General features: G+C 38.8%; 1 protein-coding gene across 11 annotated transcripts; it reads right to left on the bottom strand.

The window, feature by feature from the left end:
- Positions 1-12,400: 12,400 nt before the first annotated feature.
- Positions 12,401-123,691, bottom strand: LOC104599078 (diacylglycerol kinase 4-like). Of its 11 annotated transcripts, none has more exons than XM_010261445.3 (12): positions 123,082-123,690; positions 110,566-110,688; positions 99,414-99,551; positions 99,244-99,329; positions 97,146-97,233; positions 79,740-79,815; positions 73,052-73,134; positions 72,872-72,942; positions 62,165-62,242; positions 33,375-33,462; positions 13,810-13,926; positions 12,401-12,767 (listed from the first exon to the last, which is right to left on the bottom strand). In XM_010261445.3, exons 1-12 carry the CDS (start codon positions 123,439-123,441, stop codon positions 12,663-12,665), a joined length of 1,413 nt encoding a protein of 470 aa, XP_010259747.1. In that variant the 5' UTR covers positions 123,442-123,690; the 3' UTR covers positions 12,401-12,662. The 11 variants fall into 11 exon arrangements, 9 of the variants coding, with proteins under 9 accessions (XP_010259747.1, XP_088754470.1, XP_088754469.1 ...); XM_088898344.1 differs by lacking the exon at positions 79,740-79,815 and adding an exon at positions 74,907-75,048; XM_088898343.1 differs by lacking the exon at positions 79,740-79,815 and adding an exon at positions 74,907-75,048 and having other exon boundaries at positions 12,401-12,750.
- Between the last annotated feature and the right edge of the window lie 4,473 nt (positions 123,692-128,164).

Below are 128,164 nucleotides of genomic sequence, written 5' to 3'. Positions count from 1 at the left end.
TTCGTATTGAATCTCTAACCACTTCCTCAATTTCAACAACTTTGTAGTAGTCTATAGGACGTTTTACTTCCTGTCCTACATCACCTAAAGTCCTTGGAAGCTTCTTCACAATTCACATACAACAAGCAAAAGATGGAATTTTGTTCCAGCTAGTGCATATTTATTGGTTACAACAGTTCTCATAAAGGATATGGGTATTATGATCCTAAATCTGGAAAAACCTGTGTCACTCGATAGGGGTGTAAATGGATCATGATCCGATCCGATCCGATCCTATTTGGTCGAATTCTGATCACCCTTGGTCAGATCATATGATCCAATCGGAAATCGGATCAACCCCCTATTTGGTCCGAGAAGATCCGATCCAATGTGTTATATATTTATAAATATAAATATATATAATACATACATATATATATATATATATGTGATTTTTATTTATATATTGTTTATATTATATTTTTATAAATTTGTTATATTATTTATTTTTTATAAAAGTGTATAAATATGATGAAATAATTAAAAAATACTTTTATTTTTTGTTTTTTCTTTATTTAAATTGGTATATTTTTTTTTCTTTTAATAATTTATTAACTTTTAAAGAAAACAATTCGGATCAAATCAGATCCGAAGATTCGATAGGATTCGAATTCAGATCGAGTCCTATCAGATCCGAACGGATTGGATCCGATATAAACAGTGTCGAATCGAATTCGAATATACCCTTATTCGAATCCGGTAGCCATGTTGTGTTCAATGAGCAATTATTTCCAGGTATTTTCTCTTCCTTGCCAACAGTTTCTTCTCAATCTGATGGAGTACTCCTACAACCAGTTGCCGAACCACCACTTCTATCACAAGCTCAGGTTGCTCCATCCACCACTACTTCTGACCCGTCGTCACCTCAAAATGGGTCTTCCTTCTCACAATTTCTTGCTGATACAAGCTTGCAACCACTTTCTGAACACTGTTCTTATTATCATTCTGCTCTTATGTGCACTCGCCTTGTACTAGAATTGCTCAATAACACTCCTGTACTTGATGCACCACCGGCTCGGTCTCACTCAATGGTGACACATTTTATGGTGGCTCAACATTCCAAGACTGCTCTTATTACTAAGCATCCTCTTGCGTACACTTCGTCGGTTGCAACTGCACCGCTTGAGGTTGAACCCTCCAGCTACTCTTAGGCTGCACTCTGATTGGCCTGAAGCCATGTCTCATGAATTTCAGGCTCCTATACAAAATTGTACATGGTTTCCAAAACTGGATCAGACCGGATGGTCGGACCGGAAAAACCGGTAACCGGTCAGCCATCCAGGTCCGGTTTTACTAGAAACCAGAAAATTGAAAAGAAAATGTTGAAAAGTCAAAAAAACCGCTAAACCATTAGACCCGGGCAGCAGTTTGCGGGTTAATATTTTTATGTTTAATATTTTAAATAAAAACAAAAAATAAAATGCCAATTATATCCCACGATTTTTGAATCCCAATCCCAGTCCCTTATTCGGTTTAGCCTTTAGGATTCCCGAGTTCCCTCCTCACTCAGTCACTCCTCAGTTCTCTCAACTCTCAAGTCTCAACCCTCACACCCTACCACCTGCGGCGGCCATCAACTCTGGCATCCGACGGCGACCGGTGAACTTGAAGCAGCAAAAAGAGTCACCCAAGCACTTGCAACGGCGGATTGCCCAAGCCCACCGGTGGAAAATCCCTGAAGGTATAATTTTTTCTGATTTTTTGAATTCTTTGGACCTACTAGAATGGTATAATTTGTTGTCATTAACCCTCTATATATATGCTTGTTTAGTAAGCATGAATTAATTTTTCTAGAGATTTTTTTCTTTGGTAGGATTTGTAGAGACAACTTGAGATTGAAAGAAAATGACTCTAAAGGGGTCACTTAATTCCTTAATCCTTATTTTTACTGATTGATGAGGGAGCTCTTGATTCAAGTGAATCAATCAATTAACTGATTAAGATTTGCCCCTTCACTGTGCCTTGATTAATTCTTATTTTTGGAAAATTTTCTATATTTTTTGGAATTTTTTTTGTATTTTTTGCATTTTATTATTTTTATATTTAGATATTTTTATTTTTTTCATATGTTGTTCTTTTTCCTATATTTTTCTGTGCATTTTTTGTATTTTATTTAAATTTCTATGGTATTTTTTTGTTATTTATTTATTTATTTATAATGTCACGGGTCGAACTGCTCGACCTAGACAGTTGAACCACCAAACCATGGTACCTCATGATCCTTCTATGAACATAGTAAGCTCTAAGTGGGTGTATAGGGTCAAAAGGAGGGCTGACGGATCAATTAGTTGCTATAAAGCCTAGTTAGTGACTCAAGGATTTCTCAGATACCTTTAGTCGTGTTGCCAAACTAGCAACCATTCGGATTGCTCCATCTCTAACAGTTACCCATGGCTGGGACCTTTGCAAAATGGATGTTGACAATGCCTTTTTAAATGGTGTCTTCACAGAAAATATTTGCATAAAACAACCATAGGTATTTGAGGATGTCAATCGCCCCACTCATGTATGCAAGCTTGTTAAAGCTCTCTATGGTCTTCGTCAAGCACCTTGTGCATGGTTTTCTCGCCTTAGTGCCAAGTTACATGACCTCAGGTTTCGTGCTTCTTAGTGTGATCCCTCCCTCTTTATTTACCACCAAGGTTCTGATCATGCTTATCTCTTGATCTACGTGGATGATATTATCCTCATTGGTTCGTATGCATCCTTGGTCTCCTCTCTTATCCAGGCTCTCTCTCAAACCTTCAAAAAGAAGGACCTTGGGCCCTTGCATTATTTTATAGGTATCGAGGTGCATCGAAACTCTTCGGGGCTGTACCTCTCTCAACGATGTTACATCTCTGATATTCTATATCATGTTGGTGTGGAGGGGGTCAAGCCTCTTAGCATGCCCATGGTGGCCTCTATGAAGCTTTCTAAAATGAATGATACACCACTCTCAGACCCATCTCAACATCAAAGCATTGTTAATGCACTTCAATATATCACTATCACTTGATATTACATTTGTAGTAAATAAAGTGTGTCAATTTCTTCATTGGACAACAATTAAACAGTCTTTGTTACTTCAAGCACACCATTGATTGGGCTGGTTGCTCCAATGGCAGACACTCCACTAGTGGTTATTGCATTTTCTTGGCTCTCATTTGCTTAGTTGTCTGTAATAGTACTGAAGCTGAGTTCAAATCCCTTGCCAATACTGCTACTAAGGTACTTTGGCTTCACTCATTATTGTGTGATCTACGTATTTCCTTACCTTCCCCTCCCATCATTCACCGTGACAACGTGGGTGCTACATATCTTACTACTCACCCCATCTTTCCTTCTCACACCTGTCACATAAAGGTGTGGACTTCCATTACTCAAGAAAGCCTTGGTGATTTATATATATGCCTACTGAAGATCAGATCGCTGGCTTTTTTACTAAACCATTACTCTTTCACGGTTTACATCTTTGACTAGCAAGCTTCATGTGATGTCCATGCCCATTCGCTTGAAGGGGCGTGTTAAGGATAAGGATACCATATCAGAAGATTGCAAGCCATTGACCCAAGTTTCCTAGTTTATCTTTAATTAGTTGTTTCCATTTTTGTATTTAACTCTCTTGGTAGAGTCCTAATACAATTGTACTAATTCCAAGTCTATAAATACTACAAGGTTCTGAGTGGAACAAATCATTGCTTGACTCTTGTTTCTAAACACACAGAGAGAGAGAGGGAGAGAGAATTTTCTTTTCCAAACCCAAGGTGTTGATTATAATGAAGGGAAAAAATTATAAAAGTAATTAATCTGACCAACAATTGATTTTGAGCTGAAAATGGAGCATTGCTTTATAACTTGATCTAAACCTGGAGATCAATGCAACACCTCAAAACGAGTTTTTGGAAAGTAGTACTCGTGGAAATTTTTTTTTTTTTCTAATTGAAAAGATATGTTAGTATGAAATTGTGAAATATTCCCCACAATGTGACAAGTTGTAGAAGTTCAAATTAAAATGAGGTTATGATTACTAATTCTTAAATAAAAATTTATTCAGATATTTTACATGGGAAATTTGTTTTACTACGTGACAACTCATATTTCAGTATTTTAATTTTAAATTAATCTAAAGAGAGAGTGACAAGGGTTTTTGGACTCAAAATTGCCCCATTAATTAATATGGGATGGTGAAAGTCAAAAATCCAATTAGTTGAAGGCATGTGATTGAGGACAAACATCAAACACATATTATAAACCAAGTTTGTTAAGACACACATCACTTGTTCCAACTCAAATTCGTTGAATGCATACATCATACACTTCTATTACAATCTAAATCCAATCAATAATCACATTAAAACACTTATTGGTGTAGGGTCTACTCTTTAGGATTTTAGGGCGTAAGGTGTAGGTTTAGGGTTTAAGCATAGGTTTAGTATGCTAGGGTGTAAGGTGGGGAGAACACGATGGGATGGACCGTGCCAGGCTTGGATTTCTAGGCCCATGCGTCGACATGACCAAGCAAGTCGTGCCACCCGTGGCCTGTGTATCGCCACGACCCATATATGTAGTTATATATATTTTATATATATAAAGTTTTATTTTCAATTTTATTATACTATTTCATTTTATTATTGAATATATAAATAATTATATACATCAAAATTCATATAAAATAAAATTTTAAGTTTTTTTTCATAATTTTGTTAATTTATTTTAAATTTTTTATTTTTTTTTTAAATTATACCTCTCATGGCTTGGCCCAATCTGCGGCATGACATGACATAGTCCAAACCGACCTGGATCCATGCCGGGCCAGACCTCTAAAGTATCCCAAAGATAGTCAGCACAGCTCGGCATTACCTGACTTACATCTCTAGGGAGAGGGGGTCACTTGGCAAGGGGGTGGGGTGGCCTGGCTTGGTGCATTGGGCAGGATGGAGGTGGCCTGGTGGGTGCATGCGAATGGGAGGTGGGGGACTTTTGGGAAGGCACACACGAGTGGTATTGGGGGAGTCTGGGCGGGCATGTGCGAGCAAGGGAGTGGGGCTTCAAGATGAGTGCACGTGAGCATGGAGTGTGCATGTGGCAGTGCGTGTAGTCTTGGCAAAGCGTTCTCCTAAACACCATATTTTCCAGCAATAATAAACAAACAAAAATAATTTTTTCACACAAATACACAAAAATATATTAAAAAATTCAAAACACAACACATGTTGGCAATTGGTTTGACATCCCAATGTAACAAACACCAGATTTTTACATAATACCACTTGATGAAACACCAATTGTAGTGGTGAATTGGATGCTAGCGGTTAGGAATCTATATTCATGGTTGTCTTTTTCCAATAAGGGGAGTTTTTTTTTTTTTTTTTTCACATAATATACACCAAAGCAAAGGAGGGGCATAGTTAGAATTTAAAAAAGTTAGACCTCCCATGATATCAAATGGCAACAAACATGGGCGGAAAGTTAACAAGTGGGGGGTTGCTATCTGCTTGCGTCATCTCATAGGGAAGGTCTGAGTCCAATTTGAAAAATAAGGTTAGAGGTGTCAACAGTATTTGAAAATTTGATTTTGAATTTGAGATTTCACATAATTGAATTTAATTTAGATAATTTGAATATTTAATCGGTCAAATTCGAATATCTTATTCATACTGAATAGTTAATCGGATTCAAATTTGGATATGACCTGATTCGATTGGATAAATATCTGAATTTGACTGATTATTTAATTCTTATATATAATATATGAATTATTTAAATGTTTTATATATTATATATAATAATTAAATTATATAAATAATTTATATATTTATATACTTTATATAAATAAAATATTTATTTTATATACTTATTAATCACCTAAAATAATTAATTGGTCAAATTTGAACCAAATTCGAATATTCAAGTATTTAATCGAATTCAAATTCGAATATTAATTTTCAATATCTATCAGATATCGAATCGAATTTGGCTATCAAATTTTCTAATCGGATTCGAATTTGGATATTACCAAATTCAATTCGAATTTGATCCATTTACACCCCTAAATAATATGTTTTAGTATTTAGGTGAAAATTAGGGGAGTTTGAAGTCTTTTATCCTTAATTTTTAAAATATATAAATTCATATATAATATAATATAATATATAAAATGTATATTTTTTATAATTTTAAATATAATTATGTGAAATTTATATATTAAAATCAATAAATATTATAGTATGATTGGATTTAGATTTTAATCCAATTGGATGGAGTTAAATTCGAATCCAATCTGGTGTGATACCCTGATAATGTTGTGATGTACAGTGAGACTAATCTAAAGAACTTTGAATGAATCCAAAATCAGTGATCACATATCAAAACCTCTTAAATTAGGCACGAGAGGCTTGTTGAAGGCTATAAAGGGATTTCTTGAGTCTGCAAACTAGGTGGGGCCCATCACACTAGCCAAGAGGTTTTATGTACATTACCTCCTTTAAAGCCCCATGCAAGAAAGCATTCTTTACATCTATTTGGTGAATTACCCAATTCCTTATTGCAGAGATAGCTAGAAGGTGATGAATTGTGGTCATCTTGGACATAGGGGCAAATGTCTCATAATTTATCCCATATTCTTACTTGAATCCCTGTGCAATTAATCTAGCCTTGTATTTGTCCAAACTTCCATTAGACTTCAACTTCACAAAATACACCCATCTGCTTCCTATAATTGAGGCATCAAGAAGAGGGTGAACTAACTCCCAAGTGTAATTCTCAAGAAGAGCAACTATTTCAGCACACATGGCATCTCTCCAATGAGTGTGAGGTACAACTTGCTGGTAAGACCTGGGAATATCTGTAGTGGATGGAACAATAGAGAAAGAGCTATGATTTGAGGGAAAACCATAGCGATTAGGTGGTCCAAGAACTCTAGTGGAGCAACATAAATGTGTGAATAGGAGGGGATGATGTACTTATAGAAGTATGGGTGGATGTGGTACCATGCTTTGGAGGAGGAGAGGTTGGGACGTAGGGGCTGAAGCTGCTAATCTTTTCTAGGAATAGAGTTGGTGCAATAGGTGAGAAGAAGGTTGTGTTTTTGAGGTACAAGTAGACTAAAATGTTGAAGAATAGAAACCGAAGGAGTAGAGAACTTTGTGATATGTTGAAAAAATGAAAGATTTTTGAGAAATATCACATTCTAAGATATTCTAGTCCGACAAAACTAAGGATCATAACATATAACTCCTTTATGGTCAAGACTATACCCCAATAAGGCATATAAAGCAAACTGAGAAAGCAACCTAGTGTGCTCATATGGAGGAAGATGAACAAAACAAATGCAACCAAACACATGAAGCATGGATAAGTTGGGAGGAGTCTTAAATAGGGACTGATGTGGGGATATGTTACCAAGAATAGATGATGGAAGAAGGTTGATAAGATGTACAACAATGTTGACTGCCTCTACCCAAAAGGTTCCTGGAACATGAAAATCAAGGAAGGTTCTAATAATACTTAGGATATGGCCGTTTTTTGCATTCAACAAGTTCATATTGTTAAGTGCCAAGACAGGACTTTTGAGATTGTATACCATGGTGTTGTAGGTAGGCTTGAAACTCTCCATCACTGTACTCTACTCTTGAATCTGAATGGAGAGTATTAGTGGTGGCGTTAAATTTTGTGGTAACTCTGGCATAAAATAATTTAATTATAACAAATGTATCTGATTTATTTTGAAGAAAGTATATCCATGTATAATAGGTATGGTCATCAATAAATGTTATAAAGTATTTAAAACCCATCCTACAAATTACTAGAGACAACCAAACATCATTGTGCAATAACTGAAATAGTGCAGTAAAATGAGTAAAAGAAATAGGAAATGATAAAACATGGTTTTTATTTAAACAACAAGACATGCAAGGTCTTATCCATATTCTTGTAAACAAAGAAGATAATGATAAACATCCAGATAAAATAAGTCAAGTTTCTTTGCAAAAGGATGGCCTAAACGACGATGCCAAATGTTCCAATCATTATTACAAGACAAAGAAGTAGTAGAAAGTAAACAAGAACTAGTTGCCAAAGAAGCATGCCTCTTCTGAAATTCCAGAGCAAATAGCCATCCTATCCTGCCCCTTCCCCTTCACCTCCCTAGTGCATTTGGCCTTGTATCGAACAACCATCAAGTGAGAAAGTGACAGTATGATCATATTCAATTGGTGGTAAGTCTAGGAATAAATAATGTTTGTGGTAACTTGAAGGGAGAAGTGCAAGAGTTAAATAAGGTGAGATCATTACAACCTACAATATCAAGTTTTTCACCATTGGCTATAACAATGTATTTGCTAGAGGGAAGAGGATAGGATGACTGACCACATGTAGTTTCTGTCATATGATTGGAAGCATCGGATCAATGATCCAAAGATGACTAGGAAGAGAACAATAGTAGGCACACTTACTAAACAAGTCGAAAAGCAGAAAGTGTAGAGGAGATTGTCGAGGACATCAACTGCCAAATTTTCTCTTTAGTCATAACATTTGTAGTGTCATTCTTGATCTAAGATATGGAAGATGAAGCATCATTTGATCCCTTAACCGAAGTCTGATAAGCCTTGTGATCTCTTTTTCCCACTAGATTTCCTTTAGGTGGTCTTATGGGACATTCAGTGATAATGTGACCAAATTTCTTGCACTAAGTACAAGTATTTTCCTTCTTACAATGGGATATCACATTACCACATTCTTTGCATTTGCAACATTGCACCCTAGATAAGTCATTCTTTGGTTTGGACTTATCTATTGCTAAAAATACAGTATACTGTGCCATTCTTGGCACTCATAGCTGATTGAGCTATTATCATAATTTGCTCCTGAGTAATTCACCCAAAATAGTATCAAGTGATGGTACAATGTTTTTACATAAAATGTTTGATCTTATTACCTCATACTTATGTTGGAGATGTATCAAAAAGTGCATTACTTTCCTTTTGTCAAAATGTTCCTTCAAGGTTTTAATACAACAAGCTAAGAACATTTCACTCATGTGAATAAACTCATACTCTTTCCAAAGATTGATGAACCCCACGTAGTATTCCTAAATTTTCCTTTCACCTTATCTATAGGAAAATATCTTGGTCTGAATATATATTATTGTGAGATGCTGGACTGTTGATAAACTTTTTCTAGAAATTCGTACATCTCCTTGGCTATCCAAAGACCCCATAGGGAACATCAATAGTGACTGAGCTCAAAATCTATGATGCAATTTGGGCATTATTAATCTTCTAGATTTACAATCCTTTTGCATAAGTTATTTTAGGAATAGTAGTGGTTCCACCAATATAGCCCCACAACCCCTTATCTTCAACATAAAACTAAAAATGGAACTACCTTAAGGCAGATAGTTGGTTCCATTGAACTTGATAGGAAGAACATTACCTCTTTTAGATGCCATAGTAAAAAAATAAGAGGACAAAAATAGTCTATAACAAGCTGAGAAATCAGAAAAAATCTATTCATGGTCCAAAAAATGAAAGTTCACAAATGAACTAAATAAAGGGAGGGATCAAAACCCTAGCAAATCAACTCCAATCTTCACTAAATTTCTAAGGTTGTAGGAACAAACTAGGGTGACACCAGATCTAGAGTTTTAGAGCAAACAGATTAATCACTTGAAAGAAAACCCTAAAAAACTAAGGGTCCATTTGGTTCATAGTCGGAATCGGAATCTGAATGGTCCATTCCCATAATCTGTTTGATTCAGACAGGAATGGGAATGAGAACTAAAATCAGCAGGAATGGGATTTCATTCCCAAGGGAGGGACAGGGAATGGCCATTCCCTCAAATGGGGGAATGCCATTCCAGCAGGAATGGGAATGGGATTCCGAATCCGCCCAACCAAACAGTTGGAATCGGAATAGCCCATTCCGATTCCGATTCCAAACCCCTATTCCTGCAAATCAAATGGACCCTAACTTGAGTGGCGTCCCAGTCCAGAAAATCTAGATTTCATGTCTTAATCAGAACAGTCAAAGAGAAAGGATATGCCAGTCTAAAAAGGTTGAGAGATAACCCAACTTGATGCCAAAAATGAGAGCAAAATCTGACATCAAAGCCAAGTGGATCGAACCTACTCTGATACAATGTCAGTGAAGCAAAGAGAACAAACAGATTTAGGGTGTGTCTAATCAGTTGACCACAAGAAGAAATTAAATTTCAATTCATTCCTCATTATCTCTATCTCTACATCTGAGACAATGAATCAGAGATCCAACCAATTGAGCCACCATCAGTTGGCAGCGTTAATGGGAATTAATCATGCTAAAATTAACCAGGGAAAAGCAAATACTCATCATGTATTGGCCGAAACAAATGATACATGTAGGCACAAGTGGAATGGCCTTGAAATTGGGCCATTCCACCTATGCCATGCCTAAACCCCTAAAGAAAATTGACATGATTCAACCTACATCGTATAGATATTTTGAACCTTACCCCATCACCCATGTACTTGACTCAACAAAGTTCAGCTTCTTGTAAGTGCATATCAAGAAAATATATATTATTTACTTTGGGTGCCTTTGGTTTGAGCTTACATACTTTTATGTTACTTGAGCAACTGGGGAGGGAACTAGTTTTCCCTATTGGAAAGCTAAAGATAGAATGCAATTCTGGACTCTAAAATGATAAGGAAAAATCTATGATGCCGGAAATATATAATACCAAATAGATATTGACCAATCAAAACCCCATGAGTTTTGATGAAAATGATTGGTTACTACTTTTATGACGTTAATTGATTGGTTATAAATTTTTCTGGTATCATGTTTCTTGGCATCACAGTTGAACCAACAAGGTCACCAAATGAGAAATGGATATTATGAACTGGTATTCTGAGATTATTACGAAAAGCAAGCATTTGGGATTTGCATTATACATGCAAATGCATTGCATGACAAGACTGCAACTTGGGATGGGCTAGCCCAAACCCAACCCGGAAAAGTTGGGTTAAGGTGGGTCGCGTTGAAGTTCAAGTTAGGGTTAGAGTTGAAAAATGTGAACCTGACCTAATTTTGGGTTAGGCTAGGGTTGAGGCATTGAGCAACCCAACCCAACCCAACCCGAACCTAGCTTAGCTACATATTTGTATGTATAAATATTATAAGCATTTATTTATATATGTACTTAGTGTATGTATGTATGTATGGTAATATGCACGACTATGCATCATAAATGTCTGTTATGTATCTGTGTATGATTGTATATCAACAAGTTTAATTTTAAAGGCAAAAATTTTCAAAAGAATGGTAGTTATGTCCTTAACTTCTTGTACATATAATAATACTAAAATTGAATTTACCTCTAACCCTCGAGTCTAGAAAATAAAAACAATTGGCAAAGGGAAGTAGAGTAGGGCCAAACTAAGCCCAACACAACTTGAAAACTTTGGGTTGGGTTAAGGTTTGGATTAGGGTTGAGAGTTACACAGCTTGGGTTGGGTTAGGATTGACCTCAACCTGACGTAACTCAGCCCGACTTGCAACTAGCAGATAGGTGACCATGGGCTAGGCTTAGCACCAATGATAAGGGTTTTAAGCAAGCCCAGGCCTGACCTAGCTTACACCCCAGGCCTAGATTAGAAGCGCAAGCCCGACCCTACATGGGCTTTCCCTAATGAGTAATGATTTGATGCGGGCCCAGGCCAGGCCTAAACAAAAAAATCTAGGCCCAAGCCCAGAAAAAAATTGCAGGTTGGGCCGAGCCGAACCAAGAATGACCACTCCTAGCAGAAGTGCTTTCTCTCTCTCTAAAAAGAATAAAAAGGAAAGCCTATAGTATTAATGGCCTTTTCAGTTTTCACCTTAAAGTAAATTAAAAGTGCATTCAATCCATCCTCTTTTGACAAGATATTATAGCCTTATAGATATTTTAGTTTACAATTTAACATTACCTTTCAGTTAGTAAATCCTTGTTCTTCCATTTCATTCTACTCAATTACATACCCCTGGCTAAATTATGGGCTTCAAATAATTTCTCACTACTTCAGCCCACCCTTTTTGACTCACTCTTCAACTGGGAGCAGATTATTTCTTCTTTTAGTGCCATAAATGGTCCCTTTTGCACATGATAACCATCATAGTTTATTTTCCCTCATTTCATGACCTATTGGGGCTACCACTATATCTCCACAACTCATTTCTACCATTTGCCTCAAACTTTTTTGGTTTTACCACTCATTCATCTTAATATTTACATCACTACCATTTGCCTCAAAAAATATTTACATCACTACCAAACTCATTCTTTTAGATATACTATTTCTTGATTTCCCAATACTGTTCTATAGTCCATACCACATTGATAGCTCCGCAGCTGTGTGCAATGGAAACAAAATACATAGAATGCACTAATAATGAACTTGGAAAAATATTGTTCCAATATAATTTCTAATAATTTTACATAAGATAAATTACAGGCTCTAGGTTGACTAATTGCTTTACATGGTTTCCAGATAAATTATAACACCAGATATACACTCTACGCTGCAAATACTAGCTAATGAAAATCCAGAGAAATCACTCTCCACTGATCATTAGGGATTGAAACGGTTCCCTCCTTATCTCCACAAGTGTAGAATAGTTCCTGTTCATTGGCTGTTTCCATGGTTCTCCATCCATCTGCATATATGCATTTCTCCACTCACCGCTTGTAATTTCCAATCTAATTGCAGCAGCCTGAAAGCAGTAAATTTCTTTTTTTTTTGTTCAAAAGAATTCATAATGAAAACCAAATTTAACAATTAAAATCATCTTTTTATGAAATAAATAAAACAATAAAATCTTTACAATAAATGGGAGCTTTCAAATGGAATGTGCAGATAAATTATCTTTATAAGATAATGGTTTGATAATAAAAGGCCATTACCCAATGTTGGTCACAGTGATCTGGGGTCATGGAAGGGGTAGACTGGGTACAGTCCTAACTTTGGCATTTTTCAAACAAAGTGGTCACCCTCAGAATCGAACCCACATTCTCATGCTTGTCATCCCCAGATTATACCATTATACCAAGTAATGGCTAAGATAATGGTTTGCTACTAAGATGTACTAATTTTGGCAAATCCATAAACTTTTGGCAATACTTGATCTATTATCTCGATGTTAAGGGTGTGTTTGATATCAATTCTGTGCACTGTGGAATGCAAAAACTCTGCAGGCCATACTTCCAGCTAGGTAAGAGGTAACACATACATACTTGGATGATTTTGAACATATGAAATTCCTAGGTCAATTAATAAAAGGAAAGAAATATGTTCCAACACTCACTAGTTGTACTTAATTTTTTTATCAGCTTTTTTCTTTTTCTAACCAATGCATCATAAAATAGTACCATACTTCTTTTGCTAAACAGTGAAATGGAAGAAAGGAAAATAAAATCTAAAAAAAGCCTAGATTTGATGAAAAGGAAAAGCAAAAGAGAAAAAATAAGGAATGTTAAGACAAAATCGAAAGGTAAATTTTCTTTTTGACCTCTTTGTTTTCTCCCCTAAAAGGTAGAGAAAACAAAGGAAAACAGTAGAATGAGAGGAAGCAAAATTCGCCCCACCCTTTTAAGAGAAAATGTTTATTTACTCTTCTTAATGTTTAGTTTATCTTTCTTTTCTATTTTATTTTCTTTCCTCTCATTTTCTTCAAAACTAACATAGTGTAAATGTTACCACTTAGTGAAAAATTAAGAATACCTAGTATCAGATCTATGGTGCCAAAGTGAAAATTTTGAAACAACAGTAGTACCTGGGCAATATGTTTTGCAGAGATGAGTTCAACCATAACAAATGATGCATGCCATCCTTGCTTTAGGCCAAAGATTTCGAGAAGACCGTCATCCATATTGGGTTCAACAAAGCCTCTCTGAAAAGTATAAAGATTTCATATATGTAAATATACTTACACACAGAATAACATAATTCCTTGTTAGTCATTAGGAGTTGGGACTACATGGTACAATAGCATAGAGATATACATAATCAAGCAAGAGTGATATTGTAATTTCATATTCTTGCTTATGAAATACATTGAGGAATAGGGGTTTAATGACCTATTCCAGCCTCCAAATATTTTCTTTCTTCTTGACTTTCTCTCTCTCTCTCTCTCTCTTTCTCTCTTTGTCTCTCTCAATCCATTTCTTCTCTCATGGTTTCCAAATTAAATTCTTTCATCCGCCATTCAGAGTTTTTGTTTTAACAGATTGCTAAAGAAGTTTAGGATGCAGTAGATGTTGAAACATATCGTCAACAAAATATATCATGGATTTATTAGTCATACCAAAAAACAGGTCACCTTCATTGGGGGAGGGAAAATTGGCAGAATATTTCTACTCTTTGAAAGATGTGAGAAGAGATAGATCACCATCAACTCTTTAAGTTGGAATGTATTGTTGTTGCGAGAACTGTTCTTGTTGGGTTGAACTCAGATTTTGAGTTGGTGCATGCACAGCTTGTAAGTAGGGAGAAGTTGCCTACCTGGACAGGTCTATGCATTGGTCCAGGGTGAAGATAGTAGGAAAGTGGCTATGAATAAAAGTCTTACTACCGAGAGTCGATAGATCAACCTTAGCTATAGAAAAATGAGGTAAATTAGAGATCAGATGCTTCTAAGGAAGTTTCAAAGGAAATAGGCAGTGCAAAATTGTCAATGTGAACATTGTGAAATAAGAAACATTCCAAATATACGTACTATGAATTGCATGGGATGTTGGCCCCAACAAAAGAGAGCAAATAATGCTTCTAAAGAAGACTTTACAAGTGAAGCTCCTTAAAAATATTAGCAGCCTACTTTGTCCAAATACAATATAACTCTTGACCACACCAACTATTCTTGAACTTCTACTACTAGTACTTGGGCCATCGATTTTGGTGCTTCTAACTCTGAATTCAGCCCAGCAAGGAACTCAAACACTTTATTTGTTTCAATCAACTTCCTATATGTCGCTGCATGCTCTCCCACTCAATCGTCTCTAAGTGGTCAATCTCATGCCATAAAGGTTTCAAAGTAGAGAAGAAACTGATACAGGTTTCTCCCCCTGCTTAAGATTATTTACTTCACTGTTCAATTTATAAACTCTAGCAACATTGAGAGGCTGAGAGTATGTCTTCCATGTTTTCCCAAATCTCCTTAGCTATCTTCACCTACAAATAATTCCTACTAATGTGAAGCTGCATAGAATTGCATAACCAACTCGTTACCATATAATTTTCTTGAACCCATTTAGCATGAGATGGGTCTTCCTTGGCTGGCTTCTGAAAGCTGAACCACTGTAGTCGAAGTAGCAGAAAAGAGGAGAAGAAGAAAAGATGCTGGAAAATGTCGAACTGTACTTGCAGTCGACCATGCCTTTATTTATATATAAGTGAAGTACAAAGTACAAGAATTTACTGGGATACCCCTGATTAGTGATGGGACACCCAGAAGACTTAAGACATAAACAAGATTAAGCCCATTAGCAAAGGCCCAGATACAAGATAAGTTTAACATAAGAATGGGCTAAAAGGAATTCTTATAAGCCAAACACACTCAAGCCTTCTAACATATCATTCTAACACTCCCCCTCAAGCTAAACATGGATATCAATCATGTTTAGCTTGCCAAGTATGTCCTTGAACTTTGTAGTTGCCAACCCTTTTGTTAATACATCTGCAATTTGCATTTCTGATGGAGTATAAGGCACACAGAGTTCCCCTGAAACAATTCTCTCTCTTACAAAGTGTTGATCAATTTCAATATGTTTTGTCCTGTCATGCTGTACTGAATTATTGGCAATGTTGATAGCAGCTTTATTATCACAATACAACTTGAGAGGACCTTCAGTCTTGATACCAAGCTCATTAAGGAGAGTTCTGAGCCATAAGAGTTCAGCAACCCCGTGTGCCATAGCTCAGTATTCTGCTTCTGCACTTGATCTAGCCACAACATTCTGCTTCTTACTGCGCCATGTGACTAGGTTTCCTCCCAAGAATGTACAGTAACCTGAGGTTGACTTTCTGTCTCCAACAGACCCAGCCCAATCAGCATTAGTGTAGGCTTCAATTTCAAGTCTGCTGTTCTTCCTGAATAGAATTCCTTTCCCTGGGCAAGTTTTCAAGTATCTTAGAATTCTTTCCATTGCTCTCATATGAGGAGTCTTTGGTGAGTGCATGAATTGACTGACAACATGCACTGCATAGGCAATGTCTGGCCGAGTGAGGGATAGGTATATCAGTTTTCCTACCAATTTTTGGTACCTTTCCTTATCACAGTATTCCTCACCCATTGATTCTTGTAATCCATGGTTCAGTTCTATTGGTGTGTCTGTTGGTCTGCACCCCATCATGCCTGTTTCTTCTAGGAGATCTAGCACATATTTTCGTTGACATATGTAGATTCCTTCTCTTGATCTAGCAACTTCAATCCCGAGAAAATATCTCAGATTTCCCAGGTCCTTGATCTCAAATTCTGAAGCTAAGAACTCCTTCAGCCTCTTCATCTCTTTCACATCATTTCCAGTAATCACCATATCATCCACATAACAATGAGAGCTGTAAGTTTTTCATCCTGTCTCCTTGTAAACAATGTATGATCCGCACTGCTCTGAGTGTATCCCACTTTCTTCATGGCCGTACAAAGTCTCTCAAACCATGCCCGGGGAGATTGCTTCAAGCCATACAATGCTTTCCTTAGTTTACACACCTTCTTTCCAACATTATATCCAGGTGAGGGTTCCATGAATACCTCTTCATGTAGATCACCATTAAGGAAAGCATTCTTCACATCCAACTGATGAAGTTCCCAAGAGAATTTTGCAGCTAATGACAGTAGAACCCTGATTGTGTTGAGCTTTGCTACCGGGGCAAAGGTTTCCTTGTAGTCAATTCCTTCCTTTTGTGTAAATCCCTTTGCCACAAGTCTGGCCTTGTCTCTTTCAATTGACCCATCTTCCCTATGCTTTACTGTGAATACCCACTTGCACCCAACAGTGCCTTTCCCTTCTGGCAGGTCCACCAATTCCCACGTTCTTGCTTTCATTAGGGCTTTCATCTCTTCATCATGGCTTCTTTCCATCTTGGATCAGATACCGCCTCTGAATATCTGGAAGGGACACATACAGAGGAAAGAGCAGACGCAAAGGAATGATAGGCAGGTGATAAATGTGAGTAAGAGACATAATCAGCTATGGAATGCCGAGTGGTGCAAGAACGAACAAGCTTACGGAGAGCAATGGGAAGATCCAAATCTAAATTGAGAGAGTCAGAATTACCTTGGATTGCAGAGACAGATTGATCTGAGTCCAACTGGTTGCAATCATGAGGTTGAGGGCCCTTCTTCATTCTATTGTATGTAAGCATCTCTTTCTCTTGCCTGCTGGAATCATCAGGAGCATCAGCTGAAGCTGGAGATGTAACTGGCACAGCGGGAGTCTCACTAGGTCGACCCGGAATGTTACAGCTAGGAGTAGTGGAAGGTGATGAAAGGGGAACAAAAAAGGAGGGAGAATGAGAATCCTCTTCTATCCCACTAGTCTCCCCCTGAAGAGGATTCTGAGAAGATTGGAAATAGGGTTGAGACTCAAAAAAGATTACATCTCTGGTGACATATTTTTTCTTGGAGACAGGATCATAACACTTATACCCCTTTTGCGTAGGAGAGTAACCCAAAAAAAATCCCTTTGTAGCCTTAGGATTTAGCTTGGTTTTCTTTGGATCCTTCACATGTATGAAGCATGTACATCCAAAAACCCGTGGGGGAAGAGGAAATTCTGGAAGAGTGGGACACAACACAGAGAAAGGGGTCTTCATACCCAGTACCTTAGATGGCATCCGATTTATCAGGTATGATGCAGTGAGAACAGCTTGAGACCAATATTGCTTGGGCACATTGTGCTAGAAAAGTAGAGCTCGAGCTGTCTCCATTAGGTGCCTGTTCTTGCGCTCAGCAATTCCATTTTGCTGAGGGGTGTAAGCACATGATGATTGATGTAACATGCCTTCGTCTTCCATGAATGAGTTCAGGGATCTTTCAAAATATTCAGCTGCATTTTCTGAACAGAATTGTTTTATCTTCTTATCAAATTGTGTTTCAACCATCTTGCAAAACATCATAGTTATCCGTGGAACTTCTTCACGTCCTTTTAACAGATAAATCCAAGTGCACCGAGAATAATGGTCAATAAAACTGATAAAATAACGGAAGCCATCAATGGAGACAATGGGTGAAGGACCCCAAACATCAGAATGGACCAAATCAAAAGGGGCTTGAACTTCATTACTAGAAATTGGATACATTGATCTGCATTGTTTTGACATTTGACACACATCACAAACTAAACTTTGACTCGGAATGCCCTTACATAAATCGGGAAACAACATTGCTAAAGAAGAAAAAGACAAATGACCTAGCCTAGCATGCCACAAGTGCAGCCTAGCTCTTGACTCCACACTTTCTGGACTAGTAGTAGCAGAAGCTTACAGTGCTGAACTGACATCTGCATCAAAATAGTAGAGGCCCTCATACTCATGACCACTCCCAATCGTTCTCCTCGTCAATCTGTCCTGGAAAACACAATGAGAGGGAAAAAAAGTTATACTGCAGTTCAAATTTCTTGTAAGCTTTGAAACAGACAACAAATTTGATGTAAGACTAGGAACATGTAAGACTGATTTAAGAGAGAGATCCTTGCTTGGTCAACCACTCCCTTTCCCGAGATGGTGGAGAGGGACCCATCAGCTACTCTCATCTTATCCTAGCCAGGCAATAAATGATATGAGGAGAATAATGAGGACATGTGTCATATGGTCAGTGGCTCCTGAGTCAATCACCCAAGAGCTAGAATTAATGGAACTAGTTGCACTAAATGCAAAGGCTGTACCTGATTTGGCAAGAGAGGTGGAAGCTAAAGGATTGTTGTTCAGACGGGCAAATGCCCGGCTGAGAACCTCTACCTCACTAGCTGTAAAGCCCAAGGTACTTGGTCCAGAGGAATCAGCAACCTGCTTTGTGGTGGAAGAGGACACTGGCTGAGTACTCTGTGAGATGTCACTACTACTGTTGGTGGCAAGATTCCCACTTGCTGTGTGGCCCTTATGTTGCCTTTTTTCCTTTCTCAGAGCAGCTGGCTTCAGATGAGGGTACAAGGCCCAACATTTATCCTTTGTGTGTTTCTCACCACCACAATGGGTACACTTGAGGGACTTCTTGTCTGAAAATCTGCTTCCCTTAGTGGAGACTAAGTCTGAATGTTCTCCAGATAGTTCTGTTGCTTGTGTCTGGGAGTCAACCTGCATCTCCTTTCTCCTTACTTCTTCATTCCTCACCAGGTAGTAAACATGATGAAGCTCAGGTAATTCATCTCTCCCTAGAATCTGTGACCTTACACCTTCATATATAGGGTCTAAGCTGCTAGGAGCTTGAAGGCTCTGCCCTCCTCAATCTGCTTGTCATGCCTCTCCTTATACCTGGCATTTTCCCAGTCCAAAATCATGTGATGGTCAAGCTCTTCCCAGAGACCTTCCAGTGTTGCAAAGTATGTTGCCACAGACATGTCTCCTTGCCTTAGGGCTGCAATGTCTTGGTTCAGCCTGTAGATTCTAGCATTATTCTTCTTTTGGCCATATGTCTTAGATACTTTCTCCCAGATTTTAGTGGCTGTAGGAAAATGATGAACAGTTCTGGCCACCCAAGGAGTCATGGAGGCCAGCAACCAAGACATAACTGTGGCATTTTCCTTGCGCCACACAGTGTATTCAGGGCTGCTGATTTCTGGTTCCTTTTTATCTCCATCCAAATAGCCTGTGAGTTCACGGGAGGTAATGAACAGTCTTGCTGAGACAGACCACTCTCTAAAGTTATACTCATCCAATAGCACACTTGTAATCTGCGAGCTATGCAGATTAGGGTTCTCCAGGTTTGAGGACCTTATAACAGGTCTGTTATCTTTAGAGGAAACTTCACTGGATAGTGATGACATCCTAACTTCGGTCAAGGAGTTGATCACAACACTGTTGGGTGGTTCTGGTTAGGGCTGGCCGAAGTAGTCACAGAGTTCACAGTGCTGATAGCACACCAGATAGGCTTCACTTGGACTAAACCAGTTCGGGTACAGCAGCAAGGAAAAGTCTGTAACTGAACCAGTTCACAGAGATGGAGTAGGGCTAGTAACCGACCTGGAAATGATCTGTAACTGAAGTCGCCACAGTTCTGTAAAGGTCTTTCTGAACCAGTTCTGATGCAGGTTCTGATTAGCCGAAGTAACCTCAGCAGGTCCTGACAGCTCGCAACACAGTTTCAGACTTGCCGAGACTGTCGCAGTTCTGATGCAGTTCTGTTACAGCAGCAAAAGGTGTTCTGGGCTGGTAACTGACCTGTGCTATGCAGACTCCACTTGAACTTCGAGTACTGCAACTGTAAAGGGAGTTCCCCTCCTTACAGACAACACTAGGACTGCTGAAATCAGTCCTCAACTAGGTCTGTCCTATACAGACCTCTTCTTAGCAGCCGAATAGCTGCTAACTACTAGAAACTAGTAGGACTCCAGCTTCAGGGTCTTACCTCCCTTGCGCCCTACAACCAAGGGAAACCCTAGGTCGAACCTTGTGTTGTTCTCCTGCAACCCTAGGGTTTCACAGCAGCAACCCAGATAAAAAAAAGTGAAATACAGCAAGAAGGAGGAGATGGCTTCGGCAGTAACCAGGAGGGTGCTCAATGCTCTGATACCATGAAAGCTGAACCACTGTAGTCGAAGTAGCAGAAAAGAGGAGAAGAAGAAAAGATGCTGGAAAATGTCAAACTGTACTTGCAGTCGACAATGGTCACATATCCTAGTTTTCCCCTTCCCCCAATGGTCATCATAGCTGATTGAGCCCACTCTAAGTAGTTGGTTCCATCAAATTTAACAGTGATTATCTGAAAAGAGTTATTGACACACTTCTAACTACCACAAGTCCTTCCCCATGTGTCTTAGATTCATTTCCAGCTGTCTCCATGATGAACACACCACAAGGAAATCACAACCTCATGAAAAGAAGTTCAACTTCACCCTTCACAAAGCTCAAAACGTTTGTACAGCAACCCAAAATAGGTAACAGTCCTCAAAAAACTTTCTAGGAATCCCAAAGAAAGGAATTAATAATCAAAAAGGAAGGCTGCATATCAGGAACTGCTCAAATTTTGAAGGAAACCCTGGAACCAGCCCTGGAGAAAGTCAAATTCAATCAACTGCTCCCTCTAGAAGAATCCAACAGTCTTCTACTAGCCATCAATCTTAATAGAAATAAAAAATATGCCCAAAAATCACTGAGCACCACTTCCAATCACAGATTTAACCCCTAAACCTTGAACCTACCTGATTTCTTTGACTCTTCCTAGTTGCCGGGCAATCTCCAAGATCACTCAACACCTTGGGCAGCAACTGAACTCTCCAATAACCTCCAAGAATCAGACAACAAATTCTGTAAACTCCAGCCCTAGGAAATTCTCATGCAGCCAGCTGGATCAAGTCCACATGAGAACCCTAATTGAAACTAGACCTGCTTTACCAACTTGGCTGAGACAGCTAATAACCAAATCAGGTCTTGAGGTGAAATCAGCAAAAGAAAAGAGAGAAAAGAGAAGGAAGAGCAGAGGAGAAGAAGAAGAGAGAATACAAGAGAAATAGAGAAGGGGCTCAGAATCTTGTGTTCCTGATGCCCCATTAATTGCTATTTATATGAGATCAAATAAAAAAACATTACAGAGACTATAATACCATTGCTACCTATAATGAAAGAAAGAAATAAAATAATGACAATAATAATAGCAATAAGAAACAAGTAACTAGGACCAAATAAACTAATCTTTTGTATCTCTACAGATGGTACTTCTCTTGAATTCTCACCTTTCTTTCAGTCATCTCGCCCTTCTCTTCAAGGGGAGAATATCAGTGAACATCGGATTCCCTTTTGTCTTTCTATTCTTGTTCTAATGCATGTGAACACTCCTAATCCATTTTCTCCTACTTGCAGTTGTAGTGTTCCTTTACCCTCTCCTCATCTTGTGTTTCGGCCTCGGTCTTGGCGATAGTGCTTCATCAAGCAAAGTAAAAGGGTAGCTATAACAAGAAGGGACCACAACTTAAAAGAAATAAAAGAACTGGTGGGCTTAGTAGAAAAGAAAACACAATAATTTGATTTGAAAACAATGAGAAAAGAGAGAGAGAGAGAGAGAGAGAGAGAGATCTTACTGAGAAGAATAGAAGAGATGGGGAGAAGCCAATAATTATGTGGTGGCCCCACTCATTATCTTACATACTCAAAAAAGATTATTACAAAGACTAAAATGCCCTTAATGGGGCGGCTACTGTCATAACATATAAACAGCTCCAAAGAAACAAAAACTAATGGACCTTGGGCCCAATAACACTAACTAATGATTATAAACAAGAAAATCATAAGAAACTGCTGAATCCCAACACTCCCCCTCACGTTGGTAGTAGATATCACACATTGCCAACTTGTGTAGATCATGTTCAAGCTTAGTTCTTGCAACTTCTTTTGTGAGAACATCAACTAGCTGTAAATCAGATGTAACATATGGTAGGTATACTTCAGATTTCACCCTTTCTCTTATGAAGTGTCTGTCCACCTCTATATGCTTTGTTCTATCATGTTGAACTGGGATATGGTATCAGAGCTCGTTTACATGACTGAATAGAGAAATCTGTCTCTGGACGCTACAAATTGATCTCTCCTCCTTCTTCTCTTTATATAATAAAGGGTTAAATACTAAAAGTACCCCTATGGTTTAGCAAATGGACAAAAAATTACCCTTCTGTTTGAAAAATTACTTAGAAGACCCTTAAGTTTTTTGACAATGGACAAAATCCTCCCCTACCATTAGTGCACCGTTACAATCCATTCGCATGTGGTGTCACATGACTAATATAATTTTTCTTCATTCCAAAACTATCCTTTAGTGGTTGATTTTGCCCTTCATTGTTCTTTAAATTTTCAAAACAAAACCCAACTTACCGATGAAAGAACCTTAGATGAACTGGGATAAATTAACATGGAAAAAGAGGGGTTTCGTCCTATTCAGGCTGGAACAAAGTAAGGCTTGGTTTAATAAATTTTTAAAACATCCTTCCTCAATTTTTTAGTGTTGATATGAAGCTTGTCTGTATCTACTGCATCTCAATTTTCAAAATCTAAATCAACACTAAAAGTTTTCTTGATACAGATATGAAGCTTGTTTGTATCTATTTACCGGATACCCTATCACCATATTAAAGCTAGCGGTATGATAAAAAACTCCGACAGCATCTTCCTCACTTGTAACTCCACTGTGCACATCATATTAACGATTGAACAAGGACATATGATAATTCCAATTCAATGATTTGTAACACAACGCACCAGAGGCAAAGCTATAATTCACCGTTCAAACAGGAGATTTGGGGAATTTGGAGATGCGGGCCCAACTATTGAAGTTCTTTATTGATCGATGGAATCCGATTTTCTATACCACGGAGTTGGATGTTATGAGTTATTGAGGTAAGAAAATTCAGTGAATACCATCTTCTAATACAATCTGTATATTCTTAGATTGTGGGAACATAGTAGAAGGGAGAAATGAAGTTTGGAAGTATAAATTTTCAAAATATACCAGCTCCAATCTAAGATAGTAGTCCATGGAGAGGACTAGCTCTCTAATAATCTCAATGTCTTTCTCTCCGTGTAAGTGCTCTTCTAACAAGTACAACACTCGTGATGCTGGCCCCTTGTAGGGGCAAAACCACGGTGGTTCAAGAGATTACAAGATTCAATATAGAATCTGACCCAATGCAGGATAATGTAAAACCTCATATAAGCTTTTACGGAGATTCACTAAATCGATCCTGTGTATCTTCTTCCAGTTGTAAGATTTGTATTTCAATAATACAATTAGCTTGTTTATATTTGATTAGTACCACAACAATCCTCTCTTTACCTCTTTGTGCATGAAATTTTCAATTATTATTTCCATTTGTATGTATTTGTAGTAAGCTTCGACATTGCTATCGAACCCATGTTTTTCCGTTGGGGACAAGGAGTCACTTTGTGCAGGAACCCACCTACTTGTTTCATCAATTGGGTTTTATTTTGAAAATTTGAGAAATAATGAAGGGAAAATTTAATATTTTTCTTTTTTTTTCCATCAATATTTAATGACGATAACCATTGTCAGAAAACTTAAGGGTACTTTAAGTAATTCTTCAAATAGTAGGGTAAGTTATTGTCCATTTGCTAAAATATAGGGACACTTTAAGTATTTAACCCTATAATAAATCTTGAAAAAGTGATGTAAGTGGACAGATCACCCTCAGGCATAGAGGCTTAAATGCCTCACGCTCAGTTGAATAAGGTTGGTTTGGTATGTTTTTAAATATCCTCTAATTGGTAGTTCGAAAAAGAGGATGGACATGGGTGGTACTATTCCTATGTGAATGGAGTTTTGTTTGGTGATGATTACCATCTTTATAAATGTCCCAAGGTTTGTTGAGTTGTGAGTTTAAGTGCAGTGTAGTGGCTGACTTCAGTTAGTGATTTTTGTGAGTTAATCCCTGCTGTATCAAGGACAATGGCATCAACAGACAATAAGCAGGAGCTAGAGTGGGATAAACAATTCTTTGAGGTCCTCTACGATACACACTTTCAAGAGGTGGCTCTGTTCATTTTATTATCTCCCTAGCTGCTCATTTTGATTGGGCATTGTTTCAGAATGATGTTAAGAATGCATTTCTTCATGGTGATCTTGAGGAGGTGTATATAGAGCAACCACCAAGGTATGTTGCTTAGGGGAAGGAAGGTAAGGTGTGTTGGCTCAAGAAAGCTATTTATGGGCTAAAATAGTTGCCATGAGCTTAGTTTGAGAGATTCAACATGTAGTAAAACAGTTCAGCTTAAAGCAGTGTAGTGTGGACCATTTAGTATTCAACAGAGACACACCAGCCAGGAAAATTATCTTGGTAGTTAATGTTGATGATATAATCATTATAGGCAGTGATAGTGAGGGAATTAAGGAGTTGAAACAGTTTCTACAACACCAATTTCAGACTAAGGATTTGGGTCACTTGAAATATTTCTTGGGTATTGAAGTTGCTAGATCCAAAATTGGCATCTCCCTCTCCCAATGTAAGTATGTTCTAGACGTACTAGAGGAGATAGAATAATTTGGAGCTAAACCAGTTAACACTCCTATTGATTCAAATGTGAAGATTCCAAGTCGTGAGGGGGAGCCCTTGGATGATCCAGGAGACTAGTTGGCAAGCATATTTATCTTACAATTATGAGACCAGACATTTCATTTAGTGTGGGTGTGCTTAGTTAGTTCATGCAAAATCCCAAAACCAACCATTGGGAAGCAGTTATAAGGGTTTTGAGGTACATGAATGGTGCTCCTGGTCGAGGGTTGTTATATAAGAAGGGAGGTGAGTTGTCCCTAGAAGGGTATTTAGATACAAACTAGGTAGGGTCCAATATAGATTGTTAGACAGTGTATGCCCTTAGCTTCAATCAAATTGATGTACATAAAATTTATTTGTAAATGAATAAGGTACATTTATTGTTTCATGTTGATAATGGTATGTTTTTTGTGTATTACCCCGTAAACTAGACACTTACGAGACTCGTATTAGTTTAGAATGTTCTCAGCCATTGGATAGGCTTGGGGAGTTTATCTTGATAAGGCTGACACTGGTGTGCTACCAAACAGTTGGAGCAACTTGTCTCAATTGCTAGGGTTAGACCCCTAGCACAGGTAATGGGTGTTTGGAAGAAATACTGAACCAAGACCAATTTTCAGTTATTCCCTGGACCTTGGAGATAGATGGGCAAAATTGGAAAGTTGCACACAACCCCAGACTTGATTATGATACTTCATTAAGTAGTGGACTGAGCTGCCTTTGATGTGCCAACTAGTGAGACCCATCATGGGCCAAAATATATGAGCATGTTGGGGCAATTTGGCAAATTACTTGAGTGGGTGATCATAGTGATAAGATCGACCCTTTGTCTAACAAAGTGAATATCGGGCTTTGCACTCTTTGGTGGAAACCTAAATTGCTGGCAATGGATTTCATTTGTGTTTCAAATCTGGTTTTGCAAAATATATTTATATATTATTATATTATACTTTATGGAAAAAGGTTTGCAAAATGGTTTTAATCCCGAGGTCCATCTGAGCAGAGAGTGTAACATTGTATCTTGCAGTTAGGGGAGAGGTCCTTCCCTGTGAGCAGTGTTCTAATAATTATGGGTCAAGAGGTTAACTATAAGACCATTACATGGCTAATTACCTGGTGGGCTTTATCCCATACAAGTCCATTATCGTTGGGTCTTCTTCATAGGGTGGCTAAATCCAACGATCATTTAACTATAAATGTTGGGCCCAATCTAGGGAAGGCAATTTTCCCATCCCTGACGGGGACCCAACTTCCCCAACCCCATCAGGTCGAGGATGGGGATTGAGGTCCTCGCCCTGCTTGACCCCGATTATATATTAATTTTATTTATATTAAATATATATTATTATATTATTTATATTATATATCGAAACATATTCAAAACATTATTTATAATTTGAAATTTTTATTTATCTTAAGTAAATCTATTTTTCAAAAAATTACTATTATCTAAAAACATTTCAGGGATTTGGGTTCCCGCGGGGAATCCATCCCTGTCGGGGATTGGGGATGGAGGACAAATGTTATCCCTGGCAAGGATCGGGGATGGGGACAGGGAATATGATCCCTGCCCCGAACCTGCCCAGTTGCCATTCCTAAGCCCAAACTGAGCCCATGCTAATTGGCTAAGAGGTTCACTACCCTAAGCAGTGAATTTGGCCCCGAACCCTCATGGACTTATGTGAGACCTTTGTGGGGTCCCACGTCATACAATATCAGGCCCAAAGTGGCCATGCAACAACTAGGGATGTGAGACTTTGAAGAAAATGGACCAAAGGCCCATTACTAATGAGATTAGTTAAGTCGTCATGTGATTTGGGTCAAAACTGGGCATGGTTCTGGGTATGGAGCACCTATCCTCTTAAGAGGATAATGCTTATATATTAAAAGAGTCCGAATTCAAATCAGATTTGGATAATCTCTTAATTAGATTAGGAGAGTGCTCCATATAGGGGGTTAAGAGGAAGAAAGCAGATAGAACTTTCTTCTCTCTTGCTCTCTCCTCTTCTCTCTTCCTCTCCTAGATATCCTATCGCGACCTAGTCATTGCAAGAACTGATTTTTATCAGGCTCACAAATCTCAGTAGACCAAAGGCAGTTGGGTAACAGTTTTGCAGAAAATAGTGTTGCTGAATCGGCTTTTCATTCACTACGCCATCTTCAGTTGGAGGCCAGTTTTTGGGACTGATTTTGGGTGTAAATTACCACTCTGGGAGCTGCGATTTGTGGACTCTGTATCACGTACAATTAGTTTTAATTTCGGTTTCAAATCTGGTCCGGTTCAGTGGAAGATCGATCTAGAAATTTCATATTTCAAAATCTTCAGGAAACCGGTTCCCTAGTGGGGTTAGAAAAATTTTTGAAATTCAGACAGCCATTAAACCTGCTTCGGCCATCCATAATTTGGATTCTAACCCTTCCAACATAGACAAGATATCCACCACAAGTAGAATATAGAGCTATGGCTCATTCTACTTGTGAGTTGGTGTGGTTGAAGCACTTGTTATAAGAAATTGGGATAGATATACCCTCTCCTATGAGGTTGTTTTGTGATAATCAAGCTGCCATCCACATATCAACCAACCCAGTATTCCATGAAGAGACCAAACACATAGAAGTAGAATGCCATTTTGTGAGAGAAAAGGTAGCAAGTGGAAAAGTTACAACCTATGTGAAGTCAGAAGATCAGCTAGCTGACCTCTTTACCAAAGGTTTAAATTGTGCAAGAATGGATTCTATTTCTAACAAGTTGGAGCTCTATGATATTTATGCTCCAACTTGAGGGAGTTGAAGTGTCTTTTATTTATTTCTTTTCTATTTATCTTCAGCAGGGGTATAGGTGGTATTTTACTTAACATTATATTATATTCTCTGTCTCTTTTCTTAGTTAAGGGCAAAGATGTAACTTGCCATTTAATTAGTAAATCAACAAAAGAGAGTGGCTGTTAGAGAGATGAACCGACTCTCTATCTCTATTGCTTTCAGCCCAAGTTCTCATACCTCTCTCTACTCTTTCTCTATCAAGCTGAAACTTCTAGGGAAGATTTCTATTGGTTTTCCCTCTTATTTTATTCCTTTTTTATTTTATTTAAAGAATGTTAATAGAAGTTTTTGGAATATTAAAACCATGGCTTTGATAATTTAATTTTCACAATATACCATCATAGGTTCTTCGGCCTCAACTCCAATCTCCCCTAACAAGGAACGGATCCAGAGGAGCTCTGAAACACCATGTACCATGGCTTTGCATTTAGCTTCTACACTTAACCTTGCCACAACTGTCTGTTTCTTACTCTTCCATGAAACTAAATTACTTCCAACAAGAGTACAAACTCCTGATGTAGATCTCCTACCATCTAGACACCCTGCCCAATCAGCATTTGTTTAAGCCTCTAACTTCAACTATCCATGGTCAACAAACAATATGCCTCTACCTGGGTGTCCCTTTAAATAGGAAAGTATCCTGTCAATAGCCTCCCACTACTGAACTTGTGGGGCATGCATGTATTGACTCACCACACTCATTGCATAAGAGATGTCTGGTCATGTCATACATAAGTATAGTGACCACCCCACTAACCTCTAATATCTTCCAACATCCTTTACAAGTTCGCCCTCTAAAGCATTTATTCTATGGTTTTGATCAATAGGTGTATCAACTGCCTTTGCCCCAAGTTTTCCTATCTCCTGTAGTGGATCTAGAACATACTTCCTCTATGAGATGAAGATCCCATACTTGGACCTTACCACTTCAATGCCCAGAAAGTACTTCAGCTCCCCACGATCCTTAATCTTAAAACTCTTTGTGCAGATTCTTCTTCAAGGTATCAATCTCACTCAGATCATTTCCTATGAATACAATGTCATCCACATACACTATCAAAACTAACACTACTGACCCCCTCCTCTTCACAAAAAAGTATGATCAGATTGAGTTTGAGTATAGCTAAATTCAAACAATGCACTTCTAAACCTGTCAAACCAAGCTCTAGGTGATTGCTTTAAACCAACCTGCATACCTTTCCTTTTTCCACCTTATTGTAGAAGCCAATTGGAAGATCCATAAACACCTCCTCTTGCAAGTCCCCATTGAGAAAGGCATTCTTCACATCAAGTTGAAGAGTGGCCAAGAGTATGTAGCTGCTAGTGATAGAAGAATCCAGACTAAACTCATCTTTGCCACTAGTGCAAAAGTTTCCAAGTAATCTATGCCATAAGTCTGAATATACCCTTTTGCAACCAGCCTCGCCTTGTACCTTTCTATACTCCCATCAACCTTGTACTTCACTATATAAACCCATCTACATCCAATTGTCTCCTTGCCATTAGGCAAATCCACAATCTCCCATGTTTGATTTTTACTCAATGCTTTCATTTCCTCTACATAGCTGTCTTCCACTCAGGTTTGGAGAGAGCCTTACCAACACTCCTGGGTATAGACATAGAGTCAAGGGAGGAAAGGAAGGCTTGGTAGGAAGGGGATAATCCAATGTAGGAAAGATAGTGTGAGATGCAATGAGCAATACACTTCCTCTTCCCTTTTCTGAGGGCAATAGGGAGATCAAGGTCATCTACAATGGTGTTAGGAGCAGGTGTAGTAGTATCAATAGGAACTAAACCATTAGGGGAAACAAGAGGCATACCTGGGTCTGTGTCAGTCGAACTTGGAATCTCCGATGAGCCGATATGGAGTGACATGGGTTTCTTTGTTGTGGAATCAACCTCCCTGTGTTGTCATAGGTGTTGTTGTGTAAAGCACCAAGAGACAGGATGTAATGAAAGTGGCAAAGTGGGTGAGATAGCTAGGTTAGACACTAGAGTAGACAAAGGAGATAGAATAAGAAGTGGTATAGATTGCTCACTTCCTTCTCCAAAACACTCCCCTTGAGAAGAACCCCTCTCAAGAAAAAAGGCATGGACTCAAAAAAGGTGACATCCATAGTAACACACCGACTCCCGGAGACTAGATCATAACAACAGTACCCCTTTTGATTTCCTGCATACCCAAGGAAGACGCACTTCTTCGCCTTACGATCCAGCTTTGAGTGCTGAGGACCAAAAACATGGACGAAGTATATACATTCAAACACCTTTAGAGGAATATGGAATGTCTCCCCCTCAGGAAAAAGAAGGCTGAATGGAGTGCTATGTCCAAGAACACGAGAAGGCACTCGGCTAATTAAGAAAACAGTTGTAAGAATGACATCACCCCAAAAACAAACTAGAACTATAGAGCTCAACATCATGCTTCTTTCTACTTCCACAATGTCTGTTCTTCCTTTCTGCTACACCATTCTGTTGTGGAGTGTATGTACAACTGCTCTTATGGATAACTCAATGCTCCAATAGGTATGATGCCAGGTTTTTTTTCAAAGTATTCCCTGGCATTGTCTAATCTAAACACTTTCACTCGTACCCCAAAATGTGTTAGCACCATCTGATGGGATTGTTGAACCAAAGACGGTACCTCATCACGAGATTTCATCAAATATATCCAAGAGTATCGAGAATAATCATCCACAAACAGAAAAAAATACCAATAGCCACCTATAGAGGAAACATGGTATGGCCCCCACACATCAATATGAACAATATCAAAAACAAAAGAACATCTTTTATTACTTGCTTCAAAGGAATGTCTATAATACTTTCCAAGTTAACACCCCTCACACTCCAAACTGGACAAATTGACAGACTCAAGCAATTTTGGAAACAAAAAATGCAAATAAGCAAAAGGTAAATGTCCTAACCGATTATGCGAAAGTATAATCTGACCCACTGACTTTGACTCAATACTCCTATTGACATGATGACTCTGATGACTGAGAAGTGCATCAAGAAGATAGATTCCATTCACCTTACAAGCACTCCCAATCGTCTTCTTTGATTCCAGATCCTACAAAACACAAAGACTAGGGGAAAAAATTACTGAACAATTCAAATTCTTTGTCAAGCTACTAACAGATAAAAGATTAGTGCTCAGTCTAGGAACATGAAGGACAAAAGGTAGGGTAATGGTATCGGTTATCCTGACAGACCCTTTCCCAGCAATGGGAACATGTGATCCATTATCTGTGGAAACTCTTTCTTTACTAGAGCAAAGGTGGTATGAGGAGAAGGTAGTTCAAACATTGGTCATATGTTCTGAGGCTCCTGAGTCTATAGTCCAAGGAGGTCCCCCCTTACCTGTAGTGGATACATAATTTGCAATGGCATGTGAACTACTTGTGTGTGCAAACGAAGTAGAATGACAACCTCCTGATCCACCTGCACTTTGTTGCCCACCTAATAATGAGTTAGAACTGGCCGTATCCTTCTAATTCAGAAACTTCCCATATCTCTCTAATCCTGCCCTCATTGCAGCTGCTGCAATACTCTAGAGAGGTTATATTAGGTGGCCCTGATAAATCACCAGTCACTACCATGTTCGCATTTCCCTTCTTATTTCTGACCCGACTCAGTACAAGGTGTGGGTAAAGCTTCCAATAGGTATCTCTAGTATGCTTGGGTTTCTTGTAGTAGTCACAGATTAGATCATTTTTGTCCTTCCTCAGTTCATTTCCACCCTTGTCCCTACTTGGCTTAGGTTTCACTATGCTAACCATCGCTGACTGCTCAAGGCTTGGGTTCCTCATCATCACATTCCTCCTACTCTCCTCTCTAGATACAAAGGCATATGCCTAAGAGAGAGTTACACTGTCTCGAGAAAGAATATGTTGTTGTGCAATATCATACTCAGGGTTAAGTCCAGTCAAAAACTCAAAAGCCATTCTCTTCTCTACCAGCTTCAAATAATTTGTTGTATCTTTGCTACTTTCCCAAACCATAGTCTCCAAATGACCTATCTCCTTTCATAAGGTTTTAAGGGCTAAAAAATAAATAGCAATAGGCTTATCTCCCTGCCTAGTAGGAATCACTTGATTTCTCAACTGATAGGTTCTAGCAACATTCTCATTTTGTGAATACGTTTCTACTACTCCATCCCAAATCTCCTTAGCTGTATTAGCTCATAAAAAGTTCTTACTTATATGGGGCAACATGGAATTGCACAACCAAGTCATCACCATGTAGTTCTCCTGTACCCACTAGGAGTGGTTAGTTTCAGGTTTCTTTTTCTCGCTAGTGGCATACCCCAATTTCCCACGAGCACCAATGGCCATTTTTTCAGATTGTGACCATTCTAAGTAGTTTGTATCATCCAACTTGACTGTTGTGATGGTTCCGGCCTCGAAGAGATCTCCAGTACCTCTTCCTCCTAATCATTTCTCCTGCAAATTTGTTTTCAATTCTACAAGCCTCCATAACTCCCAGAATAGATTAGGAAATCAAATTGAGATGAAAAGAAAGGTATTTATCTCCTTTAGAAACCTTAAACACCCTCTTAGAGCCCTAGAAGCCCCTCCCTCCAAAGATTCCCTCTAGAGACCTCCAAAAGGCTGGGACTTAAACTGCCCCCTTTAGAAAACCTCAAGGAACCCTAGAAAACTAGAGTGTCGCTTCCTAGGTCAAAATTTAAGTCCTATTAAATCAAGACTCTCCCCTTTCTCTAGTTCTTCCTAATTTTGGTGTAAAATCCTAGACCAGCTACAAGGGATTGCAATTCCACCGAAAAAATGCAAAAACTAGGCTTACCCGAAGTCTTCGATCAGCCCTTTACCTTATCATGTAGTCGGCCGATCTAGGGCTGCATGATAGAGCAACTCAAGAAATCTTTAAACTTGCTTTGATACCAAGTAGAAAAGTTTGGACACCTGTTTTGATACAAAAACTGTAAAAGAAAGAGAAGAAAAAGGTTTTAGCTGAGAAAGAGAGAGAAGAGAGATAGAAGAGAATGGGAGAAGCTCAGAATTAGGTCTGGCTGCCTCTTTCATTAGATTATATAATCATAAATAAAAGAGAGTACAAAGACATGTATGCCCTTGGTAAGTCAGCTACTTCTGAGAACTTAAAAAACACTCTTAACTTAAAACATAAACTAGTGGGCCTAAGGCCCAATAACTCCCTAACTATGCAATGTAAATAAAAACAAGTTCTATCAGCCCAAAACTCAGGACTTTTTAATTCTAAAATGATTAAGAATGCCCATTGGAACTAGGATTCAGTTTTCCATGTCATGTGATAAAGACCATACCTTTTCCATATACTCTGGCTTCAGATGACCCCATGGATTCCTCCCACTCCCATAATTATGAAGATTTAAGGCAACAATTGCCCTAACGCTGCAAGATAGGTCAAGAAGACTGTATTAGGTCATGTTCAAGAGGAGAAGAAAGAAAAAATGCAGAACATCAAGTCCCCAAAGTACTTGAATATTAAGGAAGTAATAATAAACAAAGCATCTGAAAGGGAACAAAACAAGTAAAAAAGGAAAACAAAATATGACACACATAATATTCATATAAATTAAAGGTCAAATGGAAATAATGGCAAGTAACCAGTTTATATTTGGTCAATTGTGACCAATAAATATTAAAAACAGATTGACTTTAGATATTGGGAAAAATCAAAAGTGTAGAACTGTGGCCTTCAGTTATAAGTCCTTTATCAGAATAAACTGGGGGACAGGAGCAGAGTTGCCACTAGTTGCAAACTAGCCACACAGGAGAAAGTTACAATTTTTAATGAACATGCTAAAAATTTTTGCCTTACAAACTATACTTCACAAGAGATGGATGGAGTTAGGGGTGGAATCAAAATGAGTCGTCTAGGAATCTTCACTAATCACTAGTCAAGTAGGGAGTTTGCCTAGACAACTCCACTTATTTCTGCCATTTAGAGGGATCTTGTGATCAATCCAGTCCCTTCATCAAATAGGGGACCTACTGGATTGGCTGCATGCCCAGTCCCAAAGCCCATATTAGCCATATGTGTTGGCAACATGAATCCTGTTTTATCATTCCATACTATTTAATGCCATATCCATTTATTTAGCCATCAAACCTTTTGACCCAGTCAATGGGTCATGGGTTAGACATTAGATCCCCTTTTTATATTATTTTCATGTTGATCTAAAAATACATATAATAATATATTAATGGTACTTTCAATATTTGCTTTTCATTTGTCAATATTAATTTCAATTCAAATTTTAACTTAAGTAATACTATTTTAATTTACCTGCTAATATATTAGAATTACTTACATATTAATAATATTTTTTACTACTATTAATTATTTTTTGTTATTATTATTTATTATCTTATCCAATCTGTAGTGAACAAAAATCTATCCAGTTTGGAGCAAATAGGGTTTGCTTGAAGGATAAACAATGTGAAGTTATTTTGCAACAGGGGCAATTCTTTTAGCTCAAAGGTATTAATGAAATCATTAAACTTCCTCATACTTGTAGTAGTTCTTTAACTCAAATTGTTTGTCTCCTTTGTAAACCTAATTATATTGAAATCCCCACCCATGCACCATGGCCCTCCCCAAAGTCCTCTAATTTCTCCTAGTTCTTCTCACAACTCTCTCTCTTTATACCCATTGGGACCATATATATTTGTCAATACCCATTTAAATCCATCTACCACTTGCTGAAACTTAATAGACACTGTACTACCAACAAATTCCTCAATTCCTTCCATAGTGAATGGTTTAAATTGTCCCTAATTTCCCAAATATTTCCACAACATATTTCCATTTCCATGGGTAGCAACACGAAATCTTTAGCGGAATCAACAAATTCCCCAATGAGCACTATGTGGAGTACAAGAGATAGTTTCCATGACATATTTCCATTTCCACTGCCATGGGTAGCGATATGAAATTTTACCAAAATCGACATATTCCCAAGTGAACACTACCAGCATTATACAGAGTACAAGATATAGTATTATAACATAAATTGATGACAATAAAGTTGATATGTGGAGTAACAATGTTATTGTCACCTAACTTACACGATTACCACTATGAGCCAGCTTAATATTCATTTCAAACATGAAGGTAAATATTAGTTATTTAGTTTTTGTTTGTGTAATAGATTATTTGGTTGATTTATTACAACCATTTACATTTTCTATGAGTTTAAATTTTGTTTTGACTCATTTTATCAGGACGCTTTAAGTCTTAAAGTTTACAGGGAAACTTCAGAACATATTCTTTTGTCTATAACCTTAGTTTCTTAGTTTTTTAGTGATTTGGAGCAACATAATAATTTAAAAGGTGTGCCTATGCTTCTTTTATCATTGTATAAAATATTATTCTATATTTTGCATATTATACAATGTTTCTACCATGTTTATATTGCTACAATATTTCCATACTATATTTTTGACATTTTCAATAAGTTTCTTATATTTGGACGACAAACATTGACATTTTAAACCTTGATAGTGATACTATACATCCTAAAGATCCAAAAGATGGACACATTGCCCAACTAATTCCCCTTGCTTTCCATACACTTCTAGAGAACCTAATGCCAAAATTTGTTAACTTGCACTCCTAAAAAAATTACTATGTTTGGTCTTGTTTCCTCAACACTTCCTTTATTAAAGATCTCTTCCTTCCATTCCCCAAGCTTCTCATATTCTAGCTTATCAACTTTATTTTTAAACTAGCTTCCTATCAACTCCTACTGCCTGTCCTCTATTTGATTCTTGCTCTTCTCCCCTTTCTTTCACAGAGAGATGCATGTAGTTAGGGGTGGAATCAAAATGGGACATCTAGGAAACTTCACTAATCAGCAGTCTGGTCAAGTAGGGAGTTTTCCTAGACAAACCCACTTATTTCTGCCATTTAGAGGGATCTTGTGACCAATCCACTGCATTCATTAGATAGGGGACCCACTTGATTGGATGCATGCTCATTCCCAAACCCCATATCAGCTATATGTGTTGGCTACATGAATCCTGGTTTATCATTCCATTCTATTTAATGCCATATCCATTTCTTTAGCCATTTAACATTTTGACACAGTCAATGGGTCATAGGTTAGACGTTAAATCCGCTTTTTTGTATTAATTTCATGTTGATCTAATAATACATATAATCATATATTAATGGCACTTTCAATATTTTAACTTAAATAATACTATTGTGATTCATCTGATTGTATATTAGGATTATTTTAATAATATTTTTTACTATTATAATTATTTTTTCTGGTTGTTTTTGTGAAACACTTATCTTTTTTTCATGGGCTTTTTGAATTTTTCTAATTTTAAAATTGAATAATATAACTCAAGTGGATAATAAGCTTTAAGACTTTTATCTCCTCTCATTAACTCCTCTTTCTCATTAACTACTTTAATGATCTCTTTTCATTAATTATGCCATTAACTCTCCTTCAATAACTCATGCCATTAATTCTCTCTCCTCCTCATTACTCCATTAAATTGCCTAAAATTCATTAACTTTTTCTATATTTATATCCATTTCAACTTAACTAATTTTTACATTAGATATATTTGTATTAAATTATAATTATCAATAAAAAAATTATATTCAAATGGAGATATTCAATAATATGTCATTAGGCTAAATAATTAAGTAAGTAATTTATACTTCGAATAAATATTATTTAATTCACTCAACAAATAAAACCAATGTTTTAAAAATCAACTTAAAGGCTGAATAGTTTTTGCCTCTAGGTCATGGGCCAACAGCTAAATTGTCTAGGGTGGACAAATCAAACCATGACATACTAACCTTTTGTATATGTATAATATGATATAATATAATTACATTTTATGTGTTTGTATATATTGTTTTAGGTTATGTACCTTTTATTTTAGTTTTTAATTTTTTATAAATGAAAAACCTGAAAATTGAAAATTGAGACCACAAAATGAGTTTTTTTTTTTTATTTATATAGTGAGGTTGCAAAGATCATGAAAAAGTTACCCAAAATAAACATATTGTAACCCATGACCTAGTGACTAGATCAAAAGGGTCAATGATGAGTTGAAAACAATGAATAAAACATCATAAAAATTATAATCCATTTATATTCCATTTGAAATAATAAAAATTAATTAACCACAGTAAAAAAATTTACTATACTACTGAAATAAGATAAAAAATAATTATTAATTATTATTATTGATACAAATGCTTTTATCAATATAATAAAAACAAATAAGTTAATAAAAAGTAATAAGAAAAATTAAAAACTAATATCCATTTAAAATTAATATAAAACTAATACAAATTTATCTAGCAATTATTCATTTTATAAATAATTTTTACTAATGAACTTAAAATCCATTTAAAAAATAAAAAATAATATAATTAATTAAATTTAACAAGGATTAATAAAAATTTATTAACATTATATATAGATTAAAATTAATTTAAAATCAACTTATATTCAATTCTATTTAAAAATAGGGAAAATTATAAAAACCTCCTTAGATTTTCTAACAATCCTATGAACCTCCCCTATGTATGTTTTGAACTTGACAAAAACCCTCCCATATTGTTTTGAAAAAAAAATGTCTAGATACTTTGCTTTCCTTAGCATTTGAAATAGAAAATATTGATGTAATGCATTAAATATTTTACCCTTAACCAACTTTATTCAAATATAATCACAAACCAAAAAATATTTTTACCTAAAAATAATTACAAACCATAAAATTTTAAAAATTAATAAAAAATTTAGCATTAAGATACAAAAATTAATACATATTTATCTAGAAAAACAGGAAATTATCCACTCTCACTAGAGTGCAACTTGAATTGTGATCAGATAAACTAAACATAACCTAAAAAAAATGCTTGAATTGGACTTAGTTGAGCACTGCTTAACTAGAAATGTGATAAAGCTCTTTCTTCAATTTTTCTTAATAAAACTTGTGCATCGCATGGGTCCCGACTAGTTATTATTTATTATCATATTCAATCTGCAGTGAATAAAAATCTATCTAGTTTGGAGCAAATAGGTTTTACCTAAAGGTACCATGTGAAGTTATTGTACAACAAAGGCAATACATTTAGATCAACGGTATTAATGAAATCATTAAACTTCCTCATAATTGTAGTAGTTCTTTGCCTTGTATTATTTGTCTCCCTTGTAAAGTAGATTACATTGAAATCCCCACCTATGCACCATGGCCCACCCCAAAGTCCTCTAATATTTCCAGTTCCTCCCACAACTCCTCTTTCTCTATATCCATTAGGACCATATATATTTGTGAGAACCAATTCAAATCCATCTACCACCTATTGAAACTTAAAAGATGTTGTAAACCTGCCGACAAACTCCTCAATTCCTTCCATGATCTCATATTTCCATAGTGACGCTATACCTCTTGAAGATGCCCAAGATGGACTCATTGCCGAACTAATTCCCCTTGCTTTCCATACACTTTGCCCACCTTATGTCAAAATTTGTAAACTTGGGGGGCATTTGGCAAGTCTTTCTGAGAGGTCTTTCAAGATTTTAAAGCTTGGAAGACCTTGTTTCAATCTTTTCCATTTGGCAACCAAAAGATAGAAGCCGAAAAAACAGGCACCCTAAAAAGCTCGAGAAAGCTCAAATTTGTCCAAAATTCAAAAGCTCCATTTGAAGCTTCAAGTCTTTTTTAAGCGTATAGATCTTTCTACATTTGAGTAAGGGCATTCGAAAAATTGTCATTTATGCTCAGAGTGCATTGGCTAATGGAATCCGCACCAGGTATGAATCCTCCTCACTTTTCTTTCTTCCTTTTTTTCCCTTCATTTTCTTCATTCTTCTTCAGTCCGAATCTCTACTCATACGGTCATACCTCTATTGCTTTTAGATCTGATCTCTCACTTCTCACTAACTTGCTCTGTTTGAATAAAATCTGATTGACGAGTTATGCCCTTTGTTCCATTGTTCATTTTGTAGGTGTACTTGGAATCAAGTGGTCACTTGCTCTCTCACTTGATCTCATTGTGATATTAGGTCTGCAATATGGAAACATTTAGAATCGAAATGAGCTAAATTAGAAGTCCTGCAACTACTTTGCTACTGAAACCCCTTCAAATCCATTCCTTTCAATTGGTATGATGTGAGAGTTCGAGTTGTAATTGTATTTCTTGATTTATGGCCGTTTACAGAAATGGTAGAATCACCTTGGTGATGTTAGTACCATTTTACTTTTACTTTTGGGTAAATTTATCACTAATGCTATTTTTTTAACATTTTTAAGTCTTTTTGATGTGATCATGTAGTAAATTATCCCCAAATGTGTAGTTTTACCTCTTTAAAAGTAATTGTTTTAAGCAAATTCTAGGGTTAAATAAGAACACCAAATGTATATGCATTTTTTTTCCAACTCAAGGTGGGGTATGATGTTAATGAACTTTAAAATCTGATCCAAAAGGGAAAACCCTCATTAAATCAAAACTTTTGCATTTATGTTTTAATGACAAAGATCATATATAATTCATACTTTGAGGAAGGATGGTATGGCTCTTGCTGCAATTTTTTGGTAGGTAGTAGGCTTTAGCATTCTTGTGGCCATGCTTATGAGTCAACCTTTTGATGCTTTTGTACCCAACCACAATATAGTAATATCCTATTCTACTTGAGCAAAGGAATCTAAATATCAACACTTGACAAAGTTACATACGACTTTGCAACTATAGTTATCTAGATTTAACATTGAAATTTCTATTTCTTCTAAACCCACCAGAACCCACCATCCTTCAGTTAGTTGCCTATCTCTAAATACCTTTTTCAAGTAACAACCCTTTCAGTTAGGGTTGTTAATGGACACTTTCTGATCTGATGAGATCAAATTTAGAATATAATGCACACTATTGTATTATACGTAAACTCATGGCGCATTGAAACCACATTGAAAATAGGGAGCTAGCAATGCATGATTTAATGTAGAATCACTCTAGTTCCAAATTTGTTAAGGTGATGGAGGCTTGCTATCCAAGAAGCTTTGATTCTCCCTAGGGAATTTAGATATCAGAAAATTGTTATGCTTTGCTTTTTTTTTTTTATGAATGAAGATTGTTGTGGCTGAAGGTGAAGGGATGAGAGATCCATCCCATGGACGCCCAAAGATTGCGGAATAAGGGGCGAATTTCAAAAAAAATTTCTCTCCCTTCAACTGGGAATCGCATTCCCTATTTAGAAAATCATATTTTCAAGGATCATTCTTGAACCATAAACTAAACCAGATCTGAACCAAAAAGAGTAGGAGAGAATTATACCTGATACAGAGAAAAAATATCCCCCAATGAAGGTGTTCACGCCCAAGGAAGGATCCAAAGACTGCTTCCACCGAAAATGGCGCAGTGCAGGATGGAATAGAATCAGCAGTCTTCTTCTCCAAGAACTATGTCCTTCGCAAGAAACAGCAGGATGGCACGTGAGCACAGATTCCTATCAATTCTTCCTCGAAGAACTGATGTCAAGATCAAATCTTGACTTCTCCCACAACTGGAGATCGAACTGGCAAAACAGGGCGGCAAGAACAGGGAGGCGGCAAGAAAGAATTCTGCAGGGATGCTTAATTCTTCCATCTTGATTTCAGCACTAAAGAGGATCTGAATATCTCATCTATCTAAAGGCTGCCGCCCCCTTCTTCTTTTGTTAACCTAAAGGATCAGCTCCTAATCCCATTAGGAGCTGCTTATCCAAATCATATTTGGATCAGCCTTCTCTTCAGGTGATAAGGATAAACCCTTATCTTATCTGCAAATTAGATTAGCTTTCTCCTAATCTCATTAGGAGGTTTCTAGATCTGAATCACATTCAGATCTGGACTCTCTGAGTGGATAGGGTCAAGACCCTATCTTATCTGCTAATCCATCTCAGAATTCGCCCCATTATTAACTAAATAAATAGCCCAGTTCGAAATGGGCTTTAGGCCCATTAAGCTTATGCACTCACTTAACCTTCCTAACTGCTGCCCAGGTGGGCTTCCTTGTATGGTGTGGGACCCAAGCATTGATCTACACATCAGCCACATGGGTTCGGCCCAGCCTTTGTTACAAGGCTTGGCCGAATACACTGTTATGGGCAATGCACCCCCTGAAACCCATCAAATGGGCTCTATGGGCCCAACACTTACCCTAAGTGGTCCCTGGGCCAAGCCACCTTGTAACACCCAGGGACTGTGGGCAGATGCAAGATTAGCCCATCAGGTATTATCCTCAATGGTCTTACACTTAACCTCTCAGCCCATAATGATCATACACTGCCCGACAAGAGAGGACCTCTCCCTCGGCTGCAAGGAACAGTGTTGCACTCTCTGCTTATATGGATCCCGAGAATTAAAACCTTCTTGCAAATATTTTAGAAACAATATTATATATATACTTTTATATCTCATATAAAATATACTTTGTAAAACAAATCTCAACGGTTGAAATCGGCTACCGGCAGTCTTGGTTTCCATCAGTGAGAGTGCATCCCCGATCATTACCTTTGTCCGACAAAGGGGCTGATCCTGTCACTATGATCACCCACTCAGATGAATTCTCGGACTGTCCCAACATACCCAGGTTTTGACCCCCGCTAATGATCTCACTGGTTGGTACATCAAAGACAGCCCAATCCGACACCTAGTGCAGTATCATAATCGAGTCTAGGGGTCGGGTGTAACTTTCCAGTTTTGCCCATCAATCTCCAAGGTCTAGGGCAATATTGGAAATCTGGTCCAGTTCATGGATTCAATTAATCCTACACTGTATGTGCCTAGGGTCTCACCCTGGCAGCTGAGACAAGCCACCCCAACCGACTTGGTGGCACCACATTGTCAACCTTGTCAGGATAGGTCTCCCCAGACCGACCCACTGGCTGTGAACATTCTAAACTAACACGAGTCTCATTAAGTGTCCAGTTTAAGGGTATTATACAGAAACATACCAAGGGAACATGAATCAAATATGCACTTTTATTCATTTACAATAAACTCATGTAGTACATCATTCTGATTGAAGCTAAGGGCATACAAAACTGCCTAACAGAAGGCACCCTGAACACTATAAAATTTATAATATAGCCTTAAAGAGAAGCTCCTTGGAGTAATCATTTTATTTTTGCAAGCAACAAACTTCCAATACCTCCCCACCATATGCTCCATGGGTGAAGTGTCGATATTTCTTAAACTGGTTTTCTTTCACTAACATATTCTTAAACTGGTTTGTTTTATTTTAATATAATTTTGGTAAGATTTATTTCCCCAAATTCAAGTAATTTCATTCTATATAACAAGAATTTCTTAAATCAAAGTGAACACCTTCTTTATTCATTTCTTGTCCATACTTCTGAAATGGGTTAAAATTTTCAAGTGTGCATTTTGTTTGCTGGAACACAGCAGCCGAACAAGAAGAAGAGAAGAAGAGGAGAAAGTTTGAGAATGGCGGCTCAAAACCTTTCAGCCGACCCTACTATCTTATATATATGTTTATTACATAGTGTTACGTGAATGGACTAGAATGCCCCTGATTAGTGATGAGACACCTAGACAAAAAAAAACATTAAACAAGTTTAGGCCCAATAACTAATGACTTAAGACCCAGCAATGACAAACATATACATTAAATCAGCCGAACCAGCACTGCCCCTCAAGCTAAGCATGGATGTCAGTCATGTTTAGCTTGCCAAGTAAGTCCAAGAATTTTGTTGAAGCTAGCCCTTTTGTTAACACATCTGCAATCTGCATCTCGGAAGGAGTATAAGGAATGCAGAGTTCCCCTGAGACTACTCTTTCTCTAACGAAGTGTCAGTCAATCTCAATATGTTTCGTCCTATCATGTTGCACTGGGTTATTTGCAATGTTGATGGCAGCCTTGTTGTCACAGTACAACCTGAGAGGACACTCGATCTTTATCCCGAGCTCGCTAAGAAGGGTCCTAAGCCACAGAAGTTCAGCAACACCATGAGACATAGCTCGATATTCAGCCTCTGCACTTGATCTAGCAACCACATTCTACTTTTTACTCCGCCATGTAACCAGATTCCCTTCAACAAACGTGCAATACCCGGAAGTTGACTTCCTGTCCCCAACAGAACCAGCCCAATCTGCATCAGTATATGCTTCAATTTCAATTTTATTGTGTTTTCTGAACAGAATTCCTTTTCCTGGGCAAGTCTTCAAATACCTAAGAATCCTTTCCACTACTCTCATATGAGGGATCTTTGGAGAGTGCATGAACTGGCTGACAACATGTACAGCAAAAGCAATATCTGGTTGAGTGAGAGACAGATAAATCAACTTCCCTGTAAGCTGAACCACTGTAGTCTAAGTAGCAGAGAAGAGGAGAAGAAGAAGAGATGCTGAAAATGTCGAACTGTACTAGCCAGTCGACCAGTTCTTTATTTATAGATGAATATAGTACAAGGTACAAGAAATTACTGGGATGCCCCTGATTAGTGATGGGACACCCAGATGACTTAAATCATTAAACAGGATTAGGCCCATTAACACAAGCCCAGTTACAAGATAAGTTAAACATAAGAATGGGCTAATAAGAACTCTTATCAGCCGAACATCACTCTAACATTCTAACACTCCCCCTCAAGCTAAGCATAGATATCAATCATGTTTAGCTTGCCAAGTATGTCCCTGAACTTCGTTGATGCCAGCCCTTTAGTTAATACGTCTGCAATCTGCATCTCTGATGGAGTATAAGGCACACAGAGTTCTCCTGAAATAATTCTCTCTCTGACAAAGTGTCGATCAATTTCAATATGTTTTGTCCTGTCATGCTGCACAGGATTGTTGGCAATGTTGATAGCAGCTTTATTATCACAATACAGCTTGAGAGGACCCTCTGTCTTGATACCAAGCTCATGAAGGAGAGTCCTGAGCCATAAGAGTTCAGCAACCCCGTGTGCCATAGCCCGGTATTCTGCTTCTGCACTTGATCTAGCCACAACATTTTGCTTCTAACTACGCCATGTGACTAGGTTTCCTCCCAAGAATGTACAATAACCTGAGGTTGATTTTCTGTCTCCAACAGACCCAGCCCAATCAGCATCAGTGTAGGCTTCAATTTCAAGTCTGCTGTTTTTTCTGAATAAAATTCCTTTCCCTGGGCAAGTCTTCAAGTATCTAAGGATTCTTTCCACTGCTCTCATATGAGGGGTCTTTGGTGAGTGCATGAATTGACTGACAACATGCACTGCATAGGCAATGTCTGGCCGAGTAAGGGATAAGTATATCAGTTTTCCTACCAACTTTTGGTACCTTTCCTTATCACAGTATTCCTCACCCATTGATTCTTGTAATCCATGGCTTGGTTCTATTGGAGTGTCTGCTGGCCTACACCCCATCATGCCTGTTTCCTCTAGGAGATCTAGCACATACTTTCTTTGACATATGTAGATTCCTTCGCTTGATCTAGCAACTTCAATTCCAAGAAAGTATCTCAGATTTCCCAGGTCTTTGATCTCAAACTCTGAAGCTAAGAACTCCTTCAGCCTCTTCATCTCTCTCACATCATTTCCAGTAATCACCATATCATCCACATACACAATGAGTGCTGTAAGTTTGTCATCTTGTCTCCTTGTAAACAATGTATGATCTGCACTGCTCTGAGTGTACCCTACTTTCTTCATGGCCAAACAAAGTCTCTCAAACCATGCCCGGGGAGATTGCTTCAAACCATATAATGCTTTCCTTAGTTTACATACCTTCTTTCCAGCATCATATCCAGGTGGGGGTTCCATGAATACCTCTTCATGAAGATCACCATTTAGTAAGGCATTCTTCACATCCAGCTGATGAAGTTCCCAAGAGAATTTTGCTGCTAGTGACAGTAGAACCCTGATTGTGTTGAGCTTTGCTACTGGGGCAAAGGTTTCCTTGTAGTCAATTCCTTCCTTTTGTGTAAACCCCTTTGCCACGAGTCTGGCCTTGTACCTCTCAACTGACCCATCTTCCCTGTGCTTTACTGTGAATACCCACTTGCACCCAATAGTGCCTTTCCCTTCTGGCAGGTCCACCAATTCCCATGTCCTTGCTTTCATTAGGGCTTTCATCTCCTCATTCATGGCTTCTTTCCACCTTGGATCAGATGCCGCCTCTAAATACCTGGAAGGGACACATACAGAGGAAAGAGCAGACACAAAGGAATGATAGGCAGGGGATAAGTGTGAGTAAAAAACATAATCGGCTATGGGATGCCGAGTGGTACAAGAACGAACAGGCTTACGGAGAGCAATAGGAAGATCCAAATCTGAATTGAGTGAATCAGAATTACCTTGGATTGCAGAGACAGATTGATCTGAGTTCAACTGGTTGCAATCATGAGGTTGAGGGGCCTTCTTCCTTCTACTGTATGTAAGTATCTCTTTCTCTTGTTTACTGGAACCTTCAGAAGTATCAGCCGAATCTGGAGAAGCAACTGGCACAGTGGAAGTCTCAATAGGTTGACCCGGAATGTTATAGCTAGTAGTAGTGGAAGGTGCTGAAATGGGAACAAAAAGGAAGGGAGAATGAGAATCCTCTTCCAACCCACTACTCTCCCCCTGAAGAGGATTCTGAGAAGACTTGAAATAGGGTTGAAACTCAAAAAAGACTACATCCCTGGTGACATTTTTTCTTGGAGATAGGATCATAACACTTATACCCCTTCTGCGTAGGAGAGTACCCCAAAAATATTCCCTTTGTAGCCTTAGGATCCAGCTTGGTCTTCTTTGGATCTTTCACATGTATGAAGCATGTACAACCAAAAACCCGCGGGGGAAGAGGAAATTCTGGAAGAGTGGGACACAAAACAGAGAAAGGGGTCTTCATACCCAGTACCTTAGATGGCATCCGATTTATCAGGTATAATGCAGTGAGAACAGCTTGAGACCAATATTGCTTGGGCACATTGTGCTAGAAAAGAAGGGCTCGAGCTGTCTCCAATAGATGTCTGTTCTTGCGCTCAGCGACCCCATTTTGCTGAGGGGTGTAAGCACACGATGATTGATGTAACATGCCTGCATCTTCCATGAATGAGTTCAGGGATCTTTCAAAGTATTCAGCTGCATTGTCTGAACGGAATTGCTTGATCTTTTTATCAAATTGTGTTTCAACCATCTTGCAAAACATCATAGTTATCCGGGGAACTTCTTCACGTCCTTTCAATAGATAAATCCAAGTGCACCGAGAATAATGGTCAATAAAACTGATGAAGTAATGGAAGCCATCAATGGAAACAATGGGTGAAGGACCCCAAACATCAGAATGAACCAAGTCAAAAGGGGCTTGAATTTCATTACTAGAAATTGGATACATTGATCTACATTGTTTTGGCATTTGACACACATCACAAATTAAACTTTGACTCGAAATGCCCTTACATAATTCGGGAAACAACATTGCTAAGGAAGAAAAGGACAAATGACCTAGCCTAGCATGCCACAAGTGCAGCCTAGCTATTGACTCCACACTCTCCGGACTAGTAGTAGAAGCTTGCATGGCTGAGCTGACATCTTCATCAAAGTAGTAGAGGCCCCCATACTCATGACCACTCCCAATCGTTCACCTCGTCAATCTGTCCTGGAAGACACAATGAGAAGGAAAGAAAGTTATACTGCAGTTCAAGTTTTTTGTAAGCTTTGAAACAGACAACAGATTTGAGGTAAGACTAGGAACATGTAGGACTGATTTAAGAGAGAGATCCTTGCTTAGGTCAACCACCCCCTTTCCAGAGATGGTGGAGAGGGACCCATCAGCTACTCTCATCTTATCCTGGCCAGACAACAAATGATATGTGGAGAATAAGGAGGACATATGTGTCATATGGTCAGTGGCTCCGGAATCAATCACCCAAGAGGTAGAATTAATGGAACTAGATGCACTAAATGCAGAGGCTGTACCTGACTTGGCAAGAGAGGTGGAAGCTAAAGAATTGTTCTTCAGACAGGCTAATGCCCGACTGAGAATCTCTACCTCACTAGCTGTGAAGCCCAAAGTACTTGGTCCAGAGGAGTCGGCAGCCTGCCTTGCGGTGGAAGATGACACTGTCTGAATACTCTGTGAGTTGTCACTACTGTTATTGGTGGCAAGATTCCCACTTGCTGTGTGGCCCTTCTGTTGCCTTTTGTCCTTTCTCAGAGCAGCTGGCTTCAGATGAGGGTACAGGACCCAACATTTCTCCTTTGTGTGTTTCTCACCACCACAATGTGTACACTTGAGGGACTTCTTGTCTGAAAATCTATTCCCCTTAGTGGAGACTAAGGCTGAATGCTCTCCAGGTTGTTCTGTTGACTGTGTCTGGGAGTCAACTTGCATCTCCTTTCTCCTTACTTCTTCATTCCTCACCAGGTAGTAGACATGGTGAAGCTCAGGTAATTCATCTCTCCCTAGAATCTGTGACCTTATACCTTCATATACAGGGTCAAGACCCGCCAGAAACTTGAAGGCTCTGCCCTCCTCAATCTGCTTATCATGCCTCCCCTTATCATTAGCATTTTCCCAATCCAAAATCAAATGGTGGTCAAGCTCTTCCCAGAGGCCTTCCAGTGTTGCAAAGTAGGTTGCCACGGACTTGTCTCCTTGCCTTAGGGCTGCAATGTCTTGGTTCAGCCTGTAGATTCTAGCATTGTTCTTTTTCTGGCCATATGTCTTAGATACTTTCTCCCAAATTTTAGCAGCTGTGGGGAAGTGATGAACAGTTCTGGCCACCCTAGGAGTCATAGAGGCCAGCAACCAAGACATGACTGTGGCATTTTCCTTACGCCACACAGTGTATTCAGGACTGCCAATTTCTGGTTGTTTCTTGTCTCCATCCAAATAGCCAGTGAGGTCACGAGAGGTAATAAACAGTCTTGCTGAGACAGACCACTCTCTAAAGTTATACTCATCCAATAGCACACTTGTAATCTGCAAGCTATGCAGATTAGGGTTCTCCAGGTTTGAAGACCTTATAAGAGGTCTGTTATCTTTAGAAGAAACTTCACTGGATAGTGATGACATCCTAACTTCAGTCAAGGAGTTGTTTACAGTACTGTTGGTGGTTCTGGTTAGGGCTGGCCGAAGTAGTCACAGAGTTCACAGTGCTGATAGCACACCGGATAGGCTTCACTTGGACTAAACCAGTTCGGGTACAGCAGCAAGAAAAAAAAAAAATTCTGTAACTGAACCAGTTCACAGAGCTGGAGTAGGGCTGGTAACCGACCTGGAAATGATCAGTAACTGAAGTCGCCACAGTCTTGTAAAGGTTTTTCTGAACCAGTTCTGATGCAGGTTCTGATGCAGGTTCTGATTATCTGAAGTAACCTCAGCAGGTCCTGACAGCTCGCAACACAGTTTCAGACTTGCCGAGACTGTCACAGTTCTGAAGCAGCTCTGTTACAGCAGCAAAAAATGTTCTGGGCTGGTAACCAACCTGTGCTATGTAGACTCCACTTTGCACTTCGAGTACTGCTACTGTAAAGGGAGTTTCCCTCCTTACAGACAACACTAGGACTGCTGAAATCAGTCCTCAACTAGGTCTGTCCTATACAGACCTCTTCTTAGCAGCCGAATAGCTGCTAACTGCTAGAAACTAGTAGGACTCCAGCTTCAGGGTCTTACCTCCCTTGCGCCCTACAACCAAGGGAAACCCTAGGTCGAACCTTGTGTTGTTCTCCTGCAACCCTAGGGTTTCACAGCAGCAACCCAGATAAAAAAAAAGGTGAACTACAGCAAGAAAGATGAGATGGCGTCGGCAGTAACCAGGAAAGTGCTCAATGCTCTGATACCATGTAAGCTGAACCACTGTAGTCTAAGTAGCAGAGAAGAGGAGAAGAAGAAGAGATGCTGAAAATGTCGAACTGTACTAGCCAGTCGACCAGTTCTTTATTTATAGATGAATATAGTACAAGGTACAAGAAATTACTGGGATGCCCCTGATTAGTGATGGGACACCCAGATGACTTAAATCATTAAACAGGATTAGGCCCATTAACACAAGCCCAGTTACAAGATAAGTTAAACATAAGAATGGGCTAATAAGAACTCTTATCAGCCGAACATCACTCTAACATTCTAACATTCCCAACCAGCTTTTGGTATCTCTTTATCAAGGTAGTCCTCTCCTACTGATTTCTGTAGACCATGGTTCTGTTCTATTGGAGTATCTGCTGGCCTACACCCCATCATACCTGTCTCTTCTAGGAGATCAAGGACATACTTCCGCTGACATATATAGATGCCCTCTTTTGACCTAGCAACTTCAATCCCAAGGAAGTATCTCAGATGGCCCAAGTCTTTGATCTCAAACTCAGAAGCCAATAACTCCTTTAATCTTTTTATCTCTTCCAGATCATCCCTTGTAATCACCATATCATCCAAATAGACAATGAGTGTTGTAAGTTTGCTATTTTGTTTCCTTATGAACAAGGTATGATCTGCCCCACTTTGAGTGTACCCCACTTTCTTCATGGCCCCACAAAGCTTCTCAAACCAAGCTCGAGGAGACTGCTTAAGACCATATAATGCTTTCCTCAGTTTATACACTTTCCTATCGAACACATAACCTGGTGGAGGATCCATTAATACCTCTTCATGTAGGTCGCCGTTTAGGAAAGCATTCTTCACATCCGGCTGATGTAGCTCCCATGAGAAGTTTGCAGCTAATGACAGTAAAACCCGGATTGTGTTGAGCTTTGCTATTGGAGCAAAGGTTTCTTTGTAGTCAATCCCTTCCTTTTGAGTAACCCCCTTTGCCACAAGTCTGGCCTTATACCTTTCAATGGACCCGTCCTCCCTATGCTTTACAGTGAACACCCACGTGCATCCGACAATGCTCTTCCCTTCTGGTAGATCCACTAATTCCCAAGTCCTTGCTTTCATTAAGGCTTTCATTTATTCATTCATAGCCTCTTTCCATCTTGGGTCAGACACCGCCTCTGAGTACCTAGTAGGGACATGCACGGAGGAGAGAGTAGACACAAAAGAATAATAACGAGGAGATAAACGTGAGTAAGAAACAAATTCAGCAATGGGGTGTCGGATAGTACAAGAACGGGTAGACTTACGAAGAGCAATAGGGAGATCCAAATCAGAAGTATGTGTGATAAGATTACCTAGAGTTGCTGAGACAAGTTGATCCGAGTCCAAGGGCCCTTTTTCCTTCTGTTGTAGGTGATTCTTATATCTTTTTGTTGCCTACTGGAGTCTTCAGTAACATCTGCAGCATCAAGAGTGGTAATAGGCACATCTGGAGCCTCACTAGGTTCACTCGGGATGCTACAACTAGGAGGATCAGGAGGAGAAGATGGAAGGCCCGAGGCAGAAAGAGGCACAAAAAAAGAGGGGAAAAAAGAATCCTCTTCCATCCCACTAGTCTCCCACTGAAGAGGATTCTGGGAAGAATGAAAATAGGATTGAGACTCAAAAATACCACATCTTTTGTGACATATTTCTTCTTGGTGACGGGATCCTAACACTTGTAACCCTTCTATGTAGGAGAGTACCCTAGAAAGATTCCTTTCGTAGCCCTAGGATCCAGCTTGGTCTTCTTTGGATCCTTTACATGTATAAAACATACACAACCAAAGACTCTAGGTGGAAAAAGGAAAGTCTGGAAGATTAGGACAAAGAACAGAGAAAGAAGTTTTCATACCCAACACCTTGGATGGCATCCGATTTATCAGATATGATGCGGTAAGGACTGCTTGAGACCAGTAGTGCTTGGGAACCTTGTGCTGAAATAGTAAGTCTCGAGCGGTCTCCAATAGGTGTCTATTCTTGCGCTCAGCAACCCCATTCTGTTGAGGGGTACTAGCACAGGATGACTGATGTAGCATGCCAACATCCTTAATGAACAGGTTCAAGGATCTTTCAAAATATTCAGCAGCATTGTCTGACCGGAATTGCTTAATCTTCTTGTCAAATTGTGTTTCAATCATTTTACAAAAATCCATGGTTATCCGTGGCACTTCATCACGTCCTTTTAACAAGTAGATCCATGTGCATCGTGAGTAGTGATCAATAAAACTGATAAAGTAACGAAAATCATCAACAGAAACAAGAGGTGAAGGGCCCCAAACATTAGAATGAACCAAATCAAAAGGAGCTTGAATTTCATTACTAGAAACTGGATAAACAGTTCTACATTGTTTTGACAACTGACACTTCACAAACTAAACTTTTTTTTTATCAATAACACTTTCATTAATTCATCAGTAAAAAATTTACAAGTGGAAGACAAACACACTTATCTTTCAAGAGTCACAAGAAAATACAAAGATACAAAGACACTAATGTTACAGCTTAGCCCAAAACAAAGAATCCCTTTCTGCCCCTTGTTTTGCTAAACCGTCAGCTAGGGAATTAGCTGATCTTTTAATCCAACATGTCTTAACTTCCATCTCCCACACCAGCCATTTGAATTTCCTCTTCTCATTATTATACTTCCATAAATCATTTTGATCTTTAGTCAGCCACCCTATCACCACCTCTGAATCCCCTTCAATTATAAGTTTCTTGATGTTCAATTCCTTAGCTTTCCGGGCTCCTTCCATAACTGCACATATCTCAGCTCTAAGGGAGTCACCCACTCCAATTGGGGCTGAGAACATAGCAGAGATGACCCCATTTTCATCTCTAAAAACACCCCCGATCCCCAATTGTCCCGGGTTTCCCCTACTGCATCCATCAAAGTTTAAATTCAAGAATCCACTAGGTGGGGGGGTCTCCAAGCCACACTCCTTACTGACTTGGTCTGCGTGCAATTTGCAATTTCACCCCACTTCCTCAATATGTCATCCACAGTGTAATCTGTGAATATTTCCAAAGATTTCAGCCACTTCACAAACTAAACTTTGACTTGAAATACCCTTGAATAATTCTGGAAACAACCCTTCCAATGATGAAAAAGGTAAATGACCTAGCCTAGCATGCCACAAATGTAACCTAGCTATTGACTCCACATTATTCTGACTACTAGCAGCAGATGTTTGTAAGGCCAAACTGATTTCTGCATCAAAATAGTAGATACCTCCATACTCATGACCGCTCCCAATCGTTCTCTTCGTCAATCTGTCCTGAAAGACACAATGAGTAGGAAAAAAGGTTATGCTACAGTTCAAATTCTTGGTAAAATTTGAAACAGATAAGAGATTGGAAGAAAGATTGGGAACATGCAGAACAGATTTAAGAGAGAGGTCCTTGCTTTGGTCAACCACCCCTTTCCCAGAGATGGTGGAGAGAGAACCGTCAGCAACTCTCATCTTATCTTGACCAGACAATAAGTGATAGGAAGAAAGTAGAGAGGACATATCTGTCATGTCGTCAGTTGCACCGGAATCAATAATCCAAGAAGTAGAGTCAATAGAACTAGTTGCACTAAAAGCAGAGACAATACCTGATCTGACAAGGGAGGTGGAAGCAAGAGAATTAGTCCTTAGAAGGGTTAAAGCCCGGATAAGGACCTCTACCTCATCAGCAGTGAAACCCAAGGACCCGGATCCGGAGGAATTAGCAGTCTGTCCCATGGGAGAAGAAGCAACTGTTGATGTGCTCTTTGAGCTATCACCACTGTGACTAGTAATAAGGTTCCCACTTGCTGCTTGACCCTTCTGGTGCTTCTTGTCTTTCCTCAAGGCAGCTGGTTTCAGATGAGGATAAAGAACCCAACACGTCTCTTTTACATGCCTTTCACCTCCACAATGAGTGCACTTAAGATGCCTCTTGTCTGAATACTTGTTCCCCTTTTGATTTGTAGAAATCAGGGCTGAATGTTCAATAGGCTGTTCAGCTGGCTTTATTTGAGTGTCAACTTGCATCTCTTTCCTCCTAACCTCTTCATTCCTCACTAGGTAATAAAAATGATGTAAATCTGGCATTTCATCCCTTCCCAAAATTTGAGACCTTAAGCTCTCATACATTGGGTCTAAACCAGCCAAGAACTTAAAGGCTCTACCCTCCTCAATTTGTTTATCATGCCTCTCCTTGTCTTTGGCATTCTCCCAATCCAGAATAAGGTGGTGATCAAGCTCTTCCCATAGTCCTTCTAGGGTTGCAAAATACGTTGCAACAGTCATATCTCCTTGTCTCAAGGCAGCAATGTCTTGGTTTAGCCTATAAATTCTGGCATTGTTCTTTCTCTGTCCATAAGTTTTAGACACTTTCTCCCAAATCTTAGCAGCAGTGGAGAAGTGTTGAACAGTCCTGGCTACTCTTGGAGTCATTGAAGCAAGCAGCCAGGACATAACAGTAGCATTCTCTTTACGCCAAACTGTGTACTCCACACTACCCACTTCAAGTTCCTTCTTCTGTCCATCTAAATAACCCGTGAGTTCCCGGGAAGTAATGAAGAGCATGGCAGAAACAGACCATTCTCTAAAGTTGTATTCATCCAACAGCACACTGGTAATCTGCAAGCTGTGCAGATTTGGATTCTCCAGATTAGGAGACCTCCCACCAGACCTAATATCCCTAGAAGACACTTCCCCTGATATTGAAGACATCTCCTCCCTCTTACAATGATCATGATTGCAAACTTAGTACAAAGAATGCTGTTTCAGACTTACCGAGGTTGTTACAGTCCCGAGCACTCGTAACAGATCTGAAACTGAGAGCAACCCACCGCTGCACTGTGCTGACTTCTGCTGGGCTTTGACTTCTGCTGTCGTAGACTGTAACCACCCCTACGACCTATACTAGGACTGCCGAAATCAGTCCTCTCGCCTAGATCTGTTCCACACAGATCTCTCTTAGCAGCCGAATGGATACTACCTACTGTAAGGAGTCTAGTAGGGCATCAGCTTCTAGGACAAACTCCCCTTGGGCCCTACAACCAAGGGAAACCCTAGATGTAGATCTTGTTGTGTTCTACAGTCAACCCTAGGGTTTCTTTGCAGCAACCAAGATAGAGAAGAAAAAAAAAGAAGGAATAGATAAGAGTAGAAAAGTTGGTGGTGGCTGTAACCAGGAGATGGATTAATGCTCTGATACCATGTTTGCTGGAACACAGCAGCCGAATAAGAAGAAGAGAAGAAGAAGAGGAGAAAGTTTGAGAATGGCGGCTTAAAACCTTTTAGCCGACCCTACTATCTTATATATATGTTTATTACATAGTGTTACATGAATGGACTAGAATGCCCCTGATTAGTGATGGGACACCTAGACAAATAAAACATTAAACAAGTTTAGGCCCAATAACTAATGACGTAAGACCCAACAATGACAAACATATACATTAAATCAGCCGAACCAACACATTTAAATGTAGATTCCACTTGGGATCTTTCAGCTACTTTAAGTTGTTTGTAGTGTCCACATATGCACATCTCCCTAAGTTGATATCTATTCATCAAACGATATTATTTCTGTAGATGGTGGTACATTCTAGCCCCTTGTTTGTGAATATTTAAGAAGTTGCGAATTATGAAATTGGATCATAAACTGACAGAAATTTTCATTTTAGTGAAATTGGACCATATGCCCTCTTTGAGGTAAGCATGTCACAAATAGCCTTAACCATTAACTCAAAAAAAAAAAGGTTCAGGAAATTTCACTAATATCCTTGTTTTTTTTTTTGGTTCTATAATCTCTTTTGAATTCAACTACCATAACAGTGAATAGCCAACAACCTTACTAGATTGTAGGTTGTGGCTCGATTATGTTATGAACTTATAGAAAGTGTAGTATGATTTCAGCCTCTTATCACTAGGGGTGGGCCACGAGCCAAGCTCTTCATGAGCTACTCGAGCTCTGCTCATGAGAAGCTCAGCTTGGTTTGGTTTCAATCAATCTTCAAGCTGAGCACAAGCCCAATTTAAAGGCTCGTTATTAATCGAGCTGAGCTCGAGCCTAATAAAGCTCGACTCGTGAGGCTCGACACGAATAATAATAATAATAACAATAATAATAATATAAAATTATAGAAAATAATATATATATATATATAATATTTTTATTTTTATATATAATAATAACTAATTATTATAATTCTTAATTTTTAAAATATCAAATAAAAAATATATATATAATTTATAATTTTTTATTTTTATAAAACATTTTTCTCAAGTCAAGCTCGAGCCGAGCTGAGCTTGAGCTTACAAGATTTTGACTCGAACCGAGCTCGAGCCTTGTACTACATTAGCGAGTTGAGCTCGAATAGCTAGCTATTCGGCTCGGCTCAGCTCGAATCCACCCCTAATTGATAACGGAAGGGATGGTACACTTGAGACTATATTGGGGTGTGTGTTGAACTGTATTGGGTACTAGATTGGTGTCTTGTAAAGAGAAGTGCATGAGTGGGGCCCATTTTAATATTTTTGTATAGGTAAATGTGTGTGGGACCCACAGGTACCATTTGCATGTTTGAACGTGTTATTGGGTCTTACATATGACATTTAATATGTGTGTAAGTAGAATTAAGTACATTCACCAAATGGTCTTTTGATCTTTCTAGCTTTTAAGAAGATCTTTGAAAAAATTTGCAACCAAACAGTCTTTGGTCTTTGAAGGTCTACTTGTGAAAGCTAATCAGTCTTTGATGGTCTTTAGCTTTTAGAAGATCTTCCTAAAAAGACTTGCCAAACGCCTCCTTGGGTTCCTAAAAACTCACTATGTCGGTCTTCTTTCCTCAACACTTACATTATTAAAGATCTCTTGCATTCCCCAAGCCTTTCATATTCCAACTTATCAACTTCTTTTTTAAACTGGCTTCCTATCAACCCCTACTGTTTGTCCTCTATTTGCTTCCTCTTCTCCCCTTTCTTTCACTAAATTCCCCTCTTCTTTTCTTTTCCTCCATTAAACTTTCAATTTATTCGGGTACTTAATTTTGTACCTTAGTTTTCCCACAAGTTCAGCCATTGAGTCTTTCTTAGCACTCTCTTCAACAATCCTAGCCTCTTTCTTCTCCCTTCCTCCTCAAAGTTTACTTCCAGTTCCATTTGCATTTACAGTTGAAGATTCTCCAATTAATTTACCAATATTTCTTCCCTCCTCTAACTCATCCCTTATTTACTCTCCAAAAGAAATTCTCTATTAATTCCTAGATTCTTCTCCCCCTTTCCTCTTCCCCTTCCATCTCCGTCACCCCAATCTTTCCTCCAACTTCAGTAGCCTGGGCTTGCGGCTCGATGGCAACATGGAAGCTTGGAGGATAGGCTTCAGTCACAGAGCAAAGGTTAGTATCAAATACAGAATTTACACACAAACCTGGGTTAGGCAAAGAGGTTAGCACAGGAGAGGCATAAAGAGTTTTGGTTAGATATCCTTGTCCAACAGTTGAAGGATTATTGATCTTCCCAGAATTAAGTTTTTGTTCGAAAAGCCTCTTGTTTTTGATTCACACACATCTGTAGCTTACCCCTGTTGGGATTCTCCTTGTAAGGCTGCAAGTGATCATCCACTAATTCCTTACAGACACCCTGTTGACATTCCATCATTTGGTGTAGTATCCTTTTTTTTTTGTCTTGGATTTTCCTCCCCAACAACCAAACCGCACTCTTGTTGTCACAGTAAAAAGACATAGGACTGTCAATTGTGAATCCCAACTCTCCCAAGAGATTCTTAATCCATAACACTTCAGCCATCCCATGAGCCATGGCTTGGTACTCAGCTTCTGCACCAAACCTTGCTACCAGTGTCTGCTTCTTTCTTCTCCAGGTTTACCAAGTTACCTCCTAGAAAGGTGCAATAACCAGTGGCTATCCTTGTCGAAAATTGGATTCTAAGTCTGTTCCTTGTGTCTTCCTTTGTTATCCTTCTCTCGAAAAGGGTATCAATGTTGTGAGCCTCATTCTTAGAAGTATTTTATTTATTTTTGTAATAAATAAAAAATTTATTAAAGAAAAGGGGATACAACAAGGTGACAAGATTTCACATACAAAAGATCACCACCTAAGACCAAAAGCCTCAAAACCATCTAAACCCTATCAATACAAATTTTCTTTCTTAGAAGTATTTTATTTCCATGGATATGTCCTTTTGTGAGAGTCAACCTTTCTTTCCCGCCTCTCCTCAAGGGGATAATGTTAGCCTAGAGAAAAGGCAAATCTAGATTCTAGATTCCCATGCCTACTCCTATATATTCCCTTCTTCTTCCTCCCCCCCCCCCCCTTAATGTGTTTTATCATTTATGTTGCCATAAGCATCATCAAAACTTACAAGAGGTGGAGAGACTTGAAGCTGCACAACCATTCCCTTTAGATTTTCAATAGACAAATGTAGGCACCATTATTCCCTCTAATACCTCCTTTGACATTTTTCCAATTGATTCACCTTTTGATATTGTCCGTGCTGATGATGTTCCTATTGCCATTGATGACCTTGATTTTCCTATTGCCATCCATAAGGGTATACAGTATTACCAAACACCCTATTGCTCACTTTGTCTCTCTTGATTACTTGTCTCCTTCCTTCCATTCTTTCTTGACAAATGTGCCTAATGTTTTTTATTCCTAACAATGTTACAGAAACCCTAGCTTCACCTGAGTGGGCAGACGCTATGAAGGAAGAAATTTGTTTTCTACATAAAAACAACACGGGTGTTGGTGGATCTTCTTGAAGGGAAGGAACTTGTTGGATGCAAATGGGTTTTTATAGTGAATCACAACGTAGATGCCTTAATGCAGAGGTACAAAATCGGATTAGTAGCAAAAGGTTTCTCTTAGGCATATGGAATATATTATGCTGAGACCTGCACTTCGGTTGGTAAAATGAACTCCATCAGAATTCTCCTGTCATTGGTAGAAAATTTTGATTGAGATCATCACCAACTTGATGTAAAAAATAACTTCCTCGACGGAGGTCTAGAGGAAGAGGTGTATATCATCCAACATCCTGGTTTTCATGTTAAGGGAAGTGAGAAGAAGGTTTGCCTATTGAAGAAGTCCCTATATGGGTTAACACAGTCCCCTAGAGCCTGGTTCAGCAGCTTTAGCAAGGTTGTGCAGTGGGTTTCAAGCAATAACAAATTGATCAAACATTATTTGTGAAGAACAGGATAAAATTATAAACTTGATTGTTTATGTGGATGATATTGTATCATAGGTAACTGGGTATTAGAGATAAAGAAGTTGAAGGAGTTGTTAGCTTATTAGTTTGAGGTGAAGGATCTAGGTCCACTACACTATTTCCTTGGGATAGAGGTTGCCTGTTCTATCAAAGGATCTAGGTCCAGCAAACACACCCATTGAACAAAATCGTAGACTAGCAGAAAGGTGAAGAGGAGCCTATTACTGATGCTAAACAATTCTAGAGACTAATATGAAGATTTCTATTTCTATCCATGACCAGACCAGATAGTGCCCATGTGGTGGGAGTTCTTAGTTAGCATATGTATTCCCAAGCAATCTCACCTTGTAGTTGCAGAAAATGTCTTAAGATACTTGAAGAGACATCTTGGATGGGGGCTCTTATTTTCTAAAGGTGGTCATATGAAGGTTGTGGTGTATATAGATATTGATTGGGCTGGATCAGTGACATAAAAAGGCACAATGACTAAAATACCCCTACATAGTAGATAAGGTCAACGACCCCCATTACAACAAAAAAGAATGAGAAACAAATGGGTGCACTACACAAGAAGCCTAACTTGTTAACATTAGTGAATCCCTTTCGCATAAATCTTGCTTTATATTTGTCAATTGTGTCATTAGGTTTATGCCTTATAGCAAACACAAACACCCACTTACACCATACTGGCTTTTTTTTTTCCTTTTGGAAGGTCAAGTAAATCCTACATGTCATTTTTTATTATTAGTACACTCATTTACTAATCAAACACAGCTTTCTATTCAGGTTTGCTTGGAGTTTCTTGGACGTTCTTAGGGATCTGAACTTGAGACAAAAAAGAAACAAAGGCTTGAAACGAAGACCTCACACCATAAGATAAAGATAAGAGTACAAGAACAATAAGATAAAAGAGTACAAGAACACTTTTCTTTTTGAATGGCCTTAGGAAGATCACTATCAATGGGAGAAAAAGATGAAAGGTTACATGATTTTGAAGATTTTGATTACATTAGTTTTAGTTGTTCTCTTCTTCCTAGTGGAATAAACCTTAAGTTTTGGTTGCTTGCAAGAGTCAAGAGTAGATGAAGTGGAAATGGAAGTAGGAATTGACGATGGAACAATAATTACTTCCTCATAAGCACTATTTTCCCCCTGTGAAAGAACTCCTGAAGAAAAAAAATAAGGAACAATTTCCCAGAAAGTGATATCTGTAGAGACAAACCTTTTCTTGGAGGCAATAAAAAATACAACACCCTTTTTGAGTAATCCTATATCCAAGGAATACATATTCGAATGCATTAGGATCAAGTTTAGACTTGGATGGTCCCAAAAAAATGAGGCAAAACACACATAGCCGAAAACTCAAGGATGAAAAGGAAAAATTAGAGAGTTGAGACACAAAATCTGATCATCCTCATCCAAAACTTCTTCCAACTATATGGGGTTGGCTGCATGAATCCTACTTCGCCAATCCGTTCTAAGTCTACTTTCTCTCATTTAATCACCTATTGGAGCTACTTTTAAGTTCTTATGAATGGCTTCGTTTTATCTTATCCTTTCTAACTTTTCCACTCGTCCATCTCAGCATATGCATTTCTGCAACACACTTTTTATAAGTGATATTCACCTATCACATAAAACTCTAGATGTACCCTCCAATTTGCCCATCCTACTCTAGTTCTATGGGTGGCATCCTCCTCAGTCTTTTCCTTGTTATGAATTATTGAATCAAGGTACCATAAAAGGTCAACATTGAGTAACCTCTTGGTCTCCAATCCCGAGTGTACCCTGATTTGCACTCCCATTGTTATTAAATTTATATGCCATATATTCTGTTTTAGTCCTACTTACATTAAAACCTATCTTTTCAAAGACACAAAATCTGATAAGAATATTATATTGAAGAATAGGAGAAGCCATCTGGTTTATAAGATAGGTAATGGTCAAAATAACCTTAAACAAAAAAAAAATGAACTTAAAAAATTAAAAAAAAAAAAAAAAGACTTAGGAAGTTGCATACTACATGGTAGTCCCCTCACCAATGTTTTGAAAATTGTAAACATATCCTGAATCATAAATGAAGTTGAATTGAACTGAATATTGATTAATATATATGCACCAAAAACATAGTACCACTTGTACATCAGATGCCTAAGATGATATAATCAAGTTTGACTTGAAAGTCAAATAATCCACATTTGATGGCTCTTTAAAACAAGTCTCGCTTGACAAAACTAAATAGAGACAATGTAGGGAACTACTTAATTGAACTAATTTGAAACACATGAGTTGTATAAATCGTAATATTAATGAATCAATAGGATTCAAATAAAAATTATAAGATTATTGTGATAATTTTTCATGTCATTTCAAGCCAAAAACCATTAGACTTTCAACCGGAATTCCATTTTCCTTCTATCATCTTGTGTCTTAATTGTGCTAATTTTTCTTCTTTTAGGTTTTGCCATCTAACTCTTGGGCTCCTTTTTCTCTTCTATTTCTTTTTTTTTTTTGATAAGTAACTTCAAAATTTATTAATCAAATACCAAAAACATTACACATATCCCCCAGAGAGACACGAGATGTTACCTCTCCAACAGAAAAATAAAATACAAATTACATTTGAGCCTAAATATAGTTGAATTTTACCCAATGTACCCATAGTTTTCGAGGCGCCAAGGCGAGGCTAGGAAACTAGGGGGTGCCTTGTCGCCTAGTCGCCTAGGCAGTGAATTTTTTTATGTTAAAAACATAGATCCTAGGGTAGTTCCCTAGGATCAACATATTCATGAGAAGTATAAATTTCATATTAAAGTATAGAAAATCAACATATTCATGAGAAGAAAAGGAAGAAGGAAAATACAATTCAAAAAAATATAGGGGCTGAACCCTTATTTTTGTTATAGGAAAAGAAGGAAATAAAAAGTATTGGTAGTAGTAGTAGTAGTAGTAGTAGTAGTAGTAGAAGAAGAAGAAGAAGAAGAAGAAGAAGAAGAAGAAGAAGAAGAAGAAGAAGAATATATGGAAGAGGAAAATGTGCTGATTAGATAAAATTGTAAGTTCTTCCTTATTGGTTCAGGTTTTTAAGTCTTTGAGGGTTCAATACAGCATTTATCAATGTTTGTGTTGATTAAACCCTAATAAATAAGAAAATGATAAAAAGAAATTAGTATATAAACACACAAAATGATTATTTTAGTTTAATAATGTCTATTTTATAATTTTATGCTCAAAAAAGAATGAATAAAAAAGTATTTTATAGTAGGAAGTAGAAAACTGCTTGGCGATTAGGAGAGGCGAGCCTCAAAGGGCACCTTGTTGCCTAGGTGCCCACCTAGGTGTCGCCTTGACAACTATGATTGTACCCTTAAATTCATGTTTCTAGTAAGCCATTTAAACTTTTTCACCTTAAATTCATGTTTCTAGTAAGCCATTTAAAATTTTTCATCGCATTCCTATAACTCCATATTATGGACTCTGGTTCTTTGAGCCATCCCACGACCAACATAGAGTCCCCATCAATCACCACATTTATCATATTAAGTTGATTTGCAGTCTGTACATCTTTCACTATAGAAAGAAATTCAACTCTAATAGAGTCACCCAAACCCACTGGACCCAAAAACAAAGCAGTCACATCACCCTCTGTGTCTCCCATTACCCCTCCTATCCCAGAGGGGCCGGGGTTACCTTGACTGCTTCCATCAAAATTCAATTTCACATAACCTTCTAGAGGAGGCTGCCATACAGGTTTTGTTTTTTTCCGTTTTTGAAGAACTTCTTGCAATCACTTCCCAATTCCTCCAAACATCATCAAAAGAAAACACTGAGAACAAGTCCAAAGTCCTAATCCAAACAATAACCCTAGTCATCACAAGTTATCCCAATTTCTTCTTTTCTGAGAATATTCTTGCATTCCTTTCTTCCCAAATAATCCAAACCATAGCTGCTCTCACACATCTCTACATAATTCCTCCCCTCTTTTTAAGCCAACCTGTTTCACTTCCATTTCCTAATGCGCACATTTATCACCATTAATCTTTTAGATCATTCAAAAAAATCAAGTGAAAATGGTGGAATAATTGAAGTGTACCTTGAAGGGACTTGAACATTTTCCCATTCTGAGCAATTGACCTTTTTAATATGCAATCGTAAAATATTCTTGAGGCCCCTACATACATGGGTTTTATGAATGAATATTAATATAATTAGTAAAGAAAATATGAATGTGAAATGTTAACAATGCATTTCTTAAGTTAAAAAACAAAAGCGTAGTCAATAACTTAAAATAGCTTATATGGACTAGAACTAGAATGTAAAAAAAAAAAATATGAATGGAACAAAATTACAATGCAGTTTAACTATGCTTGCAACTGCTAAAAATTGTTAGATACAATTACTATACCTTCCAGATATATGCTTTCAAACATATTGTTAGAGTGACTAGACAGGGGCATTTCAGTCTTTTCCATATCAGTAATGTATGAGTTATATGCCTTCTGTCTAGACAGGGGAATTTCTGTCCTTGTACACTTATTTACTAAGTCTAAATACATGGTCGACTGGGTTAGACTTCTCAGTTCGACACTTTTCTCCTTTCTTCTTCTTCTTCTTCTCTCTTCTCAGTTCAGCTGAACACTAACATGGTATCAGAGCGCCACTAATAGAAGTCAACTGCAGCTTTCTTCTCTCCTCCTCCATCTTTCTTTTCCATTTTTTTCTGGTGTAAGAAATCTGGGTTAGAGGACTGCGAAGAAACCCGGGTTTCTGTAGCAACATCTAGGGTTTCGGTGGGTTAACTTCTAGTGACAGTAGACGACTGCAGCAGTTTGAGTGAACAAGGAAAAAAATTTGTGTGTGGACTGCTGTCACTATGTGTGACAGCTGTGGTGGTCGAGTAGGTGCAGTAGTTGTGGTCTGAACCCTCTAATGAGCAGCTTCAAGAGGGATTCACTGTGTTTTTAAATCTGCCTGATCACAGATCAGTGGTGTTCAAAGTGACCGAATGCAAGCTAGGGCAAGCTCGTGGTGACTATAAGTGTGCTGGTGTGGAAGTTGAAGAACAGTAATGCAGTGACTGAAACTTCTCTTTTGTGTGTCTGACGGGCAGAACCAGTTTCGTAGACTGAAATGACGTCGGTGGGTGATTCGAGTGGTGACCAGAAATCGACTGTGATGATCTCCTCTGATTTTTTAAGTGTCTAGATGGCATCCATCAAACTCAACGGTGAAAACTATGTTCCGTGAGCCAAGTCGGTGGAAGTGTTTCTGAAGGCTAAGAAGAAAGTGAAACATGTACGGGAGGAGAAACTGAGTGCTGAATCCCCGGGTTCTAGTGACTGGGAGCAAGAGGATGCTCAGATCATGACATGATTGTGGAACAATGTGAAGCCTAAAATCAGTGTTAACTTCATGTTTTTAAATACAGCAAGGGATATATGGGAACATTCCAAGAAACTCTATTCTGGACAAGACAACACTACAAGGGTTTATCAGCTTTATCAAGAACACTTCAGTTTGCAGCAGGGAAATCAGATTCTTGAAGAATATTATGCCTGTATGAAAAATCTTCAGAATGAACTTAACGTCTATCATCCCTTAACATCGGACGTTAAAATTCAGCAACAACAAAGGGAACAATTAGATGTTACACAGTTCTTGGTGGGACTGAAAGCAGAGTATGAACCTATCAGAGCACAGATATTGGGAGGATCTGCTCGCCCTACTCTAGAAGACGTGTTTGCTCGTCTCCATAGGATATCTCTTAGCCCCGTAGAGAGTAATATAACTTCCGACAGATCAGCGCTGGTTAGTACTCGAGGTGGTTCTTATGGGCACAGAGGAGGTGGTCATACAGTTAAGGGAGGCCGTGGTAATCCTATGGGTGGTTGTACCAATGGAGGAGGTCATGGCAGAGGAAGGGGGAGCACAACAAGGAAGTGCACACAGTATGGGAGAGGACACACAATTAACTTTTGTTATGATTTACATAGCCCACCATCCACATGGGCTAATCACACAGCTATTGGTGGCAATGAAGTCAGTGATACTCAACCAGTTGATCCAACATCTTTGACAGTCAGAACTACTTCTGGGAAGGAGATGATGAGCATTCCCAAAGAGGAGTATGAGAGATTTCTTCAGGCCACTTCACATCAGAACACTGCCACCCTTGCTCATTCAGGTATAGCCTGCCTAGCATCCAAACCTTCACCCTAGATAAATGACTCTGGAGACTCTAGAGCCTCTGATCACATGACCGGGACTCCAGGTGTGTTTCCCTCCCTTTCTCCAACCTCTACATCAAATAATGTTACCCTTGCCAATGGATCTACTTCCCCCATCTACGGTGTTGGTAATGTTACCACTGCATCTCTATCTTTGTCTTTTGTCTTATACGTTCCCAAGTTTCCTTTTAATCTTACGTCTATTAGTAAACTAACCAAATCCCCCAATTGTTTTATCACATTTTACCCTTCCTCTTGTGTTTTTCAGGATCTAACAACGGGGAAGAAGATTGATGGAGGGCATGAACCTGGTGGATTGTATTATCTTGATGGTGGAGGCTCTACAGTTGCGCTTCAAACCTCCTTGACTTCGTCTTTGCAATGTGAGTCGTGTCAGTATGAGAAACACCATCAGGTTTCATTCAGTCCTAGAGTTGATAGGCGTATGTTGAGTCCTTTTGATTTAGTTCATTCAAATGTTTGGGGTCCAATTAGGATTGAGTCGTACAATGGTTACAGATATTTTCTTATCTTTGTTGATACCTGTTCAAGAATGGCATGGCTTTATTTAATGAAAGAAAGAAGTGAATTATTTTCCATTTTCCAAAAATTTCATGCTGAAGTGCGTACCCAATTTGGTGTTTCACTTAAAATTCTTTGTTCTGACAATGGTAGAGAGTATTTTCTTTCTTCCTTTTAGCAATACCTGGAACAACATGGTATTATTCATCAAACATCTTGTGCCCACACTCCTTAGTAAAATGGGGTGGCTGAGAGAAAGAACCGACATCTACTTGAAACAGCTCGGTCTCTTCTTCATCATATGAATGTTCCTAAACGATTCTGGAGTGATGCAGTCTTTACTGCTTGTTTTCCCATTAATCGCATCCCCACATTCATTCTTGATGGTCATTCTCCGTTCTCTACCTTGTTTCCTACTTTGTCTCCATACCCCCTGACTCCCAGGATCTTTGGGTATGTGTTCTTTGTCTAAAATCTTGGTCCTGGTTTAGACAAGTTGGATGCTCACTCCATTAAATGTATCTTCCTTGGCTATTCTAGGGCCCAGAAAGGGTATAAATGCGACAATCCTATTACTTGGAAATCCTTTGTTTGTCCAAATGTTACATTTTTTTAATCAGTGCCATACTTCTCTGGTTCTGATATCTATCCTTTGCCTATGAAGGTTCCTCTTCCTCTTCCGGTTGATAATTCGATCCCGGTGGTTCCCCTTGTGCCTGAGTCTCCCCCGGTCCCATTGCAGGAGTGTACCGAAAGACCACCAATTCGTCAAGTGTATACTCATCAACAGAGACCAGCACCTCCACCACCTTCTACTCTGGCGGCAGATCCAACACCTTCCACAACTGAATTGGCCTCTGATCTTGACCTTCCTATTGCACTGCGGAAAGGTAAACGTAGTTGCACGTTACACCCCATATCCAATTATGTTTCTGTATCTCACCTTTCTACTTCCCATTGCCAGTTTATTACCCTGTTGTCCTTTGTATCCATACCTAAGGATGTTCAGGAGGCTCTTACATCACCAGGGTGGCGAAAAGTTATGGAAGAAGAACTCTCTACTCTTCATCACAATCATACATGGGAACTCACCACTCTTCCCCCAGGTAAGCATGTTTTGGTTGTAAATGGGTGTATGCTATTAAGTATATACCAGATGGGAGAGTGGAACGCTTGAAAGCTTGTTTAGTTGCAAAAGGGTACTCTTAACTTTATGGTGCAGACTATGTCAAAACCTTTTCTCCAACTGCAAAGATTGGCTCCGTACGTGTGTTGATTTCCTTAGCTGTCATGCATGATTAGCCTCTATTAAAGCTTGATATCAAAAATGCCTTTCTCCATGGGGATCTTCTAGAGGAGGTGTACATGGAGCAACCACTAGGGTTTGTTGCTCAAGGGAGGATGGTAAGGTGTGTAAGCTCAAGAAGGCGATTTATGGGCTCAAACAGTCTCCCCATGCTTGGTTTGGAAAATTTAGTGAGGTGAAGGAGTTCGGAATGAGACAATGTCAAGTTGATCATTCAGTATTTAGCTATAACTCTATGGTCGGGAAGAACTTGCAGGTAGTTTATGTGGATGACATAGTCATAACTAACAGTGATAGAGTTGGGATTGATAGATTGAAGACTTTCCTACAAGATTACTTTCAGACAAAAGATCTTGATAAGTTGAAGTATTTCCTAGGCATAGAAGTTGCTAGATCAAAGCAAGGCATAAACCTCGGTCAGCAGAAATATGTACTTGACCTGTTGGAAGAAACAGGGTTACTAGGTGCTAAACCAGTTGAAACTCCCATGGAACTGAATGTGAAGTTGGGAAGTGACACAGGTGAATTGTTTGAAAACCCTGGAAGATATAGAAGGCTAGTGGGAAAACTGAATTATCTAACTATCACTAGGCCTAATATCTCATTTGTTGTCAGCATGGTAAGCCAGATTATGTAGAGTCCTCGGGTACCTCATTGGGATGCAGTTCTTAGGATTGTGCGGTATTTGAAGGGGGCTCTAAGTCGTGGGTTACTGTACAAGCCAAGAGGTGATCTTGAAATAGTTGGATACACCGAAGCAAACTGGGCTAGATCTGTATCAGACAGAAGATCCACTACAAGTTATTGCACCTTTCTTGGAGGAAATCTTGTGACTTAGAAGAGCAAGAAGTAGACTATGGTAGCAAGGAGTAGTGCAGAAGCAGAATACAGGGCCATGGCACACACTGCATGTAAACTAGTGTGGTTGAAGAATCTATTGCAAGAAATCGAGTTCTCAATAAGCAAACCCATGAAGCTATATTGTGACAATCAGGCTGCAATTCACATCTCATCCAACCTAGTTTTCCAAGAGAAAACAAAACACATAGAGGTAGGTTGTCACTTTGTAAGGGAAAAGGTCATCAATGGTGTGATAAGGACAGAGCATGTGAGAATAGGTGATCAATGGGCAGTTTTGTTCACAAAAGGGTTGAGTTCAGGAAGAGTGAGCTACATATGTAACAAGCTGGGATTATATGATATATATTCTCCAACTTGAGGGGGAATGTTGGAGTGACTAAATAGGGGCATTTCAGTAATGTATGAGTTATATGCCTTCTGTCTAGACAGGGGCATTTCTGTCCTTGTACACTTACTAAGTCTAAATACATGCCTTCTTCCTCTCTCTTTGCTTTTTCTCTTCTCAGTTCGGCTGAACACTAACACATATTTTTGTGGAATACAGTTTCAAGAGTATTATTACTGCATTGAAAGCAATATGCCTACACGCCTAAAAGGACTACAAAAATATTGCATTTTTGTACTTTTACTCTCTTTGTTGTATATTATTAAACGTGTATATTAGTGTACTGCCTTGTACAGCTTTGTCTCTTTATTTCTTTTGTAAGGACAATCTTGTCCATTTACCTTTTAATATAAATTTATCTTTTCTGGGTTTGATCAACCATTCAGATCAACCCTAACAGCTTTGGAGTTGCTTTGCTCTCTCTTGTTGGCTTCTCTCTCACAGGTTAACATGGCTAATGTCCTAAACGAGGTTAGTGAAGAAGAGCTCAAGGTGAAAGAGAAGGAGAAGCAAGACTCGAGTGGAATCGTTGCGGTGGATTTAGGAGGCAGTTCAGGGAGTAACAGGAGGAATTGTCAGCCTGGATGTGGCTTGTTGCACACTTCCCCAAGATGAGAAAAACAATTCTGATAAACAACTTTGTGAGGAAGTGACGGTTGGAAGGTTAGGTATAGATCTAGGGTGAAGGAGGGTGACAGAGACTGCTACAGTAAACCCAGTTGAAGAGATTCACAAGAAACCTCATGGGACTAGGAATATACACATCATTCACATAACCAAGGTCTTCTCTCGTTTGAAGCTTGATTTGGTGAGGATAGGACCTACAAAAAATTATAAAAAGGTCTATAAAAGAAAGAGGACAGAAGAGGTGAAGAAATTGGAGGGCCTTTGAGGAGCTCGAGAGAAAGAGGACAGAAGAGAGGTTGAAGAAATTGGAAGTTAGAGAAAGAGGTGACAAGTGGGATGAAGAAGATGATGGGCAGGTGGAAAGTTTTGAGGATTAGGAAGTTTTTGGCTTTGGGTTCTGTATCAGGGTCGTTCGAATAGGAGCAGGGTGCAGGTGGTCATTTTGGAGTTTTTCTCTTCATTTTGAATGTCTTTGTGTGTCGGTGTTGATGGGTGTATTAGTCTGTGTTTGTCTATTCTCTCGGGTGATTTATTGTCACCTTTACCTTTGTATTCTCTTTTTATTTTAATGAATTTTTCTTTACCCTTCAAAAAATTCTAGGACAATAAAAACTTTTGATTGTATTTTGACCTTTTTTCCCACTCATTGAGTTATCCAAGACCGGTTGATGAAGCAAACGATTTGGAGTGGTCATGAGTCTTGAGGTATCTACTATCTCAATGAAGGCATCAGTTCTTCTCCTAAGGCATCATCTACTCATATTAGTGAATGCAAGGAGTCTTGTACTTTGGTCTATCTCTGGCACACTAAATTAGCTCATTTGTCTTTTCCGTTGTTAAGAGTTTTGTTTCCAAAGTAGTTTGAAAAAGTTTGTTTAGAAAGTCTTTGTTTTGTGATGTGTGTCAAAAGTATAAACATTGTAAAACAAACTAACCAAGTTCTAGTAATGAAGGCACTGCTCCTTTTTTAATTAATTCACTCAGATGTCTAGGGTCCTTCACCTATTACTTCAATGGATGGCTATCGGTATTTCATTAATTTTATTGACCATTTTATGAGATGTACTTGGATTTACCTAACGAGATAACAAGAGGAAGTACCTATAATCACTACGATTTTCTACAAGATGATTGAGACACAATTTGGAAAGAAGATACAGTTCCATTCGGATAATGCAGCTGAATATTTTAAGAATTCTCTAAATGTGTTCTTTAAAGATGAAGGGACCTTACATTAGTCGTCCTGTACTTACCACAACAGAATGGAGTTGCAAAAAGGAAGAACAGACATTTTCTTGAGATTACTTGTGCTCTATTGTTTCAAAGCAAGGTTCCTCCTCTTCTTCTACAAACTCTAGAACTACAACCATTTCCATGGCTGTATCTGCCCACATAAAGTTTTTTTTTCTCAACCCTGGTTGTATGGTGGTCAGTAGCCAAGACATAACTCATAAGCAGATAAATTATCTTGGTCCCACTTATTACGTGTTGTTCAGGCTTCCTTGGGTTGTTCAACATTTCCAGTCAAATAACTTAACTTCCCTTTACACCAACATATAGTTTAATGCCTTTGGACTACTCCAAAGAATTCACCCCATCTAAGAGTGTAATAGAAGAAGGGAAACCCCCACTTTCAGCACCTGAAATGATAATGTTTTGACATTCAGACACCTATCAAGTTGCAGAATCTTCAGTAGCCATAGCAAAGATCAAGCTAAGGCACCAAGAAAGGAGGCACTTACACAAATTGGTAGCACCAAGAAACAAATGTACCAAGACAGTTTCTTCGACTACATCTTCAAAAAAAACCCTTATACCAGCAAACAATGACAAATCAGGAAAAACAGCAATGGAAAAAACTTCAAACACCACCAAGCCAAAAAAGGAAAGAAGAGCCCTACTGCCAATCCTCACAGTCCATACACCACTGATCAATCAATATTTAGATTGAGAACCAGTTTCAGACACCCAAAACACCATTATTCAGATCACCAATCAAGAAACCTTTGTAAAAGATCCACACACCATAAAACTGAGAACAACTTCTTAAAACTCTCAGACCTTCATCACAGTTTGGGAAAGAACACCCAAAAAGACCAAATTTTTGACCAAAAGGGAAAGAATGAACAGTAGAAACTCCTTACCTGATCGATCAGTACTCTTTCAGATTTGGTAAGTCCTAGTCTTTTCCCAGAGGGAACAGAGAAGGAGAGGAAGAAAGAAGGATCACACAAGCTTCAAACTTCTGCCAAACCTGCTCTGACCATCTAGTTTGTAAGAGAAAGAAGAGAAGAGAATAATAGAGAATAGGAGAAAGAATATTTTGGCAAAAAATGTCAGTGGCAGCACCTACACTGACTTGTATATTAGGGTGTTAAGAAATAAAGAGGAAATTATAATAGTACCCTTAGTTACAACTTAATAGAATAAAGATTCTAACAGCTCTAAAAATAAGATGCAACTTGGGCAAATCCAATGCGAGTCCTTTTGTATGGGACGGACTTGGATTTTTCAGGCTCTGGGATGGGCCTGGAGTCTGGAAACTCTGGCTTGACCTTAACTCATGTTGGACTCACCTCTTTCTGATGAATTTCTTAAGGTTGGGCACCTTTTTTTGGGCCTGATAATTTGTCTCTCTATCTCTCCCCATTATTTTTAATTTTTTGTTATTAATTAAAAAAATTAAGAAAGTTTATGTAGTGCACATACATATAGTAGTCGATCAAGACTACAATCAGTCTTGAATTCGAAAGGAAAAAGGAGAAATTTCAGCAGAGAAGAAGAAGAAGAGAGGGAGAAAGAAGAATCACACGAAGAGGTTTTGAAAAGAGAGAGAGGGTTGATCAATTGATCTGCTGACCCACTCTTAATATTTATATATGCTGACTAATTGTAAAAGGGCTGAATTGCCCTAATTGCTTACATGGCAAATAAACTAATAATAAAGCTGAAATAACAAGCTGTAACAACAAACTGAAATAACTACCAACTAACACTGACATAACTAACAAAAAATATGCTATGCTACCATACGAAAACAGTGGGGACCACAGCAGTGGGGTCCACATCAGTGTTCTCTACACATATAAAAAATATTTGAATATAATGTTAGAAGCTTCTTCAATCTCCATAGAAACTCAGGTAAATTACAAATAATTACCCTGTACTTTGGGGTAGTGACAGATAGGTACCCTGAATTTTCAATTGCAACACTTGAGTACCCTGAACTCTCAAAAACAGACACTGAGGTCCATCCGTTAGTATTCTATCAGTTAAACATTACATAATGTCAAAAATACCCTTCGCATGTATTTCTGAGATCATTCTCAGGTAACCGAGCATCTCCCCGCAATGACGTTTTCACATGGACTACCAGCATTTTCTGGTGATGATTTTACTCCATAGAATGATCTCAAAAATACATGAGACATTATGTAATGTTTAACTGACTGAATACTAACGGATGGACCCAAGTGTCTAATTTTGAGAGTTCAGGGTATTCAAGTGTTGCAATTGAATGTTCAAGATACCCATCTGTCACTACTCCCAAAGTACAGGGTACCTATCTGTAGTTTACCCTAAAAACTTTCAATAAACCAACTACATGGAAGCTCCAAGCTGTTTTTCTTTTCTACATTTCTATGAACATTAAAAAAATATTTTTATGGTAAATTGTAATTTACCCTATTTTTTAAGAAACAAATCTCAAAAAGAAATAAGACAAAGATAAAATAGCCAAACCTGGTCAACAACAAAATACATAAAAGAACCATAGTTTTCAAGGTGTCTAGGCGATTCTGGGCGACACGGGGGTCTCTAGTCGCCTAGTCACCTAGGCAATAAAAATTTTATAATAGAAAAACTAACTCTTGGATAGTTTCCTAGTTTTATATACCTTTCAGCATATATATGTTAATTGAAAAAAAATAGCAATTCTCTTTAGTAAGAACATTAAATTTCCTCTAAAAATGTGGCAAATCATCACACCTAAAAGATAAAAGTTTTTACATATATTAATTTCACTATTTTCAAAAATAATACTAGTATAATAAGTATATAACAGAGAAATTTCATATCAATTAGCAGCTAAAAAAGGTTATTAGCTTTATATGGAGTTTCTGTTTTATTTAATTAGAGAGAGAAAGAGAATAGAAAAAAAAAAAAAACCTCTTTATAATTCCATTCTTTCTTTCCTCTTTCTTTCTTTCTTTCTTTCTTTCTTTTTCTCTCCTCAGAACCCTTTGATCTTTTAAATTTCAATAGTAAAACATTAAAAAAAAAAAAGTATAATTGATATATATAGCATATAATAAAATCTTTTAACACATGCATTAATAAGATACAACAATATAATGATATTATAAAAGGCGCCCACCTTGTCATTTTTGTCGCCTAAGCGGGCACTTAGTCGCCTAGAAGGGTGCCTAGTTGCTAAAGGTCAAGGTGTTTGGGCGAGGCGCTGAGCCAAGGGCGCCTAATCGCCTAGGTGATGCCTTGACAACTATGAAAAGAACAAACTATTTTAATGATCAACACCAAACAAAAGCTCCATGTAAATGATGATGATATTATTTGAATAGAAATACACATGGATAAGTCATCATCATCATCATCCAAGCCTTATTGGCGCGCTTAAAACATTTCTTACTATTACCCATGTCCTTGTTCTTGTCGGTCTACTCCTAGCCCTTCTAGCCCCTCCAACTTGCAACAAATCACTTCTTATGGGAATGCCTTCATGCACAAGACAAAATCAGAAAGATTGCTGGAAGGAATCAAAAAAGTATAAGGACTCTAAGACAAGCACTAATTTTAAATTTTAAAAGCTCTTCTGGCCAATAAATATCTTTGAGAGGGAGAGAGAGAGAGAACCTTAAATCTGGATCACTCATACAAGGTGTGAAAAACCAACCCTGAGAGCAACCATATCCGGAGTAGATCAACTGTGATAGAAGGATACTTGGTTAAAAGCCTATAAATCTAAATAATTGAGAATTCTTTTCTAAAATTCCAAACTAAGTGTAGTAGACCAATATGGGAAACCAACCATACCTTATTTGATATTGGACCTTGGGCAAGGTATGGTTTTTCATCACGTAGATGGTGAAACCCATAAGCAACTTGTGCATCCATCCCTGCATGAATGGGAAATTTAAGTAATAATTAGCATAAATGGACCTAAAGACACCCAAAAGTAGCATTGTGGTTTAAAAAACCATTAATTTCCTAATACCTCCCATCATGCTTCCACTTTCATGAGTATGAGACAAAACCGCAGAATATCCTCTACATATGCATATACTTTCAATGATCAAATAATATGCCTCTTCATAGTTTTCATCTTTAAGCACATTTTTTCAGGTTATATGGTAATGAGCAAGAACTTCATGATATGTTTCTTTCCGAAATAGTTTAAAGTTAATATAATTTTAGTCACCCATTGACCTATGGTCCAACATCCTCAGTTCTAGAAAATCACAAATAAATATCGTAGCATCCACAAGAAAGGCATTTTCATACTAAACAAAAGAGGCACTTTCATGCTTACAAATAAATATTGCTGCACCTATGTTCCCTAGGCATGGGATTATTTTTGTCAGTTTACTAATAAGTATACAAGTTATTGAAAGAGGCCAATAGCCCATCCCTAATGTCAGTGCCTCAAGTCATCTTTCTGCTGAATGACCAGAACCTGCTGTTATCAGCAGATCTTGAAGAAAAGAAATAAAGTTCCTAATGGTGCTCATTCAGTCACAGTGTTTTAAAAGCGCAAGGCGCAAGGCGATGCGTGAGCCTATATGAGGCAAGGGGCAAAATTAAAAAAAAAAAGGCTAAAAAATAAAAAAAAAAAGCAAAAAATTCAAAAAAATATAAAACATAATATCAATAAAAATATAAACTTAAGTTTTAAAATAAATGTTTTAAAAAACCTATTATCTAAAATTAAAATACATAAATATAATATGTAAAGCATATTCAAATGAGAATTTAAAAATGAAATCAAACATATAAAACATTTCCAAGCATATAAAACCCACAATCTCTTTTTTTTCTCAATTGCATCAAGTAGCTAATGTGACATATTACATTCCTAATTCTATGAGCCGCCTTTGTGCCACGCCCCTCGAGGCAAGCCCAAACAAGGCCATGTTAGGGTCTTAAATTCTTAGTTTTCACACAAAAAATAATAATTTTATAGTTTTAATTGCTTTTAAGAAGATATTTTATTAGGATGAATGAATGGACAACATTACCAAATAGGAAATTCTTGAATATGCTGAGACTAGGCCCTAGGTGAGGTGCCTACCCTAAAATGCACGCCTTTTAAATCACTGTTCAGTCATTCTATTGAGATTTTTAATGCAGAATTCAGACCTGCTTGACTCAATTTACAGTAATTTTTTATCCATCTGGGGGGAGTTCCAAGTCAGGTCGTTTTCTTGGAATGAAAAAGATTGTCTGGAAAAAAGAGAGCAGATAACTTGTCATTTTAAGAGATGTAAGTGAGAGTGTGCAAATAAATACAAGGCAGTTTAAAAGGGTGGTCTATAAATGGAAGCATGAGAAATGGGTACCGGATCAGTAGATGTGTGGATAACTACAAGGAACAGGAGGTAAGGAAGATCTAGTAAGTAAAAGTATTGATTCAATATCATTGGTGGAGAAGGTGAATGCAAAAGATCAAGAAATTGGTGATTTCCTTCTGCATAAAAACAGTGAAGAAGATCAGCAGAAATAATCAGAGTGACTTTATGCATGTGAGTGAAGAGAAATATTAGAATTGAGCACCAACTTCATCATCTTCAGGGATTGAGGTTGTGGAAAATCTTAGCAGTAAAGTCAGAGGTGTTGGAGAGGCTACTGATATGGAAATATTGGAAGAGGTACACTGCAATAGTAGTATTACCAAATCTTTGAACTGTAGTGTCACTTTTTCCCTCATTCTTGTGTTGCGCCGGACCTGACTTCAAAGAGAGTGATTGGGAGTGGTTGTGAATCTGATGGCCTTTATCTTTTGGTCTCTGCCAGTGTTGTTGCATCTCCATCACCTAAAGGATTAGTATTATCAGTAAACCTACAGATCAACTTGTCCATTGGCAATGGTGTCTTGTTCATGTGTCTTTTTCTTATTTATAGTTGTTTCCTCATCGCTTTAAGTCTGATCAGTTGAAGTATCAACATGAAGTTTTGTGAACTTGCCAAACATTGTCAAAATGCATACTCTTTGAGTAATATTAAAAGCACCATACCTATTGATATTGTTCATTCTGATGTTTGGGGCCTTATCCCCATTACCTCTATAATCGGTCACCGCTATTTTGTAATTTTGTTGATGACTTTATTCAGTGCACTTGGGTTTTCTTAATGAATATCAAAGATGAAGTGTACACAATTTGAAAGAACCATTAAAGTTCTTCGATTGGACAATGGTAGTGAATATATGTTTGCAGGACTTCAGGTTTCCTTTACAGAACATGGGATAGAACACCAAACTACTTGTGTTGGGACATCTCAACAAAATGGGGATGTAGAGAGAAAAAATTGTTTTCTCCAGGAAGTTATTTGTGCATTGATGTTTGGTATGAATGTTCCAAAAGTCATTTGGTCTGAGGCAGTTCTTACTGCTTCCTTTCTTATTAATCAACTCCCATCTCAAGCCCTTAGTTTCAAGTGTCTCGTTAAACTCTTTTGTCCAAATTGTCCCTTGTTCCCTATACTACTAAAGGTATTTGGTTGTATTTTTTACCTTCATGTTCCATCTTCTTCTCAATCTAAACTTGATCCTCATATTCATAAGTGTGTTTTTCGGGATATCTTGCTACTCAAAAAGGATACAAATATCATCATCTTACTTCTCATTGGAAATTTGTCTCTATCGATGTTTCCTTCTTTGAGTCCACCCCCTTTTTTTTTTGTCCTTAGGAAGCCTCTCTTCAGGGGGAGAAGCAGTAATCAATGGAAGAGAGTCTGCCTATATCATCTATCATACTTGTTCATCCCTCGGACTTTATTCCAAAGTGTCTACTGATCCTATGGTAGGTGGAGAGACAACAACCAAAGACTTCCGTAGGGTGTGCAACAAAAAGAAGAAAGGTATGTCAGAGGAACAACCACATCAACTCTCTCCTTTGAATTCTGGTAACGCTCCTGTCAGTTCTCTTCCTATTTTACTTTTTGAGACTAATGGTCTTGATCTCCCTAGTAGTTCTACTACTTCCTTTAATTTTGACTTACCTATTGCTGTCGGGAAAGATAAGTACACTTCTATTCAAGATCCTATCTCCAAACATGCCCCCTATCATTCCCTACCTTCATCTTATCATGTTTTTATTGCCCCCTTGAAAATGTTTGATATGAAAATGGGTGTACACTATCAAATATAAACCAGTTCGCTTAGTAGAGAGATATAAGGCATGATTAGTAAGCAAAGGAAACAATTACAGGAAATATTTGACTTATGGTATTCACTACTAGATTTACTTTAGTTGCTAAAATTAGTTCCACTGGAGTGCATCTTTCCATTGTTGCAAACAAGTCTTAGACACTATATAAACTTGATGTGAAGAATGTCTTCCTCCAAGGAGACTTGCATAAAGAAGTTAATATGAACTTTCCTCCTAGAGAGGAGAAGAAACTTGATACAAATCCTTCTCGGTAGGTGTAGGAGAATTACATGGTGATGTCTTGGCTATGTAATTCTATGTTACAACATAATGGAAAAATGTTTTTTGTGGGCTAATACTGCAAAGTAGATTTGGGATGGAGTAACTAAGACCTCATAGAAACAAAATGTAGCTAAAGCCTATCAGTTGAAGAACTAAGTCATTAATAAAAGGCAAGGAGACATGCCAGTTGTAGTGTATTTCTTTGGCTTGAAGACTCTTTAGCATGAGATAGACCACTTAGAAATTATTGTCTGGGAGAGTACTAAGGATGTAGTCACCCATCAGAAGTTAGTAGAGAAGAATAGGGTTTTTGAGTTCTTGGATGGACTAAACCCTGAATTTGATGCTGCTAAACAGTACATCCTTTCTAGAGAAAGTATGACTCTTTCTCAAGCATATGCCCTTGTATCTAGACTAGAGAGGAGAGTAGGAGGAATGTTATGATAAGACAATCTGTGATTGACCAATCGGTTATGGTTAGCAACATCAAACCTAAGCCCAATGGATATAAAAAAGACCTAGTGAGTAACTATTACAAGAAACCCAAACATCCTAGAGGCACCTGCTAGAAGCTCTATCCACATCTTATACTAAAAATAAGAAAGGAAATGCCAATATGGCAATCACTGGAGATTCATTAGGACCTCTTACTCCAGCTAACTTGGAGTCCATTGCAGTAGCAGCAGTCAAGGTCAAATTAGAAAAGTATGGGCAATTTACAAGTCAGAAGGATTCAAATGATTCTAGTTCTTCAAGCAAATAGCAAAATGTAGGGAGTTCAAGGGCTAATCACACCACTTCCCTTGCTCATACAAGTAGTTCATATGCCATTGCAAATTATTCATCCACCTCAGGTAAGGAGGGACCTCCCTGGATTATAGACTCAGGAGCATCTGAACATATGACCAATATGCCCACCCTTTTTACTTCATATCAGTCGTATTCTAGTAGAGATAGTCTCTACAGCAGATGGATCCCATGTTACCATTGTTGGGAACATTAATTAGTATTTTGTTTTACATTGTTGAATCTGATTAAATAAACAACATGAAGCTAAAATTATTAAACAAGGGAATCACTTTAATCAAGTCCACTCTGGCCAACCTTCTAGTGTATTTTCTGTCTACCTTTAAGCTTCCTGTCAAGGTTGCCAATAAGTTAGAAAAGCTCATGAGAGATTTTCTATGGGAACCGGGTGACTCAAAAAAGGACCATTTAGTGAAGTGGGAAGTAGTTTCTAAGAAAAAGGAAGCAGGGGGTCTAGGCATTGGCAATATCATATTAAGAAACGTAGCTTTGTTAGGAAAGTGGTTGTGGAGATTTCCTTTGGCGTAGGACAGTTTGTGGCACTTGGTGGTGAAATGTAATCATGGGATGGCAGCTAATGGATGGGATGTTGGCGTCGACCGTAGGGCTTCTCATTTCTCCCCTTGGAAAGCAATTGCTGGAGTCTTGCCTTCCCTTCAACCTTTCATCAGATTTAATGTGTGCTCAGGTAATAAAATTCTGTTTTGGAAGGACCTTTGGCTTGGGAACACCCCCCTTAAGGATAGATTCCCGGTAATGTATTCTCTTTCCCTAAATAAATTCAAAATAATCTCCTCACTTCGTGTGTAGGGGACTTGGGATTTGGGTTTGAGAAGAGGGTTGACGGATTCAGAATTAGCTTCTACAGATGAGTTATTCACTGTGTTAAATTCAGTTTTCCTAGATCTTTCCTACCCAGATAATAGAATTTGGAAATAGTCTTCTTCAGGGACTTCCTCTTGTTCATCTTTTTTCAACGCCTTAGTTCAGTCTTCTTTTGTGTCTGTCTCTTTTCCTACTAAAGAAATCTGGTATTCTCCTATGCAACGTAAGGTTGGGGCTTTTTGCTGGGAAGTGGCTCTTCAAAAGATCAATACTATGGATGTACTTCAAAAAAAAAGGCCAGACTGGAGCCTTTCCCCACATGTCTGTTACCTTTGCTTAAAAAATGGTGAGACAGCGACTCATCTTTTGATTTCTTGTCCTTTTGCTTATTATTTGTGGGATTGGTTCTCTTCTTTGTTTGGTTACAAATGGAACCCCCCCCCCTTGGGTGTGCTGAACCTTTTTGACTTTAGCTTCTTCTAACAACCAAGGAAAAGGGACAAGGTAATGTGGAGAATAACAAGAGCAGCCATCCCATGGTCAATTTGGGAAGAGAAAAACAATAGGATTTTCCTAGGGCAAGAAAAATCCAAGGAAGCACTTGTGGAGGTTGTCACCATCAAGGTTATGCACTGGCTGAAAGTGCATCATCTCTTCAAGGACTTCTCCTCAGCTGACTTAATTAGAAATTGGAGTGCTATAGCTGCATCCTCGCCTTCCTCCCCTGTGGTACAAGAATGTTGGGTACCACTGCCTCAGTTGGGAGTTGGGTGTCTGTACAGAAATGAGGAAGGAAAAGTCATGGCCCTTTACTCGGGCCCAATTGGGGTGGGAGATTCAGTAAGGGCAGAAGTAATGGCTTTGCTTCAAGATTTGAAACTGGCGAAACAATGGGGAATAAAGCAATTAGAAGTGGAAGGAGACTCCAAGCTGGTAATAGGGTGGATGCAAACTGGAAACCTGGGAGTGTGGTCTCTTAGACAGCCTCTAAGAGAGATTATTAGCTTAGCAAGGGAGATTGGGGTGGAATTTAAATGGGTAAGAAGGTCAGCAAATGGAATGGCTGATACTTTAGCTAAGCAAGGCGTTACTAGGGAGGTTTTGTTTTGGACCTGTTTGTAAACTTCTGTTTTTCTTTTTTTCCATCCATTTTGTGGGTGGTAAGCCTGTAATCTTTTCAATTCTCTAATGAAAGTTACCGTTTCCTATCAAAAAAAATTATTAAACAAGGGAAGCTAAAAGTATTAGCTCCAAGTATTACAATAACAAATGCCAAGATAAGCCCATTAATGCACTTCTTTGTATTTAAAAAGCCATATGAAGGTGCATACCAAGTTAAAAAATAATCAGAAAAATACTTAAACAGGTTTTCAATGTGTTTATTTAAGACAAGATACAAATGAAACAACCAGAATAGTTATGAAGTATGAAAAAAGCTTTACCTATGCTAAAATAATTATAAAATACACCCTCAAAGAAAGTTTGGCTTTCAGGATATTCACCTTCAATATCTAACTCCTGCACAAAAATAACTTAGTTGCCATGAATTCAAATAATTTTCAGTTAATAATACCTAACAAGCATTGGACTTGGACTCTAAAAGTAGCTTCAACAGAATTAAGTTAGGTGCCCATAAATTAACAAGCAACATAAAACAATTTAATTTGTTTTGAATTTGTTAGTGAAGGGGTATTTCGGTCTTTGTACCTGTTGAGAATGCTGATGTGTACTATTATGTTAGTTCGAGTGCCTCTTACTTAAATAAGGGCACTTATGTCTTTTCCAATTACATTAATAATATAATAACAGGTCTGGCCGAAACTAGGGTTGACTTTTTCCTATTTTCGAACCAGACCTTTTCTCTTCTCCTTCCTCTTTCTTCCTTCTTCTTTCCTCTCTTCCTTCTTGCTGTTTATTTTACCTTTCAGCTAACAAACAAGACAGACTTCTAGGGCAGGCCAAACTTTAACATGGTATCAGAGCAACATCAAACAAATCAGACCTGCTAGAATTCTGTTTTCTGCGCATTCAAACTAGGGTTTCTCTTGGATTTCTCAGCCGTTGGTTGGAGACTGGGAAAAGGGCTGAAAATGAGTGATCGCCCTCTTCCCTTGGAGGTTTCTATGCCTCCGGTGGTGTCGTTGGTGATTGGTTGCTGGTGCATGTGGTGCAGTGGTGTTTCATTCCTTCGTGCAGTTGACCTTCAGGCGATGAGGTAAGGAGTTTTTTTTTATGCATATTTTCTGTTATGGAACACATGAGAGGTGTGGTACAGATCGTATGATGGGTTTTCAGATTGCTTTATGCTAGGGTTTATGCTGGTTTGTGTGTGATTCGAAGGGAAGTAGTGTTTACTTAATGGTGAAACTTCCAGTAGCTGTAGAGTAGGGTTTGTGGTGTTACAAGTACGGCTTTCAGCCATTGTTATTGCTGAAATCAGTGTGCAGATTTCGGTGAAGTGTCTGTGTGCAGTGTGCAGTGTGTAGTGCTCAGGATTCAGTGATAAGGGAATTCGGCAATGGCAGATAACAGTGATAGTAAACCTAGTGTGATGATATCTATTGACTACCTGAATGTCCAAATGACCTCCATTAAACTGAATGGAGAAAATTATGTCCCTTGGGCCAAGTCTGTAGAGGTTTTTCTGAAGGCGAAGAAGAAGGTAAAGCACATAAGAGAGGAGAAACCCCCCACTAGTTCTCAGGAGTATGAAGACTGGGAACAGGAAGATGCACAGAATATCACATGGTTGTGGAACAGTATGGAACCCAGAATCAGTGTGAACTTCATGTTTCTTGACACAGCCAAAGAGGTGTGGGATCATGCTAAGAAATTGTATTCTGGTCAGGATAATACAACTAGGGTATATCAACTGTATCAGGAATACTTCAATCTGCAACAGGGAAATCAGAGCCTTGAGGAGTACTATGCCAGTATGAGAAATATCCGTAATGAGCTAAATGTCTATCACCCTCTCACTTCTGATGTCAAGGTTCAACAGCAACAGCGAGAGCAGCTTGATGTGACTCGGTTTCTGGTGGGGCTGAAGTCTGAGTATGAACCAGTACGAGCCCAGATACTAGGAGGATCTGCCCTTCCATCTTTAGAGGAGGTGTTTGCTCGTCTTCGGAGGACTTCCATTGGATCTATGGAAAACTCTAATATCTCAGATAAATCAGCATTTGCAGTGTCAAGAGGACGAGGTGGCAGAAGTGGGGCTTGAGGAGCCCAGCCTGGCCGAGGTGGCAGTAGTGGTCCAGTGTATGGCCGGAGTGGTGGTGGTGGATCTACACATATCCGTGGTGGTGGTCGTACTGGAGGCAGAGATTCAGGGGGAGCTCGTGGTAGAGGATGTGGCTCGGGTCCACGGAGGTGTACTCATTGTGGTTTGGATGGACATACTATTAACTACTGCTATGACTTACATGGTCCACCCTCGACGTGGGCCAACCATGCCATGACTAGTGACACCAGTTCCAGCTTTAGACAGGAGAACCGGTCAACTGACCAGATGCCTTCTACCTCTCCAGATGGTCCAGGCAAGGAGATGATGAGTGTTCCTCGTGATGAGTATGAAAGGTTTGTTCAATCCACGTCACAGCAGAACACAACTACCTTTGCACACTCAGGTATGGCTTGTTTGGCATCCACACCTAACCCCTGGATTATTGACTCTGGAGCCTCCGATCACATGATGGGAACTCCAGGTGTGTTTTCATCTCTCACTCATTGCTCAACATCACAATCTGTTACCCTTGCTAATGGCTCCACATCATCTATTCGTGGTGTTGGTAATGTTGGCCTAGACTCTGTGTCCCTATCCTCTGTTTTATATGTACCTAAGCTTCCATTTAATCTTATGCCTGTTAGTAAGCTGACCAAGTCCCTTAATTGCTCCTTTACATTTTACCCCTCTATGTGTGTTTTTCAGGATCTCAAGACGGGGATGAAGATTGGTACAGGGCATGAAGCCGGTGGACTGTATTATCTTGATGGTGGTGGAAGAACGTCAACGGCCCTTCAGTCCTCTATTTCTCCTCTCTAGTGGCATTGTAGATTTGGTCATCCCTCACTGAAAGTGCTGAAGTCCTTGGTCCCTTCATTGAGTCAACTTTCTGTTCTTGATTGTGAGTCGTGTCAATTTGGGAAACACTATTGTGTTCCCTTTAGTTCTAGGGTTGATAACCGTGTGTCGAGTCCTTTTTCTTTAATTCATTCAGATGTTTGGGGTCCTTATAAAGTGATGTCATATAAAAGACACAGATATTTTGTTATTTTTGTTGATGGCTTTTCAAGAATGACGTGGCTCTATTTAATGAAAGAAAGAAGTGAATTATTTGCCATCTTCCAGAAATTTTATGCTGAGATCCGCAATCAATTTGGCGTTCACATCAAAATTTTCCGTTCTGATAATGGTCGTGAATACTTGTCTTCATCTTTTGAAGAATACTTGGACCAACATGGCATTATACACCAAACTTCATGTACCTACACCCCACAACCAAATGGGGTTGCTGAGAGAAAGAACCGACATCTTGTAGAAACGGCACGCTCACTCATGCACCACATGAATGTTCCCAAACCCTTTTGGAGTGATGCAATGCTCACCTCTTGTTTCTTAATTAATCGGATGCCCACGTCTATTCTTGATGGTCGTTCTCCTTTTAGTGTCTTGTTCCCCAACATGTCTCCGTTTCTGCTTCCTCCTCGAGTATTTGGGTGTGTCTGCTTCGTCCATAATCTGGGTCTCGGGACTGACAAGTTAGATGCATGATCCCTTAAGTGTATCTTCCTTGGCTATTCCCGGACTCAGAAAGGGTACAAGTGTTACCATCCCAGTTCTCATCGTTCTTTGGTATGTGCTGATGTCACTTTCTTCGAGTCCACTCCGTTCTTCGTGGGGTCCGATGATGCTGCTTCCTCCACATCACCTCCTCCTCTTCCCCTTCCTGTGGCTGCTAAGGAAGGGGATGTAGTGCTAAGGATTGTGAGGAATTTGAAAGGAGCTCCTGGCCGTGGTTTGCTGTACAAAAGTGGCGGAAAACTGGAAGTAGAAGGATACACCGATGCTGATTGGGCAGGTTCTATGTCTGATAGACGGTCTACCACAGGCTATTGCACCTTCCTGGGGGGTAACCTGGTAACGTGGAAAAGTAAGAAGCAAACAGTTGTGGCAAGAAGCAGTGCAGAAGCAGAATATAGGGCCATGGCACATACTGCTTGTGAATTAGTGTGGCTAAGGAACCTTCTACAGGAGATAGGATATGACATCAGTACTCCAATGAATCTCTATTGTGACAATCAGGCAGCGGTTCATATCTCTTCCAATCCGGTGTTTCATGAAAGAACCAAGCACATCGAAGTTGACTGTCATTTTGTGAGAGAGAAGGTGCTGAATGGAGTGATAGAGACTGCATATGTTAATACAGGAAATCAGTGGGCAAACTTGTTTACAAAAGGTTTGAGTCGGGGGAGAGTGGACTACATATGTAACAAGCTGGGATTATATGATATATACTCACCAGCTTGAGGGGGAGTGTTAGTGAAGGGGTATTTCGGTCTTTGTACCTGTTGAGAGTGCTGATGTGTACTATTATGTTAGTTCGAGTGCCTCTTACTTAAATAAGGGCACTTATGTCTTTTCCAATTACATTAATAATATAATAACAGGTCTGGCCGAAACTAGGGTTGACTTTTTCCTATTTTCGAACCAGACCTTTTCTCTTCTCCTTCCTCTTTCTTCCTTCTTCTTTCACCTCTTCCTTCTTGCTGTTTACTTTACCTTTCAGCTAACAAACAAGACAGGCTTCTAGGGCAGGCCAAACTTTAACAGAATTATTATTCAGAAGATAAATTCCTTTGTTTCTTTGTTTCCAACCTTTGCTATAGCATTTTGATCCTTTTAGAAAAGAAACAACAACAATAGTAACAATAATAACAATAATAATAACATTGGTGAAACAAACATGTAGAGAGAAAGTAAGACTTCACAAAGAAATAGACATTTGTTTGTTTTATGCTCTTATGTTTCAGTTACAAACTGTTCTAGGGTTCAAGACAAGAAGAAACAGTTAAGTAGAGAGAAGGTAAGAGTTTGAGAAAAACTGGTTGTGAGGCCCGCTCCTCACACAACTATGTACGTTAATAGATGTCAACCATGCCCAGTTTGTTAGTATAGTCGCCAACTAAGTTTTATTCACAACATTTGTCAAAATTTTTGCAAATTAATCACCAATTTCACAAATGCTGGGCATATCTTCTTCGAAGCCACTTTTCTTCTCAAAAAAAAAAAAAAGTGCCCATCCACCTCAGTAGGCTTGGTTCTGTCATGGAGCCTCACATTTAGCCCCACAATCTGTCTTCCCCACTTCTCTCCTCTCTCTCCTCTCTTCTATCTCCTGGTTCTCAGCAGAAACTTAATCTCCTGCACAGGTTAATCTTTTATTTTTTTTTGGTAGTCTGAATCTGCGGGGCTGATTAACAACTTGGTATCAGAGAAAAATTTCTACCAATCTACTCGTCTTGTGCAGTCTTACTCCAGTCAGCTACATGAGATAGTTGAAGAGATAGGGTTTCTAAATTGTGGCCTGTTTTTTCAGGATTTTTGGAGTGGTTTGTTGGGAGAAAGAGGTGAATTACTTTAGATAGGACTGGCTACCCACATTGATAGTAGCGTTCAATGTATTTTGGGTTTCTTTAAGATTCTTTTGGAGATCAAATGCTGTTGAAACTCATTTAAGAACATCTGGAGAGATCGACATAGTGAACTCCCTTTTCTCCTGAACATGGGAATGTCCAATTTGTATTGGGAAGACCAAAAACCTTGGTTGTTTGGGATTTTTGGTTTCATTGGACTTATTTAGTCCAAGTATTGAGGTTGATAACCTTTGGAAGTGTAACTGAGGTTCCTGGAACCTATTGTTTTCTAGCTATGGCACAAGAAATCTTTTGTGGTTGTTTTCTTTTTTGGGCATCTTTATTTGTTGATCCATTAAAAATAATATTGCTTGAAATCAATGAAGCAAGTGGCTCCGTTGGTACACCAGAAATCACTGGTTTAATGGGAGTAGTTATTTTCAATGGGTATAGGCTATGAAGAAATATATTGGTGGACATGGGAAACTTGGTTATATTATAGACTCTGAGGAGCCAGACTCACAAGATGCTAAACATGCAAAGTGGGTGCAAGAAGACATGATGATGATGTCTTGGCTACTAAACTCCATGCAACCACATATTAGTCTGATTTTTTTGTTAATGAAAACAACAAAAGGGATCTAGGACAGTGCAGCTGAAGCATATTTTGATACAAGTATCAAACTGGGTAGGAATAAATTCATGGAGTTGTCTTAACAAGTTTTGGAACCTCATTAGGAGAGTGCATCAAGTAAATCCATGTGTAGGGGTGCTCACGGTTCAGTTAAACCAAACCGATACTACCAATTTTGGAATAGTGGTAACTAAAACCGAACCAAAGTCAATTGGTTAACCAGTTGATCAATTCAGTTGACCACCAGTTCGGTTCATCGGTTTTTTTATATTTATAATATATATATATATATATATATAATTTTATAATAAAAATACAAGAAATAAATATAAAATATTATATTATTGTAGAGAACACTGATGTGGGCCCCACAGCTACAGTCCCACTGTACTTGTAGGGTAGAAGGTGTTCTAGTCTTCCTAGGGTTAGCTATTGGTTATTTAGTTGTTTCAGTTGTTATTTGTTACTTATTATTTCAGTCTTATTTTGATTTGTTTGTTATGTAAAGACTAAGGGCAGATCTGTCCTTTCCATGTAATGAACATAACCTATAAATATTAATTAAAGTGGCGGCAGCAGAACATTAAGCTTCTGCTCCTCCTTTCAACTCTTGTGTTCTACTGCTTCTCCTCCCTCTTCCTCTTCTTTCCTCTTACCTTTCTTCTTATTTTCGATCCTGAAATCCATTAGGGTTCAAGACTGATAACAGTCCTGAACTTCTACTTGGTATCAGAGCTAGGGTTTCTCATGTGAGTCTAGTCCAGCCGACCACATGAGAACCATCTAAGGCTGGAAGCTGAGAAAGCAGAGTTCGTTGACTGGTTCTTGGAGATCTCCAGAGGATTAGCAGCTGTTTGAAGAAGTGCCACAGTTGCAGCGAGTTGGTGATCAGGAAGAATCAGAGAAGGCTAGGGTTCGGGTAACCTTGGTAGGCAGCGAACTGCATCCTATTGTAAGTCTTTTATTTTCTGAGAGAAGTAATATCAGAGAAGATAGGTTGGACCTACCAACAAGGGTGGCCGAACCACTCTAGGGTTTTATCTCTCTATTCTCTAGGGTTTTGTCTTATCCCTGCGGAAAACCCTAGTATTGGACTGAACCTTGTGATCTTATCCCTGCGGCAAACCCTAATAGTTCTCCTCAACATTGATCAGTTTTAGGGTTTCATATTAACCCTAATACAAACCTTATCCATACGGTACTGTCTGGAGTGTATGGCTTTTAGGACTGATTAAAACCTCAAATTGGCTTCAGCATATCATATTGTTCTTCAAACTGTTTTTCAGTTTTCTTTTGGGGTTTCGAACACTTGTAAAGGGGTGAAAACAGTTCGGACTGTTGCTGTTGTGTGTGATTATTGATTTCAGATCAGTTTTATACATGTTTCATGCACATCTACTGTGAGTACAGATTGGCTTTATACTGATTTTGTGATTGTGGTTGGTAGTCCTAGTGCTGGTTTTGACTGTAGTAACCCTAATTTTGAGACTTCTGGTTCTTGACCGAAATGGAGTTTAAGAATCAAGCAGAAGGCAATTTTAGGAACAGCAGTTATGGTGGTGGTTCTGAGACAGGTTTTCAGATTACAACCATAAAGTTTGATGGATCAAACTATTTGGAATGGGCCCAATCAGCCATGATGGCTATTGGGGGAAGGGGCAAAGTAGGGTATCTCTTGGGAGATGTGGCAGAACCTTCCAAGGGAGACCCTATGTATACCGAGTGGGTCCAAGAAAACTACTTGGTTATGACATGGCTCTATAATTCTATGCAGCCCCATATCAGCCGAAATTACTTATGGCCAAAGACAGCCAAGGAGATATGCGATGTGATGAAAGAGACTTACTCTCAACCCCTTAATGTTGCCAGAGCATATGAATTGAAATGTGAGGTGAATTCCCTTAAACAATGAGAGAAACCGGTGTCGGTCTACTTCTCTACCTTGAAGTCCCTGTGGCATGAGATTGATCACTTAGAGACTCTTGAGTGGGAGAGTCCCAAAGATGCTCAGATACATAGAAAGCACATCGAGACAAACAGAGTGTTTGAGTTCCTGGCAGGACTGAATTCAGAATATGATATTGTGAGGCAGCAGATTTTGACCAGAGATAGTGTGACCCTCTCTCAGGCATACTCCTTAGTGCACAGTGAAGAGACCAGGAGGAAAGTCATGATACAACCTCAGCCGCTTACACCTGCCTTGGTAGTTGTCAAACCCAAAACAGGGGGTGATTCAGAGAGGGACAGAAAGAAGGAAGATAAAAGGGATGTGGTGTGTGAGCATTGCAAGAAACCTAAACACACAAAAGAAACATGTTGGAAGCTGCATCCACATTTGGTCCCGGCAAAGTTGAGAAATAAAAAGGGTAATGCTCATGTGGCTATGACTACTGATTCAACATCCTCATCTGGCACAAGAGGCACACCATTAGAGACCTTAGCTGCAGTTCGGGCTGCTCTAATACAATTGGAGAAGGAAGTTGGCAGTTCAGCTCAGTTACCGCAGTCATCGTCAGCCCCGGCCACATCGGCCTTTGCACACTCAGGTACTCGAGCCTCAGCCTACCATGCCTCCACTCCAGGTACTACTGAACCTTGTTAGGTAATAGATTCAGGTGCATCCGACCATATGACTAGCTTGCCCTCTTTGTTTACTACTTATTACTTATCTTCTGGTAGGGATAAAGTATCTATAGCCGATGGCTCTCTTGTCCCTATTTCTGGCAAGGGTGACATCAAACTGTCGAATACTATATCCTTGTCCTCTGTCTTGCATGTTCCTAAACTGGATACCAACCTCCTTTCCGTTAGTAGTATTACCAAACATTTGAACTGCTCAGTAACTTTCTTTCCTGACCGATGTGTTTTTCAGGACCTGGAGACGAAGAAGGTGATTGGGACTGGCCGTGAGACGAATAGGATCTATTTGCTCGGGGAGAGTTCTCGTCGGGAAGAGTCAGTGGATAAGAAGTTACTTGTTTCTCAGGTTGTGAGTCTGGTTATGCTTTGGCATAACCGATTGGGTCATTTATCTTTTCGGTCCTTGAAGAGTCTGTTTCCTACTTTGTTTGAGTCTGTTCAGTCATCTCAGTTGAAGTGTGAAAGTTGTGAATTTGCTAAACATTGTAGAAACTCTTATTCATTGAGTAATAAAAGGAGTAATAGTTCTTTTGATATTGTGCATACTGATGTTTGGGGGCCATATCACATTCCTTCTATGGGTGGGTACAGATATTTTTTGTTATTTGTTGATGACCACACCCGGTTTTCTTGGGTTTATCTTATGCGTTCACGAGATGAGGTGCCTGCCCTGACCCAAAACTTCCACCAAATGATCCTAACCCAGATTGATGCCAAGATCAAAGTGCTTAGATCTGATAATGCAAAGGAATACTTTGCTAAGCCATTGGCATCGTACCTCCTTAATCATGGGGTTATCCACCAAAGCACTTGCCCTCATACACCTCAGTAGAATGGGGTTGCAGAAAGGAAGAATAGGCACATCTTGGAGGTGGCTAGAAGTTTTATGTTTATGTCCAATGTCCCTATTTGCTTCTGGGGTGATGCTATCCTTACGGCGGTATATCTTATTAATCGGATTCCTTCCCGGGTTCTTGATATGAAACCTCATTTTTCCCTTCTATACCCCAAAGAGGAGTTGTTCACTATTCCCCTCAAAACATTTGGTTGTACCTGTTTTGTTCAGCTTCTCGGTCCCCATCACTCCAAGTTTGAACCCAAGGCCTCCAAATGCATCTTTCTTGGTTATGCACAAACTCAAAAGGATTATTGTTGTTATGATCCTGTCTCAGGGAAGAAGTTTGTATCCATGGATGTCACTTTCTTTGAGGAGACACCCTACTATTCTCGGGTCTCTCCTCAGGGGGAGAGTAGTGAGCGTAGAGATTTGGGTCCTTTTCTTCAGGGGGAGTGCAGTGAGGATAGGGTTAATACTTTTGGGGCTGTTCCCTTACCTATTCCAGTTGGTGATGAGGGCTGCAGTAGCGAGGGTGGTCAGAGGGATCGGGAGTTGAGAGTCTATCACAGGCGATGCAGGCAGGTTGATCCCGGTCATCAGCAGTCCCGGCCAGCTCCAACCTCTTCTGCGGCTCCAAGTCCAAATATTACAGTCCCAGGGCCCACAGAGACTCCTTCCATTGTTGCTACCTCACCCTCTGCAGATGACCTTGACCTTCCCATTGCCCTCCGTAAAGGAAAACGGCATTGCACCACATCTACAGCCCACTGCATCTCCTAGTTTTTGTCCTATGATCGCCTATCTCCCTCCTACAGGTCCTATCTCACCTCCGTTGCTAATGTCCCTATTCCGAGAACAGTGCAAGAAGCCCTATCAGTCCTGGAGTGGAGAGGTGCAATGCAAGTTGAAATGGATGCCCTATTGAAAAATAATACCTGGGAGCTAGTTGACTTGCCCAAAGGAAAGAAACCAGTTGGATGCAGGTGGGTATTTACTGTGAAGCAAAATGCGGATGGTTCCATTGAGAGGTACAAAGCTCGGCTAGTTGCAAAAGGGTTCACTCAGACTTATGGTATAGATTACTTGGAGACATTTGCCCCGGTAACCAAGATGACCACCATTCGGGTTCTATTATCTCTTGCAGCAAGCTACACTTGGCCTTTGTACCAAATGGATGTTAAGAATGCCTTCCTGAATGGGGACTTGCAGGAAGAGGTTTACATGCAGTTACCTCCTGGATTCTATGATACAGAGGCAGGTAAGAAGGTCTGCCGGCTCAATAAGGCATTGTATGGTTTGAAGCAGTCACCTAGAGCTTGGTTCGACAGATTCAGACTAGCCCTTGGGAAGTTCGGTTATGTACAGGCCCAGTCAGATCATACACTGTTCATCAAGAGGGTGGAGTCGTCACTGACACTATTTGCAGTATATGTTGATGATATTGTGGTGACAGGAAATGACAACCATGAGATTGAGTCCCTCAAACAGCTCCTTCATCAAGAGTTTGAGGTGAAAGATCTGGGTACACTACGGTATTTTTTGGGTATTGAGGTTGCTAGATCTAAACAGGGGATCTTTGTCTCTCAGAGGAAATATGTTTTAGATCTCTTGGGTGAAACTGGAAAGCTGGGTGTCAAACCTGCAGATACACCCATTGAACAGAACCACAGGATTAGTGCAGAGAGTGGGGAGCTGCTTGAAGACAAAGTTATGTTCCAGCGGTTAGTGGGAAAGCTCCTATATCTATGCCTCACTCGGCCAGATATCAGTTATGCCGTTAGTGTTGTCAGTCAGTACATGCATTCTCCTAGAACCACGCACCTTCTAGCAGCAGAAAGAATACTAGCATACTTGAAGAGATGCCCGGGTAGAGGTATACTATTCAAGAACAATGACCACATGAAGGTGGAAGTCTATACGGATGCCGATTGGGCTGGGAGTGTTGATGACAGAAGGTCTACCTCTGGAAATTGTGCTCTTGTGGGAGGTAACCTGGTCTCTTGGAGGAGTAAGAAACAGAGTGTTGTCTCCCGATCCAGTGCTGAAGCTGAGTACAGGTCAATGGCTAATGGAGTGGCTGAAATTCTTTGGCTGAGATCACTACTTGAGGAGTTGGGTATTGAGTATGAGAAGCCCCTAATGATGTATTGTGATAATCAAGCGGCTATTAATATAGCACACAACCCGATGCAGCATGACAGAACTAAACATATTGAAGTTGATCGACACTTTGTACGAGAGAGGGTCTCATCACAAGAAGTGTGCCTCCCATACATCACCTCCAACATGCAGCTGGCAGATATCCTCACCAAAGTTGTACCACGGAAGAAGCTAGAGGCGGATCTATCCAAGTTGGGAATGATAAACATTTATTCCCAACTTGAGGGGGAGTGTAGAGAACACTGATGTGGGCCCCACAGCTATGGTCCCACTGTACTTGTAGGGTAGAAGGTGTTCTAGTCTTCCTAGGGTTACCTATTGGTTATTTAGTTGTTTCATTTGTTATTTGTTACTTACTTTGATTTGTTTGTTATGTAAAGACTAAGGGCAGATCTGTCCTTTCCATGTAATGAGCATAACCTATAAATATTAATTAAAGTGGCGGTAGCAGAACATTAAGCTTCTGCTCCTCCTTTCAACTCTTGTGTTCTACTGCTTCTCCTCCCTCTTCCTCTTCTTTCCTCTTAGCTTTCTTCTTATTTTCGATGCTGAAATCCATTAGGGTTCAAGACTGATAACAGTCCTGAACTTCTACTATTATAAATAATACATTATACATTATCAATATAAATTTATATATAATGCATATATATATTTGTTTATAATATATAGATAACATAATATATATATGAACAATATATACAATAATACATAAATATACATATAATATATATAAATATATGTATACCGATCGAATTGGTTAACTGGAACTTTTGGTTCAGTCTTGTCAATTCGGTTCAATTTTCAGTTTTTCTGTTTTTTATGATCACCCCTATCCATGTATGCTGGGAGAAATCATCAATGAACAAGATGAAATACTTATAGCCACCCATGCAAGGTAAATAATAAGGCCCCTAGACATCAAAGTGCACAATATTAAAAGGAATAGTGGATCTTATATTATTCAAAGGATTAGAATTTCTACAACGTTTAGTAAGTTCACAAGACTCGCAATAAAGAATGGATTGACTTGTTCCTTTAAATAATTCCAGGAACAAAAGACTTAAAGAAGAGAAAGATAAATGACCCAAATGATAGTGATATAACATGACACGGCTCATAGAATCTAACACAATGGATCCAAAAAGTTGCTTTCTGAAGAGGTATTGGGCTTTGCTCCAACACATCTAATAGGTATATCCCATTCACCTCATGGTCACTCCCAATCACCTTCTAATATTTCATGTTCCAAAAAACACAATAAGTGGGAAAAAAGGTTATGCAACAATTTAATGTTTTTGACAAGCTACTAATAAAAAGTATGTGAGGGAATCTAAGATTCTAATGTCTCCCATACCAAAATGAGAAGAAGGGATATTTTATCTAAGCTAGAAAGAAGGTGATAAGTATTAAATAAATGGGAAATATTGGTCGTGTGATCAAAAGCACTAGAGAATGATCGAAGGAATCCTTTGGTTACCTGAGACAATGACAAGATTTGCAATGGCACAAATACCTGAGTGGGCAAATGCAAATGATGAGGTACTACCAAAAGGAGGTGTTGCAACAGTGGCTTATAGCTGGCCAACAATCCTTTAATGCTTCTCAAATTCTGCCTTTGCAACTTCAAGTTGTCGCCTTTCACATTCCCATTCTTTTTTGTTACTGTCATTCTTAAATCGTGCAGGTATCGAATTCATTGCAACTTCCAACATGTATTTTTTCTGTGCTTGGGCTTCTTGCAATACTCACAAACTATATCCTTCTTCTCATTAACAAACTTAGGTTTAACCCCGAGATGTGCAAAGTGATCAACCGTAGTCTCTAAGATCTACACCTATCTTCTGCTCTTTTCACTATTTACCATAGCATAGGCTTGAGACAAAGATGCATCATCTTTTGATAATATATTTTGTCTAGTGATATCATACTCAGGGTTGAGCCCAAAAAGAAACTTAAACATCCTATTCCTCTAACATTTTATAGGTCTCAATGTCCTTGGTACTCTCCAAGACGACAACCTCAATTAGGTCAATCTCCTACCAGAGATTTTAGAATTGAAAAATACACTTCTAAGGGTTTCGCCCCTTGTCTATGATTGTTCACATCATTCTTTAGTTTATAGACTCTGGGCACATTTGACTTTTGAGAATAGGTTCCATTAACACAATCTCATACTTCCTTGGCTATATCCACCCATAGGTAATGCTAGACAATATGGGGCTGCATAGAATTCACTAGCCACCATATAACAATGTAATTCTCATGTGTCCACTTCTCAAGATTAGGATCATCTTCTTTAGATTTCTTCTTACTACCTGACAAGTACCCCCACTTGCATCTACTGCACACATGAATCTTCACTGATTTTGATCAAATGAAATAATTGGTGCCATCTAGCTTTACTGTGGTCACATCACCCAACAAAGATTCCAAAAAGGCTCCCAGACCAACTCCAGGTCACTATTTTGTTTTATTTCAACTCCAAATGACTCCATTTATCAAACAAAAACAATTATAGTCCAAAACTAAGGTCTTCCAACACTTAGGAAGCAAGAAAGAAGCAAAAGGCAAGGTTTCAACTACCCAGCAACCAGGAAAAACAGAGAAAACCCAATCGCTCATATCAGTGAAGCCAAAGAGCTTACCAACTTGGATCAATCTCTGGAAGGATCCCCTTGATCCTAGTAGAAGATCAAGACTGTAATCAGTCTTGAATCCTAATAGGTTTTAGGTTTACAAAACAAAAGAAAGGTGAGAGAAAGGAGAGAGAATAGAAGAGAAACAGGAGAACACAAGTGATTGAAAAGAGGGACAGATTCTAACAGATCTGCCGCCGCCACTTTCTTATTATTTATAGGTTATGTTTAGTACATAATGGAAAGGACACATCTACCCTTAGTACTTACATAATAAATAAAGTAAATAAAAGCTGAAATAAATAACAATTGAATTAACAAACTGACTCAAACTGACACTACTATAACTGGAACAAATAACTACACATGTTGTCCTACGAACACAGTGGGGACCACTGCAGTGGGGCCCACATCAATGTTCACATACCAGATCCCGTTTATCTTCCTTCTTCCGGTCCCTTTCTGAGTCACCCCCTGGCTTAGGTTTAATAGCTGTCAAGGCTGGGAAAGAGGGCTGAGGCTGCATCATGACTTTCCTCCTGGTCTCTTCACTATGCACCAGGGAGTATGCTTGAGAAAGGGTCACACTATCTCTTGTCAATATCTGTTGTCGCACAATGTCATATTCTGAATTCAAACCAGCCAGAAACTCAAATACCCTATTCGTCTCGACTTGCTTTCTGTGAGTCTGTGCATCTTTGGAACTCTCCCACTCAAGGGTCTCTAGATGGTCAATCTCATGCCACAAGGATTTCAAGGTAGAGAAGTAGACAGAAACTGGCTTCTCTCCTTGTTTAAGGTTGTTCACCTCACACTTCAGTTCATAGGCTCTGGCAACATTAAGGGGTTGGGAATAGGTTTCTTTCACAACATCCCATATCTCTTTGGCTGTCTTTGCCCATAAGTAATTTCAGATGATATGTGGCTGCATCGAATTACACAGCCACGCCATAACCAAATAGTTCTCTTGAACCCACTTGGTGTATGTTGGGTCCTCCTTGGAAGGTTCTTTCACATCTCCCAAGAGGTAACCCAGTTTTCCCCTTCCTCCAATAGCCATCATGGCTGATTGAGCCCACTCCAAATAATTTGACCCATCAAATCTCATAGTTGTAATCTGAAACCCAGTTTCAGATACACTACCATAACTGTGGTTTCCAAAACTACTTTCTCCCTAACCCTTAAACTCCATCTTTGATCAAGATTCAGTGGTTACAAACTGTTAGAGTCACTATACCAGAAAACAGAGTCAAACAAGCAGGTCTGAAAACTGATCCGAAACCAACACAAATCTGATCTGATCTGAAATCTGATCTGATCCGAAATCTGATCTGAAACCAACCCAAATCTGATCTGAAATCAATCGCCTATCACAGTATAGGCAAGGAATCAACTCAAATCTGATCTGAAATCAATCAGCATGCACAGTACCAGGCAGCCTGTCAATCTGAGATGCTATTTTCTGAAATCACTACTGTGGGGCCCACTGCTGCGAGAGCAAAATTAGGGTTTCAACTGTGGGTCTGAAATAAGTGCTCAGCTGCACTCTCCAAGCAGTCCGCACAAGTGGGAATTATCGTAGGGCAATATGAAACCCTAAAAACTAATCACCTCTGAGAGGGAGGGGGTTTGGCCCAACAGTCAAACCCTAGAAACAAACTTAAACACAGTTCGGCAAGTCAAACCCTAGAAACAAACTTGAACACAGTTCGGCCCCTACTTCTAGATAGGTCCAACCTATCTCGACTTATTGCAGTCTCTGAAACTCATTAAAAAAAAAAACTTACTTATGTACTTCGGTTTACTGTCTTCTAGGATTACCTGAACCCTAACCTTCGCTGCTTCTTCCTGATTACCAACTCTCTGCAAGCCGCGGCAAGTCTTCAACTGCTGCGAACCTCTCCTGGTAATCTCCAAGATTCAGCCACCAAATGCTTCTTCAAAGCTTCCAGCCCTAGCTAGTCCTCATGTGGTCGGCTGGACTAGACACACATGAGAAGCCCTAGATAGGCTCTGATACCAAGTAGAAGATCAAGACTGTAATCAGTCTTGAATCCTAATAGGTTTTAGGTTTACAAAACAGAAGAAAGGTGAGAGAAAGGAGAGAGAATAGAAGAGAAACAGGAGAACACAAGTGGTTGAAAGGAGGGACAGATTCTAACAGATCTGCCGCCGCCACTTTCTTATTATTTATAGGTTATGTTTAGTACATAATGGAAAGGACACATCTGCCCTTAGTACTTACATAATAAATAAAGTAAATAAAAGCTGAAATAAATAACAACTGAATTAACAAACTGACTCAAACTGACACTACTATAACTGGAACAAATAACTACACATGCTGTCCTACGAACACAGTGGGACCACTGCAGTGGGGCCCACATCAGTGTTCTCTACAATCCTCAACCTGAATTCTTCTCTAGTCAGCTAGGGTTTCATCTCCAAGAAGCTTCTTGGTCAACCAAAACTGATCTGAACCTCTCCAAAACCCTTCTTCCAACTTGGCTGCAAAAATCATGGACTATTCTCAAACTAGTTCTCCATACACCCTTCAAACAGAAGTGTGAATGGGATGAAAAGAAAAAAGGAAAAACAGGGTTTGGTTGCTTTGATACCAAGAGATTAGAGATGAATGAGAAACAGTAATAAATTGATAAAATTTGAAGAAAGCAATGAGTGAAATAAGCTTAGAGAAGAGGGAAATGGAGAAGAATATAAATCGATCCTCTCTCCAGTCTCCTAAATTCTTTTCTTACATCTAATCTAAATTAGAGGGACAATTACAATGATACCCTCAATAGGGCGACTAGCTTAGCACAATAAAGAAAAACTAATGACAGGCCCATAACAACTAAGGCCCACCCAGCCCAGTCTCTTTACTAAAAAAGAAAAAAAGAATATGTTCAAGATCTCTAATGTCTCTGTCTCTACAATTCTTTATCTCTTCTTCAATATTCCTTAATTATTATTTTGTTTTCTTCTGTCCAATACATCAACTAACTTTTCTACATTTTGCATTTCTTATAAGTTCTTATTAATAAAATCTTTCATAGTTACTATCAAACAGTCCGGCCAACCCTATTATGGTTCATACCTTTAACATGAAATTTATTTATAGTTGTTCTTACACCTCTCTATTCTGCTCATATAACTTGGTCTACCATCATATACAAACCTAATACGATGTCAAAACTAGAAGTTTCATCTATAAGATACTACATTCACAATGACTAAACACTAGGTAGGAACAACTGAAAAAACAGTCAACTAATTCATATTAAGGAAAAGCATTTACAACCTGATCAAGAGTACACTCCTCTGAATAGTGCAGACAATGAGGCAGTTCCACACTTTCTTCAGCCGGCATTGCAACCAGAATGCGCCAACTGTGCCAATTCAAAAGATTGACAAGTTTATACATCATGAATCATGAGAAAAAAGTGACAAGTGTTGGGACTCCAGATTGATAAAATCATATCTGAAATCGAACATTTCTTATTAACTGAAAAGAAAAATATATAAATGCAATAACTCTGCAATGGGTTTATTGTACACATACCCAGAGTAAACAACACCAGTAATGGTAATAGATGTTGGATGGATCTATTATTTTGGTACTAACTACAAGGGAATTTGTAAAAAAATATTCTTATTTTAAATGATTTGTAACTCTGGCACTATGAACAGCAATCTAAGTAGTTTGAACACAATACCCTTTGAAATATAGATATTGTAAGGGTTAGTTTCATTACATTGCATTAATAATCACTGTGACTATGATTTGGAGTTTTGTCAGCATAACCTAAAAGAGCTCCTCTATCTCTGATTCTTCATGTAAGCTATGAATACTGACACTGAGGATCATTTCACCTCCTAAAGGAAAGTGATCCCCAGCATACACTTGATAAAAAGGCCATTAGAGAATGTTGGGCTGAGCTGTCTAGGGTCCTGGGAGTGGTAGACTGAATACAGACCTAAGTTTGGCAGATAAAGAAAATTATAAATCCATTACAGGCATTGGTAAGGGAAGCAGTGCTTTGGACATTATGAGAAGAAAGAAATGAAAGAATCTTTAATGGGAAAATGTACACCAAGGAAGGAATCATAAGTTCATAGTATTACTCTAAGGATAGTGCTGCATTGGCTCAAGACTGTAAATATGCTTGCTCCCCTTTGTATGGATGACATCTTAAGATAATGGAAAATGTGGCATGGTCAACAATTTCAAGAGAAGAAACTTCAATGCAATGTTATACACCAGCCATAGACTATTGGAAGTAGTTAAAGAAGTAGATTTGTTGGTTTTTTTTTATCAATAACAGAATTTCATTAGAAATATAGAGAGATTTGTTGGTTGTTTTTAGTTGCCATTTTTTCTTTCTTATGTTTCTTATTTATTTATGGACTTACCATCATTGGGCAATGGGCTTAGTTTATTCTTTCATAGTCTTTCATAAGTCTTTTTTATTACTGCTACCTTACCAGGGTCTTTTTTTACTGCTACCTTAATAGGGGGACTTCTTTCTCATATTCTTCTCTCTTTGCTATTATCTTTTTTTATTGGCAACTCAGAAGTTATTTATTGATTAAATTAAAAAAGCATATACAACAAGAAGTTGTGCGCAGAAGGAGAAGCCCGAAAGGAAAAAACCACTAATTACAACCCAACCCAGAATATAGATTGTCTTTGAATCCCTTGTTTGGCTTGTCCCACAGCACTCCCAAAACTCCTGAAAGGCAAGAATGCTCCACACACGCAGAAGAAAGCCTACCACGCCAAGCCATACTGCACATCTTCTCTTTCTATCACTTCATCCCAGCTGCCGAGAACCACCTCCCCAACCGTAAATCAATATCTCTGGATTTCTGCTTTTCTATACCCAGAACCCAGTCCGCAGCTTCTCTACTGTGAAACATAAACAAGAAGAGACCGCCATTTAGTCTCCTCACTCAATCACCCTTTCACTTTCTCCATTCCAAAACCACCCAAGCTTCAATCTTTTCAGCATCGAGCTTGCTTTCCACAAGTCCCCCAACTAGACTCGCCTAGAGGACATTCATCCTCTCCATCTTCCCCACCTTCCTAACATCCACTCAAACCACCACAATCTTCCTCCCCTCCATCAAATCTCATGAGGGGATTGTTAATTGTTTCTAGTTTCCTTCTTTAGTAAAATTCTACCTTTCAAAAAGAAAAAGAAAAAATAACTTATATACCATAGGCAGAAAATGTCTTCTAGAACAAATACTTGTCAAATCAGTTCCCCCATGTAATATGTTGTATTATTAGTGTAATACTTTTTAAGTAAATGCAAGGTCCCATTTCATTACCAAGAAACAAAGAATTAAGGATCAAGACAAACATTTATTTACTCTACCCTATAAAAAGAAATTACCTATCAAGACGGCAAATTGGACCAATAACAGCCTTATGCAAAGACCTCTTCACAAATGACCTCCATGCAAATGAAAATGAACCACCCTGAAAAAAAAAATACACAAGAAAACAAGTCAACAAGGTAATAAAGCAGTTATATCAAAAAACACATGTAACATAAATTCTTACCCAACCAAAACTCCTAGATAGGTCATTGCCAGTACCAAGTGGAATGATTCCTGTTGGAGGAACTGGCTCTCGGTTGTGCTTATAAAGTTCTGCAAGACTTCCAAGAACCCAACCCACTGTGCCATCACCCCCTGCAACCTGCCCAGAATAATCTTAAGTTCTTCACATCAAAAAGATATTCCTGACAAGGAAACCAAAAATTACATTCAAATATCACATACAAAAATCATGATTGTCCACTAAAGGCAATCATGTTCATACAATTCAAGTGTCCTCAAATGCATTCTTCCGACATAGAATTAAGAAATTGCATTTAGATCCATGTTCACCCAAAAAATGTCAAATTCAAATCAATGAATGAGGCCTGCACATCATTGAAAACAATCAAGGTAGTAAAATACATCATTTAAAGAAAAGGGAATGACATTGAGGAGACATACAGATTGAAACACAATGGGTGCAAAGGTCAACAAATAGTTTGGCAAAGCAAGGGGCAAGTAGGCAACAATTATTTTGGGCTCTTTTTTTTGTGATCAATAACAGAATTTCATTAGAATTATAATTAAACAAATTACAAGTCTGGGGAATTATTCACCAGAGTTTATGTAGTCACACTCCTCAACAAAATGGGGTTGCTAAGAGGAAAAATAGACATGTGGTTGAAGTTGCTCAAGGTTCATTGTTCCAAACTCATGTTCCTACCCGTTTTTGGGGTGATGCTGTCAAGAAGGTTGTGTGTCTCCTTAACTGGCTTCCATTAAGGGTCTTTAACCTTTAGTCTCCTCATCAGCTTCTCCTCCCTAATGAACCTCTTTAATTTACCCCTTAGGATCTTTGGTTATATGTGCTTTGTTCATGATACGAGTCCTTCCTACATAAATTTGATCCAAAATCAATCAAATGTGTATTCCATGGTTACTCCCCTATCCAAAAAGATTACAAATCTTTTTATCCTCTTTCTGGAAAGAGATATGTTTCTAAGGATATTACCTTTCTAGAGTCTTCCTTTTTCCAGTCATCCCGTTCAAGGGGAGAATGCAAGTGAAGATCGGACTCCCTTTTTGTCTTCTTGTTCCTATCCCTATACCTCCCCCTTCCTCTCATCCTTGTAACAATGGTATTCCTTTTCCTCCTCCTATGTATCAGCCTCGGCCCTGGCAGCAGTTCTTCATCAGGCACAGTAAGAGCGTGGCTCCTAAAGCTAAATGCCCATCACAAATATGATCTCTCAAACTCAGGTAATCTTGCACCCCCTAATAATTTTGTTATTGATCCAAGCCTTGGTCTTCCTATTGTCGTCCGAGAGGGAAAGAGGACATGCAACAAGAATCCCATTACTAACTATGTGTCTTATGATGCTCTCTCACCTTCCTATTGCGCCTATATTTTTGTCATTTCTTTTGTTTCCATCCCTCGCAGTTTTACAGAGGCAATGCAATCCCTCACTAGAAGGAATCTATGAACCAAGAGATGGAGGCCCTAATAAAGAACCAAACTTGGGAGATTGTTTCTTGTCCAAAGGATAAGATTCCTACTAGGTGCAAGTGGGTGTACACTATTAAGCACAAGGCAGATAGTTCAATTGAGAGGTACAAGGCTCGGCCAAAGGATACACTCAGACCTGTGGCACTGATTATCTTGAAACCTTTGCCCCAGTGGCTAAAAAGAACTCTATTCGGGTGATCATGTCTCGTGCTGCCCACTATTCTTGGACTTTATATCAGATGGATGTAAAGAATGACTTTCTTAATGGGGACCTATAGGAAGAACTTTATATGGACTTATCACCTGGGGTAAGCCTTCCTAATAGTGAAGAGGAAAGTTTCCCAATTGAAGAAGTCTTTATACGGATTCAATCAGTCCCCTAGAGCCTAGTTTGACAAATTTAGAAATGTTATCTTAAAGATTGGATTCTCTCAATCTCAAGCAAACCATAACTTTTTATAAGAAGAGTTGATGGCAGAATAACAATGTTGATGGTACATGTTGATGACATTGTTGTGACAGGTGATGACATTACAAGTATCTCTTAATTAAAATCCTTCCTTGCTTCAAAATTGAGATTAAGAATCTTTGGTGATCTTTAATACTTTCTAGGCATTGAAGTTGCAAGATCCAAGAAGAGAATCTTTCTTCACAAAGGAAGTATGTTCTTGACTTGCTCCATGAAGTTGTGAAATTAGGGAGCAAGCCTGTAGAAACTCCAATTGATCCTAACCATAAGTTGAGTGCTACTGAAGGAGAAGTTCTTCCAGACAGAGAAAAAATATCAGAGATTAGTGGGTCGTCTCCTATATCTTTTTCTGACAAAACCTGACATATCTTATGTTGTTGGAGCGATTAGCCAATATATGCATGAAACCAGAACATCTCACATGCAAGCAATTAATAGAATTTTAGCTTATCTGAAAGGGTGTCCTAGTAAAGGAATGTTGTACTCCGATAATAGTCACCTAAAGATTGAGGCTTACATAGATGCCAACTAGGCAAGGTCCATTGATGATAGAAGATCTACACTTGGTTATCGTGCTTTTAGTTGGAGACAATGTGGTTTCATGGAGAAGTAAGAAACAACCAATTGTTGCTCGTTCTAAACTACTCTGGTTGAAGACCTTATTGACTGAGATGGGCATACAAGTTGATACCCCAATGAGATTGTACCATGACAATCAACCAGCCATAAACATTGCACACAATCATGTTCAGCATGACCGTAAAAAACATATTGGGGTAGACAGATACTTCATTAGAGAAAGGATTGCTAGAAGAGATATTTGCCTACCTTTTGTAAGTGTTAAAATTCAGGTCTGCCTTAGAGTTCGGCCTGACTAAGTTCAGTTATGTAGAAGAAAAAAAGGTGATAGAGAAAGAGAGAGAGAGAAAGAAAGAGAGGAGAGAATTCTGGTTCGAACTGACAGAGTCAACCTGACTTCTCCCAGTCGGCCAGTAAGTATTTATATTATTATTAAAACAAGACTGAAAAGACCTATGTGCCCTTACTTAAGTTAAGAGCACATGTTCCAACACAACACTACAAATCATCAACATCAACCAAGGTATAAAGATAGAAATAACCCTACGCTAACACTCCCCCTCAAGCTGGTGAGTATATATCATATACTCCCAGCTTGTTACATATGTAGTCCACTCTTCCCCGACTCAAGCCTTTTGTAAATAAGTCAGCCCACTGATTTCCTGTATTAACATGTGTAGTGTCTAGCTCTCCATTCAGCACCTTCTCCCTCACAAAGTGACAGTCAACCTCAATGTGCTTGGTTCTTTCATGAAACACTGGATTAGAGGAGATATGAACTACAGCCTGGTTATCACAATAGAGCTTCATTGGAGTGTTAATGTTGTACCCTACTTCCTGTAGGGTATATCAGACTGCGACCCGGAGCCCCTTTTAGATACTTCACAATTCTCAGAACTGCATTCCAATGAGGAATCAGAGGTTTTTGCATAAATTGGCTTACCACACTAACTGCAAATGAGATGTCTGGTCTGGTAATGATTAGGTAGTTCAGTTTGCCCACAAGTCGTCGGTATCTGCCAGGGTCTTCAAACACTTCACCCATATCATTGCTTAGCTTGGTATTTGTGTCCATGGGTGTTTCAACTGGTTTGGCACCCAACAAGCCTGTTTCTTCCAGCAAATCAAGCACATACTTCCTCTGGCACAGGTTAATCCCATACTTGGATCTCGCTACCTCTATCCCCAAGAAGTATTTCAGTTTACCCAGATCCTTTGTCTGAAAGTGATCCTGCAGATAAGTCTTCAGCTTGTCAATACCAATGTTATCATTCCCAGTAATAACAATATCATCTACATACACCACCAACAATATTTTTCCTCCCGGAGAGTCATGACTAAATACAGAATGGTCAACTTTGCACTGTTTCATACCAAACCAAACTATGCTCGAGGAGACTGTTTAAGCCCATATATAGCCTTCCTTAGTCTGCACACCTTACCATCCTCCCCCTGAGCAACAAACCCTGGAGGTTGCTCCATGTAGACCTCCTCGAGTAAGTCACCATGCAAAAAGGCATTCTTGATATCAATCTGATATAGTGGCCACTCATACATGGCTGCAAGAGAGATCACCACACGAACGGACCCAATCTTAGCAATCGGTGAGAAGGTCTCTGTGTAGTCAATGCCATAGGTTTGGGAGTACCCTTTTGCAACTAATCGCGCTTTCAGGTGTTCAACACTACCATCAGGCAGATACTTAACCGTATAAACCCATTTACAACCAACAGCTTGCTTCCTAGGAGGAAGAGAAGTGAGGTCCCAAGTATGATTATGACGAAGGGTTGAGAGTTCTTTTTCCATGGCACGGCACCACCCTGGAGAGGCAAGGGCTTCCTGGACATCTTTAGGAACAATAACTGATGATAACAAGGTAACAAACTGGTGAGGGGAAGCGGAAAGGTGAGTAAGAGAAACATAATCAGAAATGGGAAGAAGGGTGCAAGTACGTTTACCTTTCTGCAAAGCAATGGGTAGATCAATCTCAGATGCTAAGTGCGGGTCTGGTGCCAGATCCGTCGACGAAGATGTAGCCGGAGGAGTAGTAGCTGGTGCACGTGGGCGATGTGTATACACATGACGGATAGGTGGGCGTTCAACAGGTGGTGGCACCGGAGGCAAGGATTTGGTCACGACTGGAACAAAGGGAGGAGGATCGACAACGGGAAGTGGAAGAGGAGGTGATGAGGAGGAAGAAGCATCACCAGATCCCAAAAAGAACGTAGTAGACTCAAAGAAACTGACATCAGCACACACAAAGGACCGTCGAGAACCAAGATGGTAACACCTATACCCTTTCTGGGTCCGAGAACAGCCAAAGAAGATGCACTTGAGAGAACGAGCATCAAACTTGTCGTTCCCAGGATCCAGATTATGGACAAAACAGACACACCCAAAAACTCTCAGCGTAAGAGGGAACTGAGACAAAGTGGGAAACAAGACCTGAAATGGAGAATGACCATCAAGGATGAACGTGGGCATCCGATTAATCAAAAAACAAGAGGTAAGCACTGCATCACTCCAAAAAGGATTGGGAACATGCATGTGATGCATTAGGGATCTTGCTGTTTCAAGGAGATGGTGATTCTTTCTCTCAGCCACCCCGTTTTGTTGTGGGGTGTAGGTACACGAGGTATGATGTATAATGCCGTGTTGGTCTAGGTATTCCTGAAATGATGAGGATAAATATTCGCGGCCATTATCAGAACGAAAAACTTTGATATGGGTACCAAATTGGTTACGAATCTCAGCATAAAATTTTTGAAAAATGGTAAACAATTCACTTCTTTCTTTCATTAAATAGAGCCACGTCATCCTTGAAAAATCATCCACAAAAATGACAAAATATCTGTATCCATTATATGACATCACTTTATAAGGACCCCAAACATCTGAATGAACTAAAGAAAAAGGACTTGACACACGGTTATCAACCCTAGAACTAAAGGGAACACGATGGTGTTTCCCAAACTGACACGACTCACAATCCAAAACAGAAAGCTGACTCAAGGACGGAACCAAGAACTTCAAGACTTTTAGCGATGGATGACCAAATCGGCAGTGCCACTGGAGAGGAGAAAGAGATGACTGGAGAGCTGTTGAAGTTCTACCACCACCACCGTCAAGATAATACAGTCCACCTGCTTCATGCCCTCCACCAATCTTCATCCCCGTCTTGAGATCCTGAAAGACACACATAAAAGGATAAAAGGTAATGGAGCAGTTAAGTGATTTGGTCAGCTTACTAACAAACATAAGGTTAAAAGGCAATTTATGAACATACAGAACTGATGAGAGGGATACAGAATCTAGGTCAACATTACCAACACCACAAATTGAGGATGTGGAACCATTAGCAAGGGTGACAGATTGTGATGTTGAGCAATAAGATAAGGAGGAAAACACACCTGGAGTTCTAGTCATATGATCAGAGGCTCCAGAGTCAATGATCCAGGGATTGGGTGTAGATGCTAGACAAGCCATACCTGAGTGAGCAAAAGTCGTCGTGTTCTGCTGTGATTGGATAAACCTCTCATATTCATCACGGGGAACACTCACCATCTCCTTCATGGGACCATCTGTGGATGTAGGAGGCAACTGGTCAGATGAATGATTCTCCTGTCTAAAGCTGGAACTTGAGTCACCGGTCGCGGCATGATTGGCCCAGGTTGAGGGAGGACCATATAGATCATAACAATAGTTGATGGTATGTCCATCCATACCACAGTGAGTGCACTTCCTCGGGCCTGAGCTACGTCCTCTACCACGGGCTCCCCCTGAATCTCTGCTCCCAGTACGACCACCACCACGATTATGAGTAGACCCACCATTGCCACTTCGGCCATATGCAGAACCACTACCACCACCACGGCCAGACTGAGCTCCCCGAGCTCCACCTCTACCACCACGGCCTCTCGATGCAGCAAAGGCAAATCTATCTGAGATATTAGAGTTCTCAGTATATCCGATAGAAATCCTCCAAAGTCGAGCAAATACCTCTTCTAGGGACGAAAGAGCTGATCCCCCTAATATTTGAGCCCGTACTAGTTCATATTCAGACTTTAGTCCCACCAAAAATCTAGTCACATCAAGCTGCTCTCTCTGTTGTTGCTGAATCTTGACATCAGAAGTGAGAGGATGATAAACATTCAACTCATTACGTATGTTCCTCATGTTGGCATAGTACTCCTCAAGACTCTGATTGCCCTGTTGCAGATTAAAGTACTCTTGATAAAGCTGATAAACTCTAGTTGTATTGTCCTGCCCCGAATACAATTTCTTCGCATGGTCCCACACATCTTTGGCAGTATCAAGGAACATGAAGTTCACACTAATCCTGGGTTCCATACTGTTCCACAACCATGTGATGATCTGAGCATCCTCTTGCTCCCAGTCTTCATACTCGTGAGAGTCAGAGGAGGGTTTCTCCTCTCTGATGTGTTTTACCTTCTTCTTTGCCTTCAGAAAGACTTTAACGGATTTAGCCCAAGGCACATAATTCTCTCCATTTAACTTAATGGAGGTCATCTGAACATTCAGGTAGTCTGTAGGCACCATCACACTAGGTTTATAATCATTATTGTCTCCCATTATGTTATCACCAATTCTGCACACTTGCTGAATTCTATTATCACTGAGATTTGCACACTACACACCACTAGGTCACACCTGTCACACTGATTGCAGCACTAATTGTTGCTGGAATGTGTGCTCTTTACACCACAAACCCTAGATCACACCTGTCACACTGATTTCAGCACTTGTTTGCTGAAAAGTGTGCTCACACCACAAACCCTACTCCTACAACTACCTGAAATCTCAATACTATATGATCATATCTCTTCCTTCAAAAAAAACAAAGAAACCAGCATAAACCCTAGCACTTACTGGCCGAAACCCTAGCATATGGTCTGAAACACACCTCCTATTTAATCCATAACAGATATCATGCACTGAAATCTCTTACCTTATCGCTGAAGTAACACCCATACGAGCAGGAGAGCAGTCCACACACAACAGCCGCTTCACACACAACCGCCACACACAACAGCCACTGCCCACACAGTTCGGCCCTCTATTCTTCCTCTACTAGGAGAGGGCGATCTCAGAAATCACAGCAACCGACCACATACGACCTGACTGGAGGCATAGAGACCCCCAAGGGAAGAGGGTGGTCACTCCTTTTCAGCCCTTTCCCTTATCTCCAATCAAACACAGAAAAAAAGAGGAAAACCCTAGATAGGGTGCGCAGAGAATGAACCCTAGGCAAGCAGAAATCTAGGCAGATTTAACCTGCTCTGATACCATGTTAAAATTCAGGTCTGCCTTAGAGTTCGGCCTGACTGAGTTCAGTTATGTAGAAGAAGAAAAGGTGATAGAGAAAGAGAGAAAGAGAGAAAAAGAGAAGAGAGAATTCTGGTTCGAACTGACAGAGTCAACCTGACTTCTCCCAGTCGGCCAGTAAGTATTTATATTATAATTAAAACAAGACTGAAAAGACCTATGTGCCCTTACTTAAGTTAAGAGCACATGTTCCAACACAACACTACAAATCATCAACATCAACCAAGGTATAAAGACAGAAATACCCCTACGCTAACAGTAAGGTTGGAAGACCAACTAGCTAATTACCTCACTAAAGGTGCTCACCATACAAAGTTTGTCAAGAACCTTGTTAAGTTGGGCATGATTGACATATATGCTCAGCTTGAGGGAGAGTGTTGAGAATGCTTGGGCAAGATGTTTTTGGTCTTTTTAGTATCTATTTGTACTTGGGCACCCAAATGAGGGCTTTCTTGTAATTTTTTATCAAAATATAAATGTCAAATTTGAGGGTGTAAATAGTAACACATCTCTTCTCTCTACAAAATCCCAACAATCTTGGTGAAAGGACATGGTGAATCCATCAAGCCCATGAACTTTACATCTATCTAACAATAAAATACAGCCTCTTTTATTTCCTCCTGTTCAAAATTCCTCTCCAACCAAGCTTTACCCTCATTTGATAGCCTCAACCACTCCAATCCATTAACCCACACCCTATTATTCAAAGGTCTTCTAAAAATATATATCTGAAATGTTCTTTAAAGACCCCATCTATCTCATTGTTGGGTGGTTGTTTCCCATCCACCACTAACCTAGGAATATGGTTTTTCCTTCTTCTACCATTTGTCATTGCATGAAAGAACTTTGTATTTCTATCACCCTCCTTCACCCATTTAGGTCTCAATTTTTGCCTCCAACTAATTTCCTCTTGATACAGAATATCCTCCAATTGCTTCCTTAGACCCCATCTAGCTTCTTTATCTCTTTCCTCAATTCTGCCTCTTAACTTCCTTGCCATCCACCTCCTCTAATTGATCACCGCTTGTTTTATTTCTTCTAATCTTCCAAACTGCTGAATGTTCCACTCTTTAATTTTGGCCTTTAAATCCTGCAACTTCCTATGAAACCCCATTCCTTTCCAATTTACCCTTGGATTACTCTCTCCCCACCACTCCTTAACCTTCTTCTTGAGATCTGGATGGCATAGCCACATGTTTTCAAATCTAAAGGGTGTTGGGCCTCTCCTTCATTGGTCCTCCTTACAAATGGAAATTGGCTAGTGATCCAATGTTACCCTTGGAAAAGCTCAAACTTTGGATTCTGAATCTTCATCACTCAGCGCCACAAAGCTATCCATCTCTTCTAGAGCCTTTTCCGATGACGCCTTCCTGCTCCTTAGATTGCATCATTCTGGGGAATACACCTTACTATTACAGGTTTCCAATTCATCCAAGCCTCCCATTTCTAGCTATTCGACTATGCTTCTCTTCATGGGGGGGAAACAATGATGGACTAGAGTTAATGTCCATCATTGGCCCTAAGATAACTTCCACATGACTACATAAAAAATCACCTAACTTTGCCTCTTTAGAGGTAAATGGGCTCTGCCCACAAAGTGGTCTTTTTTTTTTACTTTTATTAGCAGGCCCACAAAGTCACCACTCTAAATCTACACACTGACAAAGTGACAGTCCACCTCAATATTTTTCTCCTCTCATGAAAAACAAGGTTTGATGCAATATGGATTGTTGCTTGATTACCACAAAGTAAATGCATGGGAGTCTTTATAGATATCCCTATTTCCTGAAGAAGACTTTTAAGCCACACTAACTCCCCTGTAGCTTGACTTATAGCTCTATACTTGGAAGGTGGGACAAGGAAATTCCTCTAGAGCTTAACTTTTGGCCTTGGTTTATGAATTAAATCAGCCCTAATGTTGGAGCAATTACATGTGTATAACCACTGTAAATTTACCTTTTCTATCATTAATAAAGAAAAGTTACCAATCAAAAAAAGTTATAAGTCTAACTTTTGATTAGAAAATCATAATCCATTCTACCATAGGTTCTAGCAATCTACAAAAGAGGAGAAGAAAAGAAAAAGTCCTACTTCAAGATAAAGAAAAATGTGTTTATTCAACAGAGGGAGAGAAAGAATATGAAGATTGAAGAAAAATTCAGCTTGTTGATGTGAATAGTGATAATGGGGATGATGATAGGAATGATGAAGAACGAAATGCTTTGATGAACATAGTTTCTTACTTTTATAGTTATGAACTTATAATGGGCATTTTATATTGGGCTATTGGAGCTTATGCTTTGGAAAGAGGATAGTTAAGTGTCAATATGGATTTGCACCTTTTAATCTATTTTGAGGTTATGGGGTTAGAAATTGATGATTTTGATTTATAAGGGTGGTCTTTTGGTGTATAACATACATCTATGCAGAGAGGAGGAATTCCATTGTTTACTTTCTATAAGGGACCTAACATAGGTTATTCTGATGACCATAGTCATCTTTTTCATTGAATTGTAGGGTCATTATTCCATCTACTTAAACATATTTATTCTCAAATATCTATACAATATAAAACATTTTTATTAAAAAGGAAAAAGGTTAGAGTTAAACATGATCATACCATCTATTGAATATCGGTAATGGTATACAAGTGGCATGAGTGCCATTTATATCTTCTCATATAATGTCTATAGGTTGAAAGTTGGTGCAATGCTGTTTTTCTAATTTTTAAGAGTTTTTAGTTTTTTAAATTTTTAAAAACTTTTATAAAATCAGAAAAAAAAAATTACAAATTGACAATATGATTTGGTTCAAACCAATGTTGCCAGACTTAGCCTGGACCAGATGGTTAGACCATCAAAAATGGGAATTAGCAGCCAAAACAGTTTTTAGGCTATCTATTTCTCAAAACGTCAATTTGATCAAACCTAACAAAAGTACATGTAGAAATGCCTCTCATACCCCACTATATTTATTGGTTTAAGCTTAACTTGTTAAAAGAACAGGTTTAAAAGACATTCTAGAATTTCTTTTCCTTTTTTTTTGCATTTTTATATAAATGAGTCAAACAGTTGAACCAGATGATCGAACTGTTCAACCCAATGACCCCCTGTCACTAAAGCAGTTCTGTGTTTGATCCAGTTTTGACAGCACTGATTAAAACCCCCTTACAATTCACAACACAATTACAATTTCAAAACATTGTACCTTAGTTTATCAAACAACAAGATAAAACAAAATAACTGAGCAACCTATAAACTCAAGCCAACATACCACAACCCTCATCTTTCCACGAGTATCCTTTGCACAATCATCACCATAATCAGCCAACTTCTCCAAGCAAGCCAATCCATAGTGAACAAAGTCTAGAGGCTTCACATCTGAAAGATCAAAAACCTGCATTACATATAACAGAATGAAATTTTAAGACTCAAATAGTTCCTAAATTGATGTGAATATATATGGTAATTGCAATAAAATGAGGGAGAGGATCCCTCAAACAGAAAGCATGTACAAGGATACAACAAATTTACCAACCATATATACAGCATTGGTTAACAAGAACGTCCCCTTGGAGAAAAGGTGGTTAATGGTAAGAATTTTATCCATGAACCTTCCAATTCCATTTTTCCAGGAAAGCTACCAGATTGTGGCCCCTCTAGCATCTTCTGAGGGGAGCTGACAGAGAAGATGCCTAAATTGGTCACCCTCCACCATCTAGTCTCTTGGGCATTCAGATGAACATGAGTCTTAGAACATGTTGCCATCAAAGCATCAACTATCCAGTCATGAATATTGTGGAATACACGCAGGGGACAATAGTGAAAACAGTGTGATAAGCCTCCAATAGAACCATAGAGGCCTCTCACAGCACCAAGTATCCTTCCAAAAATAAATATGATCTTCAATCCCCCAATTAAAAGTGATGAACTGTGAGAAAAGATCTTTGTTTTACATTATGCCCTTCCAGATGCTTGAGCCATATGTGTTATGATGGAATTCAATCTCAGAACCAGTAAACTACAGGGGAGGAATCCCCTAGAAGAGTAATTACAGTAATAGAACAGTGAGACAGAGGGGGAAGAAGAAGAAGGAAGAGAAGAAGAAAAGAGAATAAACCCAGATCTGATTCTGTTATTCTGCAGGTAGCCACTTATACTCTTCCTTACAATGCATGATTCATGAATAGGGCTTCTAAATAACTGAGCTGACGTGGTCTCCTGGCATACATGAACTTGATTGGTGGAGTAATGCAGTTATGCTCTCTGTAGCATGGACCTGGGCTGAGTTTTGTGGGCCTGACTTAGTGAGAGGGCCTCAGTTCCTATCAGCTCCCTCCCCCTTGAGAACAACCTTGTCTTCAAGGTTGATGTGAGGAAACTGTTGCTGTAAGTTCCCATAATCTTCCTAGGCTGCATCATCTTCCGGTACATTCTTCCAGGGTCTTTTTGGTCTTTTTCCGTCTCTTGTTTATAGTTCTTATTGTTTCTGTCGTAAGTCACATAATCAGGGGCATTTATGTGATTTACTTTTTTATGAATAGAAGTCATATTTGGGCGGCAGTGGAGTCTCTCGGTAGAAACTGTCTTTGCTCTATTCCTTTTGTATTCTCCTTCTCTTCTTCTTCTCTGTTGCTGCTCTGTATCCTGGGATTATACTTGGATTTTTATTTGTTTATTTTATCAAATACAGGTCTGACCACATGGCATCAGAGCCAAGTTGATCAACTTGCTCAACTGGACCTGTAAAGGACACCTCAAACAAGTTTGGCTGAAGATTTCTGTCAATAGAAGTTGAAAAGAAGAGGAAGAACCCAAAAGGACTGATCGCCCAGAGGGATAGGAGCCTTCTATGCCTCAAGTTGCATTGTGCGTTGAGTTTTTTATGGTGTTTTAGACTCCCTATATTTGGCAGTTCGAAGAGGGACTGTGTGTGAATGGTGGAGAACGATTGATTTTTATTTGTGAGTGATGGATTGTTTTCTGTGAATGGTGGGACATAACAACCTGGTGATTTGTTTTCTTTGTATTTTGTAGAGATGTAGAGCAATAACTAGTGTTGTTATTTTATTTACTGTGGTCCCCACTACTGCTGTTAGTTTGTTTTTTTATATTTGGCTTTAATGTAATTGCAATCTTATTTTTGGTGTTATTATAAATAGATGAGTGGGGCGGCAGCTATAGCCTGTGGTAAGGGCACAGGGACCCGGAATGTCCTCCCGCGGCTGAATTATGATAGAGGTGAATGAGTTCTGAGAGATGTGAGGAACCCTTGGGAAGAATCATCCGCCCTTTATAGAACAAGACTGAACCTATCATCACATAACCAGGAACAGTCAAGGGGTCTTCTAAGAATCGAGCTCGGGTTTCAGTTAGAGTGGGGTCTTCACGAGCCTCGTTCTTCAGCTGATCCAGCAAGGGAAACTGGGGTCGGGACACAGCCATGAGAGCTAATGATGGTGGTCTCAAAAGTGCATTGGCTACAGCATTGGAAGGCCAAGGCTTATATTCTATCTTCAAGTCATACCCCAGCAACTTGTAAGCCCATTTCTGTTGTTCCGGGCCCAATATGCATTGCTCCAAGAGGTGTTTAATGTTCCTGTGGTCTGTTCAGGCTGTGAACCTTCGACCCAGCACATAGGCTCTCCACTTTTGTACAGCTAGTGTGAGAGCCATCAATTCCTTCTCATATGTTGACTTAAGCTGGTGCGGAGATAAAGTCTTGCTAAAGTAGGCTATTGGATGACCTTGCTGCATGAGAACAGCTCCCAAGCCCTTACCTGAAGCATCACTTTCCACAACAAATTCTTTAGTAAAATCAGGTAAAACAAGAATAGGGAAATAAGTAACCGCATGTTTGAGAACAGAAAGCCTTGTCAGCCTCTGGGATCCACAGAAAACCGTTCTTCTTAAGCAAACTAGTTAGTGGGCTTGCCAATTCACCATATCCTTTGATAAAACTGTTGTAGTAACCCTTCAAGCCTAGAAACCCACGAAGCTACTTGAGATTGGTGGGTTAGGGCTAGTTAATCATGCTAGACACCTTCTCTGGATCGGTATGGACCATACCATTGGAAATCATGTGGCCAACGTATTGCACTTGTGTTAGGTCAAATGAGAATTTGGTGCGCTTTGTAAACAGCTGGTGGTGGCAGAGAAGGTCCAATGTAGCACATAGATGCTCTAAATGTTTAGGCCAACTTGGGCTGTAAACAAGTATGTCGCCGAAAAGACCAATATGTAGCTTCTTAGGGCTGGTCCGAAAACATCATTCATCAGGTGTTGGAATGTAGAGGGGGCATTGGTTAGGCCAAAAGGCATGATCAAGAATTCATAATGCCCATCTGGAGTCCGAAAAGTTGTCTTATGTGCATCTTCAAGGTGCATGTGAATCTGATGATGGCCGCAATGCAAGTCCAGCTTAGAGAAATATCTAGCCTGCCCTAGCTCATCAATAATTCATCAATTAGGGGTATCGGAAAACAACCTTTTACTGTTATATTGATAAGAGCCCTTAAGTCAATACAAAACCTCCATGTCTCATCTTTTTCTTACTAGCAAGACAGGTGAGGAGTAGGGACAGTTGCCAGGTCATATGAGACCCTTTTCCAGGAAATCTCACATTATCTTTTCGATCTCAGTCCTCTGGAATGAAGGGTAACAATATGGCCAAACATTGGCTGGGGGTGCACCCAGAATGATGGGAATCCGGCGGTCATGAGCCCTGGTAGGTGGTAGAATCTCAGGCTCCCGAAACACACCGTCATATTCAAATAACAATTGCTGTGATGTTGTCCATCCAATGTGAAATCCATGGTCAATTGGGCACAATTACATAACACTGGGCCTAATTGGCATCGCCAATGGATCCCTAACACCAAATCTGCCCTAGAGAAATCCAAAGGATGCAAATCCACCAAAAACTGGGCTTTTTGTATCTTCAACTCCACTGACCGACACACCCCTTCACATTGTAGATGGTGTCCATTAGCAACATGTACAGAGAACAGAATGATGGGCTCTATAGCTAAATCCAAGACGCCTGGAGAGAGGAGTGGTGATGAAATTCAGTGTGGACCCGCTGTCAATAAGGACTGAGACCCTCCGGCCCATGATTAAGCCCACCACTCTCATCGTGCAGGGCGAACCTAGACTCTCAATCAAAGTCTTGATAGCCCGATGGTCCAAATCGAACACCAATGGCTTCTACAAAGTCAAGCCCAAGTTAACTGCAAGTGGGTCTAAACAGCACAATTGATACCACAGTTGGCTTCACCATCCAAATGCATAGAAGCCATGAGAACTCTTTAAGCGATAGGTATTTCATGAAACTCAAAGTAGTGCTCTACTCTGTAGAGCCACAGGGTTGGGTCCTAACCTGAGAAGATTGGGAACTCCAGTTTGGTTGTTCAGATTCTTGTCCAACCCACTCATCTAGAACTACCTTCCGTGGACACAGAAGCTTCTTGTTCATCATTTCTTCCTTCTCGCGTCAACAGCTTCTCAAACTTAGAAGCCATCACCGAGAGCTTCTCCTTAATGTCCTTCAGTTATCCTACCACCTTGTGGAGGTCCACCTTGATCCTATCCACTTGTTCCTCAGTCACCATGGGCTTTGTCTGTGGCATTGACACTAGGCTCTGATACCATTTGATGGAACTCAATCTTAGAACCAGTAAACTACAGGGGAGGAATCCCCTAGATGAATAATTACAGTAATAGAATGGTGAGACAGAGAAAAGAGAGAATAAATCCAGATCTGATTCTGTTGTTCTGCAACTAGCCACTTAAACTCTTCCTTACAATGCATGATTCATGAATAGGGCTTCTAACTAACTGAGCTGACATGGCCTCCTGGCATACACGAACGTGATTGGTGGAGTAATGTGCATGATTTCTCCCTATGTTGCAGTTATGCTCTCTGTAGCATGGGCCTAGGCTGAGTTTTGTGGGCCTGACTTAGTGAAAGGGTCTCGGTTCCTATAATGTTATGAATTGGCAAGGATTACCAGTCTAAAGGTGTACTTCCATATTTACAGTCTACCCAATCAACCACTCTTCTCCACAACTTTTCCTTCTCAATTCCATATCCCCATAGCCAATACAAGATACAAAAAGAGAACGAATCCAAAAAAAAAAAAAAAAACAATTAATCAACTAGCAACAATCAACCATTAGAATAAGTAGTCGAATAGGACTGCAATCAGTCCTAGGTTCAATGTGAAATAAACAAGGGAAAGATTGAGAATAGAAAAGGAGACGAAGAGAAGAGAAGAATTCAGAAAAGAGAGAGAGTTGCCCATAATCGTCGCCCCACTCTATAATTTATATTAATTGTTCAAATAAAGGTAAAAGGGCTGAATTACCCTTACTGCTTACATGGCAAAAGAAATAAAAGAACTAACAGAAATAACTGTTAACAGAAACTACTATAAACAATCATAAATTAACGAACACATGTGGGGACCACATCAATGTTCTCTACATTCCCCCTCAAGTTGAGAATAGATGTTTGTCATTCCCAACTTGCATAGATCTGCTTCTAACTTTGTCTTTGAAACTGCCTTGGTGAGAAGATCTGCAAGTTGCATGTTGGAGGTGATATATGGAAGACACAATTCTTGAGAAGCAACTCTTTCTCTAATAAAGTGTCGGTCCACTTCAATATGCTTAGTTTTATCATGTTGTACCGGATTATGGGTTATATTAATAGCAGCCTGATTATCACAGTACAGCATTAGGGGTTTCTCATAAGTAATACCCAACTCCTCAAATAGTGATTTCAACCATAGTATTTCAGCCACACCATTTGCCATGGACCTATATTCAGCTTTAGCATTGGAGCGAGCAACAAGATTTTGTTTCCTACTCTAAGAAACAAGATTACCTCCTACAAAGGCACAATATCCACGGGTAGACCTCCTATCATCAACACACCCAACCCAATCAGCATCTGTGTAAACTTGAATAGTATACCCCTGCCTGGACACCTCTTCAAATATGCCAATATCCTCTTAACTGCAAGTAGGTGAGTAGTTCTACGAGAGTGCATATACTGACTAACAACACTGACTGCATAATTAATGTCTGGTCGTGTGAGACAAAGATAGAGAAGTTTTCCAACTAACCATTGGAACATAGCTTTATCTTCAAGGGGCTCTCCACCTTCTACATTGATCTTGGGATTCTATTCAATAGGTGTGTCAGCAAGTTTAACACCCAATTTCTCTGTTTCTTCCAACAAATCAAGGACATACTTTCTTTGAGAAACAAAAATCCCATGCTTGGACCAAGCTACCTCAATACCCAAGAAGTATCGTACCTCTCCCAAGACTTTTACCTCAAACTCTTGATGAAGGAGTTGCTTAAGAGACTCAATCTCACTAGTATCACTCCCTGTCACTACAATATCATCCACATATACAGCAAGCAATGTTAAGGAAGAATCCACTTTCTTAATAAACAGAGTGCGATCTGACTGGGCCTGCACATAGCCAAATTTTTCAAGAGCTTATTTGAATCTATCAAACCAGGCTCCGGGCGACTATTTTAGTCCACATAAGGCTTTATTCAGCCGGCAAACCTTCTTTCCTGTTTCTACACTATAAAATCCAGAAAGGCAACTGCATGTAAACTTCTTGCAAGTCTCCATTGAGGAAGGCATTTTTAGCATCCATCTGAAATAAAGGCCATGAGTAACTGGCTGCAAGAGATAATAAAACTCTAATAGTGGTCATCTTTGCTATTGGTGCAGAAGTCTCCAAGTTGTCTATTCCATAGGTCTGAGTAAATCCCTTTGCAACTAATTTGGCCTTACACCTTTCAATGGAACCATCAGCATTATGTTTCACAATAAACATCCATTTACATCCAACTGGCTTCTTCCCTTTAGGTTGATCAACTAGCTCCCAAGTATTATTCTTCAGAAGGGCATCCATTTCTACCTTCATTGCATCCTTCCACTCAGATACTGACAAGGCTTTTTGCATTGTTCTGGGAATGGAAATAGCAACAATGGAGGCCAAGAAGGACTTGTAGGATAGAGAAAGATGATCATAAGATAGGAATTGAGAAATACAATGAGTTGTAGATGAGGTACAACAGTGTTTACCTTTACGGACTATAATGGAAAGATCAAGGTCATCCAATGGAGGTGAAGGTTCAACAATAGAAGGTATCTCATCTGCAATGGAGGATGAAGGAACAGTGGTACCTGGATCTGGATCCATAGAAGGAATTGGGACTGGCCTGGACTGTTGATGATGACCAAAATCAACTTGCCTCCACCATCTGTGATAAACTCTCAAATCCCAACACCTCTGACATCCCTCTCCACTACACTCCTCTTCAGTAATTGGGACAGGTAATGGAACTTCTAATGAATAAACCCCCACCTCACTATTCTCCCTTGAGAAGAAACCCTAGGATAATAAGGTACATCCTCAAAGAAAGTGACATCCATAGAGACAAACCTCCTCCTAGAAGTAGGTTCATAGCAGCAATATCCCTTTTGGGTTTGTGCATAACCAAGGAAAAAGCATTTTGAGGCTTTAGGATCAAATTTGGAACGATGAGGACCAAGGGTCTGAACAAAGCAAGTACAACCAAAGGTTTTAAGGGGAATGGTGAACTCTTTATCAGGATATAAAAGGGTGAATGGAGTTTTCATGTCAAGAACCCGTGAAGGAATTCGATTGATGAGAGAGATACACAGTTGTATGAATGGCATCTCCCCATAAATGTATAGGCACATTGGAGTTAAACATAATGCTTCTAGCCACCTCCAATATGTGTTTATTCTTCCTCTCAGTAACCCCATTCTGCTGAGGTGTATGAGGACAGGTACTTTGATGGATGATCCCATGGTCAAGGAAGTATGAGGCTAATGGTTTTGCAAAATACTCTTTCGCATTATCAGATCTGAAAATTTTGATTTTGACCCCAAACTGGGTTAAAATCATCTGATGAAAGATCCGGGTTAACGTAAGAACCTCATCTCGATAACGCATAAGGTAAACCCAAGAAAAATGGGTATAGTCATCAACAAACAACAAGAAATATCTATACCCCCCCCCCCATAGCAGTGATGTGATAAGGTCCCCAAACATTGGTATGCACAATTTCAAAAGGAATACTACTTTTATTACTCAATGAATAGGTTGTTCTACAATGTTTTGCAAGCTCACAACTTTCACATCTCAAAATGGACATCTGGACTGACTCAAACAAACTAGGAAACAAATTTTTAAAGACAAAAGATAAATGACCCAACCGATTATGCCAAAGTAATAACTTGACCAATAGACTGAGAAACAAAAGACCTCCTAGCTTCACTATCTTCCCCATGTGAGCTCCCTCCAAGCAGATAGATTTCATTCATCTCACGGCCAATCCCAATCACCTTCCTTGTCTTCAAATCCAGAAAACACATCAGTCAGGGAAAAAAGTTACTAAACAATTTTGGGTTTTAGTAGTGCTACTAACTAAAAGCAAATTAGTACTAAGTTTAGGAACATGTAAAACTGAAGACAAAGAAATGGCACTAGAATTAGGAACAAGAGAGCCATCAGCAATAGACACTTTGTCTCTACCAGAGAAAAAGTGATAGGTAGTAAACAGTGAGGACAAACCAGTCATATGATCAGATGCACCTGAATTTATAACCCAAAAAGGTCCAATGTTACCTGGGGCTGAAGCATGATAGGTTGATGCCCATGTACCTGAACGAGCAAAAGTTGAAGTGGGAGGAGCAGATGTTGTGACTAACGCCTGAGGCAATGGTGCTGAATTACCAACTTCACTCTCCAACTGAGTCAAAGCTGCCCGGACAGCAACTAAGGTGTCTAGGGATGTGGCTCTTGTGCCCGATGAGGTTGTACAGTCAGTAATAACAGCCACATTGGCATTTCCCCTTTTATTTCTGAGTTTTGTTGGAACTAGATGTGGATGTAACTTCCAACAGGTGTCTTTAGTATGTTTAGGTTTCTTGCATTGCTCACATACTAGGTCCCTCTTATCTTCCTTCTTCGTATCTCTTTCTTTATCACCCCCAAACTTAAGGTTAATTGCTGTCAAGGCTGATGCAGCAACATAACCTTTCTCCTACTCTCTTCACTGTGCACTAAGGAGTAGGCTTGTGATAGGGTCACACTATCTCTCGTGAGTAGTTGTCTCACAATATCATATTCAGAACTCAAACCAGTTAGGAACTCAAACACCCTATTAGTTTCAACTTGTTTTCTATAAGTTTGGGCACCCTTCTGACTTTCCCACTCAATTGCTTCTAGCTGGACAATTTTATGCCAAAAGGATTTCAAGGTTGAGAAGTAAACCAAGACTGGTTTCTCTCCTTGCTTAAGATTATTAACCTCACATTTCAGCTCATAAGCCCTAGCAACATTAAGGGGTTAGGAGTAGGTCTCTTTCATGATGTCCCAAATTTCCTTAGCTACTTTTGCCCACAAGTAGTTTCGGCTGATATGTGGCTGCATGGATATGCACAGCCATGTCATAACCAAATAGTTCTCCTAAACCCATTTGGCATAGGTTTGGTCCTCCTTAGTTGGTTCCTTCACGTCCCCCAACAAATAAATTAGTTTTCCTCTACCCCCAATGGCCATCATGGCTGATTGGACCCATTCCAAGTAATTCGATCCGTCAAACTTGACAATTGTAATCTGAAAAGTGTTCTCAAACATGTTACCAGAACCACCAACCCCCAAAACACCTTCCCCTTGATTCTTAAACTCCATTCTTGTTAAGATATTAATAAAAAAACACCCTTTTTAGCATTGAGATAAGTGAAACTGCACCCATAAAATGTTAACAGCCAACCTAGGAGGGTGAATTAGGTTCGGCAACTACCCAGAAATAATAAAACAGCTCTACTAGATCTCCAGAGAACTAAAACACTCAGTCTGGAATGAAAACAGGTCCAACTACTGCCCCAGAATTAACAAGTCTTGAGTTTTAGGGTTTTTTCTTATCTACGATCAGTCATGGGATTAAAACCCTAAAAAACTCAGGAGAAGAGAGGAGATTTCCCAACCGCACCTCTCAGAATAAACAAAAGGAACCTTTTTCAAATCGATCTCAAAGAAAATCAACTTACTTCAGGAAAAAATCTGGCTGCCACCTTCTAACTGATGTCCGAACCCTAATCTTGAGGATTCAACCCTTCTTCTGATTCTTCTGGATTGCTGGATCTCTCCAAGGCTCTACAGTCCCTTGAGTAGCAGCCGTACACTGCCAGCAACCTCCAAGAATCAGCCAATTATCTTCTTTCTACTGGAACTTCCAACCCTAAGAAGTTCTCATGTAGTCGGCCTGATTAGACTAGCATAAGAATTCCTAGGTTGGCTCTGATACCAAGTAGTCAAATAGGACTGCAATCAGTCCTAGGTTCAATGTGAAATAAACAAGGGAAAGATTGAGAAGAGAGAAGGAAATGAAGAGAAGAGAAGAGGAGAAAAACTCGAAGAGGAGAATTCAGAAAAGAGAGAGAATTGGCCATAATTGTCGCCCCACTCTATAATTTATATTAATTATTCAAATAAAGGTAAAAGGGCTGAATTACCCTTACTGCTTACATGGCAAAAGAAATAAAAAAACTAACAGAAATAACTGAAATAACTGCTAACAGAAACTACTATAAACAATCATAAACTAACAAACACGTGTGGGGACCATATCAATGTTCTCTACAGAATATGACATACAATAGGTATATCTTTATGTCACTAAGAAGAAAATTAAAATTACTAGCAATAGAATTCTTAATTCAATTTTTACACTTAAACTCTTTCAAAAAAAAAAATCTTAACTCAAATCATTAGTGGATATTCTAAATTTCAATGTGAATCCTCTATAAAGGATAGTATGGTTAGAAGAAAGCCTAAGGAAGAAGACGTGCATGAGGCAAGCAAGACAAAGATTTCAAAACTCTGATTTCAACATCAATATCAAAATTGAAACCATGAAAAATGTGGAACTTCTTCAAATATTTATAGAAAATACTAGAATCTTTGAATTAGTAGTAAGCTGGATGCAGATGAACAAGTAGGGGTGTGGAACCATAACAAGCCATTAAGGGAAGCGAGATGTTTTGCAAAGGAGATGAGGCTCAATTTCAGATGGATTAGAAGATCTGCTAATGGACTGGCCAATGCTTTAGCTAAACAAGGGACTAATAGGGAACAATTGTTTTGAGCTTCGTTGTAATGATTTGGATTCTGAAGGGATCCTAATTACTTTAAATTGAGATGCTTCAAATATTGTAATCCTCATAATTATTTCTTAATTTAATGAAGATTCAATGTTTCCAATAAAAAAATACTAGAAGCTTTGAACTGAACTTGGCAAAATTACTTGAAGTTTTGGAACGTATTGAAATTACCTAAATTTCTCAAAAATCAGAAAGTATTATCGAATTCTTGGAAAATACCAAATTTAAATCATTTTCAATGTATTGCAAAGTGAAACTCCCTCTCTAGAGGCTTCTTGTTGATCATTTTAAAAACTTGTAAGGCATCAAAAAGGAAGACCTCATTAAGAGATCCAAAATAAATAAATGTTGCCCACATGACTGCTCTCAAATCTATGTTGATCATGCAGAATCTGATGAACTTTGGGCACCATAACCAGGTTACAAACAACTATTTGGAAGGAACAACATAAAGGTTTATGAGAAACAATTTACAGAGTCTGGTTGCAGCTATAACTTTTCTGGATAAGTTGCTATTGTACAGATCAAAAGAAAAATAAATAAATAAACATCATTTTTCCCCTTGGGAATATGCTTAGCCACTCTAAATTTGAAAATAAAATACATGCAAACTGATCTTTTAGTAGGATGCAAAATCTATTCCCCATACACTCTCTACAAGCCAAGAACAAAGAGCTGTTAAACATCGTAGAAACACTGTCACTACCTCTCAACTAGAATAACCCCAGAGAGACAGAGAGCTTGAAAATAACAACCCACCAGGACATTTCCTCATTCATGACAGAGCAATGATGTAACTCCATTGATGAAGCAAACGTTTTGGACGTTAGAGTTTAATTCAAAATTCTAGAAAACACCACCCTGACTACAATATTCCCCCGAAATTATGCCCATGAATAGCTCTCATTTTTCTGCTTACACAACGTTATAGTTCAACTAGCACTACCTATATATAAAATACTTGATAAGGAGGGAGCAGAACTGTCGAGCAATAGTTGCAGCCTATGCAAAGAGGTTAAGCAAAGAGGGGTCCATACTTTGGAAGATTTCTATTCATGGGCAATGTGGACTTCTATGGAAGGAGAGGAATTTAAGAACTTTTGAAAACAGTTTTGAATCTGTAGATGAGTTGAAGTCTATTTTGAATGGCAGAATTTTGTCTTAGGTGAGTGTTCACAAGTAGTTCAAAGTAAATCATACAATACATTTTTTGACAGAGATACTCCTTTTGTAAACAGGAAGCAAGTTAATTTGTATAAAGTCCCTTGGTGTATATGGTGCTTGTAATCTTTTTCCCTGGTTAATGTAATATCATACTTTATTCTTTTGAAGAAAAAAAGAAAGACATTGGAACACATAAAGGTGATTGTTTATCCATTCATGTCTCAAATTTTTCACAAGAGCCAATTCTAGTAACTATATTCTCACTTAAACAATCAAAACGTATTCATTTGTGCACAAACATATTCTTCCATCTCAAAAACCAAAAAACAATAATCATTTTTCCTCAAAAACAATCAAAGGCTAAACTGAATCCCAATAAAAATGTTAAGTTGAACACTTAACTTGTTCTTCACCCATCAATTCCTGAAGCCTCTCTTTTAGAAACGGCCCAAGCCGTCCTCCACTTCTCGAATTCACGAACACCACCATTGGCGCCTGAGGTGCCTCCTCGTTCCCATTCCCCACGTACATGTCACTGGCGTTCGGGTCCTTAAACCGAATAGCATCTCGCATGGCAAGCCGAAGGTATTGTGGCATCATAATCTTCCGCTTCAGATCCTCTTTGCAGATTCGGATCCCCAATAGCATGCGATCCTTGAACGATTCGCCGAGCAACGATCGCGCCGCGATACGAGATGAATCGCCTGCTCCGCTCCCCGACGGTGAACCCGACGATAAATCACTGTCATCCCATCCCGCCATTTCGCTTCCTTAAGAAGGCTTTCCTCGAAAATATAAACCGGATAAATTCGGAAATTGTTTCTCTTTTTATTTTATTATTTATTAATCATTCGTCATTAAACCTATTTTTATTTTATTTAATGAAGAAATCGTTTTTATTTGCATTGGCGAGAGGAGCGATAGGAGTGAGTTCAGAGAAAATTTTCAAAAGACGTTGATGGAGGAGACACGCCGGCCGGACCCGGGATCTTCTCAGGCGAGATAGCCTTTATAAGAAGAATTTGGTTTTAATTCACCTCCATGACAAGCCATTTGTGGAAACACCCTTGTAATATAATTTATTTACGGAAATACCTCGTAACGTACACTTTTTGACTCACAAATCGGGCACAGACAGAAAAGATTTTAGTTACACTTTCTGTAAAGCGGGATCTGCTCGTAACAAATGTGCGCCTTAGAGGCACATCCACCGTGCATGGGAACATTTCGCGTGAATAATAACATATAATAAGTATGGAAGATGTTTCTCACAACGCATAATGCATAGTAGATATGTGTGTGTGAGGCGCCTTTTCTTTTGTCTTAGTTTGGAAGGAGTACATAATATGTAGAATGCAAATGAGACGGGATCTGCTCCTCACAAATGGGCGCCTCACATGCACATCCACTATGTATTGGAAACATCTCCCGTGAATATTCATTAATAAGTATGGGAGATGTTATTAATGCATGGCAGGATGTGCTTATCAGTCTGTGAGGAGCATATCCGGTCTCAGTGCAAACTATGTAATTTATTTGTATATATATTCCTTTCAAATTGAGCCGTTTTTTTTTTGAAAAACGTGAAAATTGGAAATGCATGATGCTTAATATTTTGATATTGTAATTTTAAAATAGACATTTTTAAACTAAAATATTCATTTTGTGTGTTTATATACTAATTTTTTTTATTATTTTCTTATTTGTTAGGGTTTAATTAACACAAACATTGCTAAATATTGTATTGAAAGACTTTAAAACCTGAACCAATAAATAATGAAGAACTTAAAATGTTGTATAATCAACACATTTATTTCTTTTTCTTTACTAATTATGTGTGTCTATATTATATACCAATTTTCTTATTCCACATTTTCTTTTCTTCTTTTTCTAAAACAAAAATAGGGGTTGAGCCTTTATATTTTTTTGAAATTCTTTTATTTCTTTTTTCTCATGAATATGTTGGAGTATGTTGATTTTCTGTACTTTAACATGAAGTTTATACTTTTCTCATGAAAATTATGGAACCTAGGGAACTACCCTAGGATATATATTTTTACTTGAAAAAATCCATTACCTAGGCAACTGCCTAGGCGACAAGGAGATCGGATATGCTCCTCACATAGGGCGCCTCACACGCACATCCTACCATGCATTGCGAACATCTCCTATACTTGTAATTTATTTTTCATGGGAGATGTTCCCAATGCACGGTGGATGTGCATGTGAGGCACCCAAGTGTGAGGAGCATATCCCGTTCCGGCGACAAGGCACCCTCGCCTTGGTTTCTTGAAAACTATGGCGTGACGATAAAAATAATTCACTTATTATGTATATAAAAAATATATTAAATATATAATGTTAGAGTTGTATTCAAATATTTCCTACAAATTTTTATATGTTAATTTTTTTATTATTTGGTTATGACATTAAAGGTAAACACATTTGAACCAAAAGTTTGAATTGTTAATTTGCCATCAAATAAAAAAAGTCAATTTCATTTTGGATCTTATATTATATTTCCATCGTTAGTGAAAATAATTATTGTTTATTGCACTTATCTTTTCTCTATGGGATTAATATAAAACACTATAAGTGTGCTCAAATGTTTTTTATAATTTTTTTTTGTATTTTATCTTTTTAATTTTTTATTTAATTATGACACCAATTGTTAATACATTTGACAAGAAATGTTGAATCGTTGACCCACCTCCAAACTAAAAAATAACTTTTATTTTGAATTGGTTTTAAATTTTGTATTTCATTTCCATCATCAATAAAACAACTATTATATTTTTTATTTCTATATTTATTTATATTTAAAAATATGTTAATTATCCATGACAAGATTGACCAATTTGCCCCAATGGTTATTTCTTATCCACCATCTCCATAGAAGAACAATTTTGTTTTGGGGTCAGTTTTAGAAACATGGACTTTATAATGTTAAATATTGAATTTAAATTTAATTAATATAATTTTTTGGTGAGAAAAAATACCTTAAAACAGGGTTTGATGAGAGAGAATGGGAGTTAATACCTTAAACATAAGACTTATTAGAGAGGGATCAAATTCAAGGTGAAAGGTGTTTTAGTTAAGAAAAAAAAAACATTTGTAGTTATAATAGTAATATAGATATAGATGTATGAGTGTTCGACAAAATGGTTGTTTTTTTTTACTTCTTTTGAAGTTCTAAACAACGGGGGATAACCCATCCACCAACCCAAGTGCAGGCGGACTCAATCCCAAGTCTCCGCTATGACCAGTGGAAGATCTTACCAACCAGGGGTGTTTTTTTTTAACCAAACCGACTTGATCGGTTTTTTAATCTGAACCAAAATCGAATCGATGGACCGATTAACCTCGGTTCAGTTTTTCTTTTTTTTTTTGCATTCAAAATTAAGAAAACAATACCTGAACAAGTAAAGCATGGTAGAGGGGCGAGTCGGCGAGGGCAAAGTGGTGGCCGATGATTTGTCGGTGCCGGACTGGTTGGTGGTTGTTGTCGCCTGAAGTGAAAGCTTGAGAGGTGGTAGAGCCACGAAGATGAGAGATGAGAGAGACAGAGACAGAGCCTGGGAGGTGGTGGTCCTAGCGGAGTCGAGGTGACGATCGATGTTCCATGTTGGCATGGTGGAGACAAAGATGACAGGCAACATTGCAACAGAGACTCGGAGAGAGAAAGAGACATAGGGAAAAACTACCGGTGACGACTGGCACTGGAGGAAAAACTGGGGATTGCCAAATTGGAGAAGACGAAGAGACAAGACTAAGAGAGTAAGAAAGGGGAAACTGGTTTAGGACCTTTAGGTTTCGATTTTTGAAGAAGGAGAAAACAAAAAAGGCGAGTGTGCGCCCAGATTCACTCGGCCTCGACAAGCGTGCACCAGCCTGTTAAGACTTGGGAAAGGGGAAAATAGAAAATTTTGACCATCTAAAATCAACTTTAAAAGTGGAAAAGTGGGGAACTGGGAAAGGGGAAAGGGGAAAATTGAAAAGGCGGACAGGCCATAGGCACGCATGCCTAGGTTTATTCAATTTTAAAAAATAAAAATAAAATAAAATATATTATATTATATTATATATTATTGTATATATACCGGTCGGTTCGGTTAACCGTCGGTTTTTTTTATAAGGTTAACCGAAACCGAACCAAAATTTTTTATTTTTTTAGAATATCGAACAAAAACCAAACCGACCGATTTGATTAACTGATTTTTTGGTTTGATTTTGGTCGGTTCAATTTTCCGGTTTTTTTTTGCTCACCCCTATTACCAACCCGCTCGTTGGCACTTTGCAACAACATGATGGGTTTTGTCGAACAGCCCCCATACAGCCCATAGATGTGTGATACTCTTTTTTAAATTTTGTTTCTCTAGTTCATATATATTTTAGTAGGTCAGATAAGGAGCATTTTAATGACTAAACCTAGAGACCCCCCCCCCCCCCAACACACACAAACAAACACAAGTCTCTTTGTATATCATATGATATGCATCAATATGTTGCAAATATTTTGAATCTTGGATAAGTTCCTATTTATGGGGAAATACATGTATAATGGAATTAATTTCTGGTCGGAATTTATCATTAGATCCTTATTGTTGGGTTTGGGTTGAGGCCTATTTGGAAAATAGGCCTGTATTTAAATTGGAAAGAGTGCAAATACAAATATGTACAGCACAAAGCCTGTATTTAAATTGTAGATATTTATATTTTCACTCCTTCCAAATTTCACTAAACATATCTGTATTTGCAGTTTGCACTCTTCCCAAACTGAGCCTAAGGATCCAAACCCGCTAAAGGCAGGGATGTAACATGGGTAAATCACAATTATTCATCCCTTAATGCCTTAAATTTGGCAGCAAAAACAAAAATATTACTAATGCCCTAAACTTAAGTCATTTTTTAAAGTTGAAATAATAAAAATCTCTACACATAACACCCAAATTAGTTGATTTGGACCAAACTTTGGAATAACCTATGCCGTTGTGGAGACTCATCCAATAGTGGGTCCTAAACCTTGAAATATGGCTGAAGAGGCAAGCTATGAGGTATCGTGTAGTAATCCTATGACCTATATATGGACCAAATACTTATTTCTTCATAGTAATTAAATATGCATATCTTCTCAAATAAACTAGCAAAAATTATTGGCTCCCCCAAAGCATGTTGCTAGTGCAATGGTTTTGTTTTATGTTTTTAACCATCACAAATTTAAACCATTGGTACTATTTTCTTCACTAATATTTTCTTACTATGGTTTTAGAAATGATCACCCCGAACTACAATCTTTCAATCCATGCATCTTTATACCCCCCTGGCCCCTCCCCGCCACACACACACAATTTACTCTGAAAAGTAATGATAGTCAAGGGCTTGAACTTTCAAGTATGATAACTCTAAACTTTCAAAAATATACAGCAATCTATTAGTTATATAGAACATGTGATGCCATGTGCATCATAAAACAGTTAAAATCTTA

The sequence above is a fragment of the Nelumbo nucifera genome, chromosome 2 (genome assembly GCF_055504915.1).
Source record: "Nelumbo nucifera cultivar China Antique chromosome 2, China Antique-T2T, whole genome shotgun sequence".
NCBI classification, from domain to species: Eukaryota; Viridiplantae; Streptophyta; class Magnoliopsida; order Proteales; family Nelumbonaceae; genus Nelumbo; species Nelumbo nucifera.
The sequence above is the reverse complement of the archived record's forward strand: the minus strand, read 5'-3'. Positions and strand labels throughout refer to the sequence as shown.

Bases quoted from the DNA above. Each gene is read 5' to 3' on its own strand.
- LOC104599078 (XM_088898343.1), bottom strand. From the start codon at position 123,441: ATGGCGGGATGGGATGACAGTGATTTATCGTCGGGTTCACCGTCGGGG. The intron at 75,049-97,145 runs GTTGTAAATGCT...CTAATCCTTTAG, and splicing joins AGGAGTGTACTCTTGATCAG to GTGATGGAGATGCAACAACA. The intron at 73,135-74,906 runs GTAATACTACTA...CCATTCATGCAG, and splicing joins CACTACAGTTCAAAGATTTG to GGATGGATGCACAAGTTGCT.